The sequence below is a fragment of the Monodon monoceros genome, unplaced genomic scaffold (assembly GCF_005190385.1).
Source record: "Monodon monoceros isolate NGI ecotype Baffin Bay Population unplaced genomic scaffold, NGI_Narwhal_1 Super_Scaffold_16, whole genome shotgun sequence".
NCBI lineage: Eukaryota > Metazoa > Chordata > Mammalia > Artiodactyla > Monodontidae > Monodon > Monodon monoceros.
Genome location: NW_021703772.1, coordinates 50,553,957 through 50,698,135, shown reverse-complemented (window position 1 = coordinate 50,698,135; position 144,179 = coordinate 50,553,957). Strand labels below are relative to the sequence as shown.

At 37.0% G+C, this 144,179-nt stretch overlaps 1 pseudogene; it reads left to right on the top strand.

The window, feature by feature from the left end:
• LOC114896568 overlaps nt 1-5,879 on the top strand; it is an 18,320-nt pseudogene extending 12,441 nt beyond the window's left edge.
• The last annotated feature ends 138,300 nt before the right edge of the window (nt 5,880-144,179 follow it).

Sequence of the window (144,179 nt, the reverse complement as noted above, 5' to 3'; positions counted from 1 at the left end):
TGGTGGCAGCATCAGAGAAGCCACATTCTAGCTTCATGGGCCACTCCTGGCACGGTCGGCCATTTGGCCATGGGCCTCTTCCTTATGAGGCCTTCCAAGGGCCGGTGGCCGCGTTTTCAGGGGCAGAAGTCTCGAGCAGGGAACGGGCCAGCCTGGTGGGTCTGCGAGGGGCCCTTCTTCTCTGGCTTCTGAGGACCCTCCGTTCTGTCTTGGGATGCCATCCCTGAAGGGTCTTCCACAATTTCGGAGGAGGATGTGATGCTTTTATGGAAGGAATGTCTGAAGAATAAGAACTAAACTTTGGTCCTGGAGGTGCCATTTGTTTTGAAGACGCCCCCGGCATGGGAGAGCTTGACGCATCCAGGCAATGTAGGTCAGCCCAGCCGGGAGGTGGGAACCCTGTCTTCAAAGGCTAGTTTAATGTACCCTGAAGGGGGGTCGTCCCCACCAATGTTTGTTTCCGGAGAATTCCTTTGGTCATTTTGGTGACCACTTCCTTGGTGTTTTCTGCGTCCAGATTTGAGTATAGTTTTCTAACCCAATGGTGTCATCCGGATCAAAACAAGCCTCAGGTTCACTGCGCAAGCTGGGACTTAAAATCCTGTGCATCTGTACCCCGCAGAGGAGACTGAAAAGTCCCCTGCATAGCTTTTCCTGCGTTCTTGGGTGGCACAAACTCTTACTGCGTCAGACGGAGAACAGATGAGATTCCAGTAAGTGCCGGTGGTTAAAACAGGAAACTACAGTTTTGCGTACTTTTGTCACCAGTGACTGTTTTGTCATTTGAGATCTGCAGACCCAGTCAGCCCGGCCGCCCGCCCACCGAGGGGCGGAGTACAGAGCAGGGCCGAGCTCCTTAAATTTATTGAACTGTCTATGTTTCTTCTTAGCTTGCCGCCAGTCCTAAGTGTTTCATATTTTGTTGCTCTTATGCTTTCGTATTTTCCCATTATGTTCTAATCACTGCTGTTTATAAGAAAACTGTTGATTTTTTATTGTATATTCTATCCAAATAATGATAAATTTTATATTAGTTCTGATTTTTTAGTTAATTATCTTGGAGTTTTAGTTAGGTAATCTTGCCAGCTATGGAAAATTTTCTTTTTCTTTTGCAACATCTTTTTAAATGCCTTTACATTAACATGTGGTATATAATTAATTTTTCAACTGTTCTTGGTGAGCATTTAGGTTGTTTTAAATTCAAATGAAAAAGCACCTATTTTTCCTGTTGGTGTAGTGAGTCTCATGTCCTTGAGGCTTATTATTAAAATGTCAACCTTAAGGCACATTCCTGTGTCTGTATTACAAACCACTAAGGTGACCCTTATGGAGAAGGAATTTCAAACGAATATTTCTTGGCTTCAAAAAATTACAGTTTTTTCAGTAAAGACCCAAGAAATACTTTCCTTCTGGATGTCAACAATCTGCCTTTTAAAAAAAGCAGAAATTCACACAATATTGTAAATCAACTATACATCAATTAAAAAAAAAAAAGCAGAAATTTAGGCCCATTGAAAATGGTAAAGTGAACAGTCAAAAATAGAGCATAAAGGACCCTGCTCATGTTCACTGATATTAGTAAGAGCTAAATGATGGCATTTGTATAGCTGTGACTGAAAGATTAATGTGCTATTTGCAATGTTATAATCTGTACACATAAGCAGATTACAACCTAACTTAATACTTCTCATACTATTGTGATTTGTAGCAACTGAGAAGTTAGTAAGTATGATGTCATTAAAAAGTCATAGTTTTTCCAAAATATTATAAAAGAAGCATTTATTTTTCTGTTTAGGCACACATGAAAACCAGCTCATTTTTAGGATAATTTTAGTATAGTCTATCCTCTTACTACATTTCTGGGACAGTTTACAGAATATTATAAAAAATTTTCCATCTCTGAAACACTAGTGCTTAATAGATCATTGATTCAGGAAGTATTTATTCAACAACAGAAAATGTTAAGTGCCTGCTACGTGCTAATCATTGATTTGGATAGTAGAAAAAGATTGACCAGCAGTAAAGAGGACCATCAAGAGTCCTGTCTTTGTAGGGCTTATATCCTAATGTGGGAAACAGGCAATAAACAGAGTGAAAACAACTTTGGAGAAAAAATAAAGGAATGTGACAGATTTAATTTTCCAAACACTGGAGAATATATATATCTCAATCCCACATGTTCTTCTTACAATATTATATTGACACTTCTCCATCAAGAGACAAGAGCTACATCCCCCCTCCTCCCTTGAAGCTGGGCAAACCTTTGTAACTGCCCCAACCAATAGAATGCCCCAGAAGTGTTAGTGCCTGATTTCCCAAGGCTATGCCATAAATGGTGATATGGCTTATGCCTCACTCTCTCTCAGGACATTTGCCTTTGGAGCCTTGAGCCATTATGTAAGAATTCTGACTACCCTGAAGCCACTATGCTGGAGAGACCTTATAGAGAAAGAGAAAGGTCACTTAGGAACCCCAGCTGTTCCAGTCCCCAGCCTTTTGAGTCTTCCCAGACCAGTCATGTGAATGAAGGCTGACAGGTGACCCCAGACACAGCTGTCTGACTGCAACTTCATAAAAGACCCCAAGTCAGAATTGCCCAGCTAAACTACTCTCAAATTCCTGACCTACAGACACTGTGAAAGATAACAAATGATTATTGTTATTTTAAACAATTAACTTTTGATGTAATTTCTTATGCAGCCATAGCAACTGGAAAAAGCAGCGTAAAGGAAAAGACAGGGATAGGAGGGGATTAGATTTTACTGATAATCATGGAAGGCTTCCCCAAGGTTGTAACATTTGAGCAGAGAATGAAAATGAAATGAATGAAAACATGAAGCCATGTACATATCCATAGAAAGAAAATTCCAAGCAGAGGGAAGAGCAATAAAAGCATCCTGAGGCTAGGGATACTTGGCACACGGGATGGCCAGCAAGGTGGGGTGGTGCTGGTGGGACGTAAACTAGAGGATGAGTGGTTGAATTGATGGCAAGAGTTATATCTGTGTGGAATCATGGAGGCCTTTGAAAATTTGGAGGATTTTGTTCTATGTGTAATGGGACGCTTTTGAAGGATTGTCAGCAAGAGAGTGATGGGCTCTGATTTATGTATTAAAAGCACCCTTCTGGATGACTTACCCTGATGTCTCTCTCACTGACTTTGCTCCAGTCACACTGGTCTTTTATCTATTGAATAAACATGCAAAGCTCTTTCCTCACTTAGGGCTTTTGAGGTTCCTCTCCCCTTCACCAGCACCTGTCTCCTCATGTCTTCAAATGTGTGCTGCTGTCAGGATTCTTGGTCTCTCCATCCAACCAAAAATACCAGTCCACTTCTGGTGACACTTTAAATCACATCATCCTGTATTTACTTGTTTGTGTTGTGTTGCTCTTTCTCACATGTAAGCTCCATGAAAACAGGGACCATGTCTCTCTTGCTTGCTGATATACCTACAGCACTTAGAACAGTGCTTGGAATAAAGTAGGTGCTCCACCAATATTAGTTAAATAAATGCATGAACAACCATATCTTCCATAGGTATTGTGAAGAGTAAGAGATATAATGTATGAAAAGAGACTGGCCTATAGTTGGTTCTTCATGAGTTGTTAATTCAGAGAATTTAGGGGGTTTTTTCCCCCCAGTTTTTTAAACATTTTTTTTAACTGAACTTCATCTCTATTCTTATTTGCTTTGTGCAATATAAGCAAAATAGCTTAAATTATTTGGCTCCTTCCAAATGTTCTGCTTTTAATTCCAAAATTAATCTAGTAGTTATCTTACAAGTAGACTACACAAGAGAAAATCTTCACTACATGTGAATAGAGATTTTTAAATCTAAATATTTGTTGGAAGTACTTTAGGACTAGTACTGGGTTCAGCTTCTGACCCTGCCCCTTCCTAGTAATCTAAACTTGCTAGTCATCTTAAGCTTTTTTATATTTCAATTTCTTCGTCTATAATAAGAAGCCAAAAGTGGTAAAGATAAGCCTGTATCTATTTCCAGACTCACCATTTACCAATTCAGTAATCTTCAGGGAAACTACTTGATATTTGCAGTTTCCTCAGCTATAAAGTATCACTAATCATAGAACTTGCTTCATTAGGTCGTCATGAAGTCACAGGGAGATAATGCATGTAACATAGTCACCATGGTCCTTCGTTGAAGGAAAGAGTCAATAAATCAGAGCTATCATTACAAAATAAAGAGATGTAAGAAAAGCCGCCCTGCCAACCTTGGACTGTTCTTGTGAGACTCAACCTCTAATGTTTATGAAAAACTATTACACATCTAAGTTACTTTTAAAACCATTCTAGACTGACCATTAGGCCTGTATTTGTTCATATTTAATTAATTTGACTGATAATGGAGTATTAATGCAGAGAACATAGAAGAAAATCTGGAAGTATTTTGTTACTTAGTCATGAATATTTATAGGCAGATCTGCTCTGACTTAATTACCTTCACATGATAGAAAAGGAAATATTAATTTTTAAAATCCCAAACTAACTATTGTAAATGAAGTTTTATGTGACTAGAGCAGGAAATGACTGGCTTAAGGCTGTGCCTGGATATTAAAATTCCTTTTCCAACTAATAAACCTATGAATTCTAAGTCCAAAGCATCAAAATTAAAATCAATTTGAGAATTTTATGTTGGGCATTTAGAAACATTTACTGAAGATATGTTAAAACCTAGTTTAATTTATGTAATTATAAAATAAATTGCTTCTATTAGATAATTTTTAAATTAGGTGTTGCCTTTTCAAATTAGTTTATCATTTTATAATATCTAAACCTATATAATTTCATGAAAATGTATAAAGTTAAAAACTCAACCTTAAATATTTCAGAATATGTTAACATATATTCTGTGATTATTTTTAACTATGCTCAATTTAACAAAAAATAGATGTATTTTTATCCTTTATTTAACAGATGTATCTATGTATGTGCTTTAAGACCAAATTTCTTTTTAACGCTAGAGAAAATGCCAAATTTTTTGAACGGCTACCAAGTAGTTTTATCAAGTAAATTTGGGATAAAAAAATCACTGGAAATGTATGAAAATATCTAATATTCTGTATGAATTAAACTTTTTTGTAAAGTCAATGTAAATGCTACATATAGTATGTAATATGTTACCCATTCATTCTCTCAACTAGAACCATGTTAGCATCTGCTTCCACATATTTATTCTTCAATAAATGTTTACTGAGTACCATGCTAGTTGGTTGCTATATGGGACTAATTTATAGTCCAAATAATAAGGCTGACATAACTTTGGAATCAGGAAAGAAAAACTAAATATAGTTTATGTATTTATTGTATGCCATTTTTTTTCAAATTTTATAACTTGTTTGCTTAAAATAATGACCTCATTAAGAGACTGTTAATGTTCACATTGTTACTATTTATTAACTAGAATATTTGATTTGCCAGTCTCATTCTATCATTTTGCTCAAACCATATGAATTAAATTATATAATACCTCATATATTCTAAGTGTAAAACTTGTTTAAATTCTTTGTATTTTTTAGTATTTATGATTATTATGAATCTCATTTTTATTCTTTAAGCATATTCTATTATTCTATTAAGAATAAAATAACAATACCTATTTTGGTAATGGAAATCTCTTGAGTCCATGGTATGTCTTTAGAATTTCTACACCATGGATTTATGTCAATGGATGATAAATCTTTGGTTCTTAAAGATGTCCAAGTAGTGCATAAAAGCCAATTGTCAAGATAATAATCCATTTCTCAATTTTCATTGAATTTTCTGACAAAGCCCCATATTTGTCTTTTAGGGGGAAATCATGCTAATGAAAATAAGCATATGTCTCCAGATTCAAAAGCCAGAACTTACAGCACAATGATAAAGGAGATCAGAGGGTGAGTACCTTTGTAAAAATTATCATTGATGTGCATCGCTTCCATATATCCTTTTCCCTTTGGCTTTTGTAGGAGCCTGTGTTTTTGTGAGTGTGCTCTGAGTGAGCCTATTCAAGGAAGCTGCTCTGTTTCATTAAGTTACAAATCCAGGAAGCAGTGGAAAGTAGAAGTATAGCTGTCAGAGGACAGGGTGGCCCTCTTACGCTGATACAGTCAATGCGAATATTGAAGACTACCAAATGTTTTGTAACTGAATATATATGAAAGTGTTGATAGTGTAAATAGCTCAGATATAAAAATATCAATGAGATTATAGAAAATAAAGTCGTTACCTTTAATTATATTTATTTATGTTTTCCAAAATTTGTCCTGAAAAATTAAATAGAACTTACAGGTTGGTATGGCTAATTCCAAGCAGCACACTACTGACTGTAAGATTAGTCCCTAATAGGCCACTGACTATTGAGGTGAGCCATTACAAGTTGCTCTTGTAGCTATATCTCATCAGATAAACTAAATTACAAGATTCTAAAGGTCAGGGACTGTGACTTATTTTGAGTAGTTCATCTCCAGGGTTTAAACTTAGGACTTACACCTTCATACAACAAGCCACAGGAGGAACAGGCCATACCTCCATGATGAACAATAAAGTGGGGGGGGGTATTTTGGGGGGTGGGGGGTGTTTTGGGGGTGGAGGTTATTTGTTATATTTTGTTTTGTATTATTTTGTTCATGACAATAAAATTGCACTTAACCTTATTTTAATCAAAGACATGTAATTTGTAATTTTTAAATAGTGGAAACACCTTTCAGAAATAAGTATGTTTTTTCATTAAAAAAATAGTTGTCTCAATTTATCTTTCAAGGTCAGTCTATATTAAACTCAAAACACTCCTGAAAACCTCTTGTAAATTATAATATGAGATTTATAATTTATCTGAAATACCTTCTTAATAGAGTTTATTTTTAATAGGATGTAGACTAAAACTATATGGCAATTGAGCAGAGCATTATGAAGCACCATATGGGCTTCTAAACTAAGAAGATGATACACACAGGTCCTGCCAACTACTCTTCTCTGTCTCCTTCCCCACCTGCCAGTCTCCCACCACATCCTGAATTCTGTCATGATATTGGGTGCCTTTGGTATAAATTACTTAACAGTGGTCTGTATGTTCAGTATCTCTTAATCATGAAAGGCAGAAAATAAAAAGAACCCTAACCTTATTAAAAATTGGTGACCTGTTTAAAGTTACAGGACTATCGACATATAAACATTTTCAAGTGGAGATAAGAGGTGACAAACAATTACCTGACCATAATTGGAGATAAGAGCTAGGTGATGAATAGAAACTGACAAAGTTAAAGCAGAGCAAATTGCCCAGAGGGGCAGCTAGACTAGCCCTGACAGTAACGAGTAAACAAAAAGAACTGAACCACAATACAGTTGTCTGGTTTCTTTCCCCTGTTTATGGTCAACTTTTAAGCATTTTCTCTTCTATAGGAAGATAGATGCTTCCTTTTACTGTTTATGCTTCTTTCTGCTGTCCAGACTTAGGCTCTTGAGTCTAGATGAGTTTAAGTCATAAGAAAAAACGTTGTGTACAATATTCATTAAAACATACTACTAGCTCAGAAAATTAAACATCTGTGGAACCTACTCTGGTGGCAAGAAATCAAGGTCAGCTGAAAATAATGCAGTAGGAGGTGGGTTTGTTTGATATATATTCTTTCCCATTCCCAATCCCTTCTCCTTCTTCTCATTCAAGTGGGGAGAATGTCCATTAAAATGCTGTACATGTAGTATTGTTTCAATATTTTAATCTATAACGGCAGTTACTAGCCTTGCTTTTCTGCCTGTATTGTCTGTGCCTTCTTGATTCTCTCCACATTTGTCTCTCTGATGATTCCCATCCCCTTTTCTCTTTCTGGTTCTTCTTCCTCTTTATTTTTCTCCCTTTCCTGTAATAGGAAAAAACAAAGAGGTGTAATTACAGTAAAAGGTGAGATGAGGATAAAACAATAAATGGCACAATGACCATGTCTAATTTTAGCATTTACTATTTGTGTAATATTTATTTTTCCTCAGAACTTATTTATCTTACAGCTGGAACTTTGTACCCTTTGACCAATATCTCCCCATTTCCCCACCCTCCAGCGCCTGACAGTCACTGCTCTACTCTCTGTTTCTAGGAGTCCAGCTTTTTTAGATTTTACATATAAGTGATATCATATCATATTTGTCTTTCTCTGCCTGACTTATTTCACTTAGCATGGTGCCCTGAAGGTTCATTCATGTTGTTGCAAATGGCAAGATTTCCTAATATTCCATTGTGTGTGTGTGTGTGTGTGTGTATATATATATATATATATGTATGTATGCACACCACATTATCTTTATCCATTCATCCACCCATCAATGGACACTTAGGTTGTTTCCGTGTTTTGGCTATTGTGAATAATATATTTATTGTTTATATAATAATTAAGTATTACTAATTATCTTACTGGGAGTTTGCTTCTTTTTAATCCTTTAATTATGCCCCTTTAGAGCTATGTTATTAGACATGCCATGTTTTTTCTTAGTTCATAGCTACATATTTCCCTAAGTAATACTATCAGGATTACCACATACCTATTTCCAAAAAAGCAAATATCAGAAAAGGGAGGAGAGATACAAGTAGAAGAATGAAGGATAGGATGAAGGAAGGAGCCAGATATGTCTCTCTCTGCCTTGGTTGGCTTCTCTGATAAATGGCTGCACCTTTTCCAAGACTCCAGCACCCATGTCTGTGATCCCTGCTTCTGCTGAGCGATCCCTGCTTCTGCTGAGCAACCCCTGCCCTAGTCATAGCCCTCACCACATGGGCTCTGGTAACAGATCTAGCTCTAGAAATGGTAGCACCTCCCTGCGATTGCTATCCTCTCAGTTGTTTCACTCTTCCCTGTTCACTGTCTTGTCTCTTTCATGGCTAATGTAAATAGGTTTCCTCTAATAAATCATTCTGTTTGAAAGATCTAGAATGATTTCTATTTTCCTGACTGAGCCCTAATGGATGCAAGTATTATAGTAGAAAGAGCCCTACAAAAAAAGTCAGAAGATCTGATTTCATGTCCTAATGATGACTAATTAGCTGGAAAGTTTGGATCAGGCCATTCAACCTCAGGTTCATAAAGCTGCTTTACGATGCAAATAGCATACTTTACAGTGAAAGCTCCCTAACTCACCTCCGTTAACAGACTTGTCAGATTCATAAAAGCTTTGCATTCCTCCATAAAACATACTGACACCTATGGCACAGTGAAAGGTCAGAGCTGGTAGTCCTCTTTCCAGGAATCAATGCTTCTGTCCCTACACTCCAATTTATGTTCTCACCAAGAGTTGATTGGGGGCTTCCCTGGTGACGCGGTGGTTGAGAGTCCGCCTGCCGATGCAGGGGACACGGGTTCGTGCCCCGGTCCGGGAAGATCCCACATGCCGCGGAGCGGCTGGGCCGGTGAGCCATGGCTGCTGAGCCTGCGCGTCCGGAGCCTGTGCTCTGCAACGGGAGAGGCCCGCGTACCACACACAAAAAAAGAGTTGATTGTATTTATTCTAAGACCAGTTTATGCCAGTTATTAGTGTAATTACATAATGTAGTTAGTGAGTGGCAGAGACCATACTAGTTTGGTGACTTTTACCACATAGAGATATAAAGGAAGGACTGGAAGCAAGTAAGAATTGACCTTTTGGAGCGCTATAGAGTTGGTGGAAAACAACCATTCCTCCCCACATCCTTTCTGTGGCTGAGGAAAGTCATTAGAATTGGTCCTCTGGCTCTATCTTTCCAACAAGAAAGGAGTATTCAAACTGTCTCCTGTTGCTACTAAAGCAAGAACTGGTAATCATCTCTTATCTGACAGTGGCTGAGCTCCTGAGAAGCAAAGCACCTGGGGTATAGAGAAGGGGCAGGAGAGAAGTGGAAGATCAGTGGCCAGAAGTGCCAGGAGGACAGCTTGCATTCCCATCAAGTCTGTTGCAAGAATGCCCAAGGATCTCTGCAGTATAGCAAGACAAGGGAGAAGGTGACACAGCAAAACCATTTTGCTGATCCCCCCTCCAACAGGTACACCTATCCACAGAGTGTGCCAGAAGCAAGGCATTATAGGTCGTCCACCTGCTGTGAGAGGTAAGAAGAGGTTGTGCCTATGACAGTTATTCCGTATTAGCGGGCAGCATATCAGGAGGCCATTATCAGGCCCTGTGGAGAACCAACAACTGGACATACCACAAGAGTGCCAGCACTCAAAAGCCAACCATACAGGTGGAAGTCACAGCTAGCAATAGACAAATGAGTAATTTAACCACCATACATAAGGGGTGGTTCTCGTCTAGAAGCAAAAGTTACAATCAACCAAGGAGCATATAGCCAACTTGCTGTGCACGGTTGCTATAAAGACAAATCTCTTCCCTTTCCCTCCTCACCAAACCAATACCAGAGGAACAAGTGTGGAGAAGAAAGATGTGTTAATAACCAAAATGAAATGTTTTATTAACTGTAAATGAAAGAATGTTATGTAATTTAACTGAAATGTTATCAAGGAAGCCCACTAACCAGCAAGAAAAATGGGTAACTTGAAAGAACTGCTATTGAAAGAGTAGTAGAAGTTATTGAAAAATTTATCCATTTCATGTTTTTACCCCCAAATTGAGATTCCACCAATATGGTTACTTGCACATCACTTTTATGATCACATCTTTAACAGATACTTTCAACTAACTATAGTTGGGACTTCTTCTGTAGGTGAACTCACATTGTAAAATTAAGGGGAAAAAAGCAAGTTGAAAGTACATTATGAGAGATTATTGGGAGTAAATAGATGTGAAAATAGGATTCAACAAAAAAGGCCTCATAGAGAGCCCTGGTCAATAATTGCATTTGCAAAATATAAAGGCATTTGTACATCAAGTGCTAGGGTTTCCATCCCATTGTAAATCTTTTCTAAATGTCCAGCCTACCCTTTCTAATCTAGCACCTCTTGTTGTCCATATCTGCCTAGTAGGACTGTCATCTCCTAAAATGGATCTCTCCTCCAAAAAAGAAGAGAAAAGCAAAGTCACAGGAAACCAACTGAGGTTGATATGATTTAACCCTCCATCTTATGTCTTCCTGACTTTGACCATGAGCATAGGATATTTGCTTAATGAGAGGACTCTAGGCAAGAACTAATTAATCAAGAGCATTAGAATTTATTTCATGTAAGATGTTTTTATCAACCAGGCGTGCTCTACCTACACACCCAGGAAGGGCTAACTAAAATACATAATCCATACAGACACTTGTCAGACTCTTTAGATTGCACAGGAAGTGTGCCTAGACAAACATCCTGAAAAAACCAAATAGGTCTACATTCATTTGCATGTAAGCAGGTTAAGGCTGTTGCCTATGCAATGTGATTTGACAGCTACGGGAAGACCCACTCTAACCAAAAAGACCCTCAGAAATGGCCTGTCACAGATCCCAAAATTTCTATGATTAGGATAAAGGGCATCAGTGTTGCTTATTTAAAATTAAAAGCTAATACATTTATCAGTTACTCTTCAATACTTTGCATGAATTAGTTGATCAACTAATGAGTTCCAGCTCTCTTAGACGTTAGTACATAGGTTAAGTAAGTTTTGAAGAAGAGGGACCTTCAAGAAAGTTAAATAACAATGCTTATCGCAGCAGTATTTGAGGATCAGGGAAGTGGGGACTGAGAGAGGGATGTAGAAATGGGAATGGCTTGCCCTAAAACAAATATCACAATTTCTCCTAGGATCAGGCTTCTGTACCATTTAATTCTCATCTCAAATTTAAAATAAAGTTATCACCTTTCCTAATTTTACATTTTTCCCAAAGAACTTCCCTGAAATTTGGAAAGGGAATTTGCCTTTATTCTCATCATAAGTCAATTGATATATTTGCTCAGACATCAGAGGAGAAATAATGGACAGAAGATGAGACCAGAGCCTGAAGAAACCTATGTTCCACATTCAACTCATTAACAGGAAATAGCTGGCTTTGCCTTCTTTCCCAAGACCTCCTATATCGTTCGTTGCTTTTCAGTTTTTGTTTTTAAAGTACCTGAGCCAGAACAACGGCAAGCTTGATTTTTAAAATAGGATCAGTGACAAATGCTGAAATGCCAAGTTGAAGTGCACAGGATACGACCAAGCAAAATGCAAGAAGGAATTTGGAAGGCAGATTAGGAAAATGTGGGCCCAAATCTGTGCCTGTCAACTGCTCTCAGTAAACTGTGCTGAGGTCAAAGATACACTAGGGAGCTTATTCAAAAGCACACGCAGACCAAGGAGGCAGATGCTGCTTCTCTTTGAATTTTTAGGGATTTTTAAAAATAAGGGTGCTGTAGCATTTCCCCAAAATTAAGGATTTCCACCTTTGTGGATGAAATTCTTTTTCCCAGTGACTAAACTTCCATCTGGGATAGCTTAGGACTCTTTGGTAATTTTCCTAGTTCATGCACACTATTATAAGATATTTTTCCCACTTGGAACCAGATTCCACTTGTGGTTCTGGGTTCCCTCAGATAGGTCATGCCAAGGTCAAATAGCAACTCCACAATGGAAAAACTGACCAGTACATGTTCTCTAAATGTTTGCAGACCACTCCTGCAATGGAGGGATGTTCCATGGGGATAACCAACTAAACATTTCCTAAAATCACAATTTACAAGACTAACAAGAGATGTGTTAAAGATCTTAAACCCAGCTTATACAGCTTATAATATACAGTGAAGATAATTGTATACTTGTATACATTATAAAAGAAATTAATATTTATAAGCTACTTTGAAGTTCTCAAATATAATACACTTTGGATTATAGAAGTTTTGAATCCTTAAATAATCAGTGTTTCATAATACCTTGAGAAACGTATTCTTTGGGGGGAAAAGTGTTTCAAAAAGCATTAGAAATATATTTGAATAGCCTTTTCAAGAAAAATCTTGAAAAAAATATAACACAATCAATTTTTATTGATTTCCAAAGATTTTCTAAAATTGATTTTCTAAAATTGAATCTAAATCAATTCTTATTGATTTCTAAAGATTTTTTAAAATATAAATATCTTCTAATCCTGAAAAAATTATAACACCAAACCCAAGATAGTCTTCTACTTTAACTTGTAAACCAGAGCTATGTTTCTATTAATTCAGATTTTGCTTCTTTAAAATTATAAATATTACTAATAATCTAGAAAGACACAAAACAAACAGTTCTGAAAGAACACAGGCTATTTAAAAGTCACCTGTTAAACATAAGTCAGGAATTAATGGTAAGATAATCAGCAACATGTATTGTATTATACATAGAATGTATAGCATATGGCAGAAGAAAAGAGTGAATTAGGAAATCAAAATATGATTTGCAGATCTCTGGCAAATGTCTCTAAATATCATCAAATTGTGTACTTAAATAGAAAAACAAATGCCTTTTTCAGTCTAGATTTATATTATTGCTACAAATCATTCAGTATAGTCAAGGGCAAAACTGAGGAACTCTGTTTCAATTTAAATAGACGTATAATACAGAAAAGAGAAGCAACAATAGTATTTCTAGGGTATATTATTTTTCTTTATTCTCCAAGTTATTAGGGTTCTTTCAATGAGATGTTTCTTGAAGTATTTGTGTGTGTGGGTTCATGCTATTTATGGGCAGGGTTATTAAACAGTTTGTGCTGTCTGTGTTATATAATTTCATTAGGGCAAATAATAACATTTGGTTAAGGTAAGCAAGTTGCTGTACACATGAAATCAGACAGAAAGCCTTATATTATGAATTTATGTGTTATCTTTATATCTTGGTTGGCTTTTTCCTGGCAACTTTTTATTTATACATTCAAAGTCATCAGATTTTTCATCCATTTGTGAATAAAAAGAGAAACATTTTTGGTAAATGTTTGGTAAATCCTGGAGATTCCTAGAAAAGAAGCAGTATATTTCTGACCTCAATTATCTAAGAGAATCATAAGATGGCATTAAAATAGGGCTTCAGCTCTGTTCGGCATATAGAGAACTTGTACTATAAATAAAGAAAGTAAATGTGAGAATGATGAATAACCAGTTGAATTGGTCTTCCCCAGTACATCAGAAATGTCTTGAGCACTAAACAAAGGTTTTAAGTACCAATAAATAAATAAATAAATAACTTAGTCTGGAATAGATTAGTTCACTGAGTATTTCACTAGCATTTCTATTCTGTTGTTACAGCTAGAGTAAGACCTGGTTTTCCAGGGAAATAATGTCCTGGGCAACTGCTCTCTTGGCATAGCTCATCAGAATTCAGGGCAGTTCTAACCAAGCTATACTGTCTGTTAAGCTTAGTATATAACTAGTTTTGAAACACTAGCTAAGCAGGTACTAGTGGTTTTGAGGTCTTTAATTCCATTATATTGAAGAATAAAGGAAAAATGCATCTGTTAATGAACTACCATGCTTCAGTCACAATCCAGGTGCTTGAGATATATCATTGTATGATTCAGAATAGCTATTACTGCTACAACAACCCAACAGTTTTCAAGGCTTAACACAATAGAACCCTACCTCTGTGTCAGGTAAAAGATCAGGGAGTATGTTTGGTGAGCTGCCATCAGGAGGTGATTCAGGAACCCAGGTTATTACTGTCTTGTGGCTCCACTACCCTAGAGAGAGCATCAGTCATTGATTGGATTCTCTGTATCCACAGAGCAGATGGGGGAAGAAAGAGAACATGGAGGTTAGGACTCGAAATGGTGCATATCACTTCATTCATGTTTCATTAGCCAGAAACAAATCATAAGGGTAGTTGGGAAATATAGTCTACCTGTGTGCCCAGGGAAGAAGAAAGATTTGAAAAATAACTAGACAACATTTCCTGCAATCAGTTTTTTTAAAAATCTCTGGTCTTGAGGAATTTACATTCTACCTGGGCAGAAACAAAGAAAAGCATAATAAATTAAATTGCATAGTCTTTCATAAGGTGATGAATAACACAGTTGCAGCTGGGGATGGAGGGGAGAAGAGGAGAGAAAACGCAGAGCAGGATAAGAAGGAGAAGAGTCTTTAGACAATGACTGTAGGTGGCTGAAGTAGTGTGGAGGATAGATCATTGGAGAAGAGACAATCAAAGAAATGGGAGGCCAATTATTGTGGTCTTCATCTTTACCAATAATGTCACAATGTTAGGGAAAGTGATGGTGAGCCAGAAACTAAAATAATAGAGAATAGGGGGTTGGGGGTGTCCCGTGAATTAGTTAATAACAGCAATAAGGAGAAGCAGTGGGCAATTTGGTATGGAATTCAGAGTTTTAGAGAGGATAGAAAAAGAATGATCTGAAAACAGCAATGAGGGACAAAGAGGATGTCCATCCCCGTCTTCAAGTCCACCTGTATAAGAACTATAGAATAAAAAGCAACCATCACGTGAGAAGGCTGCAGGGAAGCCCTGCAGGGAGGCCCTTTTGGGAGAGGCCAATTTCCACTAGAGCAAGAAGGTAAAGGGACCATTCAAGAGGTCAATAATATCAGGATTTTAGTGAAGATCGACTGGCCCAGAAATCCAGGGCTTTCTGTGGCGACTGACATGAACGGGGACGAGTGGCACACTGAGATTAGTCTCAGGCAGGGAGGCCAGTGGAGATGGAACTTCAACATTTAGATGAGATACAAAGTCCTGAAGCAAGGCATTGCACCATTTTTCTTTGACTAAATTTAACCCACAGTTTGAAGAGAACATTTGTTTTGGAACCAAGTTTTCTAAACTATTTCATATTCCTTTTTAGTGTTTTAAATTAAAACTGATTTTAAATCCATCTTTGATGAAACTCTAGTCACGATTCTTCTTCTGAAGTTTAAAGGTACATAAAAATACATTTGTTACTGATATAAACATAGAATCACAGATTCTCAGGGTTTGAAAGTTTTAATTCACTTGGTTCAACCATCCAGCTGATATTGGAAGCCTTTCTAGCATATTCTTGCCAAGCCATCTTCTGGACTAGGCTTGAACATCTCCAGGGATGATGTATCTAGCGAAGTGGTTAAGAGCGTGGGCTCTGGAATTAAGCAGACCTAGATTTAAATTCCTATTCCATCACTTCCACTCATATGAACTTTGGCAAGTTATTTAACTTTATTCTCAGAGTTTCAGAGTCTTAATCTGTAAAATGGAAATAATATTACTGCTTAATGCATAGTGTTATACTAATGAAATAAGTCATGTGCAGCACTCGGCACAGTGCTCAACACATAGTAACTCCTCAATAAATGATTGATAGTATTATTATTTTTATTCACGCCGTTATTATTATTACCTTCCGAGGTATCATCTTTCAGTGTTGGATAGCTGCCTTAGAAGTCTTCTTTCTGCCATCTTATAGAAAAATCTGGTTTCAGGATGTAATTTGGCAAAATAAATGTTCCATTAGCCATAATTCATCATAAAATTTGAAAGAAATTCCTTGCAAAGAATGTGCATAATCTCATAGATATTCTGTTAGGATTTCAAGATATCCTTTCAAAAGTATAAACAGAGAAACACTTGAAATATTAAATAATCTGTAAAGCCTTGTCAATGCTATCTGTTTTGTAACACTCATGTAAAGTAATGTGAACAAATGTCATCTGTTACCTGACATCACAACTGGGCAATGACTTGTATGGCAAATTTAATTTCAGTAATGCTCACAGTAATTGTTTCCCTGACTTCAGAGCTTTTAGTTGATACAAAGCCCTCTGGACAATAAACTGAGCCTTAACCAAAGGTATTTGTGAAGTTTCTTTCAAATCACAGGAAACAAATTTCCATGCTGAGTTCATTACATTATTCAAACACACTGCTGGTGAATGTTTTGTCAAGGTGCTCAGAGCATTTGATAATAGAAGTAAGATAATAGAATCAAGATTTCAAGAACTACAATAAAATAAATTATTTCTAATCCATGTGGATGCCACTTACCATAACTAGTAAATTCTTATATATGTAAATTAACTCTTTTTCATGCAAATTATCCAGTTTTTTAAAAAATGTCTTCTATGTTATAGTGCAGTGGAAAAAAATGACTATCTTGAAAATCATATAACCCTTTCTTTACCATTTAAAAACATGCATGTATTGAGAATGAATATACTTTGCACTGAGAAAATATTTGCCAAAATATGTTCGAAACAAAGGAAGTGTTTGAAATGTCATTATTAATTACCAGGAATTTTTTAAAGGTAATATTCTTTGAGTGTAGCATTGTTTTGACTTAAAAATAAGGCAGTGTACTCTCAGCTAGATATTGAATAACTGAAAGACAGAAGCATTAGAAAATTAAAGAGGGAAAAAAAATTAAAACTAACTTATTGGAAGGAAATCAAATAGGGGGTTGACATACATTTGATCTAAAAATCCTTTCCAACTACAAAATTGTTATTCCTTTAAATAAAAGAAATCAGAACTGACTACATTAAAATTATTTGAAATAGTATCTACAAACATAGAGTAAGGGAATCCTTGGGAAATAAGTATCTTTTTAAATCATCTTAAAGGTTCCCACCAAAGACCATAACCAAAAGAAAGCATGGTAATGAGGTTGAGCTCTAAAGATAATTTGGCTTTGGGTAGTGAGAGAGGAACAGAATCTCAAGCCACCAGAATATTTTAACCCTTCATAGTTTACTTGTAAACAGTTAAATTGATTTGCAGATTATTTTATAGTGTTAATTGTATCATTCTCAGAAAATGTAGAAATGGCTTAAAAATATTCCTGTAAATAAATTAAAGATTAATAATATAATAATAATGCAAGCAAGAGCAAACAGTAAGAAATGGAGGAAGTTGACCCTTCTCCTATTAGGAAGTGCTCTTCAATAGCCACAGTAGGAATTTTAAATGATGACAGTCTAATCAGCCCTTTGAAAATTTGAAATTATGAAGACTATTTTTTAATTTATTTATTTATTTATTTTGTGGTACGTGGGCCTCTCACTGCTGTGGCCTCTCCCGTTGCGGAGCACAGGCTCCGGACACGCAGACCCAGCGGCCACGGCCCACGGGCCCAGCCGCTCTGTGGCATGTGGGATCTTCCCGGACCGGGGCACGAACCCGTGTCCCCTGCATCGGCAGGCGGACTCCCAACCACTGCGCCACCAGGGAAGCCCTATGAAGACTATTTATAAGATGGATTTACATTAACTTTTATTTATGATGAATGTATTGCCCTAATTTTATTTCTTAAAATATTACCTAATGATATTAAGAAACCATGATAATTAGCTGACATTTAAAAATATTTTTTATATCATCTTTAACTCAGCCTTTTTAAATTTCCATTTCTCTGTTCATTTTGTAATACACTTAATTTACTATGTACTTAATATTGTAGGCTTGTACTTAAAATCCTCAGACTATTAGTACATTCATATTATTAATGAATATATAAATACTGGTCATACAGTAAATATATGTTTTCTCAAAGCTGAGTGTTAGAATTAATATTCACTCAAAGCCAAATATCATCATCATGAAAAAAGCATCTGTATATATGAATAAATAAAATTTTATCAAAAATATTTACTACTTCAGGTTATTTAAAAATCTAGTCATCAGTTTCCTAAATTTTTATATTATTGTCTGAGAATAATTTCTCAGCACTGTCATCTCTAGATTGTTCCTGCAGTCAGTATACATAGAGTCTTACTTCAACGTGTCCACTTAATAATGTATCTAAACTTTTCTATGCACTGAAGAATATAATTCAGGAAAGAGTTTTTCAGTAGCATATTTCCTAGAGAGAATTTTATGCTAACGTTTCATAGCTTAAGCAAATCTTTAAAAGGCTTCATTATCAACTACTGAAAATGGCTGGCAGCCTGTAACAATCATTTCAACACAATTTCTATTGAAATTCTTAACTTCCATAGCCACAAAACTTTGAGCTTTTCTTTTTAAATTGTTGTTTTAAAATCTCTTGTTTTGAAGTTTCATTAGTAAGTACAAAATGTGTTTTGGATGTCCCATTTTTCTCTAACACTCTTCTTAATATTTTTCTTTTTTATGTTTGAGTTGAAGATAATTTATCACTGATATTTTATATAATTTTGTAGGACTTTTCTTCCTTGTGAATTTTGAAGAGACAAGGTCAGCATCCTTCTGTTAATTCATTCTCACTAGATGCGAAGAGTTTTCAAAGAAACATGAAACAGTTAGACAAGTATTTTTTATGAGGCAAGCACACCAAATGAGTCTACAAAGGTTAGAATTATAATATAATCTAATATCTATTATTGTTTTATAATTTAGATTTTATTAATATTTGTTGACTCAAAAAGAATATATTTGTCTTTCCAAACTTACATACCTAATGTGCTTATTTAATATTTGTATTACTTGCCACTCTCTTTCCCTATTTAACTCTTTACTAGTTCTCAGTAATACAAAAAACACAAAAAGTTAAGCTTTTATAATCATTAATTATTATACTTCTAGCATAATAAATAATACTACAGTCATAATTGCCTTAAATCCCTATAAAACCAGTACTGTTATAAGAGGTGAAAGGTACAAGATCTTGTCAATCTTTTCTTTTCAACAAATATGTAATCAATTAAAATTTCAGAATGCTGACAAAGAAAATAGTAAAAGTGAAATGGCCAACAGTTCTTTCATAGTGCATGACAAGATATAAGAGCCATGCTGAAGAGAAAGGATTTCCAAAAATGATAGATGTGCTTTCCATTTCTCAGTAAATCACAGTGTACAGTATTTAAACTGTCAATGCTCATACCATGTAGTCTTCCACAGAGGAAAATGCACTCTTCCTCCTATCTCTGTTTGGAAAAGGAATTTATGCAGATCAGAAAGTAGGCTTGAGTCAATATCAGCACTTCTACTCCAGTGACTCCAAAACGCTGTTGAAGAGAGTTTTCTCTTCTTGCTTGGGCAACACTTTCTGATTGATTCTCACTGACAACAAAGCCTAAGCCTAAATCCAGAGGGAAGACAAAATTGTGATTTTAAATCTCACTGTTCCCAAACTTTGATACTATACCCCAATCAAAGTGAGATTTCAAATCATGTTTGGTCTCCTTATTTCTGCCTAAATAATCAGCTTTTTAAAAATTATAACATTAGAATTAAAATGTCAATAAACTGGATAAGTAAAAATCTGGGATTAAAACCTGGTGTAAAATTCTAAAGTGAGACATAGTTTGTAATTTTCAAAAGACAGAATAAAGTCTATGAGTCTAGAATCTTGAGAAAAAGGGAGATTGTGATATAAAATGAAATAAGAGATGGGCAGGGATTATATCATTCAGAGGTCTATAAGCCACAACAAGATTGGATTTTATTCTAGGTGAAATTAGAAGGCACTGCAGGGCTGTTCAAGAAGGGAAGAGATGTCATCTTATTTATGGTTTTAAAAAGATCACTCTAGTCAGAAAGAGAAAACCAAATACCATATGTTAACACATATATATGGAATCTAAAAAAAAAAATGGTTCTGAAGAACCTAGGGTCAGGACAGGAATAAAGACGCAGACGTAGAGAATGGACTTGAGGACATGGGGAGGGGGAAGGGTAAACTGGGACGAAGTGAGAGAGTGGCATGGACTTATATATACTACCAAATGTAAAATAGATAGCTAGTGGGAAGCAGCCGCATAACACAGGGAGATCAGCTCAGTGCTTTGTGACCACCTAGAGGGGTGGGATAGGGAGGGTGGGAGGGAGACCCAAGAGGGAGGAGATATGGGGATATATGTATATGTATAGCTGATTCACTTTGTTATAAAGCAGAAACTAATACAGCATTGTAAAGCAATTATACTCCAATAAAGATGTTTAAAAAAATGAAAATTTTTAATAGTTTTAGCTTTATGAGAAAAAAATAAAAAATAAAAAGATCACTCTGACTACAAAACATCCATTAGCACAGCTAAAATTACAAATACTGACAATAGTAAATGTTTGCAAAGATACAGAGCAACTAGAATTCTCAGACATTGCTGGTGAGAGTGTAAACTGATACAATCACTTTGGCAAACTATGTGGCAGTGTCTGCTTCAGCTGAACATACTTATACTCCTTGACTCAGCAAGCCCCTCCTAGGTATATTCTCAATAGAAATGCATGCATATGTTCAACAACAACAAAAACTTTAATGGAATGATCATTAAAGCATTATTCAAACAGCCCCAAACTGGAAACTACACAAATTCCTGTCAACAGTACAATAGATAAAGTATAGGCTATTCACACAGTGAAACCCTGTACAAGAATTAGAATGAATAATCTACAACATGAATGAATCTCACAAATATCATTGGGCAAAAGCCAAACACAAAAGAGTTCATATTGAATTATTCCATTTAGATGTTTTTTAAACAGGCAAATCTAATCTATATTTTTAAGAAACAAAATAGTGGTTACCCTTTGTGCAGGTAGGGGGTGGCCAGTGACTGGAAAGTAGCCTGTAGGTGGAGAGAAGTAGTAACACATTAGCACTGAGACCATAGCTTGGTGGCAAAGAGGGGTGATGAGGAAATGATAGGGATTCTTATACTGACTGATGACATACAGTATACATAAAAAGCACAGCATCAAAGACTCATACTCAACAGCCATCTGTTACAATCTACCTTCTATATGCCTGGTTTAACCACTCTTGGTGATGAGAAACTCACTATTTATAAGGGAGACTGTTCTTCTTTTGAAAAAAAAATCTGATGGTTCAAATGTTATTTATAATAGTCAAAATCTCATTTATTATTCTAGTTATTTCTCTCTGAAACAACATGGAACAATCCATTTGAATATTAGTAAAAGCTCTTCAAGGAGTTGAAGACAGCTGACATATTTTCACCTTAGTCTTCCTTTCTCCCAGTGAAACAAGTCAGCAGCATGATCCACTCTTTGTAGAAAGTGGGTTCCAGGTACCACTTCACCCCAGTAACCACCCTCTGAGAAGCCCTCATTTGCAAATGTCACTAATGAAAAGAAGAGAGAGGGAGGAAGTTGGGTCAGCCCTGCAGATGTAGGATACACAAATGTAGAATTGTGAGTACAGGGTGCTTCAGAGCTCAGTGATTTGAGTGAGCTGTAAGAGCATTATAAGGATGGTTCAAGGTAGCTTCCAGATCTTCTACTTGACATTCTTACTTTAATTTAAACTTAAAGTTTAAAAACACTGACTTGTTTTTACACAGGCCGTTAATTCCATCCACAAATTTTCCTTTATATCCCACTTCTACATTCTCCCTTCTTTGAATCATAACCAATCTTGGTCAGAACCTTTTGTTAAATTTCTCCTGTTTTAAATCAATTCATTTCCAATAGCTATTTATCTGCTACAGTTTTGTCCTAACACTTTCTAATAATGTAATTTTTGAAGTTATATTTCATGTAAATCTGGGAAACTTCCTAGTTGTCAATATTTCTATACACAAAAGTTAAAAGGAAAAGAAAGAAGCAAGATAGGAAATAATAGGAGAGAGGACAAAAATTTCTGTTTATTTTACATTCTAAATATATATTATTTTGTACAATAACATATGCCATGTATAAATGCTATGATACAAGGAATAAGAGGTGAATTATGGGTACTTCATTTTAAATATTTCTTTCCAGTTACTCAAGGTATGATTTCTAGCATGAAACTGGATAAAGCTCACTTTTAGGTATTTATCTTGATAATATGTCTTTAAATTTTGAAGTTTATATTGGAGCAAAAACTTCTATAAATATGGTAAAGCTGATTTATAGTGATTTTGCCAAGTCTTTTCTTCCTTTCTTAAGTCTAAGACCATCTACGAGTTATGAGTTTGTTTTACATCTTCCCTAAATAGCAGCTCTGCTATGCAAATAGTTTTTATAAACGTGACCTTTGCATAACAAGTTCAAGCAATCAAATTTTAAATTTGTTTTTGTGAACACCTAGATTTGGCTTAGCATTTATCCTTGCTTTGCAACGTAGAAACATCCATAATAACCTTATACATTTTGTTCCTTATATGATCATGATTTAGAGTGAATAATTTTAATTGTTAAAAGCCCTTGAAGAGTCTAGCTTGGTAATTAATTAATTAGGAATTAGTTATAACACTCTTTTAAATGAAGAAACATTCTTTTCTCCTGTAACCAATTTTAGTTGTATGATATTCTTAATCACTCCCACTGATGCCATTTCACAACAGTTTGCTGCAATATTATCAGGAGAAGTCAAGAATTAGGAAATTAGTAAGAAAATTATCTGATCACCACAAAAGTCTTGGTTCCAATTGTAATCATCGAGTTGGATGACTAAGAAACTTTATTTTCTTGTTAGCTGATACGTAACTGTCCTTGGTATCTCTGCCAGCTGGTGATCTGATGCTCTAAGGTAATTTTCCAGCAAGTGGAAGGGAATTTTACAGAGTACTATTAATTTACTTTTGTGGTACCTGCATAAGAAACCTGGAATGTGTTACACCCGGCTTCCAAACTAAGTGTCAAACAGTTGTGAAAAATAAAATTTCTACTCATTTAGACATGAAATACCACCAAATTGGGAGATTTCAGAAGTATATATTTTCTCATCTTCCTTGCATTTCTTTAATAGGGTTTCAAAGCAAGTACAGTGATTCCTTAATTTACACAGGTTTGAAGATGCAAAGACCAAGAAAAATGTTTTAAGGGACTAGTTGTAAATCTCAGCTTGCAAAATTGGATAATGAAAAAATAATATTCATCTTGATATTGATTACATTCTTAGTTAAAAAAATCCAAGTCCTCATAATGAGTTTTCAATGACTTTTACATAATACATTATTGTAATGCTTAAGTTTTATAAACAATTTTTTGTACAGCAGTTTTATGTAGTTACTTTTAGTTAGATTTTCAGTTTCAGTTAATACAGTTGTTCTATTTTTATTCTATTTTTATTGTCATTAAAAATGAGTTATTAAACTGAAGTTAGTACTTATAAACTTAAGAAAAAATATTTTTTATTGAACTCATATTCCTGATTTCCTTAGCTGCTATTAAAACTTTAAGCACATCTAAAAATTATTCTAAATGTGTCTTCTGTCCTTTTATAAAATATTTTTATAGTAACAGTAGATATAAACTACATATATATTTCTATATTTCTCACTGGTATAAAACATGTAGTTTCACTCAGAAAATTAGTTCATACAAGTTTAATTAACTGAATAAAACAGCTTAGAAACTTTTCCTTGAAAGTTCACATACAATCAAATTTTTTTTCAGTAATCAAGCCCATATTTGTTTGCTGGATATTAGCTCTGACACAATTTTTGATTATGCTTAATACAAATTCTCTACTCCAGCCAAATGGTTTTATCAGGGAGGAATTGCATTTAGCATGAGTCAGAGCAACTTGGAAAAGATCCCCTTCAAATTCACCAGGCTTTAGTCTCTCGCATAAGAGAATCTGGAGGTGGTTAGGCCGGGACTGTCTGGCAACTGCTAGAAGGCATCAGGAGCCCAAGCTGCTTTCAGCTCTCTTCTCCTGCATGCTTGTGTGGCCCTTATCCACAGGATCTAAGATGCCCACTTGAGCTCCAACTGTTATTTGGCCTTCCGGGCAGTAGGGTGGTAGATGGAGAAAAGAAGGACATGCTCCTTCTCTTTAAGGAGATCTTCCAAAAGTCCCAGGCAGTGACATAACACTTGTGCTTACATTTCACTGCCAAAAACTTAATACTTAGCTGAACTTGGTTTCAAAGTGGAGATGGAAAACATAGTTTTTTATTTTGTTCTTTTTAAAATAGTAATACAGTTTATTTTTTTAACATCTTATTAGAGTATAATTGCTTTACAATGGTGTCAGTTTCTGTTTTATAACAAAGTGAATCAGTTATACATATACACATGTCCCCATATCTCTTCCCTCTTGCATCTCCCTCCCTCCCACCCTCCCTATCCCACCCCTCTAGGTGGTCACAAAGCACTGAGCTGATCTCCCTGTGCTATGCGGCTGCTTCCCACTAGCTATCTATTTTACGTTTGGTAGTGTATATATGTCCATGCCACTCTCTTACTTTGTCCCAGCTTACCCTTCCCCCTCCCCGTATCCTCAAGTCCATTCTCTAGTAGGTCTGCATCTTTATTCCCGTCTTGCTCCTAGGTTCTTCTGACCATTATTTTTCTTCTTTTTTTAGATTCCATGTATATGTGTTAGCATACAGTATTTGTTTTTCTCTTTCTGACTTACTTCACTCTGTATGAGTCTCTAGGTCCATGCACCCCACTATAAATAACTCAGTTTCGTTCCTTTTTATGGCTGAGTAATATTCCATTATATATATGTGCCACATCTTCTTTATCCATTCATCTTTTGATGGGCACTTAGGTTGCTTCCATGTCCTGAATATTGTAAATAGAGCTGTAATGAACATTGTGGTACATGACTCTTTTTGAATTATGGTTTTCTCAGGGTATATGCCCAGTAGTGGGATTGCTGGGTCGTATGGTAGTTCTATTTTTAGTTTTTTAAGGAACCTTCATACTGTTCTCCATAGTGGCTGTATCAATTCACATTCCCACCAACAGTGCAAGAGGGTTCCCATTTCTCCACACCCTCTCCAACATTTATTGTTTGTAGATTTTTTGATGATGGCCATTCTGACTGGTATGAGATGATATCTCATTGTAGTTTTGATTTGCATTTCTCTGATGATTAATGATGTTGAGCATTCTTCCATGTGTTTGTTGGCAATCTGTATATCTTCTTTGGAGAAATGTCTATTTAGGTCTTCTGCCCATTTTTGGATTGGGTTGTTTGTTTTTTTGATATTGAGCTGCATGAGTTGCTTGTATGTTTTGGAGATTAATCCTTTGTCAGTTGCTTCATTTGGAAATATTTTCTCCCATTCTGAGGGCTGTCTTTTGGTCTTGTTTATGGTTTCCTTTGCTGTGCAAAAGCTTTTAAGTTTCATTAGGTCCCATTTGTTTATTTTTGTTTTTATTTCCATTTCTCTAGGAGGTGGATCAAAAAGGATCTTGCTGTGACTTATGTCATAGAGTGTTCTGCCTATGTTTTCCTCTAAGAGTTTGATGGTGTCTGGCCTTACATTTAGGTCTTTAATCCATTTTGAGTTTATTTTTGTGTATGGTGTTAGGGAGTGTTCTAATTTCATTCTTTTACGTGTTGCTGTCCAGTTTTCCCAGCACCACTTATTGAAGAGGCTGTCTTTTCTCCACTGTATATTCTTGCCTCCTAGAAAACATAGTTTTTAAAATCTGGTTACATGGTTGCTCTGAAATAAAATTAAGGTTCAGCAATTGAGGGGAAGCAGGAGAATGAATATTGGAGTAGGGAGCTAATACTCTTCTTCCATACTTATATATCCATTGTCATTTTAATAAAACATATTTCTATTTCTTGGTTCAGCAAACTTTCCTTTCCTAAAAAGTCTTCCTCTCTTCCCATATTCTTATTGAATTTCTAGCCTTTCTTCAATGGCCAACTTAGTTTCTCTTTCTTTCTGTTTTTTCCAACTTCCTTGGACTTCACTCAAAATTCAGATAGTATTTTTTAATCTATACCACTCATTTGGGACTCATAGTATGTTCGATCTCATTAATAATTTGCTTCTGTGTCTACGTGCTATATTCCCAATGATGTGATGTCTGATCTTATGCAGCTCAGACACCATGCCTTTTGCCTCTTTGCATCCCTGGGGCCTAGGGGACATGAGATCGTATCTGTCTTATTCATGACGGATTTGAGATAGCTTACATAAAATGTTCAGAAGTGATTATAATGTGCATTAAAATCTGGAGCAGGGAAAATATAAGCTAAAATGGGAAGCCAAGACATAAAGAGGAGAGGAGTACAAAGTATAAAATGTAAAAATGAATGTTGTAAGAAACTACTCTTAAAACTTTTAATATTGTCTACATATTTGACTAAAATACATATTTGACTAAGCTACACTTGGTATTCCTGGTAACCAAATGGAAAAGGGAAATATGACCGATTGTAAACTACTATTGAAAAGGAGGGGCAGGGATTATCACTGAAAGCAAATCCCTTTCCTACCACTAAGTTTTAAAAGAAATTTCTCACTCAGGACTTTATAATGCAGTACTAAGTAATATAGTAGAGAATGTCCTTAGTATCATTCCCATATCAAATACAGTGATAGGCTTATGAGGCTGTTTCTTATAGCATTCATCAATAAAAGGCATGACATCAAACACAGCAGTGACGGTTGTTTTATAGAGGGTCAAGGTTTAATATTAATTTTCTTATTGTTTGAAATAAAGAATAAAATTAAAATAATAATAAAGCAATAAAATAACGAGCATATCCTTCAGTCATTAATACCGAACACTCTCTTAACCTCATTTCTAAGCTAGGCCAGATGATGGAGAGTTTAAGATAAATATATCCATATATTTGACATGTGAAGCTGTGTGAGGAAGTGGCACAAGATAGAGATAAAAGCACAGCTCTGCCACTTAATTGGCTGTAGAACATTGGGTAAGGTACTTAAGCTTTCTTTGCTTTAATTTCCTCATCTACAAAATGACAATAATAATAGTACTTATCCCATTTAATTGATATGAGTATTATAACAGTAATGTGAATAAGGTCTTAGAACAAGAGCTGTCATATGATAACTGCTATTAAAGTAGTTGCTGGGAATTCCCTGGCAGTCCAGTGGTTAGGATTCTGCGCTTCCGCTGCAGGGGCCATGGGTTTGATCCCTGGTCGGGGAACTAAGATCCCGCATGCCACGCAGCCCAAAAGAAAAGAAAAAAGTAGTTGCTAACTCATGTTAAGTAGATAGTAATGTTGAAATACTTATATGAAAACTGAGAAGACAGGCCAAGGTTTTTACCTCAATGGATACCCACAATTCATTCATTCAGTTCTTCCTGATTATGAAGAGAATGGCCAAAGCTATTATCATGGGTGAAACTGAAGGTTTTACTTTACAATTCAAAATTTTAGAATAATGTTTTTCATGTGCTTTGTTTTAAAATTTGGATCATTGAAGTCTTACCAAGCTGAAAAGAATGGAAAAGGAAAATGCAAACATGCTCAATATTATTCTACAAATCAAATCATAGAGAAGTTGGTATGACCAGCCTAAAAGAAGTACAAGAAAATGGCATAAAATGGTCATCTATGAATTTTGAGATTTTGGAGATTCATTTAGCCACTTATTTTAATTTCTTTACCTAAAGTGAGTATAGAACAGTAAAAGCAAATGTCATGAGTTATAAGGAGGATAATCTCTTTCTGTCATTGTCAAAATGAAAAATCTTGGTAAAATGCAAGAACTACTTATTACTGGATTAAAGGTAGTATGAAATGGTACTTTTCTGTTACGTTAGGGCAAAATAATATACTAAATAGACCATAAATTTATATTTGAAAAACAAAAATAATATCAATCATAGAAAATGTTTTACATGCCAGTAAACTTGATTTTTGAGAGTGGCATCAAAGGTTGAGCAATTTTTAGGTCTCCAATGTAATAGCAACTTTTTGGGAAGGAGATCATGACCCATTATGCCAACAGAATTCTAAATCTTCAACCTAGCAACAGCTGAACACTGTTTCATTATCCAGAAAATGTCCTTTTTAAAACTGACATTTTTCTATGTTCACTTCCTAAGAAAGGCTGTCATCTTTGTGATGACCTCCTGATTGTCCACAGCTTATTTCTTTTATACTTGGAGCATCAGCTAACTCCTCTTCAAAAGATAGCTTCAGAATGAATCATAAGCTCCTAAAAGACAAGGGCAATGCTTTTTATCTCTTTGTAGATTCAGAAGTTGACTCTATGCCTGACATTAAGCACCTGTTCAGTAATTGTTGTTTAAAGAATGGAAATCATCAGAATGTCTTCCCAGGAGTAGGTTTTATGTGCTTGTAAGAAGCCCTTTTTGTATGAGCAGAAGAGGGAGAAGAAAAAGGAATAAAGAGCATTCACTAAAGAAGAATGAGGGAGAGACTCATACAATAATCTCTCCTCTCAGCCAAGGGGAATAATTTGGTGATGTAACTCTGGAGGGATCTGGTAAAGGAGAAAGGCAGGAGAAGAAGGTTGTTTAAACCTCTGTTGGTCTTAGTTCAGAGTTTGTTACCGTAAATCATTACCACTATAACCCATTTTTAAAAAGTATGGCAAGATATCAGCTGTGGACTTGTTAAGAATTGTTTACTTCGTTGTAAAATCCATTGCTATACATTTATATACCCTACAGTGTTTGAAAAGTGAAAGATAAATCTCATTTGCCACCACTGAAAGAGACAGCTGTTTCCCAACTTTCACTCTGAAAATTGATAATTAAAGGGAAATAATTCAATATCTAACTTGCTTTTTTTTGGAGGAATTCTAATTCATCACCATTTTAAAACCCCCAATGAAATACTGATTTAATCAAAGATCAATGAATGCTAAAGCCATGTTCAGTAAGTTTGGTGGGATGAGGCTCTACACATGTACGTCACACATTGCTTTGCAATCACTTTATATCCTCTACAACATAGAGATTTGACAACCGTCTCTTAACCCAGTGATCTATAGCAAACTCATGCAAGCAAAACCTGCCTTTATGTGCCTATTGGGAGCTAATATAAAGACATCACTGGTGAGATTTTTCCTGCCAAAAATGTCTCATCTTATATACTTGAAATTTTCTAAGAGGATAGATCTTAAATTTACTCACCACACACACACACACACACACACACACACACACACACACCATACAACGGTAACTGTGTAGAGGTGATGGATAAGATATTTAGCTTGATTGTGGTGATCTTTCCACAAGGTATACATATATTAAAACATGAAATTGCACACCTTAAATATATATCGTTTTTATATGTCAAAGATATCTCAGTGAAGTTATTTTTTAAATATTTCATCTGAATATCATCAAGGTTTTAGACCTAACTTCCAGCTTTACAGAAATAGAGGATATAGAAGAACAAGCTGAACCATATCATAAGGAAATCATTTTTTTAAAACAATCTAGAATGTGTGGTGTCCCTCAAAGCAGCTAGAATGGTCTCTTCAAAAAGCCAGTGTCACAGGGAAAAACAAACATGGGACTGAACTAGAATAGAGTCTAAAGAGACAATAACCAAATGTAATGCATAAATCTTGAAGGGATCCTGGTTTGAAAAAAGTTATCTGTTAAAAACATTTTGGAGACAACTAGATATATTTGTATATGAATGAGTGATACATGACATTAGGGAATAGATATTAATTTTCCTAGTTATAATGGTATTATGATTATATAGTTTATTCTTATTAAGAAATGCATGCTAAAATATTTAGTAAAGTGTGATGATTTCTTCAATTTATTTTAAATAGATGGCTTAAATGGTTCAGTAAAAATATATTTTACATAATATATAAAATTCTAATAACACATCAAATAGATACAAATATATGTATATAAATGTACACACATACATAAACATATGGATAGATGGATATAAAACATGACAAAATGTTAATTTTGCTGAATCTTGGCTAAGGATCTACAGGTGTTTATTGAGCTGTTTCACCTTTTCTGTATGTTTGAAAACTTACATACATAAAAGTGTTTTTTAATTAAAAATAAAACAAGCCAGGGAAAAGTAGTAACCCAGTGAGATTAAATGTTATCACTGTTATTAGTAATAACTATTTATTGATAATCTGCTATAACTAGAAACCATACTAATTGCTATACATACATTACCTGATGAACTTTTTTCAAAATACTCATAAAATTTACTATCTTAATCATTTTTAAGTATACAGTTTAGTGGCATTAAGTACATTCACATTGTTGTGCAACCATCACCACCATCCATCTTCAGAACTCTTTTCAGCTTGAAAAGCTGAAACTCTATACCCATTAGACAATAACTCCTCATACCCACAATCCTGCAGCCTCTGACAATCACCATTGTACTCTCTGTCCCTATGAATTTGACTACTCTAGGTACCTCATTAAGTGGAATCATATGGCATTTGTCTTTTTGTGACCAGTTTATTTCACTTAGCAAAACGCCCTCAAGATTCATCCATGATGTAGCATGTGTCAAAATCTTCCTTTTTAAGGCCGAATAATTTTCCATTGTATGCATATACAAAATTTTATTTAACCATTCATCCATTGATGGATACTCGTGTTACTTCCACCTTTCAGCTATTGTGAGTAATGCTGCTATGAACATGGGTGTACAAATGTCTCTTCAAGGTCCTGCTTTCAAATCTTTTGGGTATATACTCAGAAGTGTAATTGCTGAATCATATTGGTATTACTAATTTAAATTTTTTGAGGCTAGTGGATGCACCATTTTACATTCCCACCAACAGTGCACTGGGATTCCAATTTTTCCATACCCTTTCCAACATTTGTTATTTTCTGGGTTTTTGATAGTAGCCATCCTAATAGGTATGAGGTTATATCAGTGGTTTTGTGGTTTTGATTTGCATTTATCTAATGCTCAGTGATGTTCAGTATCTTTTCACGTGCTTATTGGCCATTTGTATATCTTCTTCAGAGAAATGTCTATTCAAGTCCTTTCCTCATTTTTAAATTGGAGTATTTGTTTTATTGTAGTTGAGTTGTAGGAGTTCTTTATGTATTCTGGATATTAACCCTTTATCAGATATATGATTTGCAAATATTTTCTCCTATTCTATGGGTTGCTTTTTCACAATATTGATTATGCCAGTTGATGCACAGAAGTCTTTGATTTTGATATAGATTAAACTATAAACTATAGTTTATAAACTAGTTTATCAACTATAAATTAAATTATCTATTTGTTGTTATTGTTGTTACTAACTGATTTCCTTTTTATATCACCCTGAGAGGTTGGTGTTATAGCCCAGTTTTATACCTGAAGAAATTAAAGCTTGGAGAATATAATTAACTCAGCCAAGTTCATACAACCACTACAAAGTGAAGTTGAGTTTCAAATTCAGTTACACTGTTCTGCTAAACCATGCTGCAGTACTGATTTAAATATTTATATTGTTACAAAATTAAGAATTAATTAGAATAAACTTTCTGTCCCATCTTGAATGTGCAAATTTGTCAGTTCTACAAACAGAATCTGATTAGATTGATTAAGGGAAACTCTTCTCCAGATGGCAGCTTGGACAGCCAAATGTCATATATTATCTTCATTGACATGTGAAGTGCTTAGAATCAGGGAAAGATAAACTGTCACACACAACTTCCGGCAGATTGTCAGTTTTCAGAATAACTAAGCCAAGAATTGTAGGGTCCAAACATTACGATAGTGAGGGAATGTTTTAATATGGCAGCAGATCCATTGTCTGAGATCTCTAAAATTGCATTCAGTGGTTTATAGACTTGCTAAAAAGAGTTGGATGCACAGCCTTCTCAATAAATAAGAATGAGGAAGAATTTAGTTAAAATTAAAAGTATCTTTGCACAGGGATCATAAAGAAAGCTTCCCCCCCCCCATTTTCTGAACCATAAGCTTTGGTCTAGAAGGAACCCAAGGTCATGAGCCAACCTAATTCATGGAACCCTCATAACAAAACACAACCTGGATCTATTTTCTTCCAAACTCTTTTCTACTCTTTGGAAGGAAACGGGAAGCAAGTTCAAGGGTGCTCCTTTAGATTTATATATCTATTGAGCATATCATCTGAGTTTCTTATGAGTTTTATTCTATAGAGGAGACAAGTAAAACATTGCAATAGAGATTTAAAAGCTCCCAACATATATAAAAGGCAATACTGTCTGATTTCAAAAAGAAAAGTCTACATTATAAACGGTTAAAGTAGTAAATTTGGGTAATGTAATCTGGCAACATCTATTTTTAAATCTACATGTACTTTGACCAACAAACTCACTTTTCATAAGCTTGTTATTTAAAAACAAAGGGGACACCCCTGAAAACCATTCTAATGCCCATCACTAAGGAAATGGTTGAGTCAGTGCATTTATACAATAGAAAATTATACTGTTATTTTAAAAATAAATTAAATCTTTATTTGTGAACTTGAGGGGATGATATTCCTACTCAATAAAAACAGCAAGTTGTAGAAATGTATATATTTTGATCCTATCAGGAGCTTGGAATGAGGTGTGGAAGGGTGGACAGTAGGATGTAAACCTGAATTACTTTAGGACTGGAGGAAGAGCTGAAGGAGATGATCAGTCTCTTTAGATCTCATATTGCAGTCTTGTTACAACAGCTAAGTACTGCTCTGTATTTTTTAATCTAGTAAAGAAAAAATGTAAAGTTCCGCTCAGACCTCAAAAAATACAATTTCTAAAATTAAATTCTAGGCAATGGTATTGTTTCCCTTTCCTTTTCCTAAAAGTCACTTAGTTATCTAATCACATAAAAGGGAAAACTTTTTTTACTTTGAGTGAAATAAATAAATAACTTGAAAACAGTTTTTCAAGATCATGGACACTTAACTTTAACTTGATTATGAGAGTGAAACAATAAGCCTAATGAATCCCAAAATAAACACCCTACTGTGAATTTAAGAAATGTATTTATTGGTTAGCCATCTATGTAGGAAGGCAGAACTACTAAATGGAGCTGACCCCAGCCTTGCAGTCAGACTGCCTGGATTCAAATCCTGTCTGACACTCTCTTGGTGTGGAGTATTTGACTCATTACTTAACCTCTCTTTAGGCCTCCATCTGCTTATCTATAAAATAAAAAATAATTCCCTTAAAATAGTGCCAGGAACAGTTCAGTAAGTTTTCAATAAATGAGTTAGGTTCTCTGCTATACGATTCAGTTTTACTTTCAAGTAGCTCCTAGTGAAACAGGGACACAAACTTCTAAAAATTAGCAAGAACCCAGCTAATGAAAATTTCTTCTGCAAAGGATAACAAATATTTTTACTTCCTCCCAAGTGCTATAGTCTATAGCAGCTTGGAGATCAGCCAAGAGCTATGAGTATATATAGCCACTTAGACTGTCATTGTTGGCATAAGTCTGAAAAGACTGCAAGTTTTAGAAGAGGAAGATGACTGTTTTCCTTCATACCTGGAAGCAAACACATGGTATGTTCAGAAAAGGAGAAATGAGCTTTTAAATCTAAATTACTGTTATATAACTTATTATAATAAATCAATATAAACTGGTATGATTTTAACAAAAGGATGATGACTCTGGGACTAGAATGAACATAGCGGGCATTAATTCCATAAGAAGAGCAAGTAATGAGAAAATGCTGGCAAACCTTCTTAGTTCTCATTATGCCATCAGCACATATTTCATTAACAGCTAACAATAAGTAATATGACTTAATTAAAGGGAGATAAATATCCAGACTATTTCCAGTCCATTCAGGCTAATGGCATCTGCAAAACAAACCATATATAACAGCTCTTTTGATTACTAACAATAAATAAACAACCATTTGAATTTCCTAAATTTGCCTTTCCTGTAGCAAGGAATTCACGGTATCCTAAAGGACCTGTTATGGGTTGAATTGTGTCATGCTAAAAGACATGTTGACATCTTAAGCCCCTGTACCTCAGAATGTGACCTTATTTTGAAATAAAGTCATAGCAGATGCAATTAATTAAGTTAAGATGAGGTCATACTGGAGTAGGACAGACCCGTAATCCAAGATGTTTTGTCCTGATAAGAGGAGAAGAGACACAGAAAGACACAGGGAGAATGGCCCACAGTAATTGAGACAGAGATTGGAGTTATACAGCTGCTGCAAGTCAAGGAACATCAGCAATTGCCAGACAACCACTAGAAGCTAGGAAGAGTCCGGGAAGGATTTTCCTGTAGGTTTCAGAAAGAGCATGACCCTGCTAACATCTTGATTTGGGGCTTTCAGAATCCAGAACTATGAAATAAGAAATTTCTGTTTTAAGTCACCAGTTTGTTACTTGTTACAGCCGCCCTAGGAAACATATACATTGTACTTTCATTATGGATGTAATCCTTTACCAGGCCAGTTGTAGTGAATTGTAGTACACCTAAAATGCTTAGGAGCCTCTAATTTTAAACTTGATATAAAATCTTTATTTCCTATAAATGACATAAGAATAATAGTAAACTCTTTTTCCTATCATAAAATCAGAGCAAGATCCATCATTCAGAAGCTTCTGAATTCTAGTCTCAAGTATTATATTAGTTTCCTAGGGCTGCCATGACAAAGTACCACAGACTGGGCGGGTGGCTTAAACAACAGAATTTATTTTCCCACAATTCTGGAGGCTAGTGTCTGAGATAAAGGTGTTGATGGGGTTGGTTTCTTCTGAAGCCTCTCTCCTTGGCTTGTAGATAGCCATCTTCTCCTTGTGTCTTCATATTGTTTTCTCGCTGTGCCTGTTTGTGTCCAGATTTCCTCATTTTATAAGGATGCCAGTCATTTGGATTAGGGCCCACCCTCATGCTTCATTTTAACTTAATCACCTCTTTAAAGACCCTATCTCCAAATACAGTCACATGCTGAGGTACTGGGGTTTAGAACTTTAATATATGAATTTGGGGGACATAATTCAGCCCATAACAAGGTCAAAGAAAAGATTTTACTATGGCCTTAATGAAAGACTGCTCAACCAACTCACTCAATGTATTTAGTGCCATTGTAACTACCAGGAATAATGTATAGTAAAGTTTTTAATAAAAGAGCATTACTAAAATCCAAGAGATCTTTAACAAAGGGAGAACTTGTTTTCAACAGGCTTTATAAACATTCTTTGCCTAACACCTGTTCAACAAAGGCTTTAGTCTTGTATAACTTCACTGTTTGTCTTTTTTTGGAGTAATTAAATATTCACTGAACTTATTCAGAGAATACTTAAACTTTTCTTTTTTTTTCACATTGTTCCATGTAAATTGTATGCCTTGTAAAAATGAACTCCAGTTGTAAAATTAAACGTGCCTTTTCTGTATCTTGTCAATCTTATTCTCCCAGTCTAAAGTATGTCACCCCATTCCTACTGCTTTCAGTTCAGGTTACAATATTAGATAATATCCAATAAAATAACCACACAAGCAGTCATAATTTCCTTCACAAATTGAGTCTTATGACAATAAAAAAATGATTAGAGAAAATTTAGTAACTTAAAACTGTACCCACTAGCTGGTTTTAATTATGCCAAAGCAAATTTTAGTCCTGGGCAAAATATCTGTTTTCATAGGTGTTACACGCTCAGTGAACAAGACTATCCTATCCTCCCCCAGAAATACCTGGTAAAGTAAAAATAAGGATTGTTGGAATATTCTCATGGGTTTAATTCTTAGAGAGTAGACTCAGAAAAGTACAGAATAGGATAAAAACCCCAAGTGGCTTCATGGAGATTCTCTTTTCCCAAGGGAAGAGTCTACAGACTGAGTCAGCATTCAGGAGGAGTTGTGGGTTTGAAAGATGGGCAGTACTAGCTAAGCAAACACGTTCTGCAATTGAAGAGACTTTATACAAGAATTCCATTATGTGTGAACACCTATAGCAATTTTCTTCTTTTTACCTAAAGTAGTGATTAAATTATGCACCAAAGTGAACAAATACTTTTCTTATGTAATAGAATTTTAAGAGATCTAGTCTACTATTGAAGAAAGGCAAATTACTCAACTGTCCCCTTCACTCTAACTTGCAGCTCACACCTCAGGCTTTCACATTATAGGCTTTCCTGGCCTTAAATGCAAAGGTGGCAAGGATCAAAATGTCCAGTTAGATGGACTGTTCCACAGAGTTGGAAATATAAAGCAAGGAATTGGACAGGAATCTTCAAAGTTATGTCAGTTGACATGAAGATGTGGGTATTCTTTCCAAAGAGACATAAAAACTGATCAATGTAATTTAACAAAAAACTATTGAGTGCCTACTATATGTTTGTGACTATGCTAGATGTAGTTGGTCATTAAGACACAGTCCCTATCTCCAAGGAATTCAGACGTAACAAAGGGGATAGATACAGAACCAAATAACACGGTAAAAGTGAAATTTTTAAGATAAACAGGAAAGCAGTTAATTTTGCAGGAATCTGGAACAATAAGAAGTGATAAATGAGTGGGCCATCAAGAATGAGTGAAGATATGTTAAAAAAAAAAAAAAGAATGAGTGAAGATATATGGACAAAAGGTATGGGAGGGTGCTTTTCCTGGCCAGGGGCATAGCTTGTACAGTGATGCAGAAGAGTTCAGATGTCTGTAGGGAAAAAATGCTCTAGTGGAGCTAGAGTCTATATCACAGAATGCATGCAAGAAAGCTTGAATTGAGATTGGAGGGAGAGACCCAGTTTTGAGAGACTTATTTCCAGGCTAGTGGACAGAGCCTGGAGACTGGGAAAAATGACTAGTTAATCATAGGATCAGCAACCTACACTATGTCAGCCAGATTGTTTTTACGCTTCATACATTTTTCTGTGCTTGTATCTTTATTTTTATGGTTTTGTGTTTGGTTAATATTTGAAAATTCCATGCTGTAGTAATTGTAATAAAGATAACTAAAAGATGGGGTTCCTTTCTGTGCTTTAATCAGACCTTTAAAGGAACTGCAGAATAGCCCTGGAGAATGGTTTGATGATAGTGAGAGTGATTGGAATAAGAGAACCCTAAGATAAAGATTCAGGACAACAAAGAAGGAGCTACTTGTTCATTTGCTCTTCTCTTCAGAGATGATCTCCTTCCAGTGGCAAAATCCATGGAGATTCTGGTTTTGTTTTTAATTAGGGAAACTGTTCTTCCAGCAGCTAACATTATATGATTCAGCTATCACATATTTAATAATAATTGAAGGAGAACAGAAAAATCTCTATAGTCAAAGAAATTTAATAATTAAGGAAATTATCAGAATAATATATGCAAACTGGCCACTTAGATTGAGTTATTATAAAGATATTATGGAGATCTGTTTGACTGTTTACCCAAACTATCTGCGTTTTCTTTCTTTATCTGCAGACTTAAAAGCAGTATGATTATTCAGAGCCCATAGATCTTTGGGAGACAAGTAGTGCCAGCTCCCAAGTAGTCATAGTAATATATAACAAATACAATGCTAATTTTAGGTTTTGGTAAAGCCTTATTGTTAATGACTAAGATGACCTCAATGTTCCCCTCAGCTTGACTAAACTTTAGATAGGTTTGTTCCTAATCATAGTCCCTTTTCTTAGAGCATTTGCTTTACAAAACTTATAATCATAAATTCTTTCTCTGTTCTCTTTGAAATGTATACAGATCTCCTTAGAAGCCTCTTGCTAGTTTTATAACCTAGGGAATGTCTTTCCCAAAGACCTGACAATCATCGTGTTGAAACATATTCATCAAGGAAGATAGTGCCCCTATCTCCCAGAGTCTGTGGGAGATTAGAGCCTAACTTCAGTGGATGCCTTGTTACAAGTTTTAAAACTTCCTTCTGTCATGAAGATGTGAGAAAGTTTACTTTTTCTTTGGGTTAGGAAAATTAGGAGATACAAGTGGTTTATGATTCCCCTCATCCCAACTCTTAAAAACTCTGTACCCCTTTTGTTTCAGTGAAATTGAGCTCAGTCTCTCTCCCCTATTGCAGTAGTCTTGAGGAAAAGCCTTCCCTACCCTTTTGACTTTGTCCAGTGCAACTTTTTTTTTTTTTTTTTTTGCGGTACGCGGGCCTCTCACTGTTGTGGCCTCTCCCGTTGCGGAGCATAGGCTCCGGACGCGCAGGCTCAGCAGCCATGGCTCACGGGCCTAGCCGCTCCGCAGCATGTGAGATCCTTCCGGACCGGGGCACGAACCCGTGTCCCGAACCCGTGTCCCCTGCATCGGCAGGCGGACTCTCAACGACTGCGCCACCAAGGAAGCCCTGTCCAGTGCAATTTTTCTTTGAGATTAATGACATCAAAAGCTATTGATATATTCCTGCTATTCTATGTTCCCAATCAGTAATGACTCTTTGCCTTCATCATGCGATGTTTCATGGTAGAAATTTAAAAATCATCCATTAAGTTTTCCACAGAACTCCTGTACGAAATGACAGATTGTGGTGATGAATTTTTTGCACAAAAAAAGCCAAAATCGAGATTATTCAAAGTTTAGGATTCAAAGTTAACAATAGAATTGGGTCAAGATTCCAATTAAGAGATTCTAGAATATTATTAAATTCTTTAATATCTGATTGCCAGATCAGAAAACAAAGGTTCTATGTGATTGACTCAGAAAAATGACCAATGCTACTTCCTCTTTTAGTTAGAAAGGCAGCTCTGGAGAACTTGCAAGGAGCCACAAGGAGTTGTGGAGAGAGAACACAGCAGTGTTGGGGTTAGAGAGACCTCAGTTTGAAATGTAGCTCTACCACTGATTATATGTGTGACTTTGGGCAAATTACTTCCTTGTCTTTAAGAAAGAAGATAAACATACTCCCTTGGCCAGGGGGTTATGTGAGTTGTATGTGAGAAAATGTGTGTGAGGCAAATGATGGCTTTTACCACCATCTCAGGCCACTAGAGTCTTAGATGGCTGTGCAATGCTACAATACTTAACTTCTAAAAGGGCATTGACAAGATGTGCTAGGGCAGAGACAGAGACTCCTCCAGAGGGAACTCTGCCCTCACCACCTCCCTGTCTTCTTAGAGTGATAGGAGTCTCTTGCCAGCATCCTGCCAGCATTTGCAGTTGCGACTTACCTCTTAGCAGGGAGCCTGACTGGAGCATCTGCCTGGCTGCACCAGGTAATTGGCTCTCCTCTGTCTTCACCCAGGAGAACAAGTGCTTTAAACTGTCTTGAGCATAGGGGAAGAACCAAACCCAACCATTAACTACATAGACAGAACACACTCAATCCACTGTGAAAGATGATTCAAGAAAAACTTTGTTTTTCAGCTGATTCTATGAAAAAAACCAAAACACACAAAACAAAATCAAACAAAAAATCTAATGTAAACAAATAGTTTTTCAACTCCTTGATTTTTTAAAACAAACTATATAGATTATAAAACTTTTAAACCAAATTAGAGGAACACATCAATCTTTTAACTTCAGTAGAGAGATAAGAGGTGTATGTGGGGTGGTAGAAATTGCATTTCAGCCTTAATTCTCGTATAAATTCCATTTATTCTTTAATATCTGGTGAGAATCACCTGGAAAGTATGGATATCTTTCAGGAAATCTCATCAAGCTGTAGATCCTGATGAAAACCAGATACATGATATCAGCATGGCTCATAGGACATCTCATTTAAAACTTAATGGAATATTATTTTTATGATATGTATTTTGGGAGTCTCTTCCCAGTTTGATTAATTTTTATTCTTCCATGTTCTTAATCTTAAAGATTTTCTATTAAAATTTGCTTATAAAACTGTACAGAAATTGGTCATATTTATGTCAGGTCACAGACTTGACTTAGAAACCACCTAGGTTTGGACACTTTTTATTTGCTAATTCAGAAAGCAATTCAGAAATCCCAATTAATTGATAGTATACAGTTTTCTTTAAGGCATCTTCAGTCCATTTTCTTAATCTTATATCTTTTGATCTCCACCCCCATGACTTTGCTTTTCTTGTGATAAAATAGGTAATAACACAAGGTTGACAAGGAGGGCAACATCTGTGCTGATTATTCAGAGAAGCAAAATATTTTTCATCTTTGTACATTTGTTGGAAGCAGAAGTAATTTTCCCTTTGTTTCCGTAGATACAGTAAACAAGAAGTACACTTTCTTGTTTACTAATTGGTTCCATTTTTGTTATACTGATTATGATTTTAAAGTCCAATTTTATTTAACTTTGTATTAGATGTATTTCAAATCTATATATAGAAAAAAGGGTCTTACTATGTTTAACTTTAGACAAAATGTGATCAAAGAAAGATGTAATATAGAGCTTATAAGATAATATATCCCTATTTCTAAGAACATAGGCCAGAAATACAATGGTTTTTTTTATTCCTATATAGGAAGCACTTTAGGTTCAATCTCCTCTAACTTTCTCCTACAAATTATGGGGAATTCATTTTCAGTTTTTCCTCCCCAGTATACAATCTGAAATGTTCAAAGAGAGTATATTTTTTTAAAACTTGAAAATTGAATGACAAATATTTAATGGACAGTAGGAGGAAATTAAGGCAACACAAAAGAGCAGTAACTATAAGGGATAAGAAAAGAATAACAAACATATTAGAGAGCACATCTAAGCCTAAAACTTTTGGACTTCTCCACTCAACCCACCACACATGGCAGCACTAACACAGGAAGGTTGGTCCCTATTGTTCTCCACGACCTTGGTTTTGAACAACTCTCCTTGTACCTCAGTTTGAAAGGTACAAGTTTCCAAACATGCCAGTTATTTCCTTTGCCACCCACTTTTTTCTACTACTTACCCCTGAGGACACCTTTGTATTACCTGTTACAATAAACGTAGTATTATTTACCCCAGAGTTCCTCAGTCTTGACACTATTGACATTTTGGATCAGATAACACTTCGTTATGGGAGGCTGACCTGTGCACTATAGGATTTTTAGCAGTATACCTGGCATCTACCTACTAAATGATATAGCACCACCTCTCCTAAATCTTAATTTAAATGTCTTCAGAAATTGCCAAATGTCCCCTGATAAGCAAGATCAAGTGCCCCATTTGAAAACCACTGGTTTACACTAACATACGTTTATTTATGCATCAATTCATTCAATTAATGTCTATCAGATGCATGCTGTGTCAAGCACTGGAATACAAAAGTAAGAAAGATATAGTGCTTGCCCTCTGCTCTCCTGAAGTCTAGTTATAGATGTGGACAAGAAAACGGTCAATTACAATTTAGTATATAAAATATTACCACAGAGGTAAAAACAAAATGCTACTAGAGCATAATGAAAGGACACCTAACCCAGTTTGGGGGATCAAGGCTTTCACAAAGGAAGAGGCACTTAAGGGGACATCAAAAAGATGAGTGGGAATTAGCTCAGTGAAAAATTTAAAAGGGACAGAGTGTTCCAGGTGAAGAGGATAATTAAGCAAAAGTCTGTAGGTGAGAAAGCACGTCAGCATTACTGGGGCACTGAAATCTACAAGCAAGGACCAGGTTACATGAGGTCTTATGTTTCATATTAAAGAGTTTTGACATTATTCGAAGGATAGTGGTGAGTTATGATCTTGCCCTTCAAGACGATGACTCTGGATAAGGGAGCCATGACTTTTGTAAATTCAAATAACTGTTCTTCTTCCATCAGTCAGTCAGTCAGTCAGTCCTTGAATGCTTCTATGCCAGCCCAAAACTTCTCTAGTTTCTCCACTCTTTTACCAGGTACAAGACAGAAACCATCAATCTTCCAGGTCTATCCATAAAAGAATGAAAACTTATCTCTGTAATTAAAACTAAAACTAAACTACATTTTTTTCACTGTTACATAAGTAACTCTAAACTCTAAAGATATTCTGTGTGGTTATCATCAAATAGGTACCAAGTTTTTGTACACTAATTCAAGTAATGCTCCAAGAAGTTCTTTAAGAAAATAAGACAAGTACATAGTTAATTTGCCATTTATAGATGAAACTAAGAAGGAAGCAAATCAAAAGCAAGTTTGGAAAAAGCCTACTGACTTCCCCTCTCTAAGAGTTGATGTTACATCTTGTTATATTTTTGTAAAATTCAATTGGAAAGTTCTGAATTATAAGGACATAATTTTTTAAAAATTGTGTCTAATACATCTACTACATAAGCACTGAATTTGGTTCTCTGTATGAATTAAAAACATTAGATAGTCAGGTGATGTTTGTTCAATATACCACACAACTAAAGAATACATTTAGCATGAGAGAGAAAACAACTTGATGTGACTCTAAGTAATATCTGAGTCACTAACAAGAAAGTCAAATGAATGCTCAACACATTGGGAGAATGTTTTTTGCCGAGGAGTAACTGTGTTTAACAGAATGTGTTTTTGATTGAATCAGTTTGGAATTTGAAAGATGAAAAATTGGTAGCACTACTTTGCTATTAACTATCCTTACTCAAAGCAAAGCTTTGTAGAATATGTCTATTTGCAAGTAAATAAATTTGAATTCATTTCCTCCTTATCATCTGTTCACTATAGTATGAAACAAGGGAAAAGAGAGCTCTGGGGAAAATAAAGCAGAGATGAACTTTTCCCTCCAGCTCTATAAAGAATCATCTTTATATCTAGAGAAGTGGGTCAGAGACCTTTATCTTTGACCCTTAGCACACTTCAAAGCAATTCTTGTCAATTGGTTTTTCTCTTACAGGTAAAAAAGTTCCTGAAGTTTTCTTTCATTTTCTCATGAAAAGTGCTCTTCCTTTCAGGGAGATAGATACGTCACACTGAAGAAATTTGTGTCAATCTCAGTGCTCTGATTCCAATTCCAGATAGATGTGCCTGCAGGTCAAGAATACTCTGATTATGCCAACACTCATGAGTATTGGTATATTAACATTTGTATTCTGTTCATCAATCTCATGAGTCTGGTTACTGGGAGTCCATCACATCAGTGGTTAGCACATCCACTCTCAGAGTGACTACACAAGATTTAGGATTACATACTTACCAAGATAATAACGCCTGTGAGTCCTCTTGGCTGATAATCAACCAGCTTTTCTCAAGTGGACATCTTGACCATGGTATTGGCTATTTGCTCTTTCCATTCAAATTTTCTACAACTAAAATTCACCTATTTCTTGTGATCATTAAACAATATGTGGAAACCATAAATAGAAATAATATGTATGCTTTCTGGATATAGGAATATGTGATGATATTAGTTTACTCATTCATCTGTTCCATAAACATAACTCCCTCTGTGCACCAGGTTCTTTGGTAAGTACTGGAAATGTGCCATTACCTCCTTGAAACAGTTCACAAACTAGCAGGGGAGATGGAAATGTGCATAAACTTGATATAGTATGAAAAACACAGGATAAGGGGATCAAGATGGTGGAGAAAGAGGACATGGAGCTCACCTCTCCCCACAAACACATCAAAAATACATCTACATGTGGAACAATTCTCACAGGAAACTAACTGGAAACTGGAAGAAGAAATCCTATACAACCAAGGCTGCAAGAAAGATTCCCATGTAATCAGGTACACTGGGAAGGAAAGCATTGGGTTGGGACCTGTGACCCTGGGATGGGACTAAGTGGAAAAAGGAGAACTCGTGGGTGGACATGGGAAGTGAGTGGGGTAAAACCACAGACTAGGTATCCCAATCCTGGGGTCCAACGGGGAGAAGACAAGCCCCTTGGCTGCTTGGAAAACTGCTGAGACAGATAGAAAGACTGAAGAAACCTAGACTCCACTCATGAGGAATACACAGATTCTGGCTTGCCACCAGACAGGGCAGAGAAAGGTCTGCCCTAGCGGCTGCTGCTTCACCACATTTCCCAACATGAGTTTGAGTGAACTCTCTGGCCCCACTCACTCCATGCCACAGCTTGGCACAGATGTAGGGCAACCAGGTCTGGGAAAAGACTCGATTTAAGGACACAGAGGCAACCCAGGGGCCCAGAGTGTGGTCCAGGTGGAGCAGCAGTGGCCACTGTTCATGCTTTCTCAAATGCCAAGCAGCCCAGACTTCTCACAGCAGTGCAGCCTCTTCAACTCTTGTATCCACAATGCCACAATCCCCAGCATCAGCTGAGTGAATGCTCTGGCCCCACTCACTCAGTACCAAACCCTTGCACTAGATCTGGGACAATAAGGGAAGAGACCACGACCTTGGGCTGTGTCTAAATGGAGCTTGCAGATTCCTCTGCTTACAGAGGTGTATCAGACCTCTGTAAGCACTTGATCCCTGCTTACTACAGCATTCCCCCCACTTTGGAGCAAAGGCCACAGTGTGGGGAGAAGGAAAAACAAACACTTAAAAGGAACAGAGCCAGTTCAAGCCTGACCCTCAGGGTATCTGCTCCAGCAACTTGAGCAGCCCCCAACCTTGAAAGGGCTGTGACTGCCACTGAGCAGAGAGGAAGTCTCTCCTCATACCCTGAGCAGGCTCTAGCTACTCCAATACCAGCCACAAACCCTATCAAGGTGATGGCTGCCAGTACACCCTGAGGAAAGACATGCCTGGCATCCACATCAAATCCAGCCCTCCCACCAAGGGCACTGGGCACATGCAGTCTGCATAGGGATGCTCCCACATAAGAACACCCCTTCAAGACCACAATAAGTAACCGTTTCACCTAAATTCACAGAGATAGAGAAAGTAAAGTAAAATGAAAAGGCAGAGGAACTACTCTTAATTGAAAGAGCAAGAGAAAACCCCTGAAAAAATAAATAATAAAACAGAAAATCAGTCTACCAGGTAGCGAGTTTAAAAAATCAGTAATAAAAATGCTAACTGAATTAAAGAAAGAGAATCAATCTAAGCACAGATCACATTAACAAGGAACTAGAAACTATAAAGAAGACTCAATGAAAAATAAATAATTCAATTTCTGAGATAAAAGCAATCTAGAATCAATAAATAGCAGACTAAGTGACACAGAAGAATGCATAAGTGATCTGGAAAATAGAATAAATGGAAATCACTCAACAGCAGACAGAAAGACACATGAAAAGAAATGAAAGCAACATACGAGATCTATGGAATAATATAAAGCATGCCAACCTAAGCATAATAGAGATTCCAGACGGAGGAGAGAGAGAAGGGGATTGAAAATATATTTGAAGAAATTATGGCTGAAAAATTCCCAATCTAAAAAAGGAAACAAATATCTAGGTACAAGAAGCACAGGGTCCCAAACAAGACGAACCAAAACAGACCCACACCAAGATATAGCATAATTAAAATGGCAAAAATTAAATGTAAAGAGAGAATTCTAAAGGCAGCAAGAGAAAACAAAGAGTCATATAAAGGGAACCCCCATAAGGCTATCAGCTGATTTCTCTGAAGCTAGAAGAGAGTGGCATTATATACTTAAAGTCCTGAAAGAGAAAAACCTGCAACCTAGGATACTCTACACAGCAAGATTATAATTTAGCATAGAAGGAGAGATAAAGAATTTCTCAGATAAGCAAAAACTTAAAGAATTCTGCAATATTAAACCTACCCTAAAAGAAATGTTGAAGGGTATTCTCTAAATGGAAAAGAATCTATAGAAAAGGGAAAATCCCAATAGGAAAGGAAAATATATACTAAGAATTGAAGATCCTTAAATAAACCAGTGATTGAAGGTCACTTAAATAAGCCAGTACATAGATTAAAAAACAAGGAAAAATTGTAAAAGTAATTATAACTACAATAAACAGTAAAAAAGAAGTATGAAGATGTAAAATAGGAAATCAAAATCACAAAATATAGGGAGGGAAGTAAAAGCATATAGATCTTTTAAAATGCCTTTGAATTTGAATGACAGTTTAAAGCAAGTAGATATAGTCACTAGTCAACATACATGAATTCCATGGTAACCACAAATAAAAACATACAATAGAGTCACAAAAATTAGAACAAAAGGAAATCAAGCACACTACAAAAGAAAATCATCAGCCCACAAAAGGAAAAAACAAAAAGAAGAAAAAATGAGCAAAGAATGACTACAAAAACAACTGGAAAACAATGATTAAAATGGCAATAAGTACATACCTATTAATAATAAAATGTCAATGGACTAAATACTCCAATTGAAAGACATAAAGTGGTTGACTGGATAAAAAAAAAGAACCTGCAATATGTTGCCGAAAAGAGTCTCATTTCAGGGTGATGGACACACAGAATGAAAGCGAGGGGATGGAAAAGGTATTTCATGAAGATGGAAACAACAGGAAAGACAGGGTAGCAATACTCATATCAGACAAAATAGACTTTAAAACAAAGACCATAAAGAAAGACAAAGAAGGGCATTATATAATGATAAAGGGATCAATACACGAAGGTATTACCCTTATTGACATATACACACCCAATATAGGAGCACCTAACTACATAAAGCAAACACTAACAGACATAAAGGGAGAAATTGACAATAATACAATGATAGTAGGAGACTTTAACACCCCACAGATATCAATGGACAGATCATCCAGATAGAAAATCAGTAAGGCAATAGAGGTCCTAAATGACACCTTATACCTGTTGGACTTAATTAATATCTACAGGACACCACATCCAAAAAAAAAAAACAATACACATTCTTTTCAAGTGTGCAGGGAAGCATGGAACATTCTCCAGGATAGATCACATTCTAGGTCACAAAATAAGCTTCAGTAATTTTAAGAGGATAGAAACTATATCAAGCATCTTTTTCAACCACAACAGTATGAAACTAGAAATCAACTATAGAAAGAAAAACAGGAAAAGAACAAACACATGGAAACTAAACAACATGCTACTAAAAAACCAATGGGTCAACAATGAAATCAAAAAGGAAATCAGAAAATACGTTGAGACAAATGAAAATGAAAACACAACTTTCCAAAATCTATGAGGTGCAGCAAAAGCCCTTCTAAGAGGAAAGTTTATAGTAATACATGCCTTTCTCAAGAAACAAGAAAAATCTCAAATAAACAACCTAACTTACCACCTAAAAGAATTAGAAAAAGAAAAACAAAGCCCAAAGTCAGCAGAAGGAAGGAAATAATAAAGATCAGAGAGGAAATAAGTAAAATGATATCCTCCCCTCAAAAAGTAGAAACGATCAATAAAACCAAGAGCTGGTATTTTGAAAAGATAAACAAAATGGATAAACCTTTAGCCAAGCTCACCAAAAAGGAGAACACAAATAAACAAAATAAGAAACAAAAGAGGAGAAAAAACAACAGAGATACAAAAAAATTGTAAGAGAATACTATGAACAGTTGTATGCCAACAAATTGGACAACCTGGAAGAAATGGAAAAATTTCTAGGAAGAAAGCTTGCCAAGACTGAGGCAAGAAGAAACAGTTTGAACAGAAAGAGCACTAGAAGTGAAACTGAACCTGTAATTTAAAAAACTCCCAGCAAACAAAAGTCCAGGACCAAACCTTCACAGGGAAATTCTACCACACACATAAAGAACTTATACCTGTCCCTCTCAAACTATTCTAAAAACTTGAAGAGGCAGAAACACTCCCAAATTCATTATATAAGACCACTATTATCCTGATACCAAAACCAAAGATGCTACAAAAAAAAAAAAAAAAAAAACTACAGGCCAATAACTTTGATGAATATAAATGCAAAAAGCTTCAACAAAATATTACCAAACTGAATCCAACAATACATTAAAAGGATCATACACCATGATCAAGTTGGATTTACTCCAAGGTCACAAGATGGTTCAACAGAAATGGTTCAAAATCAATCAATGTGATAGACCACATTAAGAAAAGGAAAGACAAAAATCACATGATCATTTCAATAGATGCAGAAAAAGTATTTGACAAAATTCAACATCCATTCATGATAAAAACTCTCATCAAACTGGGTTTAGAGGGAACCTATATCAACATAATAAAGCCTATTTATGACAAACCCACAGCCAACATAATACTCAAAGGTGAAAACCTTAAAGCCTTCCTGCTAAGTTCAGGAAAAAGACAAGGATGCCCACTCTCACCATTTCTAGTCAACATAGCATTGGAAATCCTAGCCCCAGCAATCAGACAAGAAAAAGAAATAAAAGGTATCCAAATTGGAAGGGAAGAGGTAACACTGTCACTCTTTTCAGATGACATGATACTCCATATAGAGAACCCGTAAAGTCTCCACCCCAAAACTATTAGAACTAATAAATGAATTCTTGAAGGTTGTAGGATAAAGATTACTATACAGAAATATGTTGTGTTTCTATACACTAAAAATGAAATATCAGAAAAAGAAAGTTAAAAATCCTATATCAAATCACAAGAGAAGAGAACAAAAGAGGAAAGGAAGAAAAAAGAGCTACAAAAACAAATCTAAAACAATTAACAAAATGTCAGTAAGAATATAGATATCGATAATTACCTTAAATGTAAGCAGACTAAATGCTCAACCAAAAGACATAGACTGGCTGAATGGATACAAAAACAAGACCTGTATACATGCTGTCAACAAGAGACAGATCTAGAGACACATACAGACTGAAAGTGAGGGGATGGAAGAAGGTGCACATTCAAATGGAAATCAAAAGAAAGCTGGAGTAACAAGACTCATATCAGACAAAATAGACACTAAAATAAAGACTGTCACAAGAGACAAGGAAGGACACTACATTAATGATTAAGGGATCAACCCAAGAAGAAGATATAACAATTGTAAATATTTATGCACCCAACATAGAAGCACCTCAATATATAAGGCAAATGTTTTCAGACATAAAAGGAGAAATTGACAGTAGCACAATAGTAGTGGGGGACTTTAACACCCCACTTACATCAATGGACAGATCATTCAGACAGAAAATCAATAAGGAAACATAGGCCTAAAATGACACATTAGACCAGATCGACTTAATTGATATTTATAGAGCATTCCATCCAAAAGCAGCAGAATTCACATTCTTTTCAAGTGCCCGTGGAACATTCTCCAGGATAGATCACATGCTGGGCCACAAAGGAAGTCTTAATAAATTTAAGAAAATTGAAATCATATCAAGCATCTTTTCCAACCATAATGCTATGAGATTAGAAATCAATCACAAGAAAAAAAAATTGTAAAAAACACAAACACATGGAGGCTAAACAATATGCTACTAAAAACCAGTGGATCACTGAAGAAATCAAAGAGGAAATAAAAAAATACCTAGAGACAAATGAAAGCAAAATCACGATGATCCAAACCCTCTGGGATGCAGCAAAAGAAGTTCTAAGAGGGAAGTTTATAGTGATACAAGTTTATCTTAGGAAACAAGAAAAATCTCAAATAAACAACCTAACTTTACACCTAAAGCAACTAGAGAAAGAAAAGCAAACACAACCCAAAGTTAGTAGGAGGGAAGATATCATAAAGATCAGAGCAGAAATAAATGAAATAGAGACTAAGAAAACAACAGAAAAGATCAATGAAACTAAAAGATGGTTCTTTGAGAAGATAAACAAAATTGATAACCCTTTAGCCAGGCTCATCAATAAAAAGGGGGGGAGAGGACCCAAACAAATATAATTAGAAATGAAAATGGAGAAGTTACAACTGACACCAAAGAAATACAGAAGACCATAAAAGACTACTACAAGCAACTATATGCCAATAAAGTGGACAATCTAGAAGAAATGGACAAATTCTTAGAAAGATACAATCTCCCAGGAAGAAATAGAAAATATGAGCAGACCATTGACAAGTACTGAAATTGAATCTGAGATTTAAACACTCCCAACAGGGAGCAGTTCTCTCAGGGTTACTTGAGATGCTGCCTCCTGGGCTTGAAATCCTAAAAATCCCTGCCAAATAAAACATAACTCTCAACTTTTAGGGTGTGAATAATTTTTTAGTCAACAGTTATAGCCGACCAATGAAGGGACCAGAGCAGATTCCTCTCCTTCACCTGTACTCTATGAGGATCTGGACCCTTGATACCAGAAGAGGCCTCTTGTGCCCGTCGCCTCCTCAGGGAGTCCAGGTGAATGTGGGTGATTCTCTCCTGGTTCTAGGATCTCCCATTATTGGTTGATAATCCTAAGTTTTATTCAGTGGGGGAATAGGTTATCCTTGAGACTTAGTTTCAAGAAGAGGTAACTGGGTTATCCTCAGTCAAAGGACTGGGAAGATTTTGCTCAGTTTAGACACTGAGTGGGTTATTCACCGTGAAAGGCACTGGGAAAACCCAGTTTAGATACTGAGTGGGTATCTTCAGTTTAAAGACCGGGAAGACTGCTCAGTTAAACACTGAGTAGGGTGAGACTGAGTAATTAGGGAGAAGACTGGCCTGTCATTTTTCCTTGAATTGTCTATCTTAATAGAGTTTGTCAAAATAAAAAACCAAAATCTTATGAGAGCTTCTGAGCTCCAAAGAAGGGATCCTCTCCTCCAGGCCAGCAACAGCTTTCTCAGGCAACTGAGAAACTTGCAGGAGTGGTGGAGGCAAGACCTCATGCTGTGCTGCTGTCCCTACAGGGAAACACTCATTTAATTAACAAACTGCTCAACCAGGGACGTGAATAAGAACTGGCCATTCCACGATTGGAGCACCCGTGGTAGTCTTATACACCACCAGGAGAACCCGAGACACATAAGAGGGGGCTAAAACAACTCTGGGGCAAAACCTAGAGGAGTGAAGCTCTCAAACAGCACCACACGATTGTCACTAGCAATTTTATTTCGACAAACCGACCTCAGAATGGGAAATAAAGCTTTTAAAACAAAAGAAAAAGGAACAGCAGATTGCCAGCTCCAATTAATACCCTAGTCAGGTTTATTTATGTACAAAACTTACAAATACTTAATTGGGAATTAAAGGAAATCTTGCCCTAAAAATGAGGGGGCTTTTTTATTGTGTATGCAGTTAAGTTAAATTAAGCTAAAAAAGCCAGCTTGATAAAAATATTTTTTCAGAATTCTGACTTTAAACAAAGACCTTCTAGGGGGACTTGCATTTCTCTTCCTGTGCTTTGAGATGTAAATGTTCTACCGGATCTTCCTAGGACTTTCTGTGTGTGTGAACGTGAGTGTATGTGTTCTAAAAACATGACTTCTGCCATACTATTTTTGAGAATAAACTCTCAGGATTTTACTTAGGTGACATCCCCTCCCATTCTTATGGGGAAACCTCTTGCATCTTATTTGTTTGAATCACTATTAATATGTATTTTATTAATGGCCAAATGATGGATCCTTTTAAATTGGAGAAACTAATAAGTTGGTGAATCTAGAGTGCTGTCATTAATAAATAAATAAAAACTCCCAACAAACAAAAATCCAGGACTAGATGGCTGGATGGGCAAATTCTACCAAATATTTAAAGAGTTAACACCTGTCCTTCTGAAACTGTTACAAAAAAATTGCAGAGGAAGGAACATTTCCAAACTCATTCTATGAGGCCACCATCACCCTGATACCAAAACCAGACAAAGATACCACACACAAAAAAGAAAATTACAGGCCAATATTACTGATGAACATAGATGCAAAAATCCTCAGCAAAATACTAGCAAACTGAATCCAACAATACATTAAAAGGATCATACACCATGATCAAGTGGGATTTATCCCATGGATGCCAGAATTTTTCAGTATCCACAAATCAATCAGTGTGATATACCACATTAACAAATTGAAGAATAAAAACCATATGATCATCTCAATAGATGCAGAAAAACCTTTTGATAAAATTCAACATCCATTTATGTTAAAAACTCTCCAGAATATGGGCATAGAAGGAAGTTACCTCAACATGATAAAGGCCATATATGACAAACCCATAGCTAACATCATACTCAACAGTAAAAAGCTGAAAGCATTTCCTCTAAGATCAGGAACAAGACAAGGATGTGCACTCTCTCCACTTTTATTTGGCATAGTTTTGAAAGTCCTAGCCACAACAATCAGAGAAGAAAAAGAAACAAAAGGAATCCAAATTGGAAAAGAAGTAAAATTGTCACTGTTTGCAGATGACATTATATTATATATAGAAAATCCTAAAGATGCTACCAGAAAACTACTAGAACTCATCACTGATTTTGGTAAAGTCACAGGATACAAAATGAATACACAGAAATCTGTTGCATTTCTACACACTAACAACGAAAGATCAGAAAGGAAAATTAAAGAAATAATCCCATCTGACATCATGTCAAAAAGAATAAAATACCTAGGAATAAACCTATCTAAGGAGCAAAAGACCTAAACTCAGAAAACTATAAGACACTGATGAAAGCAAAGATGACACAAACAGATGGAAAGATATCCCGTGTTCTTGGATTGAAAGAATCAAGATTGCCCAAATGACTATACTACCCAAGGCAATCTATGGATTCACTGCAATCCCTATCAAATTACCAATGGCATTTCTCACAGAACTAGAACAAAAAAATTTTTAATTGAATGGAAACACAAAAGACCCCAAATAGCCAAAACAATCTTGAGAAAAAAAAACGGAGCTGGAGGAATCAGGCTCCCTGACTTCAGACTATACTACAAAACTACATTTACCAGAACAGACATATAGATCAATGGAACAGATAGAAAGCCCAGAAATAAACCCATGCACCTATGATCAACTAATCTATGACAAAGGAGGCAAGACTATACAATGGAGAAAAGACAATCTCTTCAGTAAGTGGTACTGGAAAAACTGGACAGCTATACATAAAAGAATGAAATTAGAACAATGTCTAACACCAAACACAAAAATAAACTCAAAATGGATTAAAGACCAAAATGTAAGACCAGATACTATAAAACTCCTAGAGGAAAACACAGGCAGAACACTCTTTGACATTAATTGTAGCAATATCTTTTTGGATCTGTCTCCTAAATTAATGGAAATAAAAACAAATATAAACAAATGGGACCTAATTAAACTTAAAAGCTTTTGCATAGCAAAGGAAACCATAAACAAAATGAAAAGCATGGGAGAAAATATTTGCAAATGGTGTGACCAGCAACGACTTAATCTCCAAAATATACAAACAGCTTATACATCTCAATATCAAAAAACAAACAAACAACCCAGTCAAAAAATGGGCAGAAGATCTAAATAGACATTTTTCCAAAGAAGACATATAGACAGCCAAAAGACACATGAAAAGATGCTCAACATCACTAATTATTAGAGAGATGCAAATCAAAACTACAATGAGGTATCACCTCACACCAGTCAGAATGGTCATCATCAAAAAGTCTACAAATAATAAATACTGGAGAGGGTGTGGAGAAAAAAGGGAACCCTCCTACACAGTTGGCAGGAATGTAAATTGGTACAGCCACTATGGAGAACAGTGTGGAGGTTCCTTAAAAAACTAAAAATAGAACTACCATATGATCCAGCAATACCACTCCTGGGTATATATCTGGAGAAAACCATAATTCGAAAAGATACATGCACCAAAATGTTCATTGCAGCACCATTTACAATAGCCAAGATATGGAAGCAACCTAAATGTCCATCAACAGATGAATGAATAAAGAAGATGTGGCATATTTATACAGTGGAATATTACTCAGCCATAAAAAAGAATGAAATAATACCATTTGCAGCAACATGAGAGATTATCATACTAAGTAAGCCAAAGATCATATAATATCACATATTTGCAATCTAATAAAGTGATACAAATGAACTTATCTACAAAACAGAGACTCACAGACATGGAAAACAAATTCATGGTTACCAAAGGGAAAAGGCAGAGGGATAAAATAGGAGTTTGGGATTAACATATACATACTACTATATGTAAAATAGATAACCAACAAGGAAATACTGTATAGCACAGGGAACTATACTCAATATTTTATAATAACCTGTAAGGGAAAAGAATCTGAAAAAAAATATATATATATGTATAACTGAATCACTTTGCTGTACACCTGAAACTAACACAACATTGCAAATCAACTATACTTCAATGAAATAAATAAATAAATAAAATCATGTCAAAAAAATAAAATACCTAGGAATAATCTTAACCAAGGATTTGAAAGACCTATATGCTGAAGCTATAAAACATTGATGAAGGAAATTGAGAATGACTCAGAAAAATGGAAATACCCCCTGTACTCTGGAATTGGAAGAATTAATAATATTAAAATGGCCATACTACCCAAAGCAATGCAATCTCTATCAAAATACCCAGAACAATTTTCACAGAACTAGAACAAGTCATCCTAAAATTTATATAGAACCACAAAAGACCCTGAATTGCCAAAGCAATCCTGAAAAAAAAAAGAACAAAGCTGGAGGTATAACCCTTCCAGACTTCAGACAATACTACAAAGCTACAGTAATAAAAACAACAGGGGATTGCCACAAAAACAGATGCATAGATAGGTAAGTGGAACAGAATAGAGAGCCCGGAAATAAACCCATGCATCTGGGGTCAATTAATCTACAACAAAAGAGGCAAGAATATACAATGGAAAAACGTCTCTTGGACAAGTGGTGCTGGGAAAACTGGACAGCCATATATAAATTAATGAGATTAGAACATTCCTTCACACCATATATGAAAATAAACTCAAAGTAGTTTAAAGACCTAAATGTAAGACATGAAACCATAAAACTCCTAAAAGAGAGCATAGGCAGAAACACTCTTTGACATAAATCATGGGAATATTTTCTTGCGTCCATTGCCTAAGGCAAAAGAAATAAAAGCAAAAATAAAAGGGACCTAATTAAAAGCTTTTGCACAGCAAAGGAAACCACTGACAAAATGAGAAGACAACCTACAGAATGGGAGAAAATATTTGCAAATGATGTGACCGACAAGGGGTTAATAACCAAAACATACAAACAACTCATACAATTCAATATTTAAAAATCCAATCAGGACTTCCCTTGTGGCACAGTGGTTAAGAATCCGCCTGCCAGTTTAGGGGCATGGGTTCCAGCTCTGGTCCAGGAAGATCCCACATGCTGCAGAGCAACTAAGCCGGTGCACCGCAACTACTGAGCCTGTGCTCTAAAGCCTGTGAGCCACGACTACTGAGCCCATCTGCCACAACTACTGAAGCCCACGTGCCTAGAGCTTATGCTCTAGGCAACAAGAGAAGCCACCGCAATGAGAAGCCCACAGCAACAAAGAGTAGCCCCTGCTCACCACAACTAGAGAAAGCCCACACGCAGCAATGAAGACCCAATGCAACCAAAAATAAATGATTAAATAAAAACTAAAACTTAAAAACAATAATAAAAATCCAATCAAAAATCAGCAGAGAGGGGCTTCCCTGGTGGCGCAGTGGTTGAGAGTCTGCCTGCCGATGCAGGGGACACGGGTTTGTGCCCCGGTCCAGGAAGATCCCACATGCCATGGAGCAGCTGGGCCCGTGAGCCATGGCCACTGAGCCTGCACGTCCAGAGCCTGTGCTCCGCAATGGGAGAGGCCACAACAGTGAGAGGCCCACGTACCGGGAAAAAAAAAAAAAACAGCAGAGAACTTGAATAGACATTTTTCCAAAGAAGACATACAGAGGGCTAACAGGCACGTGAAAAGATGCTCAACATTAATTATTAGAGAAATGCAAATCAAAACTACAATGAGATACCACCTTACACCTGTTAGAATGGCTATCATCAAAAAGAACACAAATAACATATGTCCGGGAGTATGTGCAGAAAAGGGAACCCTTGCACACTATAGGTAAATTGGTGCAGCCACTATGGTAAACAGAATGGAGGTGTTTAAAAACTAAAAATAAAGCTACTATATGATCCAGCAATTTCACTCCTGGGTATGTATCTGGAAAAAAAAAAAAAAACACTAATTTAAGAAGATATTAATACATGCACCGTAATGTTCATAGCAGCACTATTTACAATAGCCAAGATATGGAAGCACCCTAAGTACCAATCAACAGATGATTGGCTTAAGAAGATGTGCTATATACATACATTGGAATACTACTCAGCCATAAAAAAAGAATGTAATATTGCCACTTTCAGCAACATGGATTGACCTAGAGAATATTATGCTTAGTGAAATAAGTCAGACTGAAAAAGATGAAAACTATATGATATCACTCATATATGGCATCTAAAAAATAATACAATAATACAAATGAATGTATAATGCAAAACAGAAATAGACTCACAGATATAGAAACTGAAGGTTTTCTATATTTGTGGATACCAAAGGGGAGAGGGAAGTGGGGAGGAAGAAATTAGGGGTGTGAGATTAACAAACTACTATGTATAAAATAGATAAGTAACAAGGATATACTATGTATTGTAGAGCACAGGTAATTATACTCATTATCTTGTAATAACCTATAATGGAATATAATCCGCAAAAATACTGAATCATTATGCTGTACACCTGAAACTAACACAATATTGTAAATCTATGCTTCAGAATAAATAAATAAATAAATAAATAACTGATTTTTAAGAAAGAAAAATACTATAATGGTGATTTATAGAAATGAAATTGAAGCAAGGGGAAGGAGGCCTCTTCTGCATGTGAAGGAGAGGGATCAGTCCTATAATTTAAAATAACCCAGAGACTTTACCAAATATTCTTTCTCCTTTTCTCTCTCATGTAGCAATGATTTGTAGAAACTATACTTACAGATTCTCTTAATTTATGAGTGATTAGCCCAAGTATTTTATTTGCAAAGATTTTCATAAAAATTGAGGGGAAATCTTGTTCTAAAGGTAATATTTATCTGTTACTGTAAAATTGACAATAGCCTGTGACCCCCCACTCTCACACTTATTTACATCCACTAATTTGCCTTGTAAATAATTTGCTACTAGCCAAAGAATTCAGCTGTGCTCACAATTGGAACTCAGACATATTTCTAATATAATCCACAGGAAAGTAAGCTTGTTGCCTGTTTTGTTCATCATTATATCCATAGGAACTATAACAGTGCCTGGTATAAGGTATTCAATATAATCTATTGAATACATGTACAAATATTTAAGCATGTCAGCACTTAAAGCTACTGAGTACTCAGTGTGATAGAAGGTTGAAGCTGTACCTTGCCTTTTGGAAACTTATCGAAGCAAAATTAGTTATACACAATTATTAGGTTATTTTGATAAAAATAAATAGACTCTAATTATGAGAGGTAGGTAAAAGCCATAGGCCTTTGCTCTCAAAATCTCTGTAAAATCCTAATTTACAAATGCTTGAGGAAACAAAATATTTTTGATTAATTTAGTGTCAACTTATTATCCTACCATGTAAACAGCATAGACATTGTAACTATAATCACAAAAAATAAAAATCCATTGGAAGAGAAGCCTAAAAAAAAATCTGTCAGGTGTTCCATTACAATGAAAGTAAGTTTCAGATTGAATTCTGCAACATATAGAAACATATATTAGCAAGCAGGCACAAAAATAAGTAAGTCCCAGTTCTCTGACGTGTTATGAACTCCAGCTAGCACCTTCCATGAAAGGTTTACTTGAGGGAATTGTAGCAATATTCTGGCAGCAGGTGTCAGCTAAATTTCTAATCAAAAGCAGAAGACAAAATCCTCAGTTAATGGCTACACATAGAGACAAATAGAGCCCTAGACCTAGGGCACCAGCCTAAGAGTCTGGGCTAGGTTTTCTTAACCTTGACACTACCAATATTTTGGGCCAGATAATTCTTGTTGGGGTGATGGGGGTGGGAAGGTTCTGTACATTATCGCATTTTAAACATCCCTAGCATCTACCCACAAGATGTCAGTAACAGCCCCTCCTTCCAACTGAGACAACCAAAAATGGTAACATTGCCAAACTGAAAAATTGTCCCCTAGTCAAGAACCACTGGTCTAGGCTGCTTGGCTCACTGGACACCTAGTCTTTTTTTTATGTTGTCAAAGGTGCCTATGTAGTATTTCTAACCAACCCATATATCTTGAACACTCATTTCACCAGTGAAAAATCAACATCCCATATGCTATAATTAGGACACCTACTAGTATTGATTTAGATGGCGATAGTGAAAGTGCTAGTATCAGTGCCTCTGAAGAGCAGGTGCCTCTCCTGATTAGATTCTTTCAAATGCTAGCTAACTGCATGTTGAGAGAGTATGCCTTGTTAGAGTATTTCAAATGCTAACCATCCTTCTGACTTCAAATGAAATTAACACTTGCCTAATTTAGACCTCAGGCTCTTTATGGAGGCAGACACTGGGAAACTTAAAGGCTGAACTCTCAGGGCAAAAGTAATAAAGCTGATAGCAATATGCAAACTCGTTGAACAATAAAAGCACACATGCTGTAATTCTATTGGGAGAACAGCTCAGATGTAGCCCGTTTTACATCTTCTCTCCCTGAGTCCTGCCCAATTAAAATGATTTTGCTGGTGCACAAACATATTCATTATAGCAGGTTTTGAGTTCAAGGAATTATGGGTAAAAATTTTTTGCAAATATATAAATATTTGGACAGTGAGATTTGAATAGTGAAGAATATCTGAAGTATATGGGATTCCTTTAACCTGAGGACTGATAAATATCTTCCCATCACCAGCCTAAATAAGTCAAAATTAAGAGAAGGTTTTAGATTATTCAGATTTCAGTCTTAGTTATGTCAGACCTGAGTAAAATGATGATTATGCTTATAAAAACCGGCTAGTCCCCATCCAAGATTAGATATTCTTGGGAACAATTTCTTGTGTACAAAACACAGGCAAAAATAGGACAGGCCAAATCAAGTTAATCCAATTAAATAATCACAGCCCCATAGAGATGTTTTAGATAAATTATACCCCTGGTCAGGGTGGCAGAGATTTTATGCCTGACATGCTGAGAAAAAGAAAGAGGGAATCAGGAAATGAGACAAGGAGGGAAAAGAGCACAACTGATCAATTTATCAAGGCAGGCACCCCTTCCACACATACTGTTCTCCATCCCTGGACAGTGTGCTGAGACCGTCTAATCCACCCATGAAGGAACTAAAATTGTAAAAGATCTGGGTGACCCAGAGTCCTTATCCCTGAGGATGTGCCAGTCTATGAACAACAGAGACAGCACCCACCCAGAAAAAGATCCCGTTGAAACCTCAGGAGAAACTGGAACAAATTCTGCCCAAAAGCTAAGCTTATCTACACACAACACCATTAATGTATACTAACAGCTTAGAATGTAGGAAGAGTCATATGCCCCAGGGAAAAGACTACAACATTATTTCTTCCAAGGAAAAATTCTTTGGTGAGAGTGGAAATCTGTGCAGGAACTACAAAGAATCTGCTCAGAGGAGATTGCAACAAGGGAGCTGGAGGTGTGGGTACCTATGGCATGTGGAATAGGGGAATCCCTCCCATATACTCCTAATACTATTTTCATTGACTTAAATGAGAGGAAGAACTATAATTTGGTGAGGGGGAGAGGAGGGAATGTTATTCCTTGTCTTATTTTTTCCTGATGTCTCTCAATTCCCTCATTACTCACTCCCTCTGTAAGAAAAGGCATGACTTACCTAATTAATGCACTCGGGAAAAGAAATGAGTTTGCTTGACTTAGCATGTTTTGGGTTTTCTCTTTTGGATCCTCCTGCCAGCAGAGAGGAAGGGAACACGCTAAGCTATTCTCCACGCTATGGGAAACACATAGCGCTAAATTGCCATTGTCTAAATGTGTCACTTCCTGGATGGTTAAGTCAGGGGTGATGTGTTAAGATACGCATTAAGGCAGTACATCTACACTACAGTCTGCAGTCCAGTTTTCACCTCTTATGAAGACAAGGCCAACTCCCAGCTGACACCTAGGAAGTAGGGACCCCAATCCTACAACTACATGGAACTGAATTCTGCCAACAACACAAATAGCCTGGGGGCAGTTTCTCCCTCAGAGCCTTCAGAAGGGATTGCAGACCAGCTGGCACTTTTGATTCCAGCCTTGTGGGACTTGAAGCAGAGGAAACATCCAAGCCACTCTGTGCCCAAACTTTTGACCTACAGACTGTTAGATAATAAATTTTTATTGTTTTAAGCTGCTAAATTTGTGATAATGTATTACAGCAACAATAGAAAAATATTATAATATTCCTTGAAGATTGGGACAGACATACAAAGTAAACAATTTGGTGATTTAACAAGGAATATCAGTGAAAAACACTCAAAGCCTTAATGGTTTCATGTCAGAGAAGCATTTATTTTAGGTAGGAATACAGATATTTCCTGTGCTTTGAGGAAACTCTAAAATTTTGTGGATTTAAGAGTCTTGGGGAGGCACAGATAAAGTAAGATATAACTAAAAGGCAGCCAAGCAGGACTTCCATTTCTAGTCAGGAAGGAGTTACAGGGATAGAACTTACCCTCCTGCCTAAAACATCCAGTAAATGGACAAAATATCTGAAATAATTGGTTTCAAGACACTGAACAAGTTTGTCACATTCACACTTTTACATACTTCTATTTAATCAAATACAAGTTTGATTATTCAAACAAGAGTTATACAATTTCTAGCTTCTGTTTACTATTCAGTTAGGAAATACAGGAGTTCTTCTTTCAGTAACTTCATTACCATATGTCTTGGTGGTGGTCATTTGGGTCAATATCCTCAGGTTCATGATATGCTCTTCCAAAATATAGTTTCAGATACATATTTTATAAATTCAGGAAATTTTTCTTAAATTTCATATTTTTGTATTTATTTTCTTTCATTGCTTTGGTTATTCTTCTTAAATGACTTCTGTTATCCTTACATTAGAGTCTGTCTATTTTCAATATCTATCACTTTCTCTCAAATCCTTATTTTTTCTTTTTAATTTTTACAACTTTTCTCTTCTTTGCTTTATATTTCTCTTAAAGCATTATATGTTGTACTTATTCACTCTTGTATTCTTTTTTCTTTAATTTCTAATTCTCACATTCAGTCACATACTTTCTTAGAGTTTCTAATTCTGACTATATTATTTCTCATAATTTGTATCATTTTCTTAATGTCTATTAACTCATTTTGAAGTAGAAGGTTTTATGGCTTTTACGTGTTTTAGGAACAGGTCTTTCTAACAAACTTGTGTTATCTGTAAAAATGTTATTCTCATTTTTTTTCTCTTTTATTCTTGTAACAAATTCTTCTGAGATTTGACCTCAGTAGTTTCTCGGGTTTTTGTGTATATAAAATTGGTTTTCATGAATTTTTAGGACATTAAATTCAGCATTTTTTAACTTCAGGACTCCCTGTTCTGTTGTTTTTTTATATAGTGTTAAATAATAAGGCAACTTGCTGAGATTTCCTGTCTCTTGGCTCCTTCCCCAGTCTCACCTAAACATTGTCCTTTGGTCCTCTGGTTGTTCCTCTATTGGCTAATTTTTAATTTACTCCAAACACTTTCTCCTTGGGGTGGGATCCAGTCTTGAAAAGGAATCCTAGCTGGTCAATTTAAGAGTCCATAGGCTCTAGATTTCTCTAGCCTTTTCAGGCCTTACTGAAGGCCCCTGCATTCACCACTTTTGCAGTGGGCAAAACTCATTTCCAGTTTCAGCTGCTATTCTAAAATTGCCTGCACTATATTTTCCAGTGAGTATTTGTTGATTATTTTAAGATTCTCCTGTTCTCAGGCCCTTTAGACTCTCCATTGTTTTTCCTCTGCTTTCTTCTGAACATATGCTAATACCTTGTATGTCTTGTAGCTCTTGATGGCTTGATCCTACTTTTGAAATTCAAGAGAATTCATGTCATCTAATTTTATTATAAATGTTGTCCATGAATGTTTCTGGTTTTGCTATCTAGTTGCTATTTTTACTTTAGTGGGGATTTGAGAAGATTCAAAAGCCACTTCCATCTTCCCACCAAATGAATTTTCAACAATGTAATTTATGATAAAGACACATTGGAGTTCAAAAAAGAAATATTTCAGATTTTAACACCACATGCCTAATGCCAGATATTCTGTATATCAAATATATTGATTGCAATAGCTAAAAACAAGCTACCTTTATTTCCTAACATTAACGTTTTAAATGTTAAAATTTTACCAAAAGAAAATGGCTTCTAATTCTAATTTCCAGATATTATATTTATTCCTCTAATGATTACATAGATTATCAAGAAAGAATCATTTGTCATGACCATTTTCATTACTTCATTGAGATAGAGTAGCTGCTGAAATCAAGAAAATATTTGTTATACAAAAGAAACGAAAGTTAGAAAAGAAATACCTTCATTAACTAAGAAATATACATAAAGGAATGAATTATCTCAAAATGCTTCCTAAAAAACAAAGAAGTTCTTCTGAAATAAACATATCATTTTAAAATAATTTCTCTTCAGAATAATTCATGGAGATATTTGGCACAAAATATGTTTAAAATGCAATCTTACCGGCCTTACCTACTATGTATTAGAAAGTTTGCCAGTTAAGGGAAATTAGCTAGATGTTCTACTTCTAATTAGCCTTTCTTTCCTTTACTCTTAAACTTGTACATGCAGGGACTTGTATAAAATTATTTGGGAAAAAAGGGACCAAAAATGAATCTTAGGTGTCTGATGTTTGTTTACTCCTTTCCATGTCACAGAAGATGCTAAAGGACCTCAAGTGTCCTAGGGTGACATGCCAAATGCAACTGAGTGTTCCAAAGACCTGTGCATCACAATGGTCAGTTAAACTCCTGTCCTTTTTGGTTCACTTGCATAATAAGAAATGAAATAAAGAAAATAGATATCTAGACTTTCAGATTTTTTTATTCTAGAAAGAAAACTTTACTAGATGTTGTATTAACACATATTAATTCTGTTTTCAGACTTTAAAATTGTATTATTCTCGAATAAAAAGACTATGGCTACTTTAGGTAAGCTTTAAGTAAGCCACATCAATACACATTCACACAGTATTCTTTAATAATAGTAATAATTCTGATGTTTGAAATTCTAAGAAACTAAAAATGTAATTCAAAAAAATACACAAATTTTACGTCAAATAAAGTAAGCAAGAACAATATCTACAAGTGTTATTATAAACGTAGAAGATGTTATTTATCCAGAAGTGTCAAAATCATTACTGTACTGTGGTCTCAGCCCAAAACAATTATAAACAGGTTTACTCTGTTTGACTTCCCTACCACCTGCTGGTGGAATTTGGGATTAAACCTGGGGATTAAAGTGGGCAAATGTGCACTTGAATCCAATAATGGCTAAGTTTTCTTTCATTACGAAAGAAGCAGAGAACAGATATTATTTGTCTCAGAAATGTGGGCAGAAGAGCACTATAGCTGGACCAGAAAATGGGAGAGATTGGCAGAGATCAAATGGAATCCCCATTGCTGCACTGTTGTACGCATTAAGTACTCAGGGAATCTGGGCTCCAAGATAGCATGATGTGCTTCCATTTAACACTGGAAGGAATACTCTCTCCTGATGAGTCACACCAGTGGGAGAGAATCTGTGTTGGGTTTGAAAACTCCTTTGGAGTTTCTGCCAAGCAGCATCTTATACTAAAAAGATATATAATTATATAGAGTGACTAATTCATTTCTACAAACCATTTACATGTTATATTGAATGGAACTATTATTTACCTGTTTGTCTCCACCACTGGGACTGTGCCCTTTAGGACAGGGACTGTGTCATCTTCATCCTTTCATATCAGTAGTCTAATACAATTCCTGGAATATATTAAGTACTCAGTAAAGGTTTTTTGAGTCCTGAATGAATAGGCAGATTTTTACTCAGAAAAGCTATTGGCATCTATAAATTTGAGTATTCGCATGGGTGGTTTCAGGCCATTTGTGAGTCTTCAAATAAACCTGCCTTGCAAATGTATGGCGGTCACTTTTTTCTACCCAAAAGTACCTTTCACCTCTTCCCTTTGTTGCTTATTTTTGTTTATTAATAACTACATTACCAAAGAGTCTTTGAATCTATAAATATAGTATAACCATAGATTCTTTTCAGTTTACAAACAAAATATCTGTGAAAATAATAAGGTGAGGTTATTCTTTTCAAAGATTATGCTATGTTTTATGTTCTAAAGTGAGCTTATATATTTTAAACAACTTAGTCTTAAATTAATTTTACTTTCAACTTAAATTAATTTTTCATTTACTTTCAACACTCATGTGCATCAGATCTGATCCAAATGATTTATTCATTCCTAGGTTGCCAAATTATGCAGAGAATGACCTGAGCTTATATTCTTTAAACCTAAAGTGTGGATCATCTCTAGATAGAGTTTAAGTATAGCACTTTCCCAGATGTATTTCTTGGTAAAGATTTAGGCGACTGTTGAATATCTGTGCTGTCCCCTTTCTAGCCCTCATAGCAACTCCTACACAGTGACTGTTGAGCAGTGTACTCCTTTGTGTTAGCAGCTGGCTTCCTTCTTTCAATATATTTTAAGAACCATCCTAGTTGCAAATTAAAGCTCTATTAAGGTATTCCTCAAATCCTTTTTGACTGAGCTAAGATCTGGTTTCTATATGACATGACCTTTCTTAGTCATACATAACCAGATATTAAATGGTCCCAAAACAGATTTCCAAAAATAATTTCTAAAAGAGGTTGGATTTTTTTATAGTGTCACCTGTATAAAAATATTTTATTAAACATTTAGTCATCTTACCTATGATATATAACTACAGAATTTTTTAAGTTGTTTTTGAGCAAGGTTGATATTCAACATATTTAATAACTCATTTAGCATAGGTATTGCCAAATCAGAATGGATGCTGGTGGCCACTGCACTGAAACAGGGTTCTGGAGGGCCCTTGGTGTACCAGATGTTACCTTGTTAGGGGTTGGATCATGGGAGGCATCAGTAAGCTTCAGGGGAACAACTGGGTTAGATGGAATCGTAGTATGGGGTACTTGGGGGCTTGAGGCAATGGCTATTTTACCAACAGGTAGAGTAGTACTTCAGTAATTTAGCAACTGTACATGGCTAGTGGCACATATTGGCTTAAAATAAGCCCATTTTTTTCTAATAGAAAAGAAAATGAAAGATAAAGACATTGAAATAAGAACCGTTTCACTTTGGCACAATTCTCAAGGATACCACATAACCAGGTTAAGGGAGGTCTGAAGCTTTTGCAGTTTGGGGAAGGGGACCCTTCTTAAGAAAAAAAAAAAACTTTCTTATTTAAATTTTACAAAACTATGATTATAGGGACACATTTCTAGAGCCCTCCAGAGACCCTAAAGTTTCAACTTCATTATCATCCCTAAATCCACCTCTGCAGATTACTCAGAGAAAATTGCATAACTGATTGACTCTTCAAATGATTCGCCTGTGCTCAATATAAATTGTGACCCTGAGAAACTGAGAAACATATCAAAATCCAGAATTAATATTATATGTGACATTAACTGTGTTCCCATATATTGAACAGAAAAATCAAATAGGTTAAAGATGAAAATGAGGTAATACATGCTCATTTTTGTATCCTAGTCAATCTCTTTCAAAACTGGGCCAAAGATTTTTCTGATAACTTAGAATGGGGAAACCTCCAACACCAGTAAGTCTTTTTCTCTGCCAGACGTCTGTGTTTGGAATTCTTTCCCTATAAAAACTGCTGTGGACTCTTATTTTAAGCACCAGACTAAAATTCAGACTTCTCTCACCATCAAGTAGGTGTTTTGAGATAATTTGCTGAAGAGTGAGGGCTATTTGTTTTGATGAAAAGGAGGAGGAACACTATTTTGAAAGCACCTGGAATAAAAACCAGGAGGAGATAAGCACTGTGTCAGCCTCCTGTCAGTGCCTATAAACCAGAGATTCTCAACCCTCACAGCACAGTAGAATCACCTAATGTTGGTCCCATCCCAGATGGATTAAATCAGAATCTCTGGGGGGTGGGGGGGACATCAGCATTTTTAAATGGATGATTTAAATAGATGATTCTAATGCACATTCAAGGTTGGGAACCACTGCTAAAAACCTATAGCACAAGCAAATTAAATGAAAATCTGTAAAAACTTTTTGTTTGTTTCATGAGGGAATATCTGAGATAGGACAGGCATCAGGAGTGTTACTTAAGTCTCCAAGACAAAAGTCTAACCGAGTAGCTTGCATTCTTCCCTACCCTGGGATTTGGAAACTATGGAAATTCAAAGATAATGAACACTTGGCACGAGCATTTTCACAGGAGGTTTTCACAGGAGGTACATGCAGATAGAGCACTGACAAGCAGCCTCTCAGGCAAAGGAGGTTGAGAAGCTCATGGAGCGACATAGGAAAACCAGGATAGACAATGTACAGTGACTGAACCTAACACTCTACTGAGGCACGTACAAGACACCACCACCACCCCCACATTCAGGGAGAGTGAAGTCTTAATTGGGTGAAAATTTGCAGGGGCTTAAAGGTACCACATCCTTAGAGGAGAGCAAGGGCCAGTGAAATTTGTGCTATTAGCACCTGATGATTCTGTTACCAAAGTCTGGGGATGCTTTATAAAAATTGGTGTGTATTTTAAGTATTTTTATTTCCTTAACATAATGTGCCAGGAAATAAATTGTGCCAGGTAACTAAACTGAAAAAGAAATAAAGGTATCAAAGTCGAGAACCACAAGTAACTGTGAAGCTATGGTATAATATGAGCTATCTACATGAACAGTAAACTGGAAGGATGGATAGATGGGTGGATGAGAAAATGTCAGAACTTGGCAAGGACAAAGAGAGTAAAGCAAATGCCCGTGTCTCTAATGAAAGCAATGAAAGCTGTAGAGTAAACAGAAAACGGATTTTTTTTTTTAATAGAGCCAATGAGCGGTGGAGGATAAGAATCTTTGACACAAGGAATCTAAACACGTGATGTAAAAGGATTTGGGGTCCCTCTTAGATTTGAGCAAAGTTCTCTTTTTTTTTTTTTAATTTATTTTCCTTACTTTTATGGCTGCGTTGGGTCCTAGTTGTGGCACACGGGATCTTCGTTGAGGCATGTGGGATCTTTCATTATGGCGCAAGGTCTCTGTTGTGCTTGTGGGCTTCTCTCTAGTTGTGGCTTACGGGTTTTCTCTCTCTAGTTGTGGCACATGGGCTCCAGAGCACGTGGGCTCTGTAGTTTGCAGCACGCGGGCTCTCTTGTTGAGGCACGAGCTCAATAGTTGTGGCGTGCCTGCTTAGTTGCCCCGTGGCATGTGGGATCTTAGTTCCCCAACCAGGGATCGAACCCATGCCCTCTGCTTTGGAAGGCTTATTCTTTACCACTGGGCCACCAGGGAAGTCCCAGATTTGAGTGAAGTTCTGAGAGATATAGTTTGAATATAAAAATGTTGGGATTTCTGAGGAATTTCAATATATGGAGACAATGGGATTGTTTGTGTACTATCTATCCTGGAAAACCCAGTCTATGTGGTTGCCACACCTCACTAAGGGAAGGTACATTTGGATGGACACGTATGGAGACATTGATAGTGTCAAAGCATACCTTGGAGGAAACTCTGAGAAATGAGTACTGTAGATTGTAGTAGAGAAAGGGAGGAGCTAATAGGCTAGACACAGCATGAGAACTGAGGAATTCTGGGAAGGTCCAGAAAGGTGTGAGGGAAGGGGAGTAAAGAGAGTAAAGAATACAGTAAGAGGAAGGAAGCTGTTTCAGCAACACCTACCTCAATATTTTGCTCAAAGTCCACTCCTAAAACAGAAAGTATACTACTGAATTTGTACATAGAAATCTCTAGGTTTTAGCTTTGAGGAGTGTACAAACATCCTTTACATTATAAACATCTCCTGACATTATAAAGTTTTCAAAGAAAAGGATTCAGCCTTTAGTATCTTACCCCACAATATCTGCACACGGCAGCTCTCAAAAACTCTTGCCACAAATAAAGGCAAAAATATTCTTTTTTGCTTTTATCTTTGATCGTTCAGCAGTTTGGAGACTTCCTCAGACGCATTAAAGCATGAAGAAAAGTCTCTTCTCACCAAATTGCTTTGCTCTCCCATGAAACTCTTCTGTTCTTTTACAAGAACACTTAAGAATGCCCTTGTTTCAGCATTTTAAAGAAATGTGAAATTTAAGTGACTAAGTCAGCCTGGTGGGTCACCAATCCAAAATTACCGCAATCTCTTTCTCAGTTTATCAGTCTCCCTAAAGACTATTAAGTCCTATACACAGTCATAATAGCTTTATCTTTAAACACTCAGAAGCATACCCCAAGAATGAAGATGGGAGTTTAATTTATTCCTTCTCCATTCAACCCTTAATCTTCTTTCCAGTGCTTCGTAAGCTGATTTATTTTAAATTCCAATTATCCTAAGAGAAGAATTTTAAAGGAAAAAGAACAGAGATCTTTGCCATTAAATCCACTTTCACACTTTCCTTTTCTCATTGTCCATGTCCTATACTTCCTATAAAGCTATGTATTTCAAGTGTGGGAGTAGAGTCAAGAAGGGGAGCCCCACCCCCACCCAAGGTTTGGTGACTTCTTCCTCCCCTAAACTCCTGAATCACAGATTGTTAACCATTCACTTTGTACTTAATATGTGTATTACAGTTAGTATTACTGCATAACAAATTAATTGCTTAAAACAACCACTTTATTATGCTCTCAGATGATATTGGTCAAGAATTCAGATAGGACACAGCAGGAATAGCTTATCTCTGTTCCACAATGTCTGGGTTTCATCTGGGAGTTACTCAGTGGCTGGGGTCTTGAATCATCTGGAGATTACTTCACTCACATGCCTAGTGGTTGATGTTGGCTCTAAGCTGCTACCTCAGTGGGACTTAAGCTGGGGCTGTTGGCTAAAGCAGCTACTTGAGCCTTTCCCTGTGACCTGGGCTTCCTTACAGCATGGTGGCCTCAGGGTAGTTAGTCTTCTTACCTGGTGGCTCAGTGCTTCAACAGTGAGTGTCTGCACACGCCTTTTATGACCCAGGCTTGGTAGCCATGTAGTGGCATCTCCTCTGCATTCTATTGAATACTAGCAAATCCCTAAATCCAAACCAGATTCAAAGAAAGGGACATAGTCCCCATCTCTCAATGAAGGAGTGTCAAAGAATTTGTAGATATATGTGTTAAATCCACCACAATGTATTTCCTTTTGTTAGTACTTTTTATGTATATGTCCTGACTCTTAAGCCTCATGTTGTCCTAAGCTGACAAGGTTGCCAGAAATAGCAAATAGAAACACAGAATTCCCCATTAAATTTGAATTTCAGATCAATAATTTTTAGCATAGATAGATAGATATCTCCAATGCAATATTTAGGGCATACTTATACAAAAAATTATTTGTTGTTTATCTGAAATTCAAATCTAATTGGATGTCCCGTATTTTATCAGATCACCCTACTCAAGCACATATCCCAGTGATACAGGTGTCAAAGAGGTTCAGTTATGCCTGTTATTGATCCAAATATGATATCTGATTGTATTTCTGAATAGCTACATATATCAGAGCACTAACCTCTACTCCTATAGGAATCATAAAGTGAAATCACGTACACCCAGATCAGGTTGCTACCTCAGCATGACAGCGAAGTTCCTTAGAGCCTGGTCTAGGTCACAACTCTGCTTCTCTCGCAGGAATAAAATAGGTCACTAAGTAAAATGTTTCAGGTTTTAAAGTTACTGTCACTGATAATGAGATTGGAAAACTGCAGCAAATTTCTCTTAGGTTTTTAAAATAAAATCAGGCACTTCCGTACAACTCGATTTAAAAAAAAATACTATTTCAAAATGTTCATGCTTCCTTCTGTCAGCACAGTTCTCTTTTTGTACCAATCTGTCTTGCAATATCCATTTTCTGAAAGGGTTTCCCAAATGTACTGTAAAATTTTTCAACTACAAAGGCCCCATAGAGGGGCCCCAAAACTATCTTAAGTGGTTTATAAATCCAAAGCCTTGTTTATACACTGAATACATAAGAGTACTATTACTATTTTGTGAGAATTCATTTTCATCTTCATATTTATATAACTGTTAGGAAAAGATTGAGTTGTACACTGAATTTCTATCATAGAGAGAGCCATTTTGCTTATACAGTAAATATACCTCATCAGTAGGTTTGTTTACAAAAATTCGGTCTTTGGAGGTCGGATTTAGATGACATAGGAAAAGAGGTTAAAAAGAGCTAAAGTAGAGGAGTGGCCAAGATGGCAGAGTAGGAGGACGCTCAGCTCACTTCATCCCACAAGCACATCAAAATTATAACTATTTATAGAACAAGTATCAATGAGAAAGACCTGAAGACTGGCAGAAAAATCTTCTACAACTAAAAAATATAAAGAAGGAACCACAATGAGATGGGTAGGATGGGCAGAGTCACAGTATAGTCAAGACCCACACAGGGGGATAATTATAATTGCAGAGTTTCTCCCCAAGGAGTGAAGGATCTGAGCTCCACATCCCCAGCCTAGGAGTCCTACAGTGGGAAGATCATCCCCTAAAACATTTGTTTTTGAAGACCAGTGGGGCTTACTTTGGGGAGAGCCAGATAACTGTGGGAAATACAGACTTCACTCTTAAAGAGTGTGCACAAAATCTCACATTCTTTGAGACCCAGGGCAGAAGCAGTAATTTGAATGGAGCCTGGATCAGACCCACTTCCTGATCTTGGAGAGTCTCTGGGAGAGGCAGGAGGCAATTGGGACTCACCCTGGGGACATAAACACTGGCAGCAGCCATTTTCGGGAGCTTATCCAACCGGTGCTGGCAAGTGCCATTTTGGAATCCTCCCTCTAACTTATTAGTGCTAGGACTTGGTCCTATCCACCAGCTGGTCAGCACCAGCCCTGGAACACCTCAGGCCAAGCAGCTACCTGGGAGGAGACATAGCTCCACCCACCAGCAGGCTGGATTCCTCAGCTCCCAGCTACCCCTGGACCCAGACCCACCCAGCAAAGGGCCCAGAACACAGTCCCATCTTCCATGGCCTGGCACTAGCCCTGGGAACCCAATAGACCCCGGCCCTATCCACCAGTGTGCTGACACCAACGCTGGACCCCCAAGATACCCACAGCTAGAGACTCCAGGACCTCACTCCACCCTTCAATGAGCTGGCATGAGTCCCAACACTTGGCCTCACCCACTGCTGGGTGGGCACTAGCCTGGGGACCTCCTGGGCCCTGATCTTGCACAGCAGTGGGCCAACACCAGCCCCAGGACCACAGTAGTCCCACATCCAGCTATGTCAAGACCTGGCCCACCCACTAGCAGGGCATCAGCACCCCAGGACACACTGGGCCTCAGCCCTTCACAACAGCAGGCCAATACCAGTTCTAAAACACCTTGGGTCCCTCAGGAAGTTGCCCTGAGATCTGGGGCCACCCTAGTGGACGGTCACCAGCTCTGGAACAGCCTGGACCCTGCAGCTAGCCATGTCAGGAATCAGCCCCACCTACCAGCAGACTGACATCAGCCCTGGGACCCTCCTGGGTCATGGCCCCACCCATCATCAGGTCAACACTAGCTCCGGGACCCCAAGTCTCACAGCTGGCCACCCCAGGACCTGGTTCCACCCACCAATGGGCCAGCCATAGCCATAGCTCCACCTGGAGCTCCATAACCAGCTGCCTCATGAGCCATCCCTGCCCACCAGTGGGCTGGCACCAGGACCTGTACTCCCCTGGCCCTAACAACCACTGGGTGAGGTCCCAGTCCCACCATCAGTGGCCAGCAGCCTCCACACAAGGCTGGGCCTACAACCAACCAAATTCAAGGACCAGCCACACCTAGCATGCCCACAATAGTTAGCCTGCCACAACAGAAAAACCCACATAGAGGGTACACCTAAAGCACCTAGCTCTGGTGACCAAAGGAGAGTGTGCTGCTGGGCCCCATAGGACATTTCGTACACAAAGCCACTTTTGAAATTGAAATGAAGATAAGCAATCTACTCAATAAAGAGTTCAAGGTAATGATCATAAAGATGCTCAAAGAACTCGGGAGAAGAATGGATGAACACAGTGAGAAGTTAAAAGTTTTTAACAAAGAATTAGAATATATAAAGAAGAAACAAATAGAGCTGAAAAACACAATAACTGAACTTTTAAAAATACACTAGAAAGAATCAACAGTATGATGATGATGATACAGAGTAACAGATCAGCAAGCTGGAAGACAGAGTAGTGGAAATCCCTCAAGATGAATAGAAAAAAGAAAAAGAATCTTAAAAATGAAGACAGTTTAAGAGACGTCTGAGACAACATCAAGCCTGCTAACATTCGCATTATGGGGGTCCCAGAAGGAGAAGAAAGAGAGGAAGAGGAAAAGAACATATTTGAACATATAATAGCTGAAAACTTCCCTAACCTGGGAAAGGAAATAGATATCCAGGTCTAGGAAACATAGGCATTCCCAAACAGGATCAACCCAAAGAGGACCACACCAAGACACATTGTAATTAAAATGGCAAAAGTTAAAAATAAAGAGAGAATATTAAAAACAGTAAGGAAAAAGCAACAGATAACATACAAAGGAACTCCAATAAGGCTATCAGCTGACTTTTTAGCAGAAACTCTACCGGTCAGAAGGGAGTTGCATGATACAGTTAAAGAGATAAAAGGAAAAACCTACAACCAAGAATACTAACTTGGCAAGGCTTTCATTCAGATTTGAAGAGGAAATCAAAAGTTTTGCAGACTAGCAAAAGCTAAAAGAAGTCAGCCCTACCAAACCAGCTTTATGAGAAATATTAAGGGACTTCTCTAGGTGGAAAATGCTACAACTAGAGACGAAAACTATGAAAGGAAAAATGTCATTGATAAAGGCAAATATACAGTAAAGTTAATAGATCAACCACTTATAAAGCTAGTAGGAAGGTTAAAAGATAAAAGTAGTAATTCATCTATATCCACAGTAAGTAGTTAAGGGATACAAAAAACAAAAGAATAAAAAAATATGATGTCAAAAACTAAACACTGCAGGGGCAGGTAAAATGCAGGGTTGTTAAAATACATTTGAACTTAAGAGATCAGCAACTTAAAATAATCAGAGATGATAGATAGATACATAGATAGATAGATAAATAGATAGATAGATTGCTATGTATAAACCTCATGGTAACCACAAACCAAGAATCTATAATAGATAAACACACACAAAAGAGAAAGGAATCCAAACATAACACTAAAGATAGTCATCAAATCATAAGGGAAGAGAGCAAAAGAAAAAAGGAACTAAAAGAACTACAAAACCCAAAACAACTAACAAAATGGCAATAAGTGTGTACCTATCAATAATTACTTTCAACATAAATGTACTAAATGCTCCAATAAAAAGACTTAGAATGGCTGAATGGATTTTAAAAAAGACCCATATATATGCTGCCTACGAGAGACTCATTTCAGATCTAAACACACATACAGACTGGATGTGAGAAGATGTACAAAGGTATTTCATACAAGTGGAAATGAAAAGAAAACCAGGGTAGCAATACTTATATCAGACAAAATAATCTTTAAAACAAAGACTCTAACAAGGGGCAAAGAAGGAAATTACAAAATGATCAAGGGATCAATCCAAGAAGACGTAACAACTGTAAATATATGCATCCAATGTAGGAGAACCTAAATACATAAAGCAAATATTAATAGACATGAAATGAGAAATTGACAGTAACACAATAACAGTAGGGAACTTTTACCACCCCACTGACATCAATGGACAGATCATCTAGACAACATATCGATAAGGAAACACTGGCCTTAAAGACACAGTAGACCATATAGACTTAATAGATAGGTATATATAGAACATACCATTCAAAAGCAACAGAATATATATTCTTTTCAAGTGCACATGGAACATTCTTCAGGATAGATCAGATGCTAGGCTGCAAAGGAAGTCTCAGCAAATTTAAGAAGACTGAAATCATATCAAGCATCTTTTCCAACCACAATGCTGTGAGACTAGAAATCAATTACAAGGAAGAAAACTGCAAAAAACACAAACACGTAGAAGGTAAACAACATACTACTAATCAACAAATGGGTCACTGAAGAAACTGAAGAGGAAATTTAAAAATATCTGGAAACAAACAAACAAAAAATATCTGGAAACAAATGAAAACAGAAACACAACAATTCAAAATCTATGGGACACATCAATGTGGTTGGATGTATGTACCTTATAAGAAAAGATGAACAATAAAAATATAAATGATAAAAAAGTTAAACAATGTTTGGCAGATTGTTTACAAATTGCCTTAATAATTCTTCTCTTACCCTTGCCCTTGAGTATTTACCTCCCACACTGATTCTGAGTTTTGCCAGGCTTGGTCAATGGCAAACCTGACAGAAACAGAGATTTTAAAAGTATTTGTGTATTAAAGGCTTGTCTCTTGCTAACTCTTCAAAATTATGTTGCTGCTACCATGTTAAAAGACAAGGCTAGTCCACTGGATGGTAAAAGACACATGGCCCTGTCATCCCTACTGCCCCAGCCCAACAGCCAACACTATTTCCCAATATATAGAAGAAACAATCCTAGATCAATCAGCCCTCAGATGGCTGTAGAACTGCATAATCAACAACAGACTCAGAATCAGTAATAAAATTGTTGTTACCTTACCATTTTGAAGTGGTTTGTTATGGAGCAAAATCTAACATATACAAATATCTATTATCTGATTTTAAGTGATATGCTGTCCTGTGATGTAAACTTTTTTTGGCCCCAAGTATCCAATAAAATTTTCCAGAGAATCAGCCTGCATTGATGGTAATTTGGAAGCAGAATTAAACTGGGCAAAGTTGGTAATTTAGAAACAGAATAATGGGACAACATGGTATGGGAAAGGAATTAATACAGGCAGAAGGTAAATGAGATAAATGGTACAGTAGACAAAGAGGATAAAACAACATCAGTAACTCAAGCCAATAGTAACTGGGTATCAAGAAACTGAAGATAAAAAAAGGGACACTGGGTTGGAAGTTGAAACTAATTATATCAAATCTAAGAGTACAAGATAACCCAGTAGACTTACTGAGTATCTAAGGAGTTGACACTTGCATTGTACTAAAAAAATAAACAATGCCATTGTGGGGGAGATTGAAATACTCTCTCTGTCTACTCGTCTTTGACATTAATTTGAAAGGCAACTTGGGCAGGTCTAAATATAAACCAAATCCAAAGAAGGAATAAGATCATGGCTATAAGTAAGGTGTACTATGTCTTTTCTTGCTTCTAGAAGTTCTTTCACATTTCCTGTCAGTAAGTAGATGTTGAGAAATTTATCGTTGGGTTTTCTGATATTCACTCCATGAAAATTGTATTAACTATAACCATACTGGTTACCCGAGAAGGGTGAAAGAGGAGGAGTGAGTTAAAGTTTATTAACAGTTGAAGAATGCAGGTAAGGTACTCAAGTAAAATGCAGACTGTGAGAATAGCAAAATAGAAAGATAATTTGTCTATATTAAACAAGTCACTGAAGGTTTATTTTGTTCAACAAGATGTGGCCTTAAGTTAAATCCATTTTTAAAGACAAAATTCATGCCAACAAGAAACATCATCCAAAAATGTGAATTCCATACCAAGAAAGAACCAGAGTATTAATAATATTTAAAACTGCAGCAATTTAAACTCCTGGAATTTCAGAGTGATGTCTACATTCCTATTTCACTCTGAAATATCTCAAACCACTAATACTTCATTGGGTTAAAAATAGGTATTAATATTTTATAAAATAAATTACATATTATTTCTAAAAATGTAGTTTTTAGCAAAAAAATTTATACACTGTTCCTAAACTATACATTTTGGAGAATTGCAGTAATACTACAGAATAAGAATTTAAAATCCACATTTGAAAGTAATTCTAATTAAATATTATAATCAAATTTTATATTAATTTTTTATTTGGAATAATTTTGGTTAACTTGTGGTGTCTGTGCATTAAAGTAGATATTCAACTTACATGTATCAGTGTTTGGATAACCAGTCTAATTATTTCAAAGTGTTATCATCTTTTTTGAGCCACCATTAAACTAGCAATAGCAAATTTAAGACATTAAACAAGAAATTTCAAGGGGAAATTTGCTAATTTTTGAAAATTGCCTAGAATACTAACTGAATGATCTTTATTTTAAACATGTCAGTCATTGTCATTATCACAGAAGAAAGTCATATTCAGGGAAAAGAAAAAAAGCATTTCCTATGAATAACCATTTAAAATGAAAAATGTAGTCATTCACTCAGTCCAAGAATATGAAGAACATGGGGAGTTAAGGGGGAAAAGACAATCAATGAGAGAAGTTATAGTTTTCAGAAACAAAGTTGTTGGGTTTTTTTACTTTATTCTTTAGAGCAGTTTTAAGTTCACAGTGAAATTAAGAGGAAGTTATAAGGATTTCTCATATACCACTTGCCCCCACACATGCATATTATCAACATGTCCCACCAGAGCGTTACACTTGTTACAACTGATGAATGTACATTGACCCATCATAATCACCCCAAAATCATAGTCTACATTATGATTCACTCTTGGTGTTGTATATTGTATGGGCTTGAACAAATGTATAACCATATATATCTATCATTATGATCTCATATGGAGCATTCTCACTGCTCTAAAAGTCTTCTGTGTGTCACCTATTTATCCTTCTCTCACCCCAACTCTTGATCCAGATCTAAACCACTGATCTTTTTACTGTCTCCATAGTTTTGCCTTTTCCATAATGTCATATAGTTGGAATCATACAGTATGTGGCCTTCTCAGGTTTGCTTCTTTCACTTAGTAATATGTGTATAATTTGGTGGGATAGGGAGGGTGGGAAGGAGACGCAAGAGGGAGGAAGTATGAGGATATATGTATGGCTGATTCACATTGTTATAAAGCAGAAACTAACACACCATTGTAAAGCAATTATACTCCAATAAAGATGTTCTAAAAATTCATTTCTTGTTAACTCTAAATAATATTACATTGTCTAGATGTACCACAGTTTATTTATTCTTCACCTACTAAAGGACTTCTGGGGTTGCCTCCAAGTGCTGGCAAATATGTATAAAGCTGCTGTAAATATCCATCTGTAGGTTTTTGTGTGGATATACATTTTCAACTCTGCATAAATACCAAGGAGTGCAATTGGTGGATTGTATGGTGAGAGTATATTTATTTTAGTAAGAAACAAGAAAACTGTCTTCCAAAGTGGCTGTAGCATTTTGTGTTCTCACCAGTGATGTATGAGAGTTCCTGTTGCTCCACAACCTTGTCAGCATTTATTGTTGTCAGTGTTCTGGATTTTAGACATTCTAATAGGTATGTAATGGTATCTCATTGTTGTTTGAATTTGCACTTTCCTGATGACACATGATGAGGAGCATCTTTTAATATACTTATTTGCTATCTGTATCTCTTCTTTGGTGAAGTGTCTGTTAAGGTCTTTGGCCCGGCTTTAACTATGATTACTTGTTTTCTTACTGTTGAGTTTTCATAGTTCTTTGTACATTTTGGATAACAGTCCTTTACAGATATGTGTTTTGCAAATATTTCCTCCTAGGTTGTGGCTTGTCTTCCCATTCTCTTGACATTGTCTTTCACAGAGCAGAAATTTTTAATTTTAATGAAGTTCAGCCTAGCAATTATTTCTTTCATAGACTGTGCCTTTGGTGTTGTATCTAAAAGGCATGACCATACCCAAGGTCATCTGAGTTTTCTGCCATGTTCTACTGTAGCAGTTTTCTAGTTTTGCATTTTACGTTTAGGCTCATGATCCATTTCTAGTTAATTTTTTTTTTTTACATCTTTATTGGAGTATAATTGCTTTACAATGGTGTGTTAGTTTCTGCTTTATAACAAAATGAATCAATTATATATATACATATGTTCCCATATCTCTTGCGTCTCCCTCCCTCCCACCCTCCCTATCCCACCCCTCTAGGTGGTCACAAAGCACCGAGCTGATCTCCCTGTGCTATGCAGCTGCTTCCCACTAGCTATCTATTTTACGTTTGGTAGTGTATATATATACATGCCACTCTCTCACTTTGTCACAGCTTACCCTTCCCCCTCCCCATATCCTCAGGTCCATTCTCTAGTAGGTCTGTGTCTTTATTCCTGTCTTATCCCTAGGTTCTTCATGACATTTTCTTTTCCTTAAATTCCATATATATGTGTCAGCATACGGTATTTGTCTTTCTCTTTCTGACTTACTTCACTCTGTATGACAGACTATAGGTCCATCCACCTCATTACAAATAGCTCAATTTCGTTTCTTTTTATGGCTGAGTAATATTCCATTGTATATATGTGCCACATCTTCTTTATCCATTCATCCGATGATGGACACTTAGGTTGTTTCCACCTCCGGGCTATTGTAAATAGAGCTGCAATGAACATTTTGGTACATGACTCTTTTTGAATTATGGTTTTCTCAGGGTATATGCCCAGTAGTGGGATGGCTGGGTCATATGGTAGTTCTATTTGTAGTTTTTTAAGGAACCTCCATACTGTTCTCCATAGTGGCTGAACCAATTCACATTCCCACCAGCAGTGCAAGAGTGTTCCCTTTTCTCCACACCCTCTCCAGCATTTATTGTTTCTAGATATTTTGATGATGGCCATTCTGACTGGTGTGAGATGATATCTCATTGTAGTTTTGATTTGCATTTCTCTAATGATTAATGATGTTGAGCATTCTTTCATGTGTTTGTTGGCAGTCTGTATACCTTCTTTGGAGAAATGTCTATTTAGGTCTTCTGCCCATTTTTGGATTGGGTTGTTTGTTTTTTTGTTATTGAGCTGCATGAGCTGCTTGTAAATTTTGGACATTAATCCTTTGTCAATTGCTTCATTTGTAAATATTTTCTCCCATTCTGAGGGTTGTCTTTTGGTCTTGTTTATGGTTTCCTTTGCTGTGCAAAAGCTTTTAAGTTTCATTAGGTCCCATTTGTTTATTTTTGGTTTTATTCCCATTTCTCTAGGAGGTGGGTCAAAAAGGATCTTGCTGTGATTTATGTCATAGAGTGTTCTGCCTATGTTTTCCTCTAAGAGTTTGATAGTTTCTGGCCTTACATTTAGGTCTTTAATCCATTTTGATCTTATTTTTGTGTATGGTGTTAGGGAGTGATCTAACCTCATACTTTTACATGTACCTGTCCAGTTTTCCCAGCACCACTTATTGAAGGGGCTGTCCTTTCTCCACTGTACATTCATGCCTCCTTTATCAAAGATAAACCCATATGTGCGTGGGTTTATCTCTGGGCTTTCTATCCTGTTCCATTGATCTATCTTTCTGTTTTTGTGCCAATACCATACTGTCTTGATTACTGTAGCTTTGTAGTATAGTCTGAAGTCAGGGAGCCTGATTCCTCCAACTCTGTTTTTCGTTCTCAAGATTGCTTTGGCTATTCAGGGTCTTTTGTGTTTCCATACAAATTGTGAAATTTTTTGTTCTAGTTCTGTGAAAGATGCCAGTGGTAGTTTGATAGGGCTTGCATTGAATCTGTAGATTGCTTTGGGTAGTAGAGTCATTTTCACAATGTTCATTCTTCCAATCCAAGAACATGGTATATCTCTCCATCTATTTGTATTATCTTTAATTTCTGTCATCAGTGTCTTATAATTTTCTGCATACAGGTCTTTTGTCTCCTTAGGTAGGTTTATTCCTAGATATTTTATTCTTTTTGTTGCAGTGGTAAATGGCAGTGTTTTCTTGATTTCACTTTCAGATTTTTTATCATTAGTGTATAGGAATGCCAGAGATTTCTGTGCATTAATTTTTTATCCTGCTACTTTACCAAATTCATTGCTTAGCTCTAGTAGTTTTCTGGTACCATCTTTAGGATTCTCTATGTATAGTATCATGTCATCTGCAAACAGTGACAGCTTTACTTCTTCTTTTCCAATTTGGGTTCCTTTTATTTCCTTTTCTTCTCTGATTGCTGTGGCTAAAACTTCCAAAACTATGTTGAATAAGACTGGTGAGAGTGGGCAACCTTGTTTTGTTCCTGATCTTAGTGGAAATGCTTTCATTTTTTCACCATTGAGGACGATGTTGGCTGTGGGTTTGTCATATATGGCCTTTATTATGTTGAGGAAAGTTCCCTCTATGCCTACTTTCTGGAGGGTTTTTTATCATAAATGGTGTTGACTTCTGTCAAAAGCTTTCTCTGCATCTATTGAGATGACCATATGGTTTTTCTCCTTCAATTTGTTAATATGGTTTATCACATTGATTGATTTGCATATATTGAAGAATCCTTGCATTCCTGGGATAAACCCCACCTGATCATGGTGTATGATCCTCTTAATGTGCTGTTGGATTTTGTTTGCTAGTATTTTGTTGAGGATTTTTGCATCTATGTTCATCAGTGATATTGGCCTGTAGTTTTCTTTCTTTGTGACATCCTTGTCTGGTTTTGGTATCAGGGTGATGGTGGCCTCGTAGAATGAGTTTAGGAGTGTTCCTCCCTCTGCTATATTTTGGAAGAGTTTGAGAAGGATAGGTGTTAGCTCTTCTCTAAATGTTTGATAGAATTCGCCTGTGAAGCCATCTGTTCCTGGGCTTTTGTTTGTTGGAAGATTTTTAATCACAGTTTCAATTTCAGTGCTTGTGATTGGTCTGTTCATATTTTCTACTTCTTCCTGAATCAGTCTTGGCAGGTTGTGTATTTCTAAGAATTTGTCCATTTCTTCCAGGTTGTCCATTTTATTGGCATAGAGTTGCTTGTAGTAACCTCTCATGATCTTTTGTATTTCTGCAGCGTCAGTTGTTACTTCTCCTTTTTCATTTCTAATTCTATTGATTTGAGTCTTCTCCCTTATTTTCTTGATGAGTCTGGCTAATGGTTTATCAATTTTGTTTATCTTCTCAATGAACCAGCTTTTAGTTTTATTGATCTTTGCTATTGTTTCCTTCATTTCTTTTCCATTTATTTCTGATCTGATCTTTATGATTTCTTTCCTTCTGCTCACTTTGGGGGTTTTTGTTCTTCTTTCTCTAACTGCTTTAGGTGTAAGGTTAGGTTGTTTATTCGAGATGTTTCCTGTTTCTTAAGGTAGGATTGTATTGCTATCAACTTCCCTCTTAGAACTGTTTTTGCTGCATCCCATAGGTTTTGGGTCGTCGCGTCTCCATTGTCATTTGTTTCTAGGTATTTTTTGATTTCCTCTTTGATTTCATCAGTGATCACTTCGTTATGAAGTAGTGTATTATTTAGCCTCCATGTGTTTGTATTTTTTACAGATCTTTTCCTGTAATTGTTATCTAGTCTCATAGCGTTGTGGTCAGAAAAGATACTTGTTACAATTACAATTTTCTTAAATTTACCAAGGCTTGATTTGTGACCCAAGATATGATCTATCCTAGAGAATATTCCATGAACACTTGAGAAAACTGTGTATTCTGGTTTTTTTTGATGGAATGTGCTATAAATATCAATTAAGTCCATCTTGTTTAATGTATCATTTAAAGCTTGTGTTTCCTTATTTATTTTCATTTTGGATGATCTGTCCATTGGTGAAAGTGGGTGTTCAAGTCCCCTACTATGAATGTGTTCCTGTCAATTTCCCCTTTTATGGCTGTTAGTATTTGCCTTATATCTTGAGGTGCTCCTATGTTGGGTGCATAAATATTTACAATTGTTATATCTTCTTCTTGGATCGATCCCTTGATCATTACATAGTGTCCTTCTTTGTCTCTTCTAATAGACTTTATTTTAAAGTCTGTTTTGTCTGATATGAGAATTGCTACTCCAGCTTTCTTTTGATTTCCATTTGCATGGAATATTTTTTTCCATCCCCTCACTTTCAATCTCTCTGTGTCTCTAGGTCTGAAGTGGATCTCTTGTTGACAGCATATATATGGGTCTTGTTTTTGTATCCATTCAGCCAATCTGTGTCTTTTGGTAGGAGGATTTAATCTATTTACAGTTAAGGTAATTATCGATATGTATATTCCTATTCCCATTTTCTTAATTGTTTTGGGTTTGTTCTTGTAGGTCTTTTCCTTCTCTTGTGTTTCTTGCCTAGAGAAGGTCCTTTAGCATTTGTTTTAAAGCTGGTTTGGTGGGGCTGAACTCTCAGCTTTTGCTTGTCTGTAAAGCTTTTAATTTCTCCATCAAACCTGAATGAGATCCTTGCTGGGTAGAGTAATCTTGGTTGTAGGTTTTTCTCCTTCATCACTTTAAATATGTCCTGCCAGTCCCTTCTGGCTTGCAGAGTTTCTGCTGAAAGATCAGCTGTTAACTTTATGGGGATTCCCTTGTGTGTTATTTGTTGTTTTTCCCTTGCTGCTTTTAATATGTTTTCTTTGTATTTAATTTTTGATAGTTTGATTAATATGTGTCTGGCATGTTTCTCCTTGGATTTATCCTGTACGGGACTCTATGTGCTTCCTGGACTTGATTAACTATTTCCTTTCCCATATTAGGGAAGTTTTCAACTATAATCTCTTCAAATATTTTCTCAGTCCCTTTCTTTTTCTCTTCTTCTGGAACCCCTATAATTCAAATGTTGGTGCGTTTAATGTTCTCCCAGAGGTCTCTGAGAGTGTCCTCAGTTCTTTTCATTCTTTTTTCTTTATTCTGCTCTGCAGTAGTTATTTCCACTATTTTATCTTCCAGGTCACTTATCCGTTCTTCTGCCTCACTTATTCTGCTATTGATCCCATCTAGTGTATTTTTAATTTCATTTATTGTGTTGTTCAAAATTGCTTGTTTCATCTTTAGTTCTTCTAGGTCCTTATTAAATGTTTCTTGCATTTTGTCTGTTCTATTTCCAAGATTTTGGATCATGTTTACTATCATTATTCTGAATTCTTTTTCAGGTAGACTGCCTATTTCCTCTTCATTTGTTAGGTCTGGTGAACTTTTGTCTTGCTCCTTAATCTGCTGTGTGTTTTTCTGTCTTCTCATTTTGCTTACCTTACTGTGTTTGGGGTCTCCTTTTTGCAGGCTGCAGGTTCATAGTTCCCGTTGTTTTTGGTGTCTGTCCCCAGTGGCTAAACTTGGTTCAGTGGATTGTGTAGGCTTCCTGTTGGAGGGGACTAGTGCCTGTGTTCTGGTGGATGAGGCTGGATCTTGTCTTTCTGGTGGGCAGGTCCACGTCTGGTGGTGTGTTTTGGGGTGTCTGTGGAGTTTTTATGATTTTAGGCAGCCTCTGTGCTAATGGGTGGGGTTGTGTTCCTGTCTTGCTAGTTGTTTGGCATAGGGTGTCCAGCACTGTAGCTTGCTGGTCCTTGAGTGAAGCTGGGTGTTGTTGTTGAGATGGAGATCTCTGGGATATTTTCACCGTTTGATATTACATGGTGCTGGTAGGTCTCTTGTGGACCAGTGTCCTGAAGTTGGCTCTCCCACCTCAGAGGCAGAGCCCTGACTCCTGGCTGGAGCACCAAGAGCCTTTCATCCACACGGCTCAGAATAAAAGGGAGAAAAAGTAGAAAGAAAGAAAGAGGATAAAAGAAAATGAAATAAAGTAAGTTAAAATAAAATAAAGTTATTAAAATAAAAAAATAATTTTTAAGAAAAAAAATTTTTTTTGAAAACAAAAACGGATGGATAGAACCCTAGGACAAATGGTGAAAGCAAAGCTATACAGACAGAATCTCACACAGAAGCATACACATACACACTCACAAAAAGAGGAAAAGGGGAAAAAAATAATAAATCTTGCTCTCAAAGTCCACCTCCTCAATTTGGGATGATTGGTTGTCTGTTCAGGTATTCCACAGATGCAGGGTACATCAAGTTGATTGTGGAGTTTTAATCCACTGCTCCTGAGGCTGCTGGGAGAGATTTCCCTTTCTCTTCTTTGTTCGCACAGCTCCCGGGTTTCAGCTTTGGATTTGGCCCCGCCTCTGCGTGTAGGTCACTGGAGGGCGTCTGTACTTTGCTCAGACAGGGCGGACTTAGAGCAGCCACTGATTCGGGGGCTCTGGCTCACTCAGGCCAGGGGGAGGGAGGGGTACGGAGTGAGGGCGAGCCTGCGGCGGCAGAGGCTGGCATGACGTTGCACCAGCCTGAGGCGCACCGTGCGTTCTCCTGGGGGAGTTGACCCTGGATACCGGGACCCTGGCAGTGGCGGGCTGCACAGGCTCCCCTGAAGGGAGGTGTGGATAGTGACCTGTACTCACACACAGGCTTCTTGGTGGCGCCAGCAGCAGCCTTAGCGTCTCATGCCTGTCTCTGGGGTCCGCGCTTTTAGCCGCGGCTTGCGCCCGTCTCTGGAGCTCCTTTAAGCAGGAGCTCCTTTAAGTTCCTTTTAAGCTCTTAATCCCCTCTCCTCACGCACCAGGAAACAAAGAGGGATGAAAAAGTCTCTTGCCTCTTCGGCAGGTCCAGACTTTTCCCCGGACTCCCTCCCTGGCTAGCCGTGGTGCACTAATCCCCTGCAGGCTGTGTTCAGGCTGCCAACCCCCGTCCTCTCCCTGTGCTCCGACTGAAGCCCGAGCCTCAGCTCCCAGCCCCACCCGCCCCGGCGGGTGAGCAGACAAGCCTCTCAGGCTGGTGAGTGCCGGTCGGCACCGATTCTCTGTGTGGGAATCTCTTCGCTTTGCCCTCCACACCCCTGTTGCTGTGCTCTCCTCCGCAGCTTCAAAGCTCCCACCTTCCGCCACCCACAGTCTCCGCCCGTGAAGGGGCTTCCTAGTGTGTGGAAACCTTTCCTCCTTCACAGCTCCCTCCCACTGGTGCAGGTCCCGTCCCTATTCTTTTGTCTCTGTTTATTCTTTTTTCTTTTGCCCTACCCAGGTACGTGGGGAGTTTCTTGCCTTTTGGGAGGTCTGAGGTCTTCTGCCAGCGTTCAGTAGGTGTTCTGTAGGAGTTGTTCCACGTGTAGATGTATTTCTGATGTATCTGTGGGGAGGAAGGTGATCTCCGCGTCTTACTCTTCCGCCATCTTCCCCCTCTCCCTCGAGTTAATTTTTGAGAGCAGTGTAAAGTCTCTGTCTAATTCATTTTTTTTGCATGTGAATGTCCAGTTGTTTGACCACCATTTGTTGAAGGGATTATTTTTGCTCCATTGTATGACCTTTGCTCCTTTACCAAAAATCAGTTGATCATATTTACAGGAATCTATTTCTGGGTTCTGTGTTATATTCCATTAATCTATTTGTCTATTTTTTCACCAATACCATACTCTCTTAATTACTGTAACTTTTAGTAAGTCTTGAATTTGGGTAGTGTCAGCCTCTAACTTTGTTCTTCTTCTTCAATATTTTGTTGGTTATTCTGGGTCTATTGCCTCTTCATATAAACTTTAGGATCAGTTTGTCAATATCCACACAGTAACTTGCTTCAATTTTGACTGGAATTGCATTGAAGCTACAGATCAAGTTGGGAAGAACTAATATCTTGACAATATTGAGTCTTTCTATATATGAACATGGAATATTTCTTCACTTTTTTAGTTCTTCTTTGACTTGTATTAGCAAGGACTTTCAGTACAATCTTGAAAAAGATTGGTAAGAGGGGACATCCTTGCTTTGTACCTGATCTTAGTTGAAGAGCTTTGATTTATAATGTGTGTGTTATATAATGATGAATATATGTCATTATACTTTTTTCCAAATGCATAGAGTGTACAACACCAAGAGTAAGCCCTAATGTAAACTATGGACTTTGAGTGATTATGATGTGTCAGTGTAGGTTCATCCTTGGCAAGAAAATGTACTATTCTGGTGAGTAATGTTAATAATAGGAGGCTATGCATGTGTGGGGGTGGGAGCTATACAGGAAATCTCTGTACGTTCCCTTCAATTGTGCTGTGAACCTAAAACAATTCTAAAAATAATTGTCTTAATTTATTTAAACATAAGACAAAACCAACATCTCAAAATTTACTAGTGTTAGATAAAACAGCTGAAAATTTAATAGTGTTGGATACATTATAAGAAAGTTACAAAACTCTTATTTTTAAAAAAGAGCAAGGAAATAAATTGAAAAGCAAAAGTAATATATAAATATTAATATATATTATATATAATGTATTATTATATATTATATTATATATTATATTATATTATAGTAATATATTAAATATTAATATATATAAATATATATAAATATATAAATAAATATATATCAAAAATATAAAAAGGAACATTTACGCTTTTAATTAAGAATGTGAGCTATTATTGCTATAAACACTAAGAGAATAAAATATATAAAAGCTGTTACAAAGCATTTCATAGACAAAAGATAAGGAAAGCAAATTCAAATTTAGTGCAAAAGGTGGCATGGGTTTCTGCTTTTTTGACTGCTTACTTGTCATCTGAAGATACAAATTCCTTTGAAAAAGTCTCCAAGTAAAGTCTTTTCTTTTAATTGAAATATAGTTGACTTATAATATTATATTAGTTTCAAGTGTACAACATAGTAATTTGATAAATTTATAGATTGCACTCCGTATAAAGTCATTTTAAAATATTGGCTGTATTCCCTATGCTGTAATTTACATCCTTGTAACTTATCTATTTTATACCCAGTAGTTTGTTTCTCTTAATCCCCCTCACCCTTTTTGCCCCTAGCCCCACCCCTTTCCCCTCTGGCAACTGCCAGTCTGTTCTCTGTATCTGTGAGGCTGTTTCTGTTTTGTTATACTTGTTCAGTTGTTTTATTTTTTAGATTCCACATATAAGTGAAAACATACAGTACTTGTCTTTCTCTGTCTGATTTATTTCTCTAAACATCATACCCTCCAGGTCCATCCATGTTGTTGTAAATAGCAAAATTTCATTCTTTTCTATGGCTTAGTAATATTCCACTATATATACCTCAATACCACATCCTCTTTATCCATTCATATGTTGATGGACACTTAGGTTGCTTCCATATCTTGGCTATTGTAAATAATGCTGCTATGAACATTGGAATGGATGTATCTTTTTTCAAATTAATGTTTTTGTTTTCTTCTGTTAAATACCCAGGTGTGGAATTGCTAGATTAATCCACAACATAGGAAGCAAGAATATACAATGGGGTAAAGACAGTCTCTTCAGAAGTAGTTTTGGGAAAACTGGACAGCTACATGTAAAAGAATAAAATTAGAACATTTTCTCATATCATATACAAAAATAAACTCAAAGTGGATTAAAGACCTTTTAAATGTAAGACTGGAAACCATAAAACTAGAAGAAAATATAGGCAGTGTTCTCTTTGACATCAGTCTTAGAAATACTTTTTTGGATCTCTCTCCTCAGGCAAGGGAAACAAAAGCAAAAATAAACAAATGGGACCTAATAAAACTTAAAAGCTTTTGCATAGTGAAAGAAACCATCAGTAAAATAAAAAGGCCACCTACTGAATGGGAGAAGATATTTGCAAATGATATATCTGATTAGGGGTTAATATCCAAAATATGTAAAGAACTCATACAAATCAATATCAAAAGCCAAATAAGCCAATTAAAAAGTGGGCAGAGGATCTGAATAGACATTTTTCCAAAGAAGACATACAGATGGTCAATAGGCATATAGAAAGATGCTCAACATCACTAATCATCAGGGAATGCACATCAAAACCACAATGAGGTATCACCACACACAGGTCAGAATGACTATCATCAAAAGACAAGAAATAACAAGTGTTGGCTAGGAGGTGGACAAAAGAGAACCTTAGTACACTGTTGGTGGCTCTGTAAATTGGTACAGCCACTATGAAAAACAGTATGAAGATTCCTCAAAAAATTAAAAATAGAACTACCATATGATCCAAGTAAAGCCCTTAAGCCTAAAAAGCAGAATGTGAGGTTATCAGAGCCTGTAGGGAATGGCCTTTGTCATCTCTGTCCCTCCTTCCCCTCACTCATCCCTCCTGGACACACACAACATTCTGGCAGTGAATGTGTGCTCTACCCTTATAATGCCCAGTTTTCTTTGTGTCTCCCTGGACCTCCAGTTCCCTGACCTTCATACCTAGAGTGTGCAATTAACTGATTCAGCCCACTGCTAATTCCACGTACTGCCATTTTGAGGTGCTCTATAACATAGAATTACACAACATCTAAGCCACACAGAATTCCAAACTATTCACCACCTATAGTGTGGATATGTGGGGGCTTAGAAGTGGGGGAAAATGAGGAATAATAAGCCTCAAAATAGCACTAAAGTGATTTCAAAGAAACACTCCCGCCCAAAATGTATCTAAATGTATATGCCAAATGATAGATTCAACATAAAGTAATGCCATGGCATAGTATTCCCTTTCTGCTATACTTTTCATTGATCTAATCTTCTCAACCAGTACCAGTGATCAGTAAATTTAAATCTCAATTCATCTTTCATTTTGCTTGACATAGCATTAGATTCCAAAACCCTAAGGCTGGCAGACTCTGAAAATTATACAAATTTATCCCTCTGTCTAACCTATGGCCTAAAATAACCCTAGAAAATCTATCTTGTTGTTAAAGATTTCCAAAGATGGTGATTTTATAGCTTCCCTTAGTAATTATTCTTAAATTTAACAATTTATACTGTCATGAGATACATATTGGGAAAGAGTGAGGAAAAAAGAAAAAATCAGGTCTATTTGAAAGCAAAAGAATTGCAAAAGTAAGCAAATATTAAGAAATGTAATATCTGAAACTGATAAGTGACTTCAAGTAACAAAGTTAAATATAAATGAAAAATGATGTTTGGGCAAATCACAACTCTAATCAAAACAAGAATGACTAGGCTTGCTGCTCAGACACTTTCTGTGTCCTGCTAACAAAGTCTCAGTCTCAACACTGAACTGTATCAAACCAACCACTTGTAATGGGGCCACAAAGGGTCAGCTCAAATATACTTTGCTTCACAAAAGACTTCAGCCCAGTACTAATTTCACTCAAAATAGATATGTACAGTATGTTAGTATTCAGAACAAGCTATACATTTTTCTCTCAATCTCATTTATAGGAATTCTATATTCTTAGTGAACATGATTAATATTTAACTATTTAGTCCTTGTAAATTGTGTGTCATCAGATTGCTTAGACAGAGACATCAATTTCACAGGTATTCAAGACAGGAAAATAACAGAAAGAAGGAGTTTGCTATTGTGAAACAGTACATAATACATGTAAAAGTATCTAAAATAATGACCATAGAAACTCTATAAATTTTAATTCTCTATCTTCCTGAATGATTGATTGAATTTTTCATTTTTGCAATACAGTGAGTCCCCTACATATGAAACTTCAAGTTGCGAACTTTCAAAGGTGTGAACGTGCATTTGCATGTCTAGTCACGTAAGTTAGTTCAGGTGTCTGGCATACATTGTCATGTGCATGTATCCTCTACAATTGGTTGTGCTTTTGTGTACTTTACTGTACAGTACTCTATAGAGTACAGTAGTACAGTATCTTTATTTCAAACCCAGGATGTCCCGGAAGCAAGCGTAAAAGCAGTGGTGATGTAGCTGGTACTGCTAAGAAGCACCAAGTGATAACAATGGAAACAAAAGTGAAAATGATTGAGAGAGTGGAATGAGGCGAAAAGATGGTAGATGTCGCTCATTCTTATAACATGAATCGTTCAACCATTGGCACGATTCTAAAGAATAAGAACAAGATCATGGAACATGTGAAGTCTGCTGTGCCAATGATGTCGACAATAATAGCGAAGAAGTGTGGAAAATTGATGGAAGAGATGGAGAAACTTATCAGTGTGTGGATGCAGGATCAGCATCAGTGTCGAGTCCCACTCAGCTTAATGCTGATTCAAGAGAAAGCTAAAAGCCATTATGAAGGCTTGAAGAAGAAACACAGTGAAGAATCAGAGGGAGCATCTTTCAATGCCAGCCATGGCTGGTTTCATCGGTTCAAGGCTAGAGCCAACCTTCACAATGTATAAGTGGCGAGGCAGCGAGTGCAGATACGGTAACTGCCCAGGAATTTCCTGAAATGCTTTGAGAAATTATTGATGAAGGCGCGAATTTACCCAAGCAGCTTTTTAATATGGATGAGAGAGGACTGTACCGGAAGAGGATGCCATAACGAAGTTACATCAGCAAGGAGGAAAAGTCGATGCTAAGCTATAAAGCAGCAAAGGATAGACTAACTCTATTGTTTGGTGGCAATGCTTCCAGCACGATATGAAGCTGAAGCCTCTCTTAGTTTATCATTCAGGGAACCCAAGAGCCCTTAAAAACGTAGCCAAGGGCTCTCTTCCTGTTGTGTGGAAGAGTAACCCCAAAGCCTGGCTTACACAGGCCATTTTCCAGGACTGGTTTTTCCACCACTTTATCCTGGAGGTAGAGAACTATTGCTTGGAGAAGGACGTCCCATTCAACATTCTTTCGCTGCTTGATAATGCTCCGGGCCACCTCCCTTTCATAGATGAATTTCATCCCAACATCAAAGCAATGCATCTGTCACCAAATACTATGTCACTCATCCAACCTATGGACCAGGGAATTTATAGTGACTTTCAAGAAATATTATTCATGTCACACTTTTTGTCAGGCAGTAAAGGTGAATGACGAATGAGGAACAACCTTGTGACAATTTTGGAAGGACTATCTCTAACATCTACAAGGCCATAAAAAACATTGACTTTGCTTGGCATGAGGTTATGGCCGTCACCATGAATGGGGTTTGGAAGAACCTTTGCCTGCAGTTTGTTCACAATTTTTGTGGATTTGAGAAGGTGGATGAGGAGTCAAAAGAGGTCTTCAGCAACTTAGTGACCCTCGGGGAGAAGCTGGAGCTAGATCTGCAAGAGGACGACTTCATTGAACTCCTTTCTGTGCAATAGGAAGAGCTTACTAATGAAAACCTGATGGAATTGGAGCCTCATAGAAAGGATGAAGAGAGACAAGAGGAAGAAGTAACTGAAGAACCGAAGAGATTCACAACACAGGAAATGGCAAGGGGATTTTCTTTATTTGAGGAGGCACTATTAGTACCAGCAAATGGTCCCTGAAGGTTGCAGCAGCTGTTCAGAATGCCACAGTGCTACCATGTCATCTACGAAGAGCAAAAAAGAGCTACTACCCGGACATCACATCACTGGATCGTTTTTTTCAAGAGGGTAGATGTAATTGAACCCAGCAAGGAAACAGAACCTGTACCATTAATGTCAGGTGTGAGTGAAATTGCAGCTTGCCCTCCATCTCCTATTGCTGATGATCCTTCAGCTCTACCATCTCCCACCTCCTCTCCCTCCTCCAGTCAATAACTCTTCTTGCCTGTTCACTCGGTGCCAGCCCCTGTATGCCAGATCTTGTACTGTACCCTGTACTTTTCAAGGTACCCTACTGTAAGATTAAAAATGTTTTCTCTATTTTTTGTGTTTGTTTTTTTATGTATTATTTGTGTGGAAAGTATTATAAACCTATTACACTACAGTAGTATGTAGCCGATTGTATTACTTGGGTACCTAGGCTAACTTTGTTGGACTTACAAACAAATTGGACTTAACGAATGAGCTCTTGGAACTGAACTCTTTCATATGTAGGGGACTTTATTATCATATGAAAACTCTTTCTTTGCTATTTTTATAAAGTTACTTTATTACATAATATTTAAAATAATTTAGTTTATCTAGTCAGTTTTACCTGAAGTGATGCTACTGTGGTCCTAAACCATAGCAAGAAACTTTTATGAATCATCAAACATAAAGTATGATATGTGCTTCATAGTTTTAATATAACGGGATTTTTAAAATAGATAATTCATATGTGACATATATAGAAAGTCTTCATTAAGCAGAATATTTGATTAACTAGAATACTCTATTTTCCTGAAAATTCATTTGTAATTGAATTTAGAATCATGCCATTTTCACTATCTCCAAAACCATGTAGCTATGGCAGATGATTTGAGAATGTGTGGGATTGTTACATAAATTTCTCTTCTCTTTCCATGGGCGTAAGGTCCAGTGAAAGCCTCCTGAATAAAAGCCAGTAGATTGCGGTTCGACTTCCACTTCATTGAGTAACTTCAAATCATTTGACCTCCCCAGGTATCAATTTGGTTCTCTTTAACATGACAGGATCTCTTCTCCTCCTGCTCCAAGAGCAGTAAGGGATGCAAACGAAATATAAGAGTTGGTCACTTGTATATTATATCTTATTGGGAAGATATAATATTATGGGGAATATAAAACTTATAATCTCATTGGAAAGATAAAACTACAACACTTGGAAAAATTCAAAAGCAGTACAAAACCATATATCATCAGATGATAGATAAACAACTTCTTTATTAGTAAATTAGGTATATTTATCCCAATAAACTAGTTTTATTAGTAGCATTATTAATGAAATAAGCCATGAACAATATTGAACAAATTATTTAATTTTAATAAGTCCTAGTTTCTCAGCTATCAAATGAAAGTTATAATGGCATTATTTCATAGAGCTGTTACAAAAATTAGATAAGTTAATTTATGTATTAAGCTAAATAATTTGGCACAGTAGAATAAGGTTTTGATGATTTAACCTTATAACACTGTATGAGGTATCTATTATTATTTACATTTTACCAATGAGATAGCTGGAGCTTTAAGGATTAACTAACCTGCCCCAGGAGGTAAGAGGCAGCAGCCAGAGTATTAGGTAAACTCATTCAAATTGCACAGCACAAGCACAGATAACCTCTGATGGTAGATGACCACTCTAAAAACCAGATTAGCAGTCGTAGAGTAGGGCCTCTTGAGAATTGTCATGTCTCTTTGGATATCTCAGCAACTCCAGTAGAAAACCATTCTCTTGACTCAGCATCTCTCTCTATGCTTCTTCTCCTGAGGCTGCATCTTTATCTACACCCACTGCCAGAGGCAACTTTTTCTTTTATTCTGATACGTCAACAGAGAGCCATCATGCTCCTGAGAGTATCTTTACTAGGCAGAATTCTCCCAGCTACTTCATGTAGTGAGTGGTTCCCAATCTTGACCACAAATTGAAATCCCCTGGAGAACTTTAAAAACATACCAATCCTAGACCTGTCACAGACAAATTAAATCATAATCTCTTAATCAGGGGATACAGACTTAAACATCAACAATGTTAAGTGCTCCTAAGTAAGCTCAATGTGTAGCCAGTGTTGAGATCCACCAGGTCTCAATGGATGTGACCCCTGGTCCAATGAGAGATACCTGATGTCAGGCTTCCTCTGAAGGAAATATGGGTGGAATTTCAGAGTTTTCTGGTGTGCAATAAGAGATTAACCTTGCCCAAAGAGAGGTTTGGCCTTTGCCCTCAGATCCTGGGAGGTAACCTCTATGCCTTTGAAATGTTCTGCCTGATAAGAGTGTTTTTGTTTATTTGAGAACATTGGACCTTGTCAGATAGTCTGTGCTAATAATGTAATTTATGGTTGGGGAGCCTTGAGACACATAGTGTCAGATTGATGTCTGGAGGGATTGAAGACTAAGGTCAGCCATGTGGGTAGTCAGATATGTCTACATGACCAAGCCCCAGTACAAACTCTGGACACCAAGGCTCAAGTAAGCTTCCCTGGTTGGCAATACTCCATGAGTGTTGTCACACATTGTTGCTGGGAAAAGTTAGTGCTGTTCTCAAGATTCTTCTGGGAAAGGATAACTGGGAGCTCATGCCTAGGACCTTCATAGACCCTTGCCTGTGCACTTCCTCACTTATATCATTTAAATCTATCTTTTGCTGTAATAAACTGTAACCATGAGTATAATGGCTTTGCTGAGTTCTGTGAGTTCTTCTAGTGAGTTATTAAACCTGAGAGTCGTCTTAGGGACCCTCCAATCTCCAGTTGACATCAGAAATGAGGGTGATCTTGGGAATTTCATGTACTTTTCATGTGGCCTATTCAGTTCACCCAGCTCAGATTGTCTCCTCTGTGAAGAACCTAATGATCCCCAACGTGAGTAATTCTCCATTTGAGTTGCAGCAGCATTCTTTCTCATTTCTCCATGTCCTTACATCAGCTTTTCCTTTTCTGGAAATGTCTTTACTCATATTCATCATCGACTCAATCCTTCTCATTTGTCATAAATTGTTTCAGGTGTCATTTGCTTCCAGAAACCTCCACACTCCATCTATATTACAGGTGTGCCCTTCTCATAGGACTTTGTACTTATGTCTACAGTACATTTACCAGATTATAAACACCTGAAGCTTGTTATTTTTACTTTCTTTCAACCTCAAATGTCCTTGGTAAGACTTTGAGCAGGCTCCAATTTTAGCAGCAGAGGAACTTCAATATTTCATACTCAGCTTGCTTGCTTTGCTTTCTCATTTCTGCTGTGCTCCCTCTCTAAGGTCATGGATATTGTGTAATTATGTTTGACTTTTTTAATTTGTGAGAAATTACTGGAAAAAAAAAATAAGTGCAACCAAAAGAAGAAATTAGAATAGGGAAAAAAAAAGAGGGAAAAGACTACAAAAGAACTAATTGATTCCAAGCGAAAGTTGAAGCAGTGAAAGAGTGGTGAGGAAGGCAAGCAATACAATAATAGTCAAAGAGAAATGGAGTCAAAGACTTTACAGTAAGAATTGTCATAAAAATTATGATTCTGTTTGTAAAAAATGAGTAAATATAAATGATAATTTAATAAAGATAGAAATAATTGAAAGTTTTCTCTGCATGTTGGCAATAGGTTAACTGCTTTAAAAGATGGTATGCATTATATTTCTCTTTCACATTTTTTATATACATGGTTATTTCCAGGAACATGAGTCAGTAACAGTAGGATTCAACTGAAGGATTATCTATTTACAGATTGTGAGTTTCAGGAGTCAGGGACTTTTATCTCTATGTCCCTGGCACAAAGCACAGGCCTGGATTGTGTTTGTTAAATAAATTAATGCTCTACGAAGAGAAGATAAACCTTAGAGAAAGACAATCCCTCTTCTGACAGCATCTTAGAATTATGGGCACCATTGAAATTGTCCAGAACAAGAAGGCATTATCTAGGGCAGTGACTCCCAAATGCCAGGCTTTGGTCCAGTGCCACTCAGTACTTAAGTTGTCATTGATTTCTCTGCAATTAAGAAAAAAAAAAAAGATATACTATAACAAGTCTATCCTAAAGCTAAATTAATTCCACATTCTTAATTTCTGCAATTATGTTTTCCTTATTTATTATCTCTCACAAAAATATCCGTTTATTCAATATGATAAGAATGGGCGGTAATCAATTTGTTTTATTAACATGCTTGCTTGGCCAAATAGAAAATCACAACACTATGATAATTGCCCCCAAATTGAGGGGAAATATTACTGATGTGTGAAATTCAGAAGTCTGAGCGTGTCCAGAAAGTGTTATCGATGCCTCAGAAAATAAGAAAGAACAAGTTCTGAGAATACACTGTGTGGCTCACATAAGCAGAGGAATGTACAGTGACCCATACCCCCCAGTGACTGGAAGATCAGAGTCACATGATCAAACCACAGTGACAAAGGGAAATGCTGCAGACTTCGTCAGAGCTACACACAGAATGGACACCTGCATGAAAAAAATTATTTTCAAAGAAGTTTTTGACACTGGAAATATTCTTTGTGTAGCATTGAGATCTAAGATTTTACCTTACTGTAAACCACCTTTTATGAAAAATATTTTATTTGTTTTATCAAACTTTCCTTCTGATACATTACAGTTATTATACATACAAGTTCAGGAGAATTTCATACCACTGGGCTTTCACAGAAGAAGGTTTGCTGGGATTTTTAATGGGAATTAAGCCAAGTGCAGGATCCCATAAAATAAATAAAAGGTTGATAAGTTTTTAATGTATTTATTTATTCAATAAATAGTAATTGAATGAGTCTGTGTGCATCTCTAAGAATGTAATTATTAACACATTTCTATATTAATTTGAATTTTAATTATTTGATTTTTAATGATTTGTCAGTAGTCATTCAGTCCTTGTTTATTGCTTCAGACACATGAATTTGGGGAGACGCATTCAGTGTATAGCACTTCGTGACCCAAGAATCATCTCCACAGGGCTCTCTGTGCTCCTTCTGCCCAGATGCGTCAAGCAGCCATTCCCTCTCTGAAGTTTTGCCACGTCCCAAGACTCTAAGCCTGAAAACTGGGTTCAGATCCCTTCCTATCTTGGGTTTTATAAACCTCTCCTCTCTCTTTTTACCTCTTCAGGATTCTATCTCTGAAGCAGGGCCACACATTCCTACCTCTGGGGTCCAAAATCCACCAGCTACTTAAAACCCGGGAGAATATTTGACTATCTCCAGTTGAACCCCATCCTCCATTCTTGCTTTAAGTGTAGAAGAATCACTTTCTCTATGAAATGTTTTTGCTTCAAAGAGCACTTAATATAATTTCTTCAGTGAGGCTGAGCTTTTTGAAAACAAAAACCAGAGACTAAAGTCTTTTTTTTTTTTTTTTTTTACTCTTCAACCTATCACACTCTCCTAAGGAGAATCAGGAGGAAATATCAATTTTTTAAATTTATATGTGGTCATTTTCTATGCCCATCAAGTATTTTTCACACATTAAAAAAAAAAACTTTCCTCTCAAGTCATTGTTTCTCTCTCCCTTTGAATGTGTTGCGATACTTTTTGATCTCCAACAGGAATTTTAAAAGCCTAATTTTTGTGTGAATACAGCAAGATGTTTGTTGTTTATTTTCAACATTGATAAGGTTCCTAAGGATTTCAAAGAATTTAATTTCTACATAATTAAGTTCTTGATAGGTAGACAAGAAGCATACAGCAATACATCCTGAAGAAAAATGAGATTTCTGGTTTAGTTCTAAATTTACAGGATATGAATTATAGTTCATGCATATTCTTTTGGTTTCCTAATTTATAATGCATTTACTTAATAATGGAAATAGCCTCAGGAGAGAATTTTCATGACTTTGGAGAATGATATTTGAAAATCCAATTATGGTTTCATTTATAAGTTATTGAATATTATAGACTGGTTAGCCCATTTCCAGATATGCAAATGCCCTATCTTAGGCAAGAATTGAGGGTTAAGCACAATATGTTTTAAATACTTTTATATTTAAAGAGAACAGATTGAAAATAAAGGAGGCTATTAAGTATGAGATAGAACTGCTGTCTAAAATTATAAAGCAAGTGATTGTTTTGAAACCTTCCTGGTGGTTCTCAATCTTAGATGCATATTAGAAACACCTAGAAAGATTTTTTTAAAACACCCACGTCTTGAATCCACCTGTAGAAATTCTGATTCAATTGATCCAGAATAAAGGATTTTTTCAAAACCACTTGAGATGATTTAAAATGTGCAGCCAGTGTTGAGCATCACTGCTGTATCTAATTAGGTCAGAGAGCAGCTAAACACAAGAAAGAAAACTATACAGTAATAATTTCCCATATGAATAAGAGAAACTATCCTGAAGTAAGTTCTTACCAAGACAAGCAGTCTTCTACAATTTAAAAATAAACAAATATTCTACAGGGCCTATACAGAAATGATAGGAATGAATGCGTATTATTTTTAGGAATCAGTTCATACCATCCTACATCCAAACCACCAATTTCCCCTCCCTGCTGAGTAGGAAGCAAAGCCATTGACCTGAGCTTGGGGGACTTAGAAGGCTGAGCTAGATTTAATGGAAGACAAGGGTGGTCCAGAAACTAGGGACTCTGAGAGTCTGGTGAAGCAAGATATAAGAATAGGTCCAAAATGAGAAGAAAACTGGGACCAGAAACAAAGGGTCAACAACAAGAAACAGACAAATTGAAGGACATTATTCAAGATGGAGTTTCAAACAGCAATACTCAGTGGAAGGAAGCATTTTAGTAGTAGCAGAGACTCTGTGGCTGTGGAGCACAGTTAGAACAACAATCAAAAATTGATGTGACTTAATTTACAATAAATGGTTCTCAACAAAATGAGGTGTTATACTTAAATCCGCACTGAACTACTGTTTGCAGAAATTGGACAGCAAATCTGGCATTATCTGGGTGCATGAATTGACATCCATGAAAGCTTTGGGGTCTGAGGAGAAGGAGGAAGAAAAGACATAAACATATAGGCATATGTATGTATGGATCTGGGAATCCAGTGAGAAGTGGAAATGAGGATGGAGGTGACAGCACAGTGACCACCCAACATGCCCAGTCCAATAGACTGGTGTAGATACTGTATGGAAAGAGATATTTGGGAGCAGACAGACTTAGTATACTTCTCTAGGAAAGTCTAAGTGGCATTCCAGACACAGGAAGTCTCAAGGAATCTCGTGTCAGGCCTAAGAGAGAGAAAACAACCCCAAATTAAAGCAGGTAACATCTTACCTGGTCTTCCAACGACTAGAGTTAAGCCCTAGGGCTCAGGGTTGTCACCAGCAACTTGACTCTAATGCACAGAAGAGATATAAGCGAGGGGCCACAGAGGCCCCATGAACACCTGTGAGACATGTTCAGAATATAGGTAAACATATACATGGAGAGCCTTAGGGATTAAAAGTGAGTCTTGCATGAGCAGGCTATAGCTTAAAAAACCCTCTCTATTTGGATGTTAATACCAATAACTTTATGTCCACAGGCTACAGCCTGAGTTATTTGAATTCCATTATTATTTAGAAAAACACTTTTATGTACTTTTTATAAAATCATCTCACTTGAATCTCATACAAACCATGTAGATGATAGTACAGGTTTTACTGCCATTTTACAGTGAAGTCCAAAAAAGATAAAAACCTACTCAATATCACCCATCATGAAATTAACTTTATGTTTCCTGATTTTAAATAATAATAATTAGCTTTCTACGTGCTTAAGGTACAGGTGGGGGACTCTACTCATGACTGCAGCTGTTTATTGAAAAGGTCTGTATGCAAAAGAAATTACAGAAGCCACAGCATTTGTTACCCAGTAATTAAATGCTCCCATACCAATGCATTGGGAAACAGTTGTTAATAACACAAAATCCTAAGAAGAATTTATAAAATGAGTCTTCATATTGGTATCATGGATGCCAATGAGCACTATTTTCAATAATACTTTTTAAAAGACACTGAAACCTTTCTTTTATTGCCAGTCCTCATAGTAACCCCTAATAAAAACTGAATGATAGGAAATCATGTTCCCGGCAACCATGTGTAATATAATTATTTTATGCTCTCTTGACCAGTTTTAAGGCCCTGCCTAGAGGCTGGTCAGTTTCCCTTCTTCAGCAGCTGATTGAGTCCACACCCCAATCACTTCCCTTATTAGACTCTCTCAGACTCTGGGTCACTATGCATATGACCTATTTGCCCCAGGGCCAGGTACCAAACACCAAAGGACAGCCTCTATGCCCCAGAGCCTGCAAAATTATTCAAACTAGCCAATCCACAGGAGGACCACACAACTTAATGAAACTCACCATTCTTGCCATACATACAAGCCTGCTACAGCACCAGCTTGCTGTCACCCTTACCTGGGTGCAACCCTCTGCATGGCCTGAGTGATAGCCTTCTCTCATTTGGAGCTGTAAGTAACTAAAAGCTGTACCTTTCATCTATCTCATCTATCCCAGTGTCATTGTGTTGTGTTCTTTCATACAAAAAGAAAACTTCAAATCTGTTATAGACTGAATATTTGTGTACCCTCCAAATTCATATGCTGAAGCACTAACCTTCAATGTAATGGCATTAGGAGAGGGGACCTTTAGAAGGTAATTAGTTTTAAATGAGGTCATAAGGGTGGATCCTCCAAGATGGGATTAGTGCCCTTATGAGAAGAGGAAGAGACAAGAGCTTCCTCTCTTTACCATGTGAGAATGCAGCAAGAAGGTGGCCATCTGCAAGTGAGGAAGAGAGTCTTCACCAGAACCCAATCATACTGACACCCTGGCCTCAGACATACAGCCTCCAGAACTATGAGAAATAAACTTCTGTAGTTTAAGCCATCCCATCTAAGGTATTTTATTAAAACAACTGGAGCTGATTAAAGCAAAATCCTCTAAAACATAGAAAAAAGGCTAGGTGAGGTAGTCCTCCTGGAGTACGAGGTGTTCTGGTGCTCTGACTTGATACAGGTATAGTGATTGGAGAGTTAGGTAGCTGCCTTGCCTATCTTTGACTATTTCTTCCAAATATCTGTTGCCTCCTCTGGACTTTTGACAGGTGAGATTGAGTTTGGGGCACCTGCCTAAGTGCAAGAGCACTCCATGTAAAGAGATCTCTCTGTTTTAGGGAGCAAGATACAGGTGACCCCAATATACATTAGGTTGGGGAAACAACCCTTGGCTGACTGGCTGGGTACAGGGCCATCCCACCAGTTCTAGGAGAGGCTAAATCTTTCAGCTTTCATGTGAGAATAGACTTAGTAACAGAAAAACATGAAAATGTAAGATCAGTTTATGTTGCTTTCAACTTGTCAATATCATACAATATCATAAAGCCAAGATGTATTTTTGAGGGGCCCAAGCCATCATACCCTTCTAACGCAGAAGAAAAGAAACCCAAGCATTTATGTTTGCTAATAAAAAAACCCTTCCTCAGGTACAGCAACATGTACCATAGCACTGACATCTATTATTGCCTGTGTGTGAGAAAATCAAAAGAGGAAACAGGAAATTAGGAAGACTTACAAGGGTAAAATTCTAGCAGACTTAAGATCAGAGACAAAGGCAGAGAGAAAGAAAAGGTACTCTTAGGATGGTAAATGCCAACACTGACAAAGCACAGATGGGTAGCTGATCCTGCTCATCGGCTTCTGACCGCTGCACTTGAAATCTGTAGGGCACCCCCGTGTATGGGAGGTATGAAGGTGACTGAAAATTAGACTCCAGCTTGAAGCTATATCTGACATGCTGTCACTGATTTCTGGAGAAAAAAGAAAACTTCACCAGATAGCTTCAGGTCACTTTGAAACAGGAAATGCAAATAAATTCTTAGAGTTCTAATTAAAGCTTTTTAATGATGAAAACTAGAATAGCACCGTGAAATTCAATTTCAGAGGAAGGTTAGAGAAAAACTTTTAAGATCTACAAAACAGTAATGGAAGCAAAAGACACCTAAATTTTTTTTAAAGACTAAGGCTATATATATAATGCTATTTATAATTTTTTAAGGGCAGCAGTTTAGGCTGTTCCTTTTGAAAATTCTAATTATTTCAAACACCTATTGAATATATTGAACTAATTTTAGAGCTTGTTATATTAATCATTTTACTGGTAAAGGAATTTTTATTAAAAAACATGGTAACAGACTTTATTCTGGAGAATGATAATGATATCACATAAAAATTTAGCAACGACCTGTAGAACCCATAAGAAAAATGTTTCCTAATATACAGAAGACTTTGAGCAAAGAACTAGCCAAAGAAAAAAGCAAATTACCTTCATTTTTAAAATACAATCTCTTTCAAGAAATTACTGAGTCACTTTCAGTGCATTTGAAATTGCCATAAGAGATAGTTCATTTAAATTGCTTGACAAGTTTGATTAGCATTCCTTTTATCTAAGGGAAAACATTGTTCACACACAATATTATAAATACATCTATTTTCTGTGCTTAGCTAAAAAAATTTTCCAGGCCTTTGCAGCTGACAAATAAAAATTAATTCAAAAATTTTGTTACACTATTTTCACCTTATCAATGCTTCTTTCTACAAAAAAAATAATAATAATAAGTAAAATATATGTTTAGAGTTTGCATAAATTAACCTGAAAGTGGAAACCTAGCACCATAGAACCACTGAATGACTTCAGAGGAATTTGCTCTTAGAAAGTGTCTTACTTACCTTTGCTTAGCCTAAATCTGATTATTGTTATTCCTGATTTACATTTTAAGGAAATAGAAGGATGTGAGGCAAGAAATGGCTTTCAGCAGGCAATGTCTGAGAGGAAGGAGGTAACCCATTGGACCCTAAGGGCCTCCAGCAGTAAGCTAAAGAGAGGTTTCCCAAGAAGAAAATGTCCCCAAGTAATTTTCATCAATTCTAAGATGAATATATTTTCACATTTTCAAGTCTTTGAAATTGGCATATGTCTCATAATGGATGGTGTTAGAAAAACCCAGTTTAACTAGCATTCTTTTTTCTTTCATTGTGATACATAAAATAATGGGCCTCTGACAATTGAGACCATGTTAGAATGGATGAAATATGAAGGAAAACAATAGAGCACATTCTTCATGAAGAAACCAGAGAAGCACATGGCACCATGTATCGTTATTAATGGTCTGTGTAGAACACAAGGAAATGCACAATACTAATGATCTGACACATGGCAATCATTTTCTTTTTTAAAAAGTCTTTACTTTTAAAAATTATTTATTACATATAGGTATGATCATATTAATAGTTTCTGTATTCAATTAGTTTTTTGGTCTTTTTGAAATATTGTTTCTTTTCATTATTTGCTTGGCTTTCTATGACAAAACACACTCTAATCTTGACCTCCCCGCCTATGATCCATGACCTTGTAAAAATCCCCTGCCCTTGGGTGTTAGCAGGACCTATGACTTTCTTCTAACCAGTAGAATATGGCAAAAGTGATTGGGTGGGTTGTCTCTCAAGATTACATTCCATTTTATAAGACATCTTAACTGATTTAGCAAAAGGAGACTCTCCTGCTGGCCTTGAAGAATCAAACAGCTGTGTTTTGAACTGCCTGTGGAAAAGGACACGTGATGAGGAATTGCAGGTGGCCTCTAGGACGTTATGGTGGCCTATAGACAATAGCCAGGGAGAAGCCAAGGCCTGCAGTCATGCAGTCGCAAGGAAATGAATTCCACCAACAATCATGTGAGCTTGGAAAAGCATCATGAGCTCTAGAAAAGAATTCAGTCCTGCCAACATTTTGATTGCAGCCTTATAAGACACTGAGCAGAGGACTCAGCTTAGCAAATGTGACTGCTGACACATAAAAACTGTGGGAAAATTGCTGTATGATGTTTAAGCTTCTAAATTTGTGCTAATTTGTTACATAACAACAAAAAACTAATACGTTACCTTTCTCCTTTCTCTTCCCCTTTTACCCATGTCATCACCAGCACCATCACATCCTAGGTAATCCAGGTGACAAAATCTTAGATTATAAAATTATAAGTATTTACAAAATGCATATATATTTATAGTGGGGGGATCTTATTTATATTTCAAAATTTGGATATTATGCAATATGTCAGTATACTGCTTTTCTCACTCAACAATACCTTATGGAAATCCTTCCAAGTTTCCTAGTATGGTTCTAATACAGTCTTTTTAATGACTACAAAATAGTCCATGGTATAAATGTACTATGATGAGCATTCACTTTGTTTCTAATTCTTTGCCACTATGAATAATGTTACAACCAATAGTCTGTATACAATTTTCATGGGTGCTATTATTTCTACTGGCTAAATTCCTAAGAAAGGGACTACTAGATCAAAGTCAACTATGCATTTATTTCTTTAAATAGACATTACCGCATTACTTTCCAACAAGGATACAATAATTTACATTTTTGTTAGTAACATCTGAAAATACTCTAACCTCTCTATTCCTGGGCAGAAAGTGGTGTTTTCCTTCTTTTTAATTTTGGCCAGTTGGAGAGGTATACAGATATTAGATTAATTAACTTTTGCCTGCCTATAAGGAGGTTGAACTTTTTTGGATTAACTCTTTCATGATTTGCCTATTGTCCTTTGCCCATTTTCTCTTGAATTATCTCCTTGTCAATTTCTAAGAACTCTTTGTGTATTATAAACATTAATCTTCTGTCTGCATTCTGCATACAAATATCTTTTCCAAATATATTGCTTTTTCTATTTACTTTTTAAATTAAAAAATAAAACTCTCCTTCTCCCAGTTTATAACCATGGTCTTCTAGATTTCCTTATACGTGTTTGTTACTGTGTTTTGTTAAATTTAATTTTCAGTCCATCCAAAATTTATCTATATGGTGTGAGGTACTGTTACAATTTTATTTACTTCCTGATGGGTAGCCAGTTGGGCTAACACTATATGTTGCAAAAACCATTTTCCCAGTGAGTTAAAATACCACCTTTGCCATATGTTAAATTCTCTTCATCACCAGGATCTATTTTCAGATTTTGGATTATTTTCCACTGGTCTGTTCTGATGCCAATGCCATATTGATTCAAATACAGTAAATTATTGCATGTTCTCATCTAGTAAAGCAAGTTCTCCTTCTCTAGTCCTCTTTTCCAAAAATATCTTACTTATCTCATGCATTTTTACCTTTATAAAAAATTTTAAAACACTTCATCAGACTGAAAATATAGCGTGTGAGGAGTTCTGATTAAAAATTAATTTTGTTTCTATATTAACATTTAGAATATTCACATTTTAATGTTATTCTTTTCATCCAAATTTTCTCATTTCTCCTTTTCCCCTCCATTTTCTTCTTTCTTTTTAATGTTCATTCATTTAGTGAGAATTTGAGTTCGTACAGTTGCAAAGCACTTAAACATGTTGAGGTCCTATTATTGGGGGATTTGCTTTAACAGAAGTTATGTTAGTAAAACTTAATTTTATATAAAAGCAAATAAAAGTTTTGGTATGATTCACTTTTCTTCCTCTCTGGCAAAGTTTTCACATGAAAGTATTTCTCTGCATTTCTGTCAAGTATAATGTCAGGAAATTGTAAAAATTTATAATATTTGCTCTTCTCAAAAATGTAGGTTGAACTCAAGAGTCCAGCAGAAATGGCAGTAATTAATTTGCTTTTATACTTCCCACAAATGGGAAGCATTATTAATAAAATCAGTGGAATCAGATACACTGATACTAAATTATAGTCAAGGCTTTCTTTCTCCCTTTCTTATGCTAATTGTAAACAACTTTCAGAGGGTTTTATTCACTTCCAGACTGAAGTATATAGGATGTGAGAGAAGGTTGGTTTAGACCGAGGAGATGGACGGAAAAGTAAAAAAGCCTTAGGATAATAACACATAAACAAGAGCATGCACACACACACACAGATACACACACACAAAATCAGGCGTATTTTTCTTCCAGACAAGTATTTCATCAGATTTAATGTCAAACAAAAACACAGTCTGCTTTCTTTAACTGTACTACCATTGAAAATAAAAATTTTAATTGCCAGTATGTTTTAACGAGACTACGTTTATCCTAGAGGCCAAATATATAAAATCTGAGGCTTTACCTATCAACTTTGCAAGATTTATCATTCACCTGAGTAAATGGAAGAATAACGGCAAACTTAAAACTTCCTTTTTAAACATTTGGCAATAAATTCAAAGATAGTTATATTTCCCCTTTTATTTGTAATTATGTCTCCTGCTGCTCTAGTTACCCTTTTTCTCACTCTAGCAATAGGATAGCTCTGTAAGACACCATAAGAGGCAATATCCTTCTACCTTGAAAATTATGTCTTATTTCCTTCACAGCTTCTGTGCCCAACTGGGTCCTAGACTTACTATAAGTAATTTCCTAGTTTTACAAAGTTAAATTATTTTTTCAAGTATCTCTATAACTGAAAGAAAATGAATACAGCAAAGAATTGTTTGTAATAATTCAAATTTTATTTTAAAAGATTATTACTCTTATAAACACACAGTTTATGTAGTACCCTTCGATTTTAAGTAAAAGGATCAAGTTTATGATATTATAAGACGATCTCAAATTATGACTACTATCAGGTGCCAGTGTTGCTTTGTTTCTCTCTGAATTTCTTAATTCATTAAATAAAAAGCATATTTTTTTCCAGAACCTAAGTAAAAGGAGAATGATTTCATGACGTCATGGTAAACTCAAACCACATAATTTGTAGCACTCAGGTTATGTTGTATCCATTTAGGTCTTAGAGACTTATTTTCCAATCCTGCTAGATTACAGATAAAGATGAATTTCATGTTGGCTCCATTTGCTACAATCAAAACAAAGTAAAATAAAATGGCATGATGAATAGACTTACTCAAATATAGTTAAGCAAAACTGTCAGGGTGATAGCAGGTCAGCATGAAATGGGTAGATAGCACAACATGAATAAGATTTCAGTTGCTCGGGTCAACAATGTGACATTGATTGCATGGAAAATTTTGAAAACAACATCTTTATCCATGTAGTCAAAGAGATTTTCCTCATCTAATACCACTTTAAGAAGGTACACCCTGTCTTGCCCTGCTCCAATCTGGTGTTTGTACTTTTCTTCCGGTTTCTTATCTACATCATCTTCCAGAAGCCCCACCAGTCTGTCATTTACACAAAATCTAAAAACTAATTCACACTAAAATAGAAATGGCTAGTGTTATGTACAGTTACTTGTACTTAGAATACCCTTACTATTAGCTTCAAAGTCTTTGTCTCTTATTAAAAGAAGCCATGGGAGAAAGAGAAGAGGTGTTAATTTGTGATTTAGGTCATGGATTTGTTCTAGCAGGAATAGGAAGAACATGACTTCTGGGTCCACAGTTTTCTCATTTTGCTCCCACTTCCATTTCATCCTGCCCTTATTTCAGATATTCTCAAAACTTTTTCTAATCACTTTGCCTGCATCCTAAGAGAACATTATATTCTTCCAAAAACAAACTTCTACCTATCTCAAAAGCTTAGGTCCGCATGAAAATATTAAAAGGACAGCTATTCATGTTTAAGTTCAGTACAAATCCTCTTATCTGAAACATCAGCATTTGTAATTGGTCAATTTATAAAAACCAGTTGGTGTAAAGGGTTGAATCATTTAAAAGCATTGCATATATACTTTAAAAATTTTACCTGAATTTAAAATATACAAATGTACATTCATTTTCCAGTTTTTTTCATGTAGAGCAAAACTTCTGTGAGTATGAGCCCACTACTTGACTGGAGTTTTGTGTGATACCTTGCATGAACCAAACTCACAATGCAGTCTACAATTTCCAATTTCAATTTTTTAATACGAAGAGAAATCTCAGGGATGCAATCTTTCAGAACAATCTGAATAGAAAATCCTTTCATATTGTATAATTTCTCTAATGTTTTTACTGTTGTCTCACCAATACTTTATCTGACAGGATTTTTAAGTGACCTTTTTAATTGAGTCTTTCCAAAGCATTCAGTCTAGTTATCATGCAAACAACACTCTCTTTCCATTCTTGTCAGTTTATGGAATATTTAATTAAAATTATGTTTAGTGGGTTTCCCTGGTGGCGCAGTGGTTGGGAGTCCGCCTGCCGATGCAGGGGACACGGGTTCGTGCCCCGGTCCGGGAGGATCCCGCGTGCCGCGGAGCGGCTGGGCCCGTGAGCCATGGCCACTGAGCCTGCGCGTCCGGAGCCTGTGCTCCGCAACGGGAGAGGCCACGGCAGTGAGAGGCCCGCATACCGCAAAAAAAAAAAAAAATTATGTTTAGTGATTATAATAAAACTCACATAAAAGAAAGTGTGGGGACAAGCTTCTTGATTTATGGTAAGTATGCAACTATCCAAGGAGGAGCAGAGTGCATGAGAGAGCAGTCTTCAGCCATCTGCATTCAGCTTGCTCTGGTCATGGATATGTCTTGCAGAGGGAATGTGGAGCACCAGTTCAGTGGGCAAGTTGGATAAATCAAGGTGTGCTGAGAGAGCCTCTACTCAGTACAATGTGATCTCACAGACCAACATAACTCAATAAAGCTTGAGCCAGACACAGGAAAATCCAGTTTTCCCAGAGAGTTCTCTCGGGTACTGTCTCTGCCGAAGAGATCAAACAAGGAGTATGTATTCCATCCACCTCCAATATGTTTATAATACTAAGATAGCAAGTATTGGAGGAAATGAAAATAACTTCAGGAACAGGGTGGACTAAGAACACAAACAATTGAAACAAACCAAAGCAGTAGCAAAAGAGTCCTGCTTTGCCAAAGCAGGTTTTCAGCTGTCAGTTTTGTAGCACAAAGCTGATGCAATTATCATATTTTGTGATACTAAGGATTGCAGGTGTCACTATTATTCAGGGAATAATGTTACCCTTGCCTTGAATGCCTCATCTCACGTGGGTAGCACTTTTTGATACTCAGAGAGAAAAACAACTCTCTAACGTGAGGACTAAAAGAAAATAAGTTTATAAGAGTACTTGATGAAATGAGAATGAATTGTTTTAATAGCAGTGGCAGATATTATAGTGATCAAAATTAACACAGCATGTACGGGTGAAGATTCATCTTTAGTAGGCCCTTAATTACTGCATTCATCCTAATGATTGGAACCTGCTCCAGAAATATGAAAACAGGTGCACAATAAAAGATAGCATAAAATGTCACTCCATGTGAATATAAACTGCAGTTGAAATTATTGTATTGGGTTGGTCAAAAAGTCCATTCAGGCTTTTTGATAACGTTGTACAGAAAAACAAACTTTTGACCAACCCTATAAGTAATATCATGCAACTTATAGGCTCTTAATAGAATAATTTGAATTTAAAAATTTAGAACAATAAATCAATTGGATACTCTTCATTATAAAAACCTCTATTTTTCAGTGAGGTTGACTACCTCTTTTATGTTTTTTTGTTTTTTTTTTTTTGGTTTTTTTTTTGCGGTACGTGGGCCTCTCACTGTTGTGGCCTCTCCCGTTGCGGAGCACAGGCTACGGACTCGCAGGCTCAGCGGCCATGGCTCACGGGCCCAGCCGCTCCGCGGCACGTGGGATCTTCCCAGACCGGGGCAAGAACACGCGTCCCCTGCATCGGCAGGTGGACTCTCAACCACTGTGCCACCAGGGAAGCCCTCTTTTATGTTTTTTAATTATTTGTACTTTGTTATTTGTGAACTGCTTATATCTTTTGCTCTCTTAACTTTTAGGCTGTTGGCCTTTGGTTGAGCTCTAGAAGCTTTCTGTATAATGGTAAGATTTAATCTTTGCCTGTGATATGAATTGCAAAATTTTTTCAAGATTGCAATTTGTTTTTTGACTTACCATGTGGTATTTTTGTCATGAAGAATTTTTTTCTTTTTTATAGTTCCAAATCCACTAATCTTTTTTTATTAAAAATTCTGGATTTTGATTCATAGTTAGAAAAGCCTTCCCACTGAAAAATAAATTTTCATCTAGTATTTTAATGGCTTCTTCTTTTACATGTAAATTCTTGGTGCAACTGAAATTCATCATAGTATATAATGTACAATGTGGATCCAGTTTTATTTTTTCCAGAGAGCTACCCATCATCCCATGACCATTTGTTTAATAATACATTTTTACCCATTAGTTTTGGGATAACACCTATGTAATATACTAGATTTCCATATCATTTATTTCTGGCCATTTGTTTATTTATATACTAGCTCTCTGTTGAATTATTGAGACATAAAATGTTTTGCCTCCAGGAAATCCTGCCCCTACCACTATTGCTCCTTTTTTCAAAGTTCTTTTCAATATTCTTGTTCGTATATTTTTTCTATATAAACTTTATAATCAATTTTTCTAGCTTAAAAACACTTGGTTCTCTTATTGGATCACTTTAAATTTATAAGTTATGAAGAAATGATAACTTCATGATTTTGAATATTCCTGTCAAAATCTTGGTATATCTTTCCATTATTTCAATTCTTCTTTTGTGCTCTTCAGGAGTGTTCTAAAAATTTCTAGATATAGGTTTTATATATTTCTTGATGTGTTTATTTCTAGGTATTTTATGGAGTCATTTGTTTATAGTTGTTCCTTATATAATAAAAAGTACTGATTTCTCTATGTTACTTCCATGTCCCTTTACTTCACTGAATGTTCTTATTTACAGCAGGTTTTCAACTGATGACATGGGGCGGGGGGTGGGGGGCGGGGTTGGTTATTATACAATCATATTCTCTTCAAATAATGTTTCTTTCCTAGTAGTAGATACAAAAGGATGAACTTTATCCAAACAAGGTCAGGAAAACTGCAGTAATGAGACTGGAAATGAGGACTGAAATACATGTAACTGTAGAACTGACACTGACTATAAGTGAGGATAAGGGCAAAAAATCAGGATGTAAATATAGTATGTTCTGAAAATGTAGAAATGATAAACTAATAAATACAGGGAGGGCATAAAGGAAAGGTAGAGAGTAAATAAATTTTCTGATTGTCTTGTCTGTAATAGCTGGGAGTCAAAAATGTTATTTGAAGCTGACAAATCAATTAATAGAAATATATGCATATTTAACCATAAAAGGGTAAATACTAAGAAAGATAATTTTATTCTATACTATCAGATAGTGGAAGAAAACGGAGGGAACAGGAAAGAAGAAGAAACATGTTTATTTTATTAGTTGTCTTAGGGTTGATACTGTAGACTATACATAGTTATATTTATAAAGGCAACCACAAGGGAGGGAAAAAAACTCCTTAACTGTCAGAAGACATATAAAGAATAGAAAGCAAAGACAACAGACTTCATAGTAAAAGTTTTCAAACATGTGTAAAATATGGGGGAATATTAAGTTTCTATATACATGCTTCCTTGTACATGCAAAAAGAAACTTTGGAAGGATATATAGGAATCTATATAAGGGAGTTACCTATGCAAGGGGAGGGGTGGGAAGAAGAATATAAAGTGAGTACTAGGCATATGGGGAAAAGGATGGTATAGACTTTTTACTGTGTTTTTAATTTAATTTAATTTAATTTTAATACTACCTAATCAAAAATTAATTTAAACATAATATAAAAAATATATTCAATCATTAAAAACTAGGCCCACTTTCTATCTGTTGTCATATCATAATTAAGCTATTCCCAATATTTTATAACTAATATAAAATTAAAGTGATTATTTATTAAATATTTCCCAAAATCTTGGGTATTTCAACATTCCCTCCCCCATAAAAGCAAATATAAATTGAAATATTTTAACCAAGAGCAAACCCATAATCAAAATTGGTTAATTGGGCTTATTCGTTCCAGATTTTAAAAGTAAATCATGGGCTTCCCTGGTGGCGCAGTGGTTGAGAGTCTGCCTGCCGATGCAGGGGACACGGGTTCGAGCCCTGGTCTGGGAAGATCCCACGTGCCGCGGAGCAACTAGGCCCGTGAGCCACAACTACTGAGCATGCGCGTCTGGAGCCTGTGCTCCGCAACAAGACAGGCCGCGATAGTGAGAGGGCCTGCGCACCGCGATGAAGAGTGGCCCCCGCTTGCCACAACTAGAGAAAGCCCTCGCACAGAAACGAAGACGCAACACAGCAAAAATAAATTAATTAATTAATAAACTCCTACCCCCAACATCATCTTAAAAAAAAAAAAGTAAATCATTATGATGAACAAGGAGAAGGAAATTAATTTATAATTAACAATTTACTATAGTTTTATATTCTAAGAGTACCATTAGTCTTCTTTACATTTTCATATAATGAGTTAATTTTACAACTTGAATAATGACTAAAGAACTTTGCATAGTTTTTCTGAGGTAAGAAAAAAAATCTTAATGTTTTCAAATAACATTTTTATTATTACTCTTCTTAGACAGACGTGATAATCACTTGAAAATTTTAGCACTTCAGTATAGCTCCTAGTCATGGTACATGAGACAATATATGTCTTCACGGTTGACAGTTGAAATAATCTTCAATTGTCAAAAGACATATCAAAGAAAGAGTATCTGCACATTTTCCTAATTTACTCTGGCATACCTGAAGTCCCTGTAGAAACTATTTTTTTACTAAGCAATTGCATTTAATCTAATTAATAAGATAAAGACCTGTATGAGAAAAGTTTTCATGTTAATAAGCTTTATGGCACAAATTTATCTGTTATTTCTAAACCTATAGCAAACATCTCAGCAGGGTCTACATATGATAAGAAATCCTACAATATTAAGTTATTTTTAGCTAAAAAAATCTCTTTTATTTTTCTTCAGTTAAATTACAAACTATATAACATAATGAGAAATATTTGGAGTTTAACACTATGAAATTGTTCAAGCCAAAACATTTTCAGTATCAAGTGATAGAAAAATGTAAGACCAAAAGGTACATCTCCTGCTGAATCCAGGGGTTTAAACAATTTCATCAGAACTCTGTTTTCTTGCCTCTTTGATTTTGGTTCTGCTTGCTTCTGCTTTGCTTGAAATCACATAGGATTTGTCTGTGTATCAGCAAAATGGTTGCAGGTATTCCTAAAACCATATGGATTGTAGAAGTTAGAAACCTGGAGGACTCTGAATCACCCAGTTTGAGTTACATGCTTATCCCTTTAGCAACCACTGAAGTCGGGGGGATGCAGTGCTCTGAATGGTCAGGCCTGGACCATAAGCTAAGTGGTATTGAAAACATATAGACTGGCCAGGCCTAGCCAATTGTTATGAAATGGGAAAATGGGTGTCTCCCTAAAAGAGAGGTGCTAAAGGAGTTTCTGTATTTTTCTCTTTACTCATATCTGATGCTAAGATATCAAAGCCAGTTAAATAAGCTTTAGAGGCTCTGAAAAGGGTTTCTTTGAAGGCTTTCATATTCACATTAGAACCCTGAGTTATTTCAGGGAATACATCTGGTTTCGGTCCTGGGAATTGGATCTTCCAATGGCACTTCAGACTTTCTAGTGGCATCCATTGTTTCCTCTAATTGGCTTGGAGAATGTCTTAACACTTCTATAGGCAGAAACAAGTGATACAAGTTGGCAAACCTTAAACCAAGTCTCAAATAAGCACATGGCCAAGCATGGAAGATCAAAAAATTACAAGAGGGTTGATGCCTGTCATTTCTCTCCACCCACCCTCCTCTTGGAGCATGCACCCTTCCCCTGCAGCCCTACAAGCCAGACAGTCCTACTCTTTGCATTAGCTGCTTAGGTCCCAGGTTAACTATTACTGGGTCCAGGCCCTCCAAGAGCCCAAGTCCTCCACAATTCTTGGCTATTTGCTGCTGTTCCTCCAGCTCAGTTTTAAGACTTTACATGTATTTACAATTACAGCACATTTTTACACTTGTAAACTCCTTTTGAGGTGGGTATAATTCTAATATTTAGAGATTAAAAAGTGGTGCTCAGAGAAGTTAATTAATTAATTGCCTAGACTGGCACAGGAAAGTATCGAGTCAGACAAATGAACCTATCTACAAAACAGAAACAGACTCATAGACATAGAGAACAGACTTCTTGTTGCCAAGGGGGAGGAGGGAAGGGAGAGAGATGGACTGGGAATTTGAGTTTGGTAGATGCAAACTTTTACACTTAGAATGGATAAACAACAAGGTCCTAATGTATAGCACAGGGAACTATATTCAATATCCTGTAATAAACCATAATGGAAAAGACTATTAAAAAAAGGAATGTCTAGATGTGTAGAACTGAGTCACTTTGCTGTGCAGCAGGGATTGGCACAGCATGGTAAATCAACTCTACTTCAATAAAAAAATTCTTAATTAAATTAAAATTTTAAAAAAGCATTTAGCCAGGTCTTCCGCCTAGGTCTTGTGTTTTTTTTCCCTACACCCAGCTTCCATGTTCTCTCTGGGTCAGCCTCACATGCTTGCCCTGGGACCACTCTCAGTCCTCCGTTGTCTCTTCTGATCTTACCTTCTCATCTCAGCTTCCTTCCTAACCCTTATATAACTTTCTTCCCAATAGCTTTGTTCTAAAGCAAACAGTACTATTTTGGTAGTGAAGTATTTTTGTTTGTTTGTTTTTTTAAGTAATTAAAATAATGTCAAAGTGGAAAAGAGGATTAATGAAAGAGAGAGACAGAACTCTCATCAGAACCATCAGGTACTTGCTTTGGCACATCTGAGAAAGTACAGGAAAATACAATATTGCAATTTATTTGCAAGACATTTAAGCTGCTTATGTTGATTTCTTGTTAAATCAGACTGGGAATTCAGCTAACTCTTGTTGACTTATAAAACCAAAATTCTCTCTTTAGCTTATGACAGATGATAAATAAATGCTGATGACTGATCTGTTACAATTTTCCCTTTCATTTAAATCCTCAGAAACCTACAGTTTGCCTGAAATAAGTCAATGCTCTTCAAAAGCCTAATGGTCATATTTAATTTATGTTAAGTCAGAGATACCTTCTTTCTAATCAGTGATTACATGAAAAAATCTTGTAACAAGCTTCTACACCCGAAGACTGACTAACCACCAAATAACCAATCTTAAATGTGGGCTTGTCCTCCTGATTTCTCAGTGTCAGAGAATATACACACACACATACATATATATGATATATATATACACATATCCTTATGCATTTATCCTTATATATATATATCTTTATATACATATATCTCCTTATATACATTCTAACATATTTTTAAATATATATATCACAATATCCATCTATATCCTTACATATATTCTTATATATATATATATCCATACACACACACATATATACATATATATATAAAGCAATCTATGAAACCCAAAGTTGTTATTAGATCCAAATCATGGAGTTTGGGTAATGGTTTCCAGAACTAACAGATCAAAAACCAATTGAATAATTGATGATGGAAAAAGCCTAAATCACAATTAAATATATAAGGAGTTGGATTCTGTGTAAAGCTGCATGTGTAATTCTTTTTTTTTAATTGAAGTATAGTTGATTTACAATGTTGTGTTAGTTTCTGGTGTACAGCAAAATGATTCAGTTATGTATATCTTCTCTTTCATATTCTTTTCTATTATAGTTTATTACAAGATATTGAATATAGTTCGTTGCTCTATACAGTAAGACCTTGTTGTTTATCTATTTTATATATAAAAGTTTATATCTGCTAATCCCAAACTCCTAATTTATCCTCCCCTTGCTTTCCCCTTTGGTAACCATAAGTTTGTTTTCTATGTCTGTCAGTCTCTTTCTGTTTTGTAAATAAGTTCATTTGCATCATTTTTTTTTAGATTCCACATATGTGATATCATATGATATTTGTCTTTCTCTGACTTGCTTCACTTAGTATGATAATCTCTAGGTCCATCTATGTTGCTGCAAATGGCATTATTTCATTTTTTATGGCTGAGTAATATTCCATTGCATATATATACCACATTTTCTTTATCCATTCATCACTGATGAACATTTAGTTTGTTTGCATGTCTTAGCTATTGTAAATAGTGCTGCTATGAACATTGGGGTGCATGTATCTTTTTGAATTAGTTTTCTCAGGATATATGCCCAGCAGTGGGATTGCTAGATCATATGGTAACTCTATTTTTAGTTTTTTAAGGAACCTCCATACTGTTCTCCATAGTGGCTGTACAAATTTACATTCCTACCAACAGTGTAGGAGGGTTCCCTTTTTCTCCACACCCTCTCCAGCATTTATTATTTGTAGACTTTTCGATGATGGCCATTCTGACTGGTGTGAGGTGATACCTCATTGTAGTTTTGATTTGCATTTCTCTAATAATTAGCCATGTTGAGCATCTTTTCATGTGCCTATTGGCCATCTGTATGTGTTCTTTGGAGAAATGTCTATTAAGGTCTTCTGCCCATTTTTAGATTGGGTTGTTTGTTTTTTTGATATTGAGCTATGCAAGCTGTTTGTATATTTTGGAAATTAAGTACTTGTCAGTCACAACATTTGCAAATATTTTCTCCCATTCCATAGATTGTATTTTCATTTTCTTTATGGTTTCCTTTTGCTGCGCAAAAGCTTATAAGTTTGATTAGGTCCCATTTATTTAATTTTGCTTTTATTCTTTTTGCCTTTGGGAGACTGACCTAAGAAAACACTGCTACAATTTATGTCAGAGAATGTTTTGCCTATGCTATCTTCTAGGAGTTTTATGGTGTCATGTCTTATATTTAAGTCTTTAAGTCATTTTGAGTTCATTTTTGTGTATGATGTGAGGGAGTGTTCTAACTTCATTGATTTGCATGTGGCTGCCCAGCTTTCCCAACACCACTTGCTGAAGAGACTGTCTTTTCCCCATTGTATATTCTTCCCTCTTTTGTAAAAGATTAATTTACTATAGGTGTTTGAGTTTATTTCTGGGCTCTCTGTTCTGTTCCATTGATCCATATGTCTGTTTCTGTGCCATTACCAAGCTGTTTTGATTACTGTAGCTTTGTAGTATTCTCTGAAGTCTGGGAGGGTTATGCCTCCTGCTTTGTTCTTTTTCCTTAGAATTGCTTTGGCAATTCTGGGTCTTTTGTGGTTCCATATATATTTTAGGATTATTCCTAGTTCTAGTTCTGTGAAAAATGTCATGGGTAATTTGATAGGGATTGCATTAAATCTGTAGATTGCTTTGAGTGTATGGCCATTTTTACAATACTATAATCCCTCCACCCCAAGATCATGAGATATCTTTCCATTTCTTTGAATCATCTTCAATTTCCTTTATCAATGTTTTTTAGTTCTCAGCATATAAGTTTTTCTGTGTGTATAATTCTTTATGTAAGGAATTCTTACCTCTGACAATGTGCAAACAGAACATGGTTCAGAGGAAAGGAAGTAGGTTCCACACTCTCTGACTATTGAGCAAGCTACTTAATCTCACTGAGCTTCTTTCCTCATTTGTAACATGAGTGTAACAGCATTATTTACTGCAATGGGATGTTGTGAGGGTTTAACAATATAGTGCATGTAAAGTACCTGCCACATGCATTGAAGTACTCAATTAAAGAAAAAAAACTAATTGAGTTCAAACATTCATTAGGTTTGGAATCAAATGCAAGGCTTTTCTATACGGTAAAAGACTCTAGCAAAACTCTATACTATTAGGTAATAATTATAACTCTTACAAGTGTATGTCATTTTATAGTTTACAAAGTAAATACACTGCAAAGTGTAGAATGAGTTACTGAGTTACAAAAGATTGAGGTTCTAACACCAGTTTTGCTAGAACTGCTATGCCTGTAATCTTCAGTACGACTTAATCTCTCTGAGACTCATTTTCATGTCTCTGAGTGGAAAGGATACAACCTGCTTCAGAGGATCATGGTGATGATTAACTGTGACAAGGAAGGTAGCATGAGTGGCAGAGTGACTAGCATATGGTTTCCTCTTCTTTCTCAATCCTATTTAAGACATAAGCAAGGTCAGTGAAAACTCACCAAAGTGTTTGAACATAAGTGGATTCTAAAATAAGAAAAGTTGGGGCTTCCCTGGTGGCGCAGTGGTTGAGAGTCCGCCTGCTGATACAGGGGACACGGGTTCGTGCCCCGGTCTGGGAAGATCCCACATGCCACGGAGTGGCTGGGGCCGTGAGCCACGGCCGCTGAGCCTGTGCATCCGGAGCCTGTGCTCCGCAACGGGAAAGGCCACAACAGTGAGAGGCCCGCGTACCGCAAAAACGAAATAACTAAATAAATAAATAAAGAAAAGTTATGTGAATATATATATTTGAAAGATAAATAATACTATCAAATTATTTCAATTTTCAAAAGTATAGTAATTTGAAATAGTGTAAATCATTTCCTACATCCTCAGGCACACCCACATGTTCCACATTTTTGCAACTGTTTTCTGTTATGGATTGTTGTTTTAATGTAAATATTCCTTTTTGCCTGATGAAATATTATTTCTTTGGGGTATTCTTTCTAATAAAATTGTCACTTATCATAAAATCATCACTGCCAATTTATTTCTTTTCACATTTTCCTCATCTGTACAAAGCCACAGAAGCATGGTTGGCATTTCTTATTCAAAACACATCAATAATGTTGGAGGCCAGGCTAACTTATCTTTTTTCTGTCAAACTGAAGTCAACTGTTGTAACATTTGGAATATAATGGAAAGCCTGTCAGATAGTCAAATAATAGTAGAACAGTGTTTATCAAAATCATTATGCTCAGGAAAAAAATTGGCAAAAACCTTGGATATCTAAAGTAAACAAAACATGATTTTTTTTCAGATTACCTTAAGTTTTCAACCCCTAATGAAAAAAAAAAAAAAATGTGGCCAGTACTGAACAAAATATGCTAAATCCAAGAACATAATTGGAATTGTTAATATGACAGAGTAAAACAGTAAAAGTTATAACAGCTTCATGTTCCATAGTTAAGAGAAATCCATGTTTCAAATATTCTCTCTCTCCTAATAAGATAAATTATTATTCATCATAATGTCACCCAGAAGTAAAGAATTTTCCTAAAATAAAATTTCTCTTTTCCTAAATAGCTGAATTAGTGATTCATTGCTTTTCTGTTTGGGGAATAAAATGTCATTTTTCAGTTGAAAATAACTTCTGATAGGCTACTTGAAGATATAAAAAATACATAAATGAAATGGTATAGTGTAAAAAAGAAAAAAGGCCTTTAGCCACTCTTCCATGTAATTAGGTCAGTAAGAATATAGGTCAGATTGGTCATGGATAATTACAGTAATAATTAAACAAAGTCACCACAAAAGTATAATTCCCAAGTCAGTGAAACATAAGTGTAATCCAATTAAAGATTGTAATATAGCTGAAGAAATCATGTATTGATCAGAAAGATTGATGCTACAAAATCATAGTCTTTTACAAACATTGGCAGTGCCTCCCCAAATTGTCTCAAGTAAAAAAAATAAGAAATTTAGCCACACAAATAACCACTACATAATTTGTCATTTTTCTCGTGGGATCTTTATATATGTGCTTTGTCTTTATAATGTGTCAACGGCCTCCTAGAATTTAACTTAAGCATCATTGAGATAGCCTGGAAGCTTCTGCAGGGATGGAATAGGGTCATTTAGGGAAAGACATGTCACGTCACCTTCTGAGAAGAGAAGAAAAGAATTTAAGTCCAACACCGTCTGGTTCCAAAACTCTTTCATTAATATGTGGCCTTTAGAAATGCTATGGCATAAATCATCTTGGATGGGTGCAATTTCAGAATCATTTATTCCAATTCAATTCAGGACAAGGAGCGTCTGTAGATCAAACAGCTTTCTAAACCCAAATTACACAGTGGGCTGATAAGCTATCAAAGTGAAATTCTGTCATTGACAGTGGAAGCTAGGCAGAGGAGGAGGGGAAAGGAAAAGAAAGATGCTCAAATTCATCTAGTGAGAAAAAAGTCACGTAAAATGAAATGAGCATAAACAGATTAATTTCACGCCTTTCTAAGAGACTCTGCTCCAAGAAGTTGATTTTCAAATTTGCTTGAAGATAACTGTCTACAATAAAATTCTCACACCTCTGCCCAGAACTGCTAAGCTACAGTGTGCACGGGGAAGAAATCTGGTAACCTGGCAATCTGTACATATAAGAAGGCTGTTAGCGAGTCTTTTCAGATAACTTTGGGATACACTGTTTGAAAAGAGAATGTCAAGTTATTAGCTGAGAAGATGTGTTTATATGCTTATTGTGGTATTCTGAGCTTTGGGAATAGTGAGCCTAACTCCTAATAAGATCATAATCCAGTTGTTGGAGTCAGAATAGGAACTCTGATTCAGATGAGCAGAACAAAAATATCAAGGCCTCACAATGTGGGGTGAGAGCTTAAGTGGACTCTAACTATTAAGTAACTCTAGTTATTAAGAAGTTAAGGCAAGTTACAGTCTATTACCAGTTGCAATTACTTTAGACAAACAAGAGCATCCTGATATCTGCAATATGAAGACATGGCTGCAAATCTTGACTTTTTCAGCCACATTTTTATCATCTATACAAGGAAGTGATGATACCCAATTTATAGATGCCTGTTATAAGAGCCGATACACTTAGTAAGTTAAATAATGTGTTTTGAAAGTGCTACATAAATGGAAGGGATTATGACTACCAGGTAAAGAGGATGAGGGCAAGTGTTGGTGTCAGGGGAGTCCAACAAGGTATGTCCTTAATGGTGGGTGGTGAAGCACCACAATGGGAATGCGGATGGAAGAACCGGACAATGCAGTCAAGTGGCAGCAGATAACATAGTCCCCTCTAGTGGCCTGTAGTTCACCTGCGACTACCGTCTCCAGGTACTGTACAGAGAGAAGTAAGATTCAAGTTACTTGGGGACGAACTGGGTAGCTGGAAGGTTACCAAGATCAGATCCAGACATATGGGAAAAAAATTCATTGCCCACTTCCTGGAAATGGAATGTATGATGGGAGTTTTGTGCAACACAAGTTATTAGCCCTGAAAGCACAGTCAGAATAGGAAAACAAAAGTGAGTTATTCCTAAAACTTCAATTCCCCTTGGTCAATTCTGGCAAAGCTGAGGGTACAAATGGAAATAAAATCTCAGCTTAAAGAGTGGAGAGATTTAGGAAGTTAGAGGTTTATACACAAGGGCTGGTAAACCAAACTAAGGAGGCAACACTTATTCACACAAAATGGTATTTAAGAGAGACATCTGCTGCCAGCAAAGAGATCCAGAGGTTTTAAGCACACATGGCTTTTTACGTACCAGGCAGGTAAGGTACAAAAATGGGGGGATGTGAGTATTGTTAGAATTTATCAATAAAATGCAATGGCTTAAATGCAGTCAAATTCAGATTTTTTATAACCTACTGACAAACCAGAATAATCTCTGAGCTAAATTAAACCCTGAGTGACCAGGTTTTTACCATCACCTAGCCCATTAATGGCCTAGGGAAGGGGGCACAGATATAGATAATGTGATATCTTCATTTACTATTAAAAGATTTTTTTAACCTTCAGATTCAGATTTAAGGAATATTCAGTTAACACCTGCTATAATCCAGGCACTAGATGAGGCCCTCCCATATACATTTAATGTGCAGGTAATTAGGGAAGAATCAAAGTAATGTGATGATGCCACTCCCAGAAAAATCCCAAAACTCTGACTAAAGTAACAATATATGTTATTACTAGCAATAACAATCAAGTAAAGAAATTAAGTTAAACATAATTAAGCAATGCCGAGAAAACAATTAGAGCTACATGTATTAGATAGAACGTTTAGCCTTTTAAATATAGGTGTATTCTCCTGAGAACTTAATTACATCCTAGGCATTAAAGAACATAAACTATCCCAAGTGAAAGCATATAACATAAAACACAAAATCCCACTAACACATACTAATTTCAAGATCTTGCATGAGAATTCTAACCTTCTTGGAAGTATTCACGACGAATTTTAAATACCTGCATTCATTGCTGCATTTAAAAGGAATTGTACCACCTCTTGAAAAACAACAGGAATAGAGTGCCCTCTAGAGTCTTGCTTGTATTTTTAATGCCAAATCAAGGGGAAATTGTTTTGACAATTTCTGGGTATGTTCATTAAAATTTAGAAATGTGGCAAATTTGTTTATTGCTGCTACAAAAATGTATGTATCTACAAAATTTAGTATAGTTATTTTCCCCCAAGAGAAATCTTTGAACATTACTTATCTACATAGAACCGAAAAAACTAAAGTTTTAATTTAATGTGTTGCATTTTTATTTTACTTTCTTTCTATGGCCTACACATACAAATATATTTGAAGCAAATCTAATAACAGCAAGCTAGTTTCATCTTTTATTTATATATACATATTTTTTAATTTATTTTTGCTGTGTTGGGTCTTCGTTTCTGTGCGAGGGCTTTCTCTAGATGTGGCAAGCGGGGGCCACTCTTCATCGCAGTGCGCGGGCCTCTCACTATTGCGGCCTCTGTCGTTGCGGAGCACAGGCTCCAGACGCGCAGGCTCAGTAGTTGTGGCTCACGGGCCTAGCTGCTCCGCGGCATGTGGGACCCTCCCAGACCAGGGCTTGAACCCGTGTCCCCTGCATTAGCAGGCAGACTCTCAACCACTGCGCCACCAGGGAAGCCCCCTATTTATACATATTATTTGTTTATATTATGCATTCATTTCAGTCTGTAAGTTCCCAAAACAGTGTTTGTTAATGTAACATTTGAAGCCTCTACCTTAAACTGAGACAATGCATGAGGATAACTAATTAATGCTTTTACAAATAAATGAATCAACCTACAATGATTAAAATAGAGGCGTAACTAGTAATGCCCTGTTTAAGACACACAGATCAGGATGAGGTATAACAATAGGCATAATAGGAGCAGGTTTCTAAATAACATGTGAAGGCTGAAGCTGCAGACTTTGAACCAGAAGATAAAATTCAAAGTCTAAAACGATGAACAGTTACTTCCTTCAGTTTAACAAGAGATAGGCTTTGATTTAATATCCAGCTATCCACTCTTTATCAATAAAGTCAGGGATCCAATTTCCTTATCTCTAAAATGGGAATAATTTTGAAATCCGAGCTTATTGCATATATTTGTATGGATCAAACGTTAAAATTTATAGACTGGCTTTATAAATTACAAAGAACTCTGTGTGTGTGTGTTATTATTTCTGTTCTTTATATAAAATTGAGAAGATTAGTAAATTTGGCTTAATGAGCCCATCCTTAAATAAAAACATTAAGCATTCTCCTGGTATTATCACTGGCCACTCTTCAAGATTTTCGCCCGTGTTCCCTCTTTGCACATGTATTAACTGTTCCTCAAATATAAGTGTTTTACATATTCTTTGGGACATTTCCCCATGATCTTTTTCCTTCCACTTGAAATTCTTCCTAAGGAATCGCTTTCCTTCCAGTGCCTTCAAATACCTTCTACAGTCTGGAAACACTTAAATTTACCTCTGCAAACTAACTTCCTAACATCTAGATTCATATTCCAGCTGCCTATTTACACCTCCTTCATCCACAGCATCAGAGGAGCCGTGGGGCTGAAATCAAAGACATGGTATGTTTGAGGCAAGATGCTTTCAGTACAAAGTGAGTCAAAATATACTTAGAACTATCCTCCCCAGCCACAGCTGGACTAGGAGAAATGACTAAGAGTGTGTAAGGGCACCAGAGGCACCCTGATAAATCCACCCTGGTACCACTCAGATCAACTTGTGCCCTACATTAAATACAATCCATCACTGAATATTCAAGGCATTTGCTTCTTCAGAAAGCTTAATACACAAGTGATAGAGGCACAAGCTACAGATGCTACAACCCAAACTGAAATTCATACTCATCACCCTACTTTTCTGTCACCCTTTGTATATTTTTCTCTCCCTTCTGTCTACCAGGTTGCTCACTCTCTCCTCAGCTTATCCAAGTTGTTTACCTAGTGGAATAACCCAGATCTTCAACCTGAGAATCTGAGCTTTTATTTGCTTTGTTTTTATCATGCTATGGTCACTACAACTGTTGATTCATCATTATCACCAGACATGAAAGCACCAGTGCATCTCCTCAACTCCATTGTTTAGTAGCAGTCCTAGCTCTTTGTGATCTTGAGGCTCATTTCCCTCCATGAATATAGTAATTCTTTTCTTCAGCTGCTGGTCCACTGGCGTGAGGAGCCCATAATAAATCAGGGTTGTCTTTTCATTCTTTTGAAGCAGTCACAACTTCAGGTTCACTAGATACTTCCTTGTATTGCTGAGTAAAAGAATTCTCCTAACCTAGCAGAGCTAAGCTGTCAAGAAAGGAAAGTGCAAATTGCACGGGTGGACCTCAGAGAGTGAATGGTGAGAGGGACCAGTTCTATATCAATGTCTTGGTTCCTGGACCTGTGTGTTTTAGCCATGAGGACACCTCATTATATATCAGCCAGTGATTCAAGGCAATCTTGAAGGGAACTGGCTGAGCCATTCCATAATTATAATCATCCAGTTGTTTCCAGGGGATGTGATGTGTGGTAGGACAAGAGGGCCTCTTGGCCGGGCACCCACTTTCACACCTCTTTCTCTATGAAATGAGTTCCTCGATCTGAGAGGATGTTATATGGTATTGTTTTAGTAAATCACACATTGTGTAAGTGCTCGAATGGTGGTGTTGCAGAAGTACTGTTAGAAGGAAAGGAAACCATATTTAGAGAAGACATCAATTTGAATTTGATAGTAGGGAAGAATTACTATCATCTTCAGGATGGAAGGGGGTTGATGTAATCAACTTGCTATCATGTGACTGGTTGATCTTACTGAGGGATGATAATATGTCAGGACCTTACCACTGATCTCTGCTTCTAATAGATTCAGCATTCAGCAGCAGCAGTATCAGCCATGGTGAGTAGGACTCCACGTATCGAGGCCATGTACAGTCTCCATCCCTACCACCATTTCTACTCTGTTTTGAGCCCACTGCATAAGCACTGAGGTGGCTGAAGACAGAAGCTGACCAACATCCACCAGAAGGATGATTCTGTCCACCTGGTTGTTCAGTCTTTCTTCTGTGTTGGATGCATTCTAGTGAACAATAGAGATAAGAAAAGTCACACACTCATATGTCCAGCCCATTCTTCCTTGGACCTTCCTGCCCCCAATCTTCTAATCTTGCCTATTCCAGCCTCCTGACCAAGCCAAGACATTCACCACCTTCTTGGGAGGTATATCTAACTCAGTTCATTTCTCTTTCATACAAAGTAAACAACCATGTCTAAACCTCACACCTTTGCTCACTGAGAATATTCACTCCTTCCCAATGGTCCTTTAGGGCCACCTCTGAGCTGTAGGGAGATAGCAGCCCATATTTGGTTCCACATATGGAGCCAAACTATCTATAAAATAGTTCAATATATATAAGTTCAGAGAGATATATTAGTGCAACAGAGGTAGGTAAAACAGAACTTGGGTCACCTGTTGACATCATTTATTTGCCCTTGTGACTTCCTTGGGCCTGATCCCCAAAATGCAGTTTCCATTTGTCTTAGTTCATTTGGGATGCTATAACACAAATACCATAAACTAGATGGCTTGTAAACAACATTTATTCCTCACAGTTCTGGAGGCTGGGAAGTCCAAGATCATGTCAGCAGATTCGGTGTCTGGTGAGAACCCACTTCGTCATAGATGGTTGCATTTGAGGTATAACCTCACATGGCAGAAGAGGCAAGGGAGCTTTCTCAGGCCTCTTTTGTAAGAACACTAATTCTGTTCATGAAGGCTTCACCCTCTGACCTAATCATCTCCCAAAGACCTCCATCTCCTAATACTATTATTTTTGGACTTAGGATTTCAACATATGAATTTTAGGGGGACACAAACATATTATAGCACCATTTTACAATGAATTGTCACTTTGCTCATCCAAACTTTACAATCTATGCAGGTTGTGGTACAGCTGATGGGCAGGTGCTCAGTCTCTGCTAGTGCTCAGCAATGCACCAGAAACAGCTACTGGTAACTCTTTCCAGTGGAGGAAATGGCCTCGTTCTAAAACCCTAAGGGTCTGTGCTGCAACTTGCCTGTTGGGGCTTCTGGATACTTCATATGGAGTCCTTATCTACTTCTTGCACAATTGGATCTACCTGAGAGACAGGGCAGCTTGCACTACAGCCTGGACCTGCTGGAGAGCCCTCTTTTGCTATGGGTCCCACTTGAAACTGGCAACCATCAAAGTCACCCCCCAGATGGGTCAAAACAGTATTTTTTTTTTTTTTTTGGAGTAAAATTGCTTTACAATGTTGTGTTAGCTTCTGCTGTATAATGAAGTGAATCAGCTATATGTATACCTATATCTCCTCCCTCTTGGATCTCCCTCCCACCCCCCCATCCCACCCATCTAGGTCATCACAGAGCACTGAGCTGAGCTCCCTGTGCTATACAGCAGGTTCTCACTAGCTATCTATTTTACACATGGTAGTGTATTTATGTCAAACCTAATCTCCCAATTCGTCTCACCCTCCTCTTCCCCCACTGTCTCCACATGTCCGTTCTCTACATCTACATCTCTATTCCTGCCCTACAAATAGGTTCATCTGTACCATTTTTCTAGATTCCACATATATGCATTAATATACAATATTTGTTTTTCTCTTTCTGGCTTACTTCACTCTGTATGACAGACTCTAGGTCCATCCACATCTCTTCAAATGACCCAATTTCATTCTTTTTTATGGCTGAGTAATATTCCATTATATATATGTACCACATCTTCTTTATCCATTCATCTATTGTTGGACATTTGGGTTGTTTCCATGTCTTGGCTATTGTAAATAGTGCTGCAATGAACATTGGGGTGCATGTGTCCTTTCGAATTATGGTTTTCTCTAGGTATATGCCCAGTAGTGGGATTGCTGGGTCATATGGTGGTTCTATTTTTAGTTTTTTAAGGAACCTCCATACTGTTCTCCATAGTGGCTGTACCAAATTACATTCCCACCAACAGTGTAGGGTGGTTCCCTTTTCTCCACACCCCCTCCAGCATTTGTTATTTGTAGACTTTTTCATATAAATTTACCCTTTATTTTCTTTTTTTTTTTAACATCTTTATTGGAGTATAATTGCTTTACAATGGTATGTTAGTTTCTGCTTTACAACAAAGTGAATCAGTTATACATATACATACATCCCCATATCTCCTCCCTCTTGCATCTCCCTCCCTCCTACCCTCCCTATCCCACCCCTCTAGGTGGTCACAAAGCACTGAGCTGATCTCCCTGTGCTATGTGGCTGCTTCGCACTAGCTATCCATCTTACATTTGGTAGTGTATACATGTCCATGCCACTCTCTTACCTCGTCCCAGCTTATGTAGACTTTTAAATGATAGCCATTCTAACTGATGTGAGGTGGTACCTCACTGTAGTCATTTCTCTAATAATTAGTGATGTTGAGCATATATTAAAAAAGAACGCCTATATGTGTATAACTGAGTCACTTTGCTGTACAGCAGAGATTTGCACAACACTGTAAATCAAATATATGTCAATAAAAAAAATTTTTTTTAAGAAATGAAAAAGAGACATTACAACTGATGCTACATACCACACAAATACCAAGAACATACAATGAAGAAAGAATAGTCTTTTCAATAAATGGTGCTTGGAAAACTGAATATCGACTTGCAAAAGTATGAAATCGGACCCTTATATTATACCATACACAAAAATTAACTTGAAATCTATTGAAGACTTTTAATATAAGACCTGAAAACATAAAACTCCTAGAATAAAACATAGGTGAAAAGCTCCTAGAATAAAATATAGGAAAAACGCTGAAACAATAAAACTCTTAGTATAAAACAAAGGGGAAAAACTCTTCGACATTGATCTTGGTAATCGTTTCTAAATATTAGACCAGAAGTACAGGTAACAAAAGTAAAAATAAACAAGTAGGAGTACCTCACACTAAAAAGCTTCTGCACCACAAAGGAAACAACTAGCAAAACAAAAAGGCAACCTACTGAATGTGAGAAAATATTTCTAAACTGTATATCTGATGGGGTTAATATCTGAAATACTCAAGGAACTCACACAACTCAATAGAAAAACAACAACAACAAAAAAAAGTCCTGATTTAAAAATAGGCAAAGAACTTGAATGGACATACAATGGACAAAAGGTATATGAAAAGGTGCTCAACATCACTAATCATCAGAGAAATGCAAATCAAAACCACAATGGAATATCACCTCACACCTGTTAGGAAGTTTATTATCAAAAGGACAAAAGATAAGATGTGTTGGCTAGGGTGTGGTGAAAAGGGAACATTTTTGCACTTGATGGAAATGTAAATTGGTACAGCCGTTATGGATAATAGTATGGAGTGTCCTCAAAAGATTAGAAATAGAACTACCATATTATCCATTAAGCCCACTTCTGAGTGCATATCCGAAGGAAATCAAATCAGTATCTTGAGGAGGTATCTGAATGCCCCTGTTCATTGAAGCTTTATTTGCAATAGCCAAGATATGGAAACAGCAACCCAAGTATCATCAATGGATGAGTGGATTTTTTAAATGTGGTATATATACAATGGAAAATCATTCAGCCATAAAAAATAACACCATTTAAAAAAACATGGATGAACCTGGAGGACATTATGCTAAGTGGAATAAGCCAGACAGAGAATACAAATACTGTATGTTCTCACTTACATGTGGAATCTAAAAAAGTTGAACGCATAGAAGCAGAGAGTAGAACACTAGTTTCCAGGGGTTAGAGAGTGGGAGAACAGGGATGTGTTGGTCAAAGGTACAAACTTCAAGTTGTAAGATGAATCAGATCTGGGGATCTAATATACAGCATGGTGATTACCAGTAATAGTACTGTATTGTATACTTGAAATTTTCTAAGAGAATAGATCTTAAGTTTTTTCACAAAAAGAAAAAAAAATAGTAACTACGTGAGGTAATGGATGTGTTAACTTGATTACAGTAGTTATTTCACATATATACATATATTAATTCATCACATTGTACATCTTAAATACAATTGTATTTGTCAATTATACTTCAGTAAAGCTGGAAAAAATTAATAGATAACACACTCAGTAAAGTTTAACAAGGAAGCAAGAAGTGGAGATTTTGCCAGTTACCAAGTATGTCTATTCCAATTATACATTCAGGAACAAGGAAGAAAACACCAGCTATGCTCTACGGTCCACTGTAACTCAAACTTAGGCTAAGCCTCCATCTATCACCTGGCCACCGTAAGCTCCCATTTTGATTGGTGGATCATGGTGAATATGGGGTACCCAGAAATAATATCAATTCGTAACCTGTATCTAGTAATCTCTGAAAAGTCAGGGTATTTCCTTTTCCCCAGTGTGCAGTCCCCCTAGTAGTGGCCCTTTGGGAAAGGCTTGGAAGAGAATTCACAGTACTTACCTGGTGGCTGTGTGCAGCATCCTTCCTCAAGAGGACCTGGTCTCCCCTTCTGTCAAGGAGTTCTAGGTCTGTGAACCAATTTGGGTCTAGAAATTAGGTAGAAATTCATCACTATCTGTAAGGTCGGATCTTAACAAACGGCAACGCGAAACAGAGGACAGCTTCAAGTGAGCTTTATTAGGGAGCGCTCCCGGGCGAGGTTCACTGGTCCGAGAGAAAGGGGCCAGAGAAGTCGCACCCGGGCGAGGGTTGGGCAAGATTTTATAGGGGAAGAAGGGAAAGGGGCGTGGTGAATCTGGGAGGGCTCAGGTTATTCCTTATTTGGTGGTCTTTTCGGGTATCCTGGTGGACCGTTAGTCCCGCCCCTCGAAAGGCGGGAAGGCTGGGCTGGGTTCAAAGTCCCCAGGTCAGTTCCTGGAACTGGGTGGTCCGGAATGTCTCCAGGGCAGTTTCTGGAACTGGGTGGTCCGGAGAATTTCGGTCTGATGCAACCTGTGAATCTGATTGTGTTCCCCTGCCTCGGGCCAGTTGGCCTTACATCCCGACATCTTTGGTGTAATGGGTTGGCGTTCTGATCTCTGGCTACTTCATGCTGAATGGGGGCGTCGAAAGGGGAGTCGGGCAACCAGAGGTCCGAGGCTTAGGGGAGACCAGTGGGGGGTTCTGTAGGAAGCAAGGTGTAAGGACCGAGGAGCATTTGGTTTGTGGCCACCAGAGAGACTTCCTCCATGCGCCTGCGAAGGAACCTAAGAAAACAGGGAGCAAGCATGCTCCGAAGAGGGTGCGGTCCGGTTTTGAAAGAGGGGTGTCAAAGAGTCCCTCTCGGCGGGCTGAGGGCCTCTACGACTTGGGGGCAGGAGTGGGAAGGGGAGGTCCCGGTATCGGAGATAGGCAAGAGGGAGGCCGGGTTTAGGCGGGGGAAGAGGTAGAGGGAGATAGCAGGGTTTTCAATGAACAGCAGGTGGAACTCCTGGATGCGGGAGGGGCCCAGGAGGGAGAGAGACTTGTGGCCTAGGAGGTCGACCAGCCGGTGGGAGGAAAACACGGTTAGTGGGTGGGCCAGAGTCAGTTTGAGTGTTTGTTCTGTCAGTTCGGCTGGGCTGCCGCGGCTAGGGCCCGAAGGCATGGTTGCCATCCCCGAATGGTTGGCTCTAGCTGTTTGGAGAGGTAAGCCACGGGGCGGTAGGAAGGCCCTACAGGCTGGGCAAGGAGTCCAGTGGCTATTCCGGCCCGTTCATCCACAAAAAGGTGAAAAGGTCGGTTTGGGTTGGGCAGAGAAAGGGGAGGAGAAGATATCAGAGCGTTACGGAGGGTGAGAAAGGCCTGTCGAACAGCGGAAGGAGAGGTGAGGGGTCCTTGAGGGGTTGCTTTACCGGCTAGATATAAGGGTTTAGCGAGGAGAGCAAAGTTAGGGATCCAGTGTCGGAAAAATCCTATAAGGCCCAAAAAGGAGAGAATTTGTTCCGCTGTTTCCGGAGGCTGGAGTTCACGGATAATCCGGGTGCGATCAGCTGTTAGACTTTTTGTGGTAGGGGTAAGGTGAAGCTCCAGGTAGGTTACAGAAGATACAGATAACTGAGCCTTGGCTGGGGAGGCCCGATAACCGTGAGAGCCAAGGTAATTGAAGAGATCTGCAGTATGTTGTCTTGAGAGGCTGAGAGATGGGCTACAAAGGAGGAGGCCATCTACATATTGAAGGAGTGTGCTGGGGGTAAGGGAGCAGGAAGTGAGGTCCCGTGCGAGCGCCTGACCGAAGAGGTGAGGACTGTCGCGGAAGCCCTGGGGAAGAACTGTCCAGGTGAGCTGACTGGAAATATGAATATCCGGATCCGTCCAGGTAAAGGCGAAGAGGAAATAGGAGTCGGGATGTAGGGGGATAGTGAAAAAGACATCTTTGAGATCCAGAACCGTAAAGTGGGTCGTGGATGGGGGGATATGGGAGAGCAAGGTGTATGGGTTTGGTACTACTGGGTGGAGAGGAATTATGGCCTCATTGATTATTCGGAGGTCCTGGACCAGGCGATAATCCCCAGAGGCCTTGCGGACAGGCAGGATGGGGGTGTTGCAGGGAGAGTCAGTGGGGATAAGGAGTCCCTGGTTTAGGAGTCTGGTGATAATAGGTTGTAGGCCCCTAAAGTGATTCTCAGAGATGGGAAATTGGGGCCTTGATGGAAATTTGGAGGGGTCCTTTAGGTGGATGAGAACGGGGGAATGGTGTGTTGCTATTATGGGCTTAGAAGTATCCCAGACTTGGGGATTGATTGGGTTCGGTGTGATTGGAAGAGGGGGATAGGAGGGGGAGGGTTCTAGAGACAGGCCGAGAAGAGGAAGCAGGAGTTGGGAGGGGAGGACCTTAGGGTCAAGTCTAACCAGCTGGAGGGAGGCCCCTAAGTGGAAAAGGACATCTCGGCCTAGCAAGGGAACTGCGCAGGATGGTATGACTAAGAAGGAATGAGTAAAAGGGAGTCCTTCGATATGACATGGGAGTGGACCGGTCTGGAGTGGGAAGGATGGTTTGCCATCAATACGCATGACCGAGATCTGGGAAGGAGAAACTGGCCCGGAATAAGTAGGCAGGACCGAATAGATAGCCCCCGTGTCCACCAGAAATGAGATGGACTTACCCGCTACCTGTAGCGTTACCCTGGGCTCGGCGAGGGTGATAGGGGTCTTCGAGTCCGGGCGCCATCAGTCGTCAGCCAATCCCAGCAGTTCGAGTGGTAATGCCATTGGGTCGGCCTGCCCCCCGCGTGGAGACGCTGAGGGAGGGCCAGTCGTAGGGCAGTCACTCTTCCAGTGGCCCGTTAGCCCGCAGCTGGGACAGGGCTTAGAAGGAGGTTGAGGATTGGGACATTGGCGAGCCCAGTGGCTTTCTTTTCCGCATTTGAAGCAGGCCCCCGGCAGGGTTGCCTTTTGCGGACCCCGTGGATGCTGTGATCCATGGGAGATGGCCGGCCTTAGGGCGGCTACAAGAGCTTGGGTTTGGAGGGCCACCTTTTGGTGCATCCGAGCCTGTCGGCTGGATTCTGCCAAATCCTCACGACCATTATAGACTTTAAAGGCCATTTTTACCAGATCTCGAATAGGGGTTTGAGGGCCGTCTTCTGCCCGTTTTAATTTCTTTCGGATGTCCGGGGTTGATTGGGTGATAAAATGGGTGGCCAGGACCGCTGCCCCTGCCGGGGTGTCGGGATCCAGCCGGGTGTAGAGAGTTAAGGCCTCTGTAAGGCGATTGAGAAAGATAGCTGGATTTTCGTTAGGTTCCTGGGTTATCTCTGAGTTTTTTCAAAATTGACTACCTTATGAGCGGCAGCCTGCATGCCAGCCAGGAGGCCTTGGATCATGAGGTCGCGTTTACGACGGCCATCTTGGCCATCCTGATAAGTCCAGCCTGGATCGGTGCCAGGTACGGCAGTCGCTCCGACAGGCATGGAGTTGTCGGTAAGGTGAACCTGATCTGCATGGTTTCGGGCAGCAGTTTGAATTCTTTCCCTCTCATCAGGGGTCAGAGTATAAGATAGGATCACAAAGATATCGTGCCAAGTTAGATCGTAAGCTTGAGATAGGTAGCGAAATTCTTTGATGTAGTGGGAGGAGTCGGCAGAGAAGGAGCCTAATCGTTTTTCAATTTGAGAGAGGTTCTGGAGAGAGAAAGGGACATGGACTCTGACCAGTCCTTCCGCTCCTGCTACCTCCCTCAGAGGGCACAGGAGATTTGAATCTTGGGAATCGTGAGAGCGTGTAATTGGCGAAGCAAGGGGCGTGGGAGGAGAAACCGTTGAGGGAGGCGGAAGAGCGGTTGGAGGGGCCGGGTTCGGGAGGAGGAGGGACCGCTTCAGGGTAGGGTGGAGGTTGGAGAGGAGTTCTGGAGCGGGAGGGGCGAAAGGTTCGGGAGGGTCGGTTAGTGGGGAGGAATCCAAGGGGATTGAGGTTTTGGATGGAGGAGATGTTTGTTTGGCAAGGAGGATTTGAGAGGTAGAACAATTGACGCAAAGGGAGGGGCGGGAGCGCAAATACCAAAAAACCTGGACATAGGGGACCTCAGACCATTTGCCCGTCCTGCGGCAGTAATTATCTAGATCACGGAGGATGTTAAAATCGAAAGTCCCTTCAGGAAAATAGCGAGGGCTGTAAAATTGGCTAGGAGACACCCCAGGGGCGTCTTAGGATCTGGATTCGATTGTGAGGTTCCCATGACCCCCAGTCTGTCCCTGAGTGAATGGAGAGGGAGAGAGGCGTCCCTGGTCTCAGTCTCCAATTCACGGCAGGTCGGAGGGCGGTCAGGCGATTGGGACGTCTCCACAGTTGCCTGAGGCCCGGAGAGAGGACGGAGGAGTCCCTGACGCGGCCGCGATTAGGGACAGGGAGTCTGGTGGGCAGGGACTCTGGGGGTCGGAGGGGACAAGGGAGGGGGACTTACCCCGTTTTCTGCCGGATCGGGTGGATGAGTAGAGGTTCCCTAGTTGTCTCCTGGGGGAGGGGAGGAGCGGCCCGCTTGGTAACCCGCGGGGCTTGGTACCCCTCCCGGGTTTCGGCACCAAATGTAAGGTCGGATCTTAACAAACGGCACCACGAAACAGAGGAAAGCTTCAAGTGAGCTTTATTAGGGAGCGCTCCCGGGCGAGGTTCACTGGTCCGAGAGAAAGTGGGCCAGTGAAGTCGTACCCGGGCGAGGGTTGGGCAAGATTTTATAGGGGAAGAAGGGAAAGGGGTGTGGTGAATCCGGGAAGGCGCAGGTTATTCCTTATTTGGTGGTCTTTTCGGGTATCCTGGTGGACCGTTAGTCCCGCCCCTCGAAAGGCGGGAAGGCTGGGCTGGGTTCAAAGTCCCCAGGTCAGTTCCTGGAACTGGGTGGTCCGGAATGTCTCCAGGGCAGTTTCTGGAACTGGGTGGTCCAGAGAATTTCGGTCTGATGCAACCTGTGAATCTGATTGTGTTCCCCTGCCTCGGGCCAGTTGGCCTTACACTATCCACAAGGTAACTGACATCAGGTTTTTAGCCATCAGATCTTTCGTTTTTCCTGTTATGAGTAATAAAGCAGCATTTTAGTAGGTTGCTCATCTCTTTCACTCCTAGTGACGCTGTGGTCAATTAGTCAAGATAAGATAGGTCAGCAGGCACATCGTGACTGGGGACAGACGGGAGAAGCTATGAACTTAAGCAGAGGATGCTTATACACTGGTAAAAATCAAGGTGGTGTAAGCATGCTTCCACAAGGCTATACCAGATCAACCAACTTCACTGCAGTAGAAACCAGAATGAAACAATGAAGGGGCAAAACTCAGGCTAATAGAGAGTCCACCATGAGTAAATGTAAGCCCCACAACCAACACACACACACCTAGACACTCTCCTGAAATGGAGAAAGGAAAGTCCTTTGAGAAAGGAGAGAAACAGCCTTTTAGGAAGTTTGAAATTTGAATTAATTGACAATTTCCCCCAAAGAGGCTATTCTAGACAGAAGAGACTAAGTGAGTTTTAATAGGCAAAATTAAGTGTACTTCTCCTCCCACCCCAACCCCACCATTCACGGGATTACAAAGAAAGATCAATTCTCAAAATGAAAGGGTGCTACTTATTCTGGCCCAGTTGTGTTTTTAAGGTGTAACTTTTAATACAATGGCCCAGTGGGCTCAGGTGCTGGTATGCCATGGATTAAAGTGATGAGAGTTCATTGTTTTGACAGCATCTAAATCATTTTCTTAAGCCCATAGCACCTTTTGACAAATAGTCCCCTCAGCTAACTAAAATTTATTGAATTTTTTACATAGTTTTAATGTTCAGAAAAAGAAAATTAAAGGATTGTTTTGGTTTGCTTTCTATTTTCAGTCTCTTCTGTAACTTCTCTTTACATGTAAATTTCACGCTTTAAAACAACAACGCCTTCACTAGACTATTTCTCCTTTCTAGGAGCATGTTATTTCTTTCCTGTCTTCTTGGTTAAGGATTTAAATGAAGTCACCCCACAACCATATTTTCTTCATCATTAATTCTCTCTACAATCTCTTACATTTTAAATTTTGTTCCCACCCCTTCACTGAAATAATACTCTCAAAAATCTCCATGACTTCCGAACCATCTAATCCAATAGTAATTTCTCAACACTCAGTTTTCTTGACCTCTCTACATTCTCTTATGTTATTAAACCTACTCCTTACTAAGAGTTCATTTCAAAGACCTGATAATTCTTCATTCTAAATATTTCTTCTCTCAAAATCTTCCTTTCCATTTTTACTGTTAGTGCTTCAGTAGAACAGCTCTCCACTGCACTATTACAGATGGTTTTCGCACTGCTTATCTCTTTTTAATCTATTTCTTTACACCACCACGAAAATAATCTCCCATTTAGGTCCATCTCATATGTAACTCTTCCGTTTTGAAAAAAAAAATCCAAGGTTCCTGTTACCGCGTCCAAGCTCGCTCTGCTCGCTGCATGACAGGCTAATAAATCGGGAGACGAGGTGTTGAGACAAGGAATTGCGACTTTATTTGGAAAAGCCGGCAGACCAAGAAGACGGCAGATTACAGTCCCCAAAAAACCATTTTATCGGGGTCTGGATGCCAGTTTCTTTTATAGAACAGAGAGTGGGGGGAGGTGAGGAAGCAAAGTAAAAAGGCCATTAGTTTTGCCTGGCTTGGTCAGCATCGGGAGGGGATGTGTTAATTTCTCCTTTTCTGCAGCCATTCACAGGTGGGAAGGGTCAGATTCTCTCCCTGTGAGCTGAACAAAGGCACTTTAGTTTAACATTTCAGGCAGAGGGGCAGGCTTTTGTGATTATAATAACAAAAGCAATGAAAAGCAAAGGTTAAAGTCAAAGGAACAGATCCAACATGGGGTCAGAACTGACTCTTCCCTGTTACATTCCTTTCATTTATTCCCACCTATGCTATTTAAACTAAATTATAAGGAATAGTATTTCTCAATCCTGGGTGCACAATAAAGTCCCTGAGGAGTTTTAAAAATCTATGGATTCCTGACCACCTAGAGGGGTGGGATAGGGAGGGTGGGAGGGAGACGCAAGAGGGAGGAGATATGGGGATATATGTATATGTATAGCTGACTCACTTTGTTATAAAGCAGAAACTAACATACCATTGTAAAGCAATTATACTCCAATAAAGATGTTTAAAAAAATAAAAGGATTCCTCAGTCCCACAACAGCACAGGTAAATCAGACTCTCAGAGTGGAGCTCAGTGATCAGTATTTTTAAAGAGGTCTCCAAGTGATTCTAATGTGCAACCTAGGTTGAGAATCAGTGATCTGGAACTAGATCACGTCAAAGTTAGAAGATACTGTCCTCCGCTTAGGGCAGTGGTGCATCACAATCACCTGGGGAAGCTTGTTAACATTCCTGAATTTCAAGCTTAGTGAATTAGAATCTCTGGTGGAGGTTTCTGAGAACTTCTATTTTTTAGCAAGCTTTCTAGGCATTCTTATTTAGCCAAAATGGTCCTGGTTTAGTTAGAAGCATTGGAAACCAATCACCTAGCAATATTTCTCCATCTTTAATGTGCATATACATGACCTGAGAAATCTTGTAAAACTGCAGGTTTAATTCATTAAATGTAGGGTGGAATCTGAGATTCTATATTTCTAATAAGCTCTCAGTTCATGACTATACTGCTGGTCTATGGTTCACACTTTTGAGTAGTGTTAAAGAAAAAAAAATATTCAATGAGATTTGTTAAAACATAATAAGGAAGACTTTATTCAAGGGGGGTGGGGGGAGACTATCAAGATGTGTACAGGGACCACTGAGATGGGATACTGAAGTGGGGGAGAGAGACTGGGCTCAACTCTGTATACAGCTTGGGCAAGAGGGAATTTATAGCCAAAGAGTAGGGTGGGGATCAGTGGATGGAAAATTACTAAAAGGAAACTTCGGGGATTATGGAGGATTGTGATTAAACCAACTCAATAGGATTCTTGTTTAAGACAGTCTAGGGTGATCAGATATCACCTGAGGGATGGCAGAGGATGAGGAACCAAATCAGATATCCAGGGAAAGGGATACTGATTAAATTGAGTTAGCAGGATACTTGCTAAAATTGGACGATGCAGGGAAACATGGAAATACAAGAGTCAGGCCTAGCTGAAAAAAAGTTCAGAGGAGTCTGAGTAGTTTGGACAATGAGAGAATCTTTGTTAATAGCCAGCATTCAAAGTATACAAACCCCATTTTCCCCTATACAAATATTTGCTCCATCTTCCTTACTAGCACCATTTGCCTCTTTGCTCTGGTTATTGTAACTTTCCAAAATGTTCTTTCCTTTCTTCATGACCACACTCCACAATCCCTCCATCACTCTAGCCCCACCTCGACCTCTACCTGCTAAACCTCTCCTCTAAACTGCTAGAATATTTATTGTCTAAACTGATCATTTTCATGCTTAATAGAATAATAGCAATTATGTAAACATTTTGTGTTTCTGGTATCCCTGACTAGCTGTCTTCAGGGACTATGCTAAGTAAATAATAGGTATTTTTTAAATACTGGCTAATTGATTAACGGTTATTATAAGCGCCACTGTCTCCATTATTATCAGTTAATTGAGAAAATACACATTTAAAAATTACTGTACATTTGTTAACGCTTTTATATAAACTTTTATTTAATAAAATAGCACATATACACTTTAAAATAGTTTACACACAGGAGATATTATGAATTTGGACTGTGAACAAATAACTCAGAAACATTTAGTTAATATTCACACAAAGGTTTCTTTTATAAAAGAGAGTCAGTCATTAAACACTTTTTAAGAACAGCAAAAAACGAATTTATAAAACAAAGAGGAGATGAAGTAGAAAAAAAACACAGATTTTCTGAGAACGATGTGTTTGTTCTACTTTTCTTCGGGTAAGCTGATTGGCTGGAAACCATTAAAGGAAAAAAAAACCGTCTGGGCAGTCTGCCATGGAACAGGTTGGCTAGTCATTAGTAAAAGCTATTTTAGTTACTTCTGGATTCTCTGAGAAACCTTAAGAGTTTAGTTGAGCAGCATTTATGACAGGCTGCCTCTGTGCAATGTCTGCCAGAATTCTTCTGTCAACACATTAACTTTAGTTAAATTAAACTTGCAGCATTTGCCCCCTCATGATTTCTCAATTCCCTAGGCAATCCCTGAACTTCATTTTAATTTGTCATAATGATTTTATGGCCCCCGATTGGGAATCCCCATTCTAAAGCATTGTCCATTTCATCTTCTTATGTGTATGTTCAGTGGTTATCAACTGATCCAATAGAGTTGTCATTCTGCTACTGATATCACTCCAGGACTGAATTTCAGAAAATATCAGAGTAATTTCCCCAGAATGAAAAGAATGACACTAGGACAGAAAAATAACCATAACAACTCCCAAAATATTATCAGAATCCACTTGCTACCAAATATTAGTGAAGATATACTATTTTATAATTAGCCGCATGCCATTTCAGACATATCATTGTCTAACTCAGTATGGAAACTTCTATAATTCTGATTATTCCAGATTGATGACTTTGTAAATGTGATAGGCTGAGCTTAAATTTTCGAGTTTTGACGTCTTTATCTGAACGTGTAGTGTTACTAAAAATTAATTGGAATTTTGTAAAGTTATTACCAAGAGGTATAAGTACTGAGAGACAATTCTCCATGAGTCTCTTGCTTCTGAGCTTCTTGTGAGCAGAGGCACCGTCTTTTGTTCTAGACTATCTTTTCAAGTGTATTTGTATAGTGAATAGCTTTGGTAAATAGAGATAATGTTTCACCTGGAGCAAAGGGAAGGTTTCCTTATTGTTCATTATAAAAGATTCAGATTTCCATGAGTTCAGGGTTTCTCTCCTGTCACACAACTCACTATGTATACAGGCATCATCTAGTCCTATTCACATCATACTGTGGGTATAGAGGCTCAGGGAGCCCATACAAAAATATTGATATCCTGGCTACCACTATTGCTATAGTTAATTAAATTGTCCTTTATCTCTCATCTAGTGATCGCGTGTCTTCAGCAGCATCCATGAGATTAACTTGTTAACCTGCAAATAGGGAAAAATTTCAGACTCTTAAAATTTCTTGAGAATAACAAATAAATTAGACTGAAGTAGATATATTGGTTCCTAACAGGTCACAATGAATCATTTACATTTTTCTAAAAATGGGAATTACACCAGTTGCTACCAAATGTGTCATTGTAATGAAAGCAGGCTTTTCCATACAGCACTCTGATAGCAAAGTTTAATTGTCCAAGCTAAGAAGAAACATATTGTTTCTAAATAATATCAACTAAAATTTAGTATCTAATAAAAACATTTACATAGTTTTGGGAGTATTCAAGAATAAATCAAATGATTTACTTATATGTAGCCTACCTTAAAAGGATCAATAAATTTTATTCATTTTCTGTATCCATGTACTTTAAAGATACATTAGGATTCCTTTATCAGAAATTCATGAAACTTTAGAATTTGAAGGGATATGAAAGAAATCTAATATAAGTTTCTACTTTTATGAGAAGATAATGAAGCCCAGAGAGGTAAGTAACATGACCCCACTTTTTACCATAGTCTACAAACAATAAATGCTGGAGAAGATGTGGAGAAAAGGGAACCCTCTTGCACTGTTTGTGGGAATGTAAATTGATACAGCCACTATGGAGAACAGTATGGAGATTCCTTTAAAAACTAAAAATAGAACTACCATACGACCCAGCAATCCCACTACTGGGTATATACCCTGAGAAAACCATAATTCAAAAAGAGTTATGTACCACAATGTTCACTGCAGCTCTATTTACAATAGCCAGGACATGGAAGCAACCTAAGTGTCCATCAACAGATGAATGGATAAAGAAGATGTGGCACATATATACAATGGAATATTACTCAGCCATAAAAAGAAACGAAATTGAGTTATTTGTAGTGAGGTAGATGGACCTAGATTCCGTCATACAGAGTAAAGTAAGTCAGAAAGAGAAAAACAAATACCATATATTAACACATATATGTGGAACCTAGAAAAATGGTACAGATGAACCGGTTTGCAGGGCAGAAATTGAGACACAGATGTAGAGAGCAAACGTATGGACACCAAGCAGGGAAAGCGGCGGGGGGTGGGGTGGGGGTGGGGGTGTGATGAATTGGGCGATTGGGATTGACATTTATACACTGACGTGTATAAAACTGATGACTAATAAAGAAAATTTATTTAAAAAGAAAGGAAATGAGGATGGTGTTTAACTGGGAATAAGGAAGGAGCTTGTGATGAGAAAATGATATGGGGGGGGGTTTTGAGATGCTGACAAGTGTCAACACTTTCAGATCAGAGTAGTGGTTATGTAAGTATTCTCTTTTTATTTGTCACATTGACAGTTTTGTCCTGTGCACTTCTCAGTACGCATATCATATTTTACAATTAAAAACCTGCGTAAAGGGCTTCCCTGGTGGCGCAGTGGTTGAGAGTCCGCCTGCCGATGCAGGGGACACGGGTTCGTGCCCCGGTCCGGGGAAGATCCCACATGCCGCGGAGCAGCTGTGCCCGTGAGCCATGGCCGCTGAGCCTGCGTGTCCGGAGCCTGTGCTCCACAACGGGAGAGGCCACAACAGTGAAAGGCCCACTTACCGCAAAAAAAAACAAAACAAAAAGAAACAAACAAAAACAACAGCCAAGCCAACTGTCTCGGTTTTTTTGTCTTGATTCTTTACACAGGTAATACTTTGGCTTAGGGTGAGCACAGACATTTGGGTTCACCCTAAGCCAAAGTATTAGGTCAGTAAAGTTGGTCTCCTGAACTACTTTTGCCTTCTTGATGGTGCACCTTTCTTCTCCCCATCTTAAGTATTCAATATATTTGTCCTCCTTTCCACTTTCCTAATGAAGTCTCCTTTGTTGTTACTGGCAAATGGAGCTGAATTCATTATCCCTGCTGAAATAATTTGCATTTTAATAAGACACAAAATCTATTCCATTAGTCATTAGAGCAATCTTAATCATCATATATCATATAATGATTCTGTACTACATAATGAGCTTGATTTAAATCAATTTGAACTTGATTTGGATGGCCTTAGCAACCTGCTTTTCCAGAGGAACTGAAAAAGATTTTCTATACACTTCCTTTCCTTACTCTCTACTACACAGGTTTACGGACTGGAAAATCTGCTTGTTGCTCCAGAAGCTATCTGCAAACTGGGGTGAGAACTGAACTAAAATATACATTCCAAATATGCCAGCAATACCAAAAAGAGAAAAACATCAATTAATACAATTACATGGTTTTTCTTGTTTAATCTGCTGAAGTAATGGTTTATGTTAATAGACTTCCTGATGTTAAATTATCTTTCAACCCTGAAAACCAAAAAATCACTTAATTATGGTTTATTACTCTTTAATACATTGCTGAATCTAATTTGCTAATATTTTATGATATTTGTATCTGTATTCATGTATACATTTGTTTGAACTGTTCTTACTAGTATTCAGTATTAAGGTTATCTTTGAAAAATTAATTGTAGTCTTTTTCTATGGTCTGAAATAGTAAATAATAGAGAACTTATTTGTTCTTTGGAAGTTAGATTGAATTCAGATATAGAACAATCTGGACCTGGTGACTTTTTATTATTACCTCTAAAAACATTTCCCATTTCTTATACAGTAATCAATGTAGACATACATGTCTACTTCCTCTTGGATCATTTTAGGTAATTTGTATTTTTATAGATATCTGTAATTATATCCAACTTAATCATAGATTACCTAATTTATTCGTTTTTTTATAAATCCATTTTCCATTTTTATTGCTGTAATTATTTGGCAAAATTTCAGTCTTTATAACAATTCCCCAGAGTCCTGTGAAACTGCTTCAAATTTCAAATATAAAAGTCAGTGAAACATATGGTGAACTCCGATGTACCTATCACCAGCTTTGACAACTACCAATTTTGGTTCATGTATTCATTTAACTTCTACCCAATTCTTCCTGCTCTATATTATTTTGAAGCAAATCACAAATACCATATCATGTCATTATAGATATTTGTAGTATTTATCTACACAAGAAATTTTTTAGCATAATCACAATGCTATTGTTACAACTGAAGGAACAAGAATTTCTTTTTTCTACTGAAGTATAATTGATATATAACATTACATTAGTTTTGTTTACAACAAAGTGATTCAATATTTGTATATAATGTTAAATAATCACCACAATAAGTCTAGTTAACATTTGTCACCATATATAGTTACAAAAATGTTTTTTTCTTGTGATGAGGACTTTTAAAACCACCCTCTTAGCAACTTTCAAACATGCAGTACAGTGTTATAAACTATACTCACAATGCTGTATATTACATCCCCATAACGTATTTATTTTATCACTGGGATTTTGTGCCTTTTCACCCCTTTAATTCATTTCACCCAAACCAACACCAATTTATACTGTATACTATGAACTTGTTTCTTGTAGCGGTTTTTGTTTGTTTTTTATATTCCACATATAAGAAAGATAGTACAGTACTTGTATTTCTCTGTCTGATTTATTTCATTTACCATAATGCCCTCAAATTCCATCCATGTTTTCACAAATGGCGAGATTTCGTTCTTTTTTATGGCTGAAAAATTTTTCATTGTGTGTGTGTATAACGTTACCTTTTTTATTATTTTTTATTGAAGTATAGTTTACATACAGTATCATATATATTAGTTTTAGGTACACAATATAGTGGTTAGACATTTATATGCATTACAAAATGTTCACCACGATAAGTCTAGTAAGCATCTGTCACCATACAAAGTTATTAGAATACTGTTGACTACATTCCCTGTGCTGTACGTTATATTCCCATGATTTATTTATTTTATGACTGGAAGTTTGTACCTCTTAATCCCCTTCACCTATTTCATCATTTCCCCTATTTCCCTCCCCTCTGCCAACCACCAGTTTGTTGTCTATACTATGAGTCTGTTTCTGTTTTATTTTTGTTTTGTTTGTTCATTGTTTTGTTTTTTTAGATTCCACATATAGAGAAATCATATGATCTTTGTCTGACATGTTTCACTTAGCATAATACCCTTTAGATCTATACATGTTGTTGCAAGTGGCAAAATTTCACCCTTTTTATGGCCGATATTCCATTGTATATATGTACCACTTATTCTTCATTCATTTATCAATGGACACTTAGGCTGCTTCCATATCTTGTCTATTCTAAATAATGCTGCAATAAACATAGGACTGTATATATCTCTTTGAATTAGTGATTCCATTTTCATTGGATAAATACCAAAAAGTGGAATTGCAGGATCATATGATAGTTTTATTTTTAATTTTTTGAGGAATATTCATACTGTTTTCCATAGTCCCTGTACCAATTTACCTACCCACCAACAGTGTAGGATTCCTTTTTCTCCACAACCTGGCCAACAGTTGTTATTTGTTTTCTTTTTGAAAATAGACATTCTGACAGGCATGAGTTGATATCTCACTGTGGTTTTGGTTTGCATTTCCCTGAAAATTAGTGATATTGAGCATCTTTCATGTGTCTGTTGACCATCTATATGTCTTCTTTGGAAATATATCTATTCAGGTCCTCTGCCCATTTATCAGTTGGATTGCTTGTTTGGTTGTGTTTTTTTTTTTATATTGAGTTTTATGAGTTCTTTGCACATTTTGGATATTAACCCCATATTGGATATATAACTTGCAAATATCTTTCCCCATTCAATAGGTTGCCTTTTTGTTCTTTTGATGATTTCCCTCACTGTGCAAAAGATTTTTGGTTTGATATATCCCCCTTTGTTTATTTTTGCTTTTATTTCCCTTGTCTGAGGAGAAAAATCCAAAAAGATACTGCTCAGACTGATGTCAAAGGGTTTACTGTATGTTTTCTTTTAGGAGCTTTATGGTTTCAGGTCTTGGATTTAAGTCTTTAACCATTTTGAGTTTATTTTTGCATATGGTATAAGAAAGAGTTTTGGGTTCATTTTTTTGCATTTATCAGTCCACTTTTCCCAGCACTGTTTATTGAAGATACTGCCATTTCCCCATTGTATGTTCTTGCCTGCTTTGGTGTAAATTAATTGACCATATAAGCATGGGTTTATTTCTGGGCTCTCTATTCTGTTTCATCCATCAATGTGTCTGTTTTCCTGTCAGTACCATAGTGTTTGGATTACTATAGCTTTGCAGTATAGTTTTTATTGAAGTATAGTTGATTTACAATGTTGTGTTAGTTTCAGCTACACAGCAAAATGATTCAGTGATACATACACACACACACACACACACACACACACACACATATATATATATATCAGATTCTTTTCAGATTCTTTTTCTTTTTCAGATTTTTTTCCATTATAGGTTATTACAAGATTCTGAATATAATTCTCTGTATCTGTCAATCCCAAACTCCTAATTTATCCGTCCTCCCCTTTCCCCTTTGGTAACAATAACTTTGTTTCCTATGTCTATGAGTCCATTTCTGTTTTGTATATAGATTCATTTGTATCATTTTTTTAGATTCCACACATAAGTGATATCATGTGATATATTGTCTTTCTCTGTCTGACTTACTTCTCTTAGTATGATAGCCTCTAGGCCCATCCATGTTGCTGCAAATGGCATTATTTCATTCTTTTTTACAGTCAATTATATATATATAAAATTATAAAATAAAATTATAAAATATATGTATAAAATTATATATATATATATATATCTCACATTTTCTTTACCCATTCATCTGCTGATGGACACTTAGGTTGCTTCCATGTCTTGGCTATTGTAAATTGTGCTGCTATGAACATTGGGGTGCATGTGTTTTTTCAAATTAGAGT